The sequence below is a fragment of the Tympanuchus pallidicinctus genome, unplaced genomic scaffold (assembly GCF_026119805.1).
Source record: "Tympanuchus pallidicinctus isolate F22 unplaced genomic scaffold, pur_lepc_1.0 scaffold6, whole genome shotgun sequence".
NCBI lineage: Eukaryota > Metazoa > Chordata > Aves > Galliformes > Phasianidae > Tympanuchus > Tympanuchus pallidicinctus.
Window position 1 is genome coordinate 42,883,113 of NW_026294780.1, and position 144,179 is coordinate 43,027,291.

The window sequence follows — 144,179 nt, forward strand, 5'->3', positions numbered from 1 at the left end:
CATTCATGGCACGAGAGAACACTGAGGACATCATGGCTATCATCTCGCTGGGGACAGAGGGACACCAGCCCCAGCTGCCTGAGCCTGCGTTGTGAGAGCCCTTTCTGCAAGGGAGCCATCTGATGGGAATGGTTGGTCCTGTACACTGCTCAGATTGCAGATGCTGGAATGAAAGTGCTTTGGAGAGTCTTTAGGGGTGAAGAAACAAATGCCATCACTTCTGAAGCGAAAGTGGAGTCTAATCTTGTGATGCTCAGTACAATTGCAGTATTGTGAAATACCCCCTTGAATACTGCTTTCCTTACCTGTTAGCACAGCCAAAAGCAACAGGCTGTTTTTCCCTTCCAATTTTGTGGGAAATAGATTGCACCCTTTATTCCTTCCTCGAAGAAGAGACTGAATCGCTTTTTATGATCCTATGTTCCCTCTACAAAAGCAATTTGTGTTTTGGCATGATTATGTGCATACGAGTCACGGGACAAAATATTGTGGGTATGCTCCTTCATAGAGAAATTGATAGAACATATTGAAGCATAAGGATATGGTGGAAGTGGTGGAGTCACCGTCCCTGGAGGTGTTCAAGAACCGTGCAGATGTGGCACTGAGGGACGTGGTCAGTCGGCATGGTGGGGACGGCCTGATGGTTGGACTGGTTGATCTTAGTGTTCTTTTCCAACCCTAATGATTCTATGATCTTATACCACAAGGCTATCACTGATCAAGAAAAACCCTACAGCTTCGCTTTGTGAGCAGGAAAGACTAACCTTGTAGTTCTGTTTAACCTCAAGCCCTTGATTAATTTGTTGCCGGATTGGAGCACCATAACAGCAGAGGTAGCTTGTGCAACTGTCAGGGGGCAGGGGAGAAACTTAGTCCCATTATAGCACCAGTGCTTTCAAAGCATCAAAAAAAAATTCATAAATCAGGCCTGATGTGTCATTTAATATTAAAAAACAATTTGGGATTTTTTTTCTTTTTTTTCTTTTCAGGTTTCTGGCTCTGTACATTGCAGGTCATTTATATTTTCTACTCAGCAGCCAAAGGCTGAAAGCTGACTCACTGTTAATAGAAAGTATAAAAGCCTGCTAGGAGCAACATGTTTTAAGGAGCTCAGACTATCATGGGAACATCAAATGCACCTGGCATTGTGATAAGGCCATCAGAAATTAGCAACACCAAAGGCACACCCTGGGTGTCCTTCTAACACAGATCTGATAGCTGATATGTATCTGTCTGTACTGACATCACCTGGAGCTGCAGCAGCACATTTTGGAGGTAAGTATAGGTAAAAATTGCATTTGGTGAAAGTTTAGATCGAAAGCGAGGGTGTTTTTCTTCTCCTTCCTTTGAGAAAGAAAAGGGAAATTGATGTCTATGAGGTTCACATGCATCATCTCAAAAGGGTGGGCGTTTTTTTTGCTGGGCTTTTCTCTCAGCCCTGCCAGGATTACATTCTCATCAGAAAGAGGAAGTAAAACTTTAACCAGAAATGAAGGTGACCCGTTTAACAATATCTCATCTGCTATCTTGCCCACAAAAGCAGAGCAAATCAATGTCAATAAGGAGCGCCAATACCCAAAGTTCTCTCCTGTTCCAAAAGAGGAGCAGCCTGTACACCCTGTGGGGGCCGGAGAGACAGGCTGGGATAGGACAACAAGGCAAGCATGACACTGGCTATCATACAAGGAGGCCGGGGCTGCACTGTTTTGTCACAGAATACCCCAAAATACAAGGGTGGAAATGAGCTTTAATGCATGACTGGAAGATATGTCCAATGGCAATTATTTAACATCTTGGTGCAGTGTTCCACTTGGGGTAGTCCTTTAATTGCTGGCTGTTGGAAGGTGAGAAGATGCTCAGAATCAAGGACAGCTCTGCACCTTCATCCATAACCTGCTGCTGATCCTAATCAGTTGGAGGTGCTGAGATAGATGGGCTAAGTCAGCCCTCACCAATAACCCAGGTAAGGGTGCTGTGGATGAAAAGAGCAGAAAGCATTGCTTCAACTGTAGCAACATCAGTGATTGCGGACAGATTAATAGGAACAGCCACTACTGAAATACATTTTCATGACCAGAGCAAACAAAAATCACTATGGGCAGCACTGCCCTTGCCTTCTGCAGAGTGTTTTTTGTTTATTTTGGTTTGGGTGGAATGGTTTGGTGGGTTCCTGGTTTGGGGTGGCTTGTTGTTTTGTTTTGTTCTTTTTTGTTTGTTTGTTTGTTTGTTTGTTTGTATTTTGCATTCCTCCCAACTAATTCAAATGCCAACCTTAAGTTTATTTGGGGAAAAAGGATCCAGCTCTGCTGCAAACAACATCCTTTAGCAGCCTGCTAACTTCCACTTCCATCATGGAAGTGCCAGTGCTGTTGCTTCTGTCCCCAGTGCCAGGAACAGTGCTTCCGCAATAGGGTGGAAGACAGCAGCACCGACACCACTCAAAAATGCAGATGTCACTTTACCTAGGCTACTCAAATACTCTCTTATACTCCATGGGGCTTTCCAATAGGCAGGCTTGTTGTAGATACATAGACTACAGCTGCGAGCCAGGAAACGTGTCCCAGAAATATCCCCAGACCTCCAATGGCAGTCTTGTGAAACAAATAGAGGCCCATAGAAGACTTCCCTTCCCCACTGACATTCCTCTTCATTTATTAAAAGCCACAGACTCACAGCACAGCTGAAGCTGGCAGCGGCCCTCTGGATCTATGTGGTCCAACCTCTGCCCCAGCAAGGACACCCAGAGCAGAATGCCCACGGCCATGTCCAGGCAGTAAAAATGTAATAAGAATGTTAAGATCCCTTTATCCCACAGGGATTTGGGAGCCAATCCTGGAGTAGATGAGGCTGCATCCTCACTTGCCCCAGGCAATCTAAATACCAAGAGCTCAGAGCAGCTCCAGAAACCTGTTCATATTAAGCCAGGTGGCATTTCAGGACCCTGTCCCCCAACCGTGCCTCCCTGAGGAAGGGGACCATCAAATGCCAGTAGCAGTTCAGAGCTGCAATAAAGATTGTTAAGCTATGACTTTTCCAACACGGGTCACATACAATGGCTCTTATAGTCACCCTGTACCCTAAATCTGCCTTCACATCCCCAGCCATGTTTTACTCATGTTTATCATAGGCTGGAGCTGCTTCAGCTTTCCCTACATATTCTGGCATTCCTTGAAAAGCCTGAGTTTGTTCGCGGGCCTTAAGAAGTAAACAGGAATAATGGTCTTCTCAGAAAACAGGCTGTCCTGGCTCAGGACCTCCACACAAATCCATTAAACTGATAGCTGGCATTCATTAAGAGCATGACTGAACCTGACTCACCACCATTCCCAATCAGGTTTGAAGGTGAAGCCTATGGAGATAAGAAGAAGGACTGGGGCACATTTTCCTACTCTACCTATGAGTATCTACATTTCCATCCTCTCCTCATCTCATCCAGACTGTCCCAAAGCACTTTTTTTGTCCAAATTGGAGTGAATCCTTTATAAAGAGCAGATGGAGATTGGTAGCAGCCTTCTGACCAAGGCACTGCTGAGTATTTTCACTGCTGCACACTCCCCTTGTCCTCTTCTGAAGTTGGACCATGTGCTTTGTGGGAAGTCTTAAATGGAGCTATGTTTACTGCAGCCAAGAGAATTAATGTCACAATTCTATTTGAAGGAAATGACAAATGTGTCCTCAAATTCAAAGCAGACACATCCAATCTCCTGGCATGACCGTAGTGAGGGTACAGCAATCTCCGTTCTGTCCCCAGATCCAGGCAGCACAGCAACCCTGATCCATCAGCAGTGAGGTCAGCTCTGTTGGTCTGAGCCACATCTGCTTTTTCTCCCAAGGAAGCATTCCATCTGCCTCTCCATCAAGCAATAAACTGAGGGAGGCAAAGCCGGCAGCAAGCTGCAAACCACATCCACTCCCACTACTCACCTTCACATTTCTCTTCTCCTGGTCTGGGGTTTTTGGCTGTATCTTTTCTAAACAAAAACCCACACAAACTTCTCTTCTGAGCCCTTTCACTTGTGATTTTCCGAGCCTTTATAACCAGCTCTAAGAAACACTTTAAATGAGACCATTAAATCACTCAATAACCCTTCAGAGCGCTTTTACACAAGCCTGTGATATGTGCATGGGGACAGCCTGACACCATCGTGAGGACATCTTCATCTCTGGGTCAGCAGCTTACAGAGGAGGTCAAGGAAGTATTTCGGAAGAGTCATTCCTTACAGATGCTCAGCTTTTGAGTCTGGTGATCCTGTAGAAGATCAAGGCAGCCACCAACAGAGGATACGCTTTTACAGGCTGAAGTCCATGAGAAAAAAGGAGTGCTGGTATGGAGGAAGCACTCCTAAAAGTATCCTATGAGACACAGGTCCTTGTCTCAAGCCCCTGCATGCCACCACAGTTTCCGTGCAGGCCAGAGGCCCAGCAGGAAAATGAACCCATGGAGGAGGCAGAAAGGGCTGAGCATCAGAGCTGAGCCCCACAGGCTGCAGCTACAGCGAGCACAAGGTGGAAGGCATGGCGCTCCGGCAGCAGTTGGCTTCACAGAGACTGTGAGTGTACAGATCTAATTGAATTGCAGATGTCTCTCCTGATGGCTATCTGGGAACAAGGCTTTGATTAAAGCAGCAGCAACAGAGAGGCAGAACAGGCTTGCTCTGGGTAATAAAACTAATGGAGGGAAGAACGACCACTTACTGTGGCCTCCTCAGGGAGCATAAAGCAAGCAGATACTCTGAACAAGACTTTCTTCTCGAGATTCAAAAGCTTGGCACAAATACCCAGCTTCCAGCTCCTGAAGATCCCGAATATGTAGGGCTAGATAGCAGCTGACTTAAATGATTTAAATAATCCACAAACTCTTCTCCCCACCCCCTTCCCATACTCCTTGACCAACAACAGATCTGCTACCCTTCTGGAAGGTCAGATAGGTTTCTTCTTTGTTTTTAAAGGCTGACCATTTTTATTCTCTGTCCTTACAGACTCATAGAATGGTTTGGGCTGGAAGGGACCTTGAAGATCATCTACCTCCAGCCCACAGCCATAGGCAGGGACACCTCCCTCTAGACCAAGTTGCTCAAAGCCCCATCCAGCCTGGCCTTGAATGCCACCAGGGAGGAGGCATCCACAGCCTCACTGGGCAACCTGTTCCAGTGTCTCACCACACTCAGTAGGGAATTTCTTCCTAATAACTATTTTAAATCTACCCTCTTCCAGTTTGAAGCCATCGGTTATTCCCAAGATTCAGATGGATTTGTCCTGACCTTGTACGTGCTGGATCTCATGGAGCCCCTTCAGATTTCATGGTGCCTTCAGAGCTCCTAATGGGGAGGAGCTCTCAGCCCATCCAAACTGGAAGATTGAATCAGAGCTTGGTGACCTTTTGTTTTTTCCCCGTCCACCTCATGACAACTTGAACCACATCCAATATGTATTACTGCACACATCACTGAAAAAAACACCGCCACCCAAGGCAGCTGAAGAATCAAACTTCAGGATGACCTAAAAATCTGGCTCAGCCCAAGAATAAGGTTTCAGAGAACTGCTATCCCTATGCTCAGCTGGCTGCACCCAAGCAGCTTTTGGGGGCCCCTTGGCCAAGTCTCACTGCTTCTTGTTCTCACTCAGCTCTCCTGGGGTCATCTCAAGGAACAACAACCTGGGGCTGAGCTTCAAGGAAAGTCTTTGCAGATTTGCTCATTTTCCCTTTTGAACTGCAGCCCTTTTTTATGTATTTCCAATGTAAGGAAGCTAGTTTCTCCTCAGTTTGGCTTTTAACTTCATTGTTGAGCTTGGCTTTGCTCCTGTTGGAATACGGACCTCGATTCAGGAGGGCAGTTGCCAGTGTCTGCTGGAAACTCCTTGCCATGGGATTTTCAGCCATGCTGTTTATTGGCCTAGCTCGGTACAAAGTAAATGCAGTCGGAAGTCTCCTGCTTACTCATCACAGCAGAAGAGTTTGGCCAGTGGCAAGTGTTTTTCGGCCTCCTCAAACACGCACTTGCTGCTCCACAGCTTGTTCCAGGCCTCCCCAGAGCTCCCTCCTGCAGTCACTCTTGCTCAGCTCAGTTCCATACATCTGAAACCACGTTGACCGGCAGGCCTGGAGCTGGGCAGGCTTCCAGCCTCATGCCTCAGACTTGCAATTTGTTTCGGGTCCATTCCAGCAGAAAACTCTCCAGAATGTTAAAAAGCATCATCCAAGGGAGAAAAGCGAGAAGTATTTCAACACCTAAGACATGAACTGTTGCTGCTACTCAAGATGCTATGTCACGCTAAACAAGCTTGCTGGCTGCAGGCATGCTGAGTACTGCTATTCCACCCCACAAAGAATAAATAGTAATTAAACTTGTTTGTATTAATCTCAATACATTTGCTGGAGCTACAGAAACCAAGGGCGGTAATTCCCAAATAGCCTCATTGGGTTTTTTCCTCCAGCTGGAGGATAGGAAGCTGCCTTCCAGGCACTGATTTCTTCCAAAAGAATTAGGGAGAGGCATCTCTAAGGCATTGTGCTTGCTGCAGTATTGCAGGTTTGGTCTCCATGCTCTCGGGACAGCTTCAGACTTCCCTTTCTGAAGCATTTCCAAAGCCTTCAGAATGCAGGCAATCTGGACTTAAAATTACTTGCCAGATCTTGGCTATTGAGGCCACTTGATTTAAAGCGCTCTGAAAAATGACTTGTAGTAGAACAAAAGCAAAAATCAAAACAATTCATTCCAGCAGTATTACAACACAACAAGCTGAGAAGTCCACTCTTTGTTTTGGTCTCAAGTGAAATTTTGGTCAAACGGAGTTTGTTTCACTGAGAGGCTTCAGTTTTGACAGAGTGATTGCTAACATCATCTCGGCACAAAGTTCTGCTGCCTAACTTTAGCAACTTAATAACCAGCTCCAGAAGCTGGCTCCGTGGTTTTAAGGCAATTAAAACAATCCTGCAAAGAACAAATGCCCAGATTTGCCAACAGTGAAGCATAGCGTACTAAAATTATCTATGTGTTATCTAACATAAAGCCTTCAAGCTTTTGGACACTGTATTAAAGAACAGATGACAAAAAAAAAAAATCCTGAATATGCTCAGGCTGTTTTTTAAATGGAGAAATAAACCCAGAGCTCGATCTCATTTCTGAACATAAAACATTGTTGGCAAATTTTGGTGAGCGAGGGTGAAAAGGCCTATCTGCACATTAACATCAACTTCTTATGTACTCAACATAACTGCCTGGAAGTGCTTGAGACATTCAGAATATAAAGGCAACTGGAGACAATTAAACCACTTACAAAGCACCAGAATTAGCATTCCTTTTGTCGGATTCAGATAATTCAAGTGCTGTTCTGCCACAAAGGCTATCATCAATTTCTAATTTTAGCTTAATCCCTCAGAAAAAAAAAAAGCATCTAGCCTTTCCCTCTGTTGTTTGCTCATTAAGAATCCTTTTAAATTACATACTGAAACCTTGAGAATGCAAACTACGAATTAAAGCTCACATTCCCACAGGGACATGCTCATGCAGTTGCTTTGATATGCTGATCCCAGCGAGGGTAACACCACTGGTGCAGCAGCACAGCAGAACAGTGCATGACCTGAACCCAACACAAGAATTTAGCTTTAAGTCACAGAAAAAAAAAAGATGGTCTACCCTGACTTTGAACCCACTGCTTTCTCATTTCCTCTGCTACACCTACTTATTCTCAAAGATGGGAGAAATGCATCCCAAGAAATGCAAACCCAAGAAATGCATCTCTTCATAGTTCTATACTCTACCGTGTAGAAAACTCTCCAACAACTTTATAATTAACCTTTACATTTGAAGTCAAATTCCAGCACCATCCTACAAGTTGGATGCTTTCAAGTGCCTCCATCAAGGAGCGATCACTTTATATTTAATTTCATCAGCGATGAATACTGCAAGTACCTGGGATTCGTATCCTTAACACCACTGAATAGGACCCACTGTAAAAGTGCAAACCCCTCCACTACCCCAGCTGCAGGCTACTGCTATGCCATACCTACAGCCTTTCACTTGTAGGTTTAAATTTGGCCATGTTACAATCGTGACTACCAAAGAGGAAAGAAGTTTTGTTTTGTTTTCCAAAATGGAGGAAAACTCTTTTATCTTCGTGCAGAGCTGAAGTCCTCCTCCAAAACCCCAAAATGTAGATGTCGCACCATGCGTCAAGTTCACACAATTTCAGCTCACAAACAACAACAAAGAATCGAGGTAAAGAGTTGTGGGTGTGGAAATGAGGTATCCTTGGACGTCCACAAGCTTCAGCCCAGTCTCATGGTGCTGTAGATGTAATGCCCCCACACCAGCCACGCTGAGCTGCAGGATGGCTGCCAGCATGGGTGCTGCTTGCGCTCTTCTGCTCACAGCTTGGGGAAAGCACTCAAGGCTCCTGGCATTTCAGCATTGCTTCCTGGTCTGCTCATGCCAAGCCCAATTGCAACATGTTGAAATGACTGCAATTAACATTATTACAATATGCAAACAGTGATTTATCAACATTGTATGCTTTATTGAAAGTTGACAAGTGCAACAGTTAAATACATTGACGTGTTACAACTGTTTAGAGAACATGCACAAGAACATATGCATACTACTATACAGCTCATATGCAAAAATTCATACTGGGAAATCAATTTTTTTTTTTTTCTTTTTTTTTAATTCTTTGCTAGCGGGGCTTGGTAATTTTTGGAGTGGTTTTTCCTGTCTTGAACCAAACTACAATGAACAAAGATTTACTTCAAGATAATCAGCAATCAGGGAACTTCAGAAGTTACACAAACAGCATAAATCTGCCAAATTCTGAACAGTTGTGTAGGTGCATTCTTATTTATGTAGCATAAAAAAAAAAAAAAAAAAAACTTCCCAAACTTCTTCAGATCAGCCAATGAAACAACTAAACCTCAATCTGTACAACCTAAATAGTTACAGTTTGCTATTTTACAAAGTAATTACACTAAATACACAAATATACAGTAGGCAAATAACCTTCATTGTAATTCTCCTATGACCCAGCTGTACGTCACCTACCTGCCTTCTATATATAATACAGCTTTATGCACCTGTCCACTGCTTCAGAAAACGGTGCAAATATTTGCACTTAAGGTTTCAGGTGACAGTTAAGTGTTAAACACTGAGTTTACCTTTCTCCCTCTTCCTCTGAGGTCCTAATGCACCGGTCCTCACTCAGAACTCAGGTGCACTATGGGGGTTGAGCCATCACTTTTGGTTTTTCACTCCAGTCTATTTCTTCACGTTTCCAAGCTGGAAAAGCACTTGTATGGGTCGCGTCACTGGATGAGCAGATTTAAAAACAAACAAACAAAAAAAAAAATTCAGGCATGCAGCTTCGTTTTCGGCCACCTGCGGAAGCTGCTCGCGTCCCAGCGTCCTCGTGCTAATTGTCTGGAAGAAGTTTGTTTCACTCGATCAACCTAAGAACGGAGCCTCCTTCAAACCAGAGGGGAGGGAGGCAGGAGGGAGGCAGACGAGTGCGGGGAGCCCCTCGCTGCGATGCGGGGTGCGGAGTCCTGCAAGGTGCCGGGGATGGGCCGCACGCCACCAGCCCTTCTGCAGGCAGTCCAGAGGCCGGTGGGGTGGCGGTGCCACCCATGGCTACGCCGAGGGCCCCGAGCCCTGTGAGGCCGGCTGGGCGGGCTGCTGCGCCGTGCCCTGCGCCTGGCCGGAGGACGGCGGGGAACCAGTCTGCAGCTGCGCCTGGAACTGAGCGAGCTGCTCCGGGCTCGCGAGCGTTTTGAGCAGCGTGTTCTCTTGTTCCAGCTGCGAGTTCTTCTCTATCAGCTCCTTGATCTGCTCCTTCAGGACCTCCACCTCCTCCCTCACGGCGTACATCAGGTGGCTCTTCACCAGGTCCTGCGGGAACGGGCGGGCAGGGCGTCAGGGGGCGGCCCGGGGGCGCGGGTCCCGCCGCACACGTGCGCCTCGGGGGGACGCGCAGGCCCCGCCCCCACCGCCCGCAGCCCCGCCCCGAGCCCCGCCCCCCGCGCACCGGCTGCAGCCAGTTCTGGGCGCAGGTTGCCGCATTTCCCTCCCTCCCGCCGGCCGTGCGCGGCCGCGAGTGACGTCAGAGCGCGGGGCGACCAATGAGCGGCCGAGTTATTTATAGCCGGGAGTTAAAGGCTCGGAGTTTGCCTAGCAACAGTCGGCGGAGGCTCCCGTGAGAACGGCTCCGGGCTGCGCTCCGCCAACAAAGGGCGGCCGGGCCGGGGCGCTCCGCTCTGCTCCGCGTTAGGGCGGGGGGATGCGCGATGCTGCGGGCGAGTTCAAAAAATAACAGCCGTGAAAGCGTTAAAGGGCCGAGAAACGATCATAATAAAAAGAATGAAAATAAAGTAAAAATCAGGGGGAAAAAAAAAGAACCCACAGTAAGTGAAGGCACCGCTCCCCACAGCCCGCGACCCCCGGCGGTACGTACCATGGCCTGCTCGATCTTGTTGTCGATGGCTACCACGCTCGCACCGGAGGAGCTGCGGGAGACACAGAGAGAAGCGCACGGGGCGCGTTAGCGGCGGCGCGGGGACGCGGATCCGGGCGCGGGCTGCGGGATGCTGCGGCCCCGCGGACAAAGGCACCCGCCCGCCCGCGGCGCGTATTTACCTACTGTCGAGCCTCAGGGAGGAGCTGTCGGTACCCAGCAGGGACGAGAGGAAAGAAATGGAGAAATGCCTCAGTTGATAAACTCCTAGATCCATTGCCACCGGTCTACAACATTGGGCATTCATGCGACCGCGGCCGGGAGCGCTGCCCTGCTCCCCGGGCACACGCGCTGGGCGGGGCGGCGGCGGGGCTGCGCGGGGCGGCCGGCGGCGGGGCTGCGCTGGGCGAGCTCCGGGGTCAGCGCTCCGCCGCGCCGCACAAAACCTGGCCATCCCGGCCCCCCCTATAATTTATGCGGGACCGCCGCCGCCTATTGGCTGAGCCGCCGCGCGGGCCCGCCCCCCCGGGCATCTCATTAGCCTGTCGCACCGCCCACCGGCAGAATACCCCCCCCCCCCCCCCAGCCCCCCCTTCCGCCCCCCGCTTCGGCAGGCAGCGCCCCGCGGAGCCCACGAGGGACGACCCCGCACGCGTGGGGGGCGCGGAGATGCGGACGGGGGTAGCGGGGGCCGTGCCCACTCCGGGAGCAATCGGGAAGAGGAGCGCGGCTCCGTGCGAGAGGAGCCCTTAATCCCTTCCATTCTCCCACCCGCGAGAATGGAAGGAATTAAGAAAAACAACCGAAGTATTACTCGTAATCATTAGAGAAATACCAAATAATCAACAGTAAGGAGGCGCGGGGATGCCCGCCCGGCGGCCCGGCCCGTGCGGCGGTGGCCGGGCTCCTTCCCGCTCCGACAGCGCCACCTATCGGCCCGCGGCCGCACGGCCACTCCCCCGGGCACGCGTGCGGGGCTGCTGCATGCCCGCGTAGCGCCCGCGCTGCCCGCCATAGACACAAACACACGCACATCACATCACACCAAGCATCGATAACTCAGGAAAACTAAAGCCAAAGAAAAAAACCCACTTCGGGTGGTTAGAGGGCAAGACCTCCGGTCCCTTGCGTATCGCAGGTGCTGCTCTCAGTGGGAAGCTGAAGGCACCCAATAATCACCTTAAGGCCAAATATAGCACTTGCGTAGCTACATCATCCACCCCAGATTACTGCCCGCGCCTGCATCTGCAGCGACTGCTGCTCTGAGATTGGCACAAATGATAAGTGAATTATCACTGTCCTGCTGCAGGACATCAGCAGGCATTTGCATGCACCTTCATTGGCACATGTAAAAATAGAGCGGTGGCTGCATTCTAAGATGATTGCTGCTGCTGCCACAATGATTGATCGTTATGAAATAAGTGGAATGATGCCACTTAATAATGACAGCAAAATGACATCATCCTCGGGCTAAATTAACAACAAACAACACTGCCCCCTTCTAATCTATATTAAAAAATCCTCACGAACGAGAGAGATACGATTCTCTGTCCCATCCCCACTTAAAGGCATTAACCATATTCCATTAACTTCAGATAGCTTTCAGCAAATTCCTTCCTTTATTTTTAGCTGCCTACAAGCCTGAGCTGTGATTCAACAAAGCTGTCAGCTGCGCAAGCAGGACTGTGTACCCACATGCATGTTCTGCTTGTCCCACCCCACAGAAAAGGCAGCCTCAAGTGTCCCTTTATGGCTGGGAAAAGCAGCAAGCTCTCAAATCAGCCAGGCAACAGCAAACACGACACGTGCTGCCTCCATCCCAAACATCTGGTGGGGAGGAGGAGCAAGACAGCACTGAGAGAATCATAGAATATCCCAATTTGGGTTATTGGGACCCACAAGGACCAATAAAACCAACTCCTGGCTGCACATGGAATCACTCAAAACTGAAACCCTATGTCTCTTTGAACTCTGGCACTCGGGGCTGTGTCCACTGCCCTATGCAGCCTGTTCCATGTCCACTGCCCTCTGGGGCAGAACTTTTCCCTAACCCCTCCAAAGACTCCTCCAAACTCCCCTTCTCCTTACCTGTTCAGCGATTTGCCTCCTGTCCTGCCATCCCACCATGATATCAGCACACGCTGCACTATGAGGCTGCCGTTTGGACTCGCTCGCTATCCAACAGCATCAGAAGAGAGGCAGGGAGGTGACCGTGGTGTCACCCAAAGCCTTCTCACCATCTCCAATGCCTCACTCAGGGACATGAGGCAGCATTTTAGACACAGACTCCCACAGGCTGCCCCTGCTCTTTCAGCAGAGCTCCTGTCCCACGCACAGCCAGGCCACCCTGATGCACATCCCAGGGCACACACTGACAGACGTGTGCTCAACAGAGCACTCAGCAAGGAGCCCATAGGCACGCTTCAGAAAGAAACTAACTGCTCACATTGAAACATATGCCACAGCCAAAGATTTTCTTCTTTCTTAGCAAACTTCACCACTCGCAGTGTTTTAGCTCTGTTGCTCCCATTAAGTTACTTCCTCTTGTCTCAATTTAATCACGCTAAGCACTCCATGTGAAGTGCTTTTCATTGTAAGCAGATAATGAGGTGCAGCACAGAACTACTTTGTCTCTACACAGCTCTGCTTTGGCACAACCTGGGTGCTCATTACAAAGCGCTTTACCTTGCAAGTACCTTATCAATGGATGCTTCCTTCAAGTGCCACCTCTGAACATCCCATGCAAGCGCCTCCTGCACTCCAACTGCACCTCATCTTCAAATTATGCCACAGAAACCACACCAGGAATCACACAAGCAATACCATCACAACACACATTCATCTCACGCTACACAGACAGGCTGACATCCTGCAGACTGCAGTTTTCAACTAAAGCAACAGAAAAACTCATAAGGTTAAATTACTCAAGAGAAGACCACATTAATTAGATTCTGCAGGACAGTAAATGACAAAGCAGTATTCTGCTGTAATATTCAACGATTCAAAGCTTTGTGTTAGCAGCAACCCTTTCAGTATTAAACTTTCAGAAACTGCTCAAAGTAGCAACTTGGAGGACAGGCTGGCTGCAGTTAAAATCAAAGGTTATTTATCTCAATAGGCCATGACATTTTCCCCATTTCAGTGAGGATAAAAGAGTGAAGAAGCTGCACAGAAAGGTTTTCCCCTCAGTAAGTCAGATTTATTTTTTTTTTTGAACACTAAGGACCATGAAAAAAAAGCAAAAACATTCAGAGAGTCTAAATTAAGAACACAAAATCTCAGCCAGCTTCCTCTTCCAGCCTCCAACTTGCAGCTATGATTTTTCTTTAACGACATCAAGCCGAGGAGAACTTACTGCTCAGCCCCAATGGCCAACAGATACTTTATCTTCTGGTTTGACTTCTGCAGATTGCTATATTCATCTCTCTAAACAAAACAGCACCGAGTACTAAGCAGTTCTTTCCAACTGTTTTTTTCCAACTGTTTTTTTCTCCCACAAAGCGATAAAGATATTTGCATCTATTAGTTTCTGAGGAAGTTGGTTTTACACCTAAGGAAAAAAACACCAAAAGGGGGGAAAGCTACGCAGGATCTTCAGCTAGTAAAGTGATGTACTCCGTGTGTGCTTGCTTTGCTTGCACATCAGGCAACAACAAAACAAAGCTAAATAAATATTCAGAGGAAAGAATACATATGCCCCACTGGGATTCTGGAAATAACCCGGCAGCATCTCTGATTGCAGTACACACACAGAGGCATCCTGCTGCGCACACCGCATGGGAGGCAGCAGGGTGCATTCAGAAGCAAGGAGAAAGCCATAGAAGATCAAAAGATGAACAAGGAGTGGTGCTCACTTGGCTCCTCTGAGGATATCATCTTTCTTTTTGACAGGGAACTAATTGCAAAGTCAAACCCAGTTGTCTTAATGAGAGAAGTATAATGAATCTACTCATTTTAATGTTGGCAAAATAAAATATAAGGTTTGTATTATACTTGGATATAGACAGAGAATCCACTCCTACTGCTCTGAGAGCACTCTGCAAGAAAATATGATCCACCTTACAGCAACTCTGGTGCTGGGAGAGGGACTTGGGATACTTTATGAGCTCACCCACAGATAACTTACTAGCAGCACAGCTGGGATAAGGGCTCTGTCCCATATACATCCAGTGGGTTCTGTTTCATTGTCTCAGAATCAAGCAAGGTTTATCACAATCCAAATCATGAAACTGGAGTCAGTTGCTACTCACCACCTATCTTTCAGAAAGTACATGTCTGCAAGAACACACAGTCTGGGAATCACAGGCTTCACTAACTGTGTAATCCAAGCTTAAAATGACAAAGGGTAAAATATTTGCTTTAACTAGAAGCCCTCCTTAGTCCTGCTCTTGACCAGAGACTGCAGCAGAAATACACCTACCACTCCAGCACCTTACAAGTCTAAATATCTAGGAATTGTTTCTCCCACCACCAAAAAAGCTGCACACAACCTCACACCTCGCTGCTGCAATCCTTTCAACGGCAGAGAAGAAAAATATTTTGTGCTGTAAAGCAGCAAACACGGAAAAGTCAGAAAATGTCACAATTTTAGGTTTCACTACTACAGCAAGTGGTTTGGCAGTGACACAAGGAGTGCTTGGAAAGCCCAAGTTCTCCATGCTTAACAGCCAGTAAGGGCTGGCTGGGGAATGGCCAGGTCCCCAGGACAGTGTGACATCCCCTGACCCCAGCAGGCACAGCATGCTGCGACTTCATCACCACCTTCAAAACCATCCTATTTCACCTGGGACTGAGAAGTGACACTGTATTGTGTTTGTCTGTTTTTAAAGTCACCTGGTCACAGCCAAGTCACGCCTGCGGGAGCACTTGCTGGTGCTGAGCGGAGGGGGGGCACAGACTTATTCCTTCCACCTCCCTTGTCCCTAAGCCCTCTAAAGCCTGTGTCCCTTACACTTTTTTTTTTTTAATACCACTAATCCTTTCCTTCCTCTTTCTTCCACCTCCTGTCCTTTTTTTTTTTTTCTTTTTTTTTTTCCTAATTATGACCTCTGAAGCTATATTGGAAATCCTGAACAAGTTAATAATTCAGTCACGCTCATCAAGAAGTTATCTGGCCTAACAGCCAGCATATACTTCTCACAGAACACTGTTTTTCCTTTGATGGTGACACTTCAACTCAATACTTGAAACCAAGCCCATATTTCACACAGAGATATCTTATGATACCTTCTGGAGACCAAAGTTAGTTGTAGAGATGATTACAGTTCTTCCTGCAACTTGCACACTGACAGACTTGTATCTTCAGAAATCATGTGTGGAAGAAAAGGTGAATTCAATGCTGCTTTTCTTCCTCAGCAGATACACGGATAGGGCTTCTCTCCAGATGTCCAACACTCCCACAACTTCGGTCTCTGGTGTGCTCATACCCGAATGGAAACTTTCATTTACAGGAACCAAAAACCAAGTACCTCCACCCATTCAGGAAGCAGGAGGGAATTCCCACAAACATGCAAGAAATATCAGCTTTACTGTGCAGTGTAGTGCAGCCTGAAGTCTTGCTCTCCTCATCAATCACTGAGTCAGGCATCTGCTGAACGATGCCTTTTTCCTGCCCAGCCCATGCTTTTGTTTTCCCTTCCTGTGGGAATGAGGACAAGAAGAACTGAGTGCTGAGGATCAGGGTGCACAGCTACAGCCAGCGCAGGGAAAGTGCTCCGGGCACACCTTCAGGGGCTCAGAAGCACAAGTCCCACTGATTCACAACTGCAAGAAACCTCACCGTACTTCCATTTCAGTTTTCCGTGCTTAAGGAAGAAATTTTGAAGCAATATTGATTTAGAAGAATGCAAAATACCTGCAAGACTTGAACGAAGTGAAGACAGATAAATAAGTTTTTTGATCCAACCTGACTTTGCCTTGGGGCTGCTCACTCTATCGTAGCATTTCTTCCCTGCGGTTCTGTCCCATGTGTACCAAAAAGGAGCCAGAACACAGATGTGCAAGCTCAGCATATCTTGAATTTGCCTCTGTAGCCCCCTTCCAGACCAGAGAGTGCAAGAAGCTGGCACAGATCCACGTCACCTGCAGAACAAAGCCTGTAGAACACACAGACCTCACTTTCCTTCAGCTAGGGGCTCAGCATCCCCCAGTACCCTACAGCTACACCAGAGGAACAGAGGGATTTCCTACAAAGCTCTCAGTTTACAGACTGGAAGATGGAGACCTGTGGAAGCACCCTGAGCACTAACATTTAGCCACCCTTGAGCCAGACATTCTGCAGACAGCAGAAGATAATCTTTTAATACACAACTTGCGAAGGAAAGATTACAGCATATTATTTCATGCATATTCAACACCTGGGTAATCGTCTTTGGCTGAGTTTATGAATGGTGTCCTGCTTATGAAGCAGTCCACTCCATTCCCTCAACACTGCTGACGACACTTTTCTGGTATATACCTGCCTAAAGTATACTTTGTAAGCTATCTGAAGAGCCTTTTGCAAAAAGCAAGGTCTGATTCCTTCCTATATGGCACCAGGCATGAAGCAATTACATAATCCTCCAGAAACCAGTCACTGAGATGACACCTTGAATCTTTATGGCTGAAAAAACCTCCAAACAAAAACCCCACGAAAACAAAACCAACTCCAGCATCAGAAGGGTGAGATGAGCAACCCATGCAGTCATGCATGAGAGTCCAAAACAGCTCCCGGATCCAATTTCCTCAATCTCATGCACCACTCGTGCCCTGCAAGGTACAGAGCAGGGGAATTCCTCTGTCTCTTCCCTACTGCTGCCCAACGCTGGAGGCTCTGGGCGGGCAAAAGGATCCATCAATCAGTATGTTGAGTACAAGCAGGCACAACAAGTTACAAACAAAAATATTTGTAAGTGAATGTTTGAGTCACAGGGCAGCACTGGTGCAGCTGAGTAGGCTCCCGTCTTCAGTTCATTTGCCAAAACCTGTTTCTCAGCTCTGTTTCTGCAGAGCTCAGCATTCTGAAACATGCCACTGAAGAAGAATCACTGAAATGAATCAGAGATTGGAGTTGAGGGAACTGACTTACACATATGGACAGAAAGATGTCAGTGTGCCTGGAACAATCCTGGGAAGGACAGATCTGGTTCAGGTAGAGGGAACAATTTCCTTTAAATAGAGAAGTTTAAGGGGCTGTCAGATCTTTGGGTTTATGTTTATGTATTAGAGGGCATCCACTTCGTATCTGTCTCATGGTGAATTAAAGCCTCCCTTCTAAAACCAGTAGGAAGGACCAGCCCAGAAGCATGGTGGGATTTCTATCCAGTGTATGTGACAGGGCCTATCACCACAAAGCCTGAATGCCCTTCACTGAGGTACACTTCAAACAAACTGAAGATCCTCAAGTCCAGACAATAGCAATCGAAATATAACAGTACAAGACATACTGAAGCTTTTCATCCTGCCTTCAGGGCTTTTTTGTATGTATTGTAACCAAGCCAACACCTTAGCAAACCCAGTCATTGGCTCCTGCACTCAGCATTCCCTTCATCCAAAAACCACCGAGTGCTGCACCCTGAGAACTCAAAATAAGACCTGGGATTCACTGTTCTTTCTTAGCAAGATGTACACAACTTCAGCCTCCCAGAAGTTGCTGCGTGTAACTTGGAGAAGGCCAAATGCTTCCTTGGATTTGGCCTACACATTCAGTAGGGTCAGTCTAGGAAGGAAAATAACTGTACTTGGCAATATTAGCCAAGAACAACTGCAAAAGTGGTTAGGGAGTTTTTCCTTCATTTGCAACCAATGTTGACAGTCACAGTCTTAACTCAGAAAAACAATCAGAGTGCCTCTGCAAGAGAAATAAAGTCATCAACACCATGAGAAGCAAACAGGAAATGGCTTGCTGAAAAATAACAGAGCATCCAAACTCCCTGTATGAAGCTAGCATGCTTCAGAGGTGTCACAGCGTACTGCTATCTCTATCAGTGAGAATTAGGTAAAGCACTTCAACAACACAGCAAAGCTAAAACAAAACAAAACACCACACCCCTCTATTCCACCCTACAGAATCACACGATGGCCTGGGTTGAAAAGGACCACAGTTGACCACATAGTTTCAACCCCTCTGCCATGGGTAGGGCGGCCAACCGCTAGACCAGGCTGCCCAGAGCCACATCCAGCCTGGTCATCACGTTTTCACTACGCGCTGTGCGATACAATGACTTCTGGTAGGAAACCACCTTCTCAGTACTACATTTCTCATTCTGTAACACAGGGACAGTGTGTGACTGCACACACGCATTGCTCAAATATAAAAGACTCGTCATTATTTTCAATTGCTATTATAAAAGATTTCCATTACACTGGTTCCACAGGCATCCAGATGAATTAATGTAGCATAGCTGAACATTCATTTGAAAGCTCATGCGTATTTTCAGAAACTGTCAGCCACAGTACAGTATCAAAACTTAAAAAGAAGGCTTTCCAAGGTATGAATCTCTATCTTTTTTTTTTTAAGGCAGCACTCACAGGGGAAAACCATTCTCTGCAGGCACTCACACAAACAGCGTGACAAGGCGAAACGCATTAACTATCCCAAGGTGTGGCATAACAAGAGCACCAGTGCGGAGGTCTGAAGCTATGAGGAACACATTCTGTGCTTCCTCCCACCACAGGCTGTTTGCCTTTTGTGCACATAACTGTGCAATGTGCAAAGTGAGGTATTTCGTCCTGCAAAATGTATTTTAAATCAGCAGCGTAAAGCAGCCCTTCCCATTCACCGAGTTGCATGATATTTCTTTTAAATGTTAGAAAGGCATCAGATCAAAATAAAACATGCACTGCACATTTCATTACGTGCAAAAGAAGGTTAACGAATGTCAGCTGCAGAAGAGCAAGCTGCATTTCATCACCTTTCCAAGCATTTAGGAAGGCTGACAACTAAACTTAGAGTATGTGACAGTAAAGATATTTCAAGGCTGGTAAATAAGTAAGCCACTCTGTATGGCACAGTACTCTCAGCCATTAATGTAGTTGGAAATGGTTTTAACAAGTGCCAAACTTGTTAAAGTCTGAACTTAAAGTCTAAACTAAAGTTTAGAAGCATTTCTACGTACTTGCTCAAAGAAGATTGCTTAAGAAACCACTGAAACAATAAAAGAGACAAGTAAACCAAGCATCTAAAAACATCATAAATACCTCTTTAGGTGTTGCTGCAGTTCCAAGAATAACACCTTCATGGTTATTCTGCCACAGCCCCGTTTCTGGAGAAATGTCACTTTCATTGATGTATCTATTTAGTACCTGCTGATTAGCTTTCCCAGAGCCACAGCCTGAAGAAATACCTTTCAATCCTTGGCAGCCATGAGATTAGCATTAGCATTCCACTATTAACCGCCAGCGCTGAGCTCTGCAGCACTTTCAAGAATCACAAAGCCTTGCCCGTTAAAGATTATCCACCTGCTTCTATTCAAAGTTGGCACAGTTTAATAGCGCTTGGTCACGATCAACAAAAACAAGAAGGGCAAATGGTGACGACACCGCAGCTCTCAAGATCATGTGATTTTGTTACATAAAGCATCAAGAGCGATTAAAATCTTCTCGATTAGGTTTTCACATCTCAGAGCAACGCATCTGCTTGCAGCAGTGCCAATTTCTCTAACGCAGCCAGCTCCCACGTTCCGTAAAGCAGACTGTAATTGCTACAGGTTGCTAACACTGCTTAGAGAAAGAGCTGAGCTACACTATTTCTCAAAGATCCAGCACTTAATGACAACAGTAATTAGTCACGGAACTAACAGTACTGGGTCAGCCCCTCCAAAAAAATGTGTTACCCAGGCAAATCCCAGCCCTGCTGCTATCACCACAAGCACTATGGATGACAACTGCAGACACGATGCGACTGAGCCTTCTGCAGACCACATTAAGACGACTCGTCAGTTGGGCCAAGCTGTGTATCGCTTCAACACGCAACTGAATCACAGGTTTAAAGAACGGCCCAGGTTGGAAAGGACCTCAAAAATTCATGGATCTCCAATCCCGCTGCCACATGCAGGGCCACAAACTTCCACATTTAATACCAGACCAGGCTGCCCAGGGCCCCATCCAACCTGGCCTTGAACACCTCCAGGGACGGGGCATCCACAACCTCTCTGGGCAGCCTGTGCCAGCACCTCACCACTCTCATAGTAAAAACTTCCCCCTGACATCCAACCTAAATCTCCCCTCCCTCAACGTAAAACCACTTCCCCTTGTCCTGCTGTTATCAATTCTTTGAAAGAGTTGACTCCCCTCCTGTTTGTAAGTACCCTGTTCAATACCCTTTAGGTACTGAAAGGCTGCAATGAGGTCACCCCGCAGCCTTCTCCTTTCCAGGCTGAAGGAGCCCAGCTCCCTCAGCCTGTCTTTATAGGGGAGGTGCTCCATTCCCCTGATCATCTTTGTATCTCTCCTCTGAACCTTTTCCAACAGCTGTCTTGTACTGAGGGCTCCAGACTTGGACACAACTGAATACTGTATATTCCTCCTCACAGAACCTTATTCCGCCATAAGGAATGCCAGTGCCTTCTAGCACAAATGTAACACCAAGCTGACTACAAACTTACTTGCACACCTAGCACCATCTAACCCTGATTCACAGTCATAGAATCCTAAGAGCTGGAAGGGACCTCTGAAAGCCATCCAGTCCAACTCCCCTGCACTGAACAGGGACATTTAGCATTCTCCATCCTCTGTCACAGTGAGAGCTTGCGCTGCAAACAAGTTTACTGCCAGAAATTACCCTCCGCAAAGAGGTCACAGGCTTCTGAAGGCACGACAGCAAGAATCCCCATAGCACAGGACAGCGGGCATTGATTACACACCTCAATCAGATGGAAGTTACAAAAATGGAGGAAATCAAACCTGGGCCAGAAATCAAACCTAGCAAGCATTACTTGGGCTCACCTCTGATTGCTAAATCAATATCAGATGCGTTTCCAGTATGTTTGTCTCATAAGACTAAATTGCAAATAAACTAAAAAGAAAGGCCAAGCAAATCGGCTCAGGGCATGGCTATCTGTTACTTAGCTGCCTTTCTGCTCTGCCTTGTTGTGACACTGAAGAGATGACTGATGGCAACAGAGCCAGGTATTACATGATAAAAACAAAACCTTGCCCAGCTCAGGGCAACCCAACCTATCTGCACCAACAAAACCAGCCATCATGTAAAGGCAGTATTTTGGCTAGGAACCAGAAAGGAAGCAAATCAACAGAAATAACATCTTGGTCTGGCCAGAAGGGGGATTAGCTGCTTGTTCCCAAAGCCAAGAGGGAGCTCAGATAAGTTAAACTGGCATCAGAGCTGTCGTGTGAAACAGTGCAGAATATTTCTAATTGGCCTTCCCAGAACCTGATAAGCCTTGCTTGTAAGGACAGGGCATCATGTTTCTTTCAAAGCATGCCAAGCAAATTGAAACAGGCAAGTCACACTTCAAAATATTTGTTTTTCTCTCATTACACCAAGTCTGTCTCCCTCACCACAGCACTTAGATAGATGGGAACAGCCAAGGCAAACTTGAGCTTCCTCCCTGCATTCCCACCAAAACTCGATTTGGTAGGGTCAGTCAGATTGCATGGCATTGTACCTCGATCCCTAGAGAAGCAGCAATAAGGTATAAAGGCACTACCAAGATGCTCCTTGCTTTGAAAGCACAAATATACCTTCAAAAGCTTCAAATGAAAACATGCTACAAGTGCATAAAAAAAGAGATGGAATAATTTTTTAGAAGTAGCAAGACTTTCAGCAGTAAACTGGAAACAAAGGAGTCAACAATGATTGACATCAACAACTATGATGATGAGAAAGTCTGACTTAGGATTGTTGAATTACTTCAAAAATCAAGATGAAGTATTTCTTTCTTTAATGAGCTGAAACATCAAGCTGAATAGAACAGAATCATAGGATTGTTCAAGTTCAAAAGGATCCTTGAAGGTCCTCTAGTCCAATTCCCTGCAATAAACAGCTAGATCAGGTTGCTCAGAGCCCACTCCAGTCTGATGCTGAGTGCCTCCAGGGATAGTACTAAGAACCACAGTTTAGTGGGCAATGTTGGTGGTAGGTGCACGGTTGGACTAGATAATCTTAGGGGTCTTTTCCAGCTTTAATGACTCTGTGGAGCATTCATCACATCTCTGAGCAATTATCCTACAGCCTCCATTCCCAACTCCATGACCCACACAGCTTAGGGTAGGATTACCATCAGTGGCAGGCAGGCTTGGCTAAAGCCATGCCCCACAGAACTGCATCAAGACCCAAAGGCTTCAGATTTCAAGCTGCCCTTCTTACAAACTTCAACACTCTTCTTGCCAATGCTGCCTGCATTCCTCTCTCTAAAGTTGCACTGTTGATACCAGCAAGGAAGACAGCCCATCTCTATAAGCACTGTGGTCACAGATGTTCTTCAGAATGTCTGAACAAAGAAACACACATTACAAGTATGTTGGCATGGAAAAGAGATGAACGCAGTGTTCTTAGCCTGTTTCTTGAATGGTCTCTGCTTCTCCCTTTCCTATTCCAAGATGCTTTTTTTTGAACAGGAGCTCCATCATCCTAGGGCTACACCAAGACCACTACAAACCAGGTCCAGTAAGTTATGCACATCTCACCTAGACACTGCTTAGCTCCTCTGCAGCTCTGCCTCAAACCTGGGTTTCCTCAGTAGCCAGAAGGAACACGACATGTTACCTCTGAAAAATCCATTTTTCAGAGACCAACCTTTATGTGCTAAATATAATTCATGAAATACAAATAGCCATATGTACTATCAACTAATGCCCACACAAATAAAAGGATACTGTAAATGTTATCTTTTCATCCTCCTCCTCCTTGTGAGCTTACGTTAAAATTTGCTCTGATTGTTAAAAGTCACTGCAGAGTCAGTTTGAAAAAAGGTGAAAAATAGATGTTAGATACACATGTAAAGATACAGATTTTTGTATATAGATAATGTATCTTTATATAGATATAAGATATGCACACATATGATGCAGGACTACTGAATAAATTCAGCTGCTTTGTCCAGCAGAAAGGCAGCTGTGCTGCTGGGCTCACAAAGAGGAGTCACAGGCAGCTCCAGCACTGCTGCGTGCCTTCCCTCATGCTTCAGCCCTATTTGTGCTGACAACTTCACAGTACAGCAGCACTCACAAGCTCCATTTGACACTAATTCTCCAGTTCTTACAAACAAAATTGTTTCTTCGTTCCCGATCCAAAAGCACAAATTCATCATCCCAAGGCATCACCCTTTTTATTCGGGGCGCTTGTGACCCAAAGGAGTTTTATCGGTTCGATTCATCACCTCCACGAAAAACAGCAAAGGATTTGCTTTGTCAGTTACTGGACTGAGACCAAATTAAATTTTAAAACATAACTGCTTCAGAAGGAGGTGTTCCAATAACTGATTTCTCTTGCAATCGTTCCCATAAATTTCCCGATTCTGGTTACACAACTAATTAAAAATATTGCTCAGTTACGTGTAGGTCAACAACTTACAGGTAATAGAAACCACAAAAAAAATTGTAAGTCAACTGGATTAACTAAGTGACGGAACATTTTTACTGCTTTGAAAAATAGCCTCTAGCTGCAACTGAAAAAAAAGCCCAAAGTACAAGGATCTTCTTTCTTCTCCTGTCACATTCAAGAATTCAGCACCAAGCTATGCTTTCCTTCCTTTGTCCTGAACCATTCTGGCTGTTATATAAAGTGACAGATTGCGCACAGATGAATTATCACTGTGGGTACACCAGGATGTCAGATATGGATAAGTTTTAGCATTTAATGAAACAAAAAACAACAAGATTTCATGCGTGATCGCATCAGGGTACCTAGCCTCCCCCCAGTAGCTGCAATACCCAAAGGGGAGGAGGCAGAGCATTTCAAGGTATTTCGCTTGCAGTACTCAACAGTTTTGCTTTAAAAAAAAAGAAAGAAAAGAAAATACAGCAGCTTCAGTTTGGATTCAACCTAAGTGAATTAATCTGGCCTTCAGCCAGCAACATTTACCGTTTCTGTCAGTCTGAATGAAGTTCAGCACTCAGGCACCGATCCCTGCGCGTGTCACACATCAGTGAGTTAGCTGCCCCACGCCAGGGAGTAAACACTGCAGGTTTGGTTTATCTTCCATGTACCAGGGAGTGCTTTGAGAGCCCCGATGATCCAGACTTTACCAAAGGAAAATGCAAAACTAACTAACAGCCAGCTAATCTTTACACTGCAGCACTACAGTTAATATATATATATATATTAGTTTTGATATGAAACAGTAAAGTAAGGAGGAATTTCAAATTTTGATGTGAACACTGATGTTTGCTCAAGCAAAACGTACACCTAACAAAGCATTCCAGCTCTTCTCAAAGTTTTAGAATTACAAACCTACTATCTTTAATATTTGAGAGTGTTAATGATTATAAAAAGTGATGGAAGACTGATAGAAGCCAACTATTTAGGATCTCTGAAGTCTGTTGTGATTACAACAGTTTCCAGAGAACACTATTTTAGAAGCTAGACAAACACAACGCAATGAACTTGCAGTGCTTGCTGTTGTAAGAAGTGTTCTAGATACCATTTGCATCACAATTTATGCATTTTTTATGCTTGGTTCCCACTACACACCTCAATCAATTCTCATGGTGCACTTCGGCACGGTGCGTTCCGCAAGGCTGCTCAGCAGAGACAGCAGCACACAAACAAACCTGACTTCAGAAAACATTCATTAGTACCCAGCAGTGAAAAGATGCACGCAGAAATACCAAGGGAAATGAAGCTGATGAGAAGAACTGAAAAAGCACAAGAGGCTGTGCATTGGCACTGAAGTGAAAGACAAGCGTGTGGATGCCAAGTTTGGGCAGTGCCTGGTTTCAAATGCCAGCAGCAACATTCATGGCTGCACCTTTGCTACCCTTGTGTTTCGAGCTGATGTTATAAACTGCAGGTAGAGACTTATTTCAGTTCACAACTAAGCAGCCTTTCCCCCCCAAAGAACTGTGTCTTTGGCTACTAACATCCCAGTTGTGGATCTTAGCAATAGTCTTTTAACTCCTTGATAGCCACCAAGTGGCAAGGTAAGGCTTTGAGTTAAAGATGAGCATTACAATAGCACAGAATTTATCTGCTCTGCTAGGCATGCTTTATATTTTTTATCAAACCCCATCTACTCCAGGAGATCAGCTGTCCCTGGCACCGTGCAACTCAAGCCAGCAGCATCTCTGATTAACAAGGACCATGATTAACAGACTGACACAGCACTTTCTGCTGCAGGGGATAGTCAATTTATTTGGCATGTTACATCAGCTGAATACAAAACCAATAATGAAGGATTTATGGATACCGGCTAGGCTGGAGTAGGCAATCCCCTAACAAAATGTGCATGTTTGCTTTTTGATCTATGAGGAAGCAAAGGTTGGATCTCAGTACCCAAAACATTCACAGCCTCTAACCCAGGTGCATCACTAGATGTGAGCTAGTGGTAACCAATGACAAATATTCCTGGATGCCAGGAGGTTCGCGAAACTAAATTGGATCTGACATTACTTGAGCACTTGGTAGAACTCACAGCACCACTGCTTTCCCTTTCCTTCAGACCCTGCTCAGACAGCAGTTCAGGCCCAAACTGCTGAGGCTCTGGGATGTTGGCAACACATTTTCAAGAAGCCAACCTTACAAAGGCCAAGCAGTGCAGCATCACCTCCGAGCCACAACAACAGGCACAAGTTCCTGTAGCAGTAATCCCCCTCCAGTACGGCAAGCTGCAGAGTGACCTCTGATATTCCCAAGAAGTTGCTGATACCAGAGGGGGGGGGATCTCTGTCGTGCTACCTTCACAGGCTGGGAGCTGTTATAGTAGCCTCTCCTCACAGCTCTACCATCCTGATCCTTCCTCATTTAGGGCAGAGGCTCTGCAAGGTGCGACGCAGCTAAAATAAGCTCACAAAACAAGCTGCCTAAACCAGAGTTAAGTGCTGCCTTTCACCTCCAGGAACCCATGCAGCAGCAGTGCAGGTGCTGCAGTCAGGCTTTCCTACAGCACAACCAAAGCACCACACGAAGGAAGAAGGGTGTAACTCACTGCTGAAACAGAAACTCTGAAAATCTCTCTAAGCAGGTAAATAAGAGCTATGACTTTAGTGTGAACACAGGAGTTGGACTCGAAGATTCTCATAGGTCCCTTCCCATTTGGGGTAATCTGTGATTCTATGGAGGTCATTCTGGGGAGCTGAATGCATGAAGATTTGCAAGGGTATTACTGTATCTCACAGAGGATGAGAGATTATATGCACTATTATGAATGAGACTGCAAAATGAAAGGTCGTATTTATGAAGAAATTAAATATTAAGTAATAGTACAATAGAAAAACACAGATGAGAAAAACATGCCAATGAACTAAAGAAAGATGTAACAACGAGACAAGGAAATAGAAATAAAAAGGCAAATGGAAGCAGAGAAGGAATAGGGAGAAAATGTAGACAGAGAAAATAGCAAATAGAGCAAGGCATTAAAGACAGAAGGGTCAGGAACTGTATGTGGGAGTGAAGAGGATAAAGGAATTACGGGCTAAAAATACCCAAAAGAAAGGTAACGGGATGTTATTTTTTAGTACATTTAATACAACAGCAGGAAAAAAAATAGAACACTTCTGAAAACTCCAGTTTTTCTGGGAAAGGCAAAATATAGGAAAGGAAGGATTAAGAAACTAAATCTACGATAAGCGGTTGCCAAAGCCCTGCAATTTCCCTTGGCAGAGCAGGGCTTCAATTCATTACCCAGCACCATGACATCACTGTCTTACAGTGAGAGCTAAAAAGAAACACAAGTATGCTACTCTGTCGCCCTTCTCCAAGTGAGCAGGAACATGGAAGCCTGCTATGACTCCTCAGTTCATGCTCCAATCCTAAAAACTCACTTCAGCCATTATACTTCTGATACCTCAGGTTATGTCAGCCAGGATCGCTCTGCTTATCCCACCAGAAAGGGCTCATGCTTGCACAGCCCATCCCAAAATGCTTCACAGAGCTCTGCCCAAGCTGTCCAGCACTGCACAGCCACACACATAAACCCTTCCCACAGCCTATTTTGGCAGCCTGGAGGTGCAGGTCAGCCCCACACCAGCAGACCTGGCCTTAACACTCCTTCAGTGGAGGTGGCTTACAGAGGGCAGCAATTAGAAGTTAAAAGCCAGCCTACACTTGTCTTTTCACAATCACAACCCATTTAGGCACAGCAAGCAGGAGGATTTTCAAGAGAACAGCACTGTGTGAGCTCCACATAATACAGCATCATCTTAATTCCATGGGGTGGGAGGGAGAGAGCAGGCGTTTCCATGGGGAGGCAAGACAAAAAAAACACAAAGCTTACAAACACATCTGCATTCTGGTTTAAGTTAATGATGGCTATCACTTTATAACACTCAACAAAAGTAAAGCCTGACGTAAGGATTATATGTTCTAAACACATTCCAAAAGCCTCTGTGCTTCTGGCTTCTGAATATCAATTTATCAAGTTCTAAGGACTGAGAGTTCTTGTTTCCAAGTTTATTATTTTCTCCTTCGCTGAACTGCTCCATATCCCATTCAGCATCTGCAGTGATCCCTGTAGGTACACACATACAGACCCAAGGCCAAGGAAGCAATCTGCTCAGGCATTCATGTCAACAAGCTTCCCATTGACAGAAGCTGAACTCCATGTTTTAGTAAGAGACAAGAACACAGCTAACACGACAAGTTAAATAACATTCTTTTCCTCTCACTCTATCAATGTACTGCGCTATTGTATTTCTCAATGGGCTCGAATTTGTTGCATATGAAAGCTTCTCCTGCTGAGGTGTTCTTGCCTTCTCCTTTGTACTGGATCCAATGGCAAAACTAGCCTACCAAAAGTACTTTGTGCTACGTACCACGTGGATGGGACAGCAGCAAAGGCAGAAATGAGGCTGACAGAGGGAAAGAGCAAACACAAACATTATTCATTACAGGCACGTTTGGTTTCCTCTTCCTCACGCTTACACCATCGATACTGTCAGGGTAAAGTCTTCCAGAGCACATCAGATGTTTTTGAAAGGAGGGGGCGAGGGAAGGAAGTTAGAAAGAGGAAAAATAAAAGCAGATAAGGAAGGAAACATTCTGGGCATCTCCCTGACTAATCTTCTCTTCTAAGGATGCTCATCATGGCAGGGGGATTGCCCTTTCCCAGTCTGCAGCTAAATGCATGCAACATCTGATTAAAGATTCATTGCACACTGCCAAGCAGCAGGTATGCTCAGTAAATATTGGTATCAACAGACTAATATTTACGTATGCCAGAAGATTATCAGGACATTTAAGAGCCACATTCCAAAGAAGGCAAGTAGAAAAATAGGCAGAAGGAACAGCAGAAGAGAGCAAAAACAAGATTATAATCAAAGCTGTCATATTAACAGAAACAAAGCAGTAAGTATGAGTAAAATTAAGCCTGCTGACTATTTCAAGGTTATTTGACAAGTGACTGAATCATCTCTGCCTTCCCACACAAAGACATATTGACATTAATATTATCCAATTTTTTATTTTTTTTTTTTTACTAAAAATCCACACTTTATTTATTTATTTAACTGCTACTTGTCTGGTGCATCTAAAGGACCCCTTTAAGAACATAGTTTAGTGGGCATGGTGGTGATGGGCTGACAGACTGGATGATCTTAGAGGTCTTTTCCAACCCTAAGAGTTCTGTGATTTGTCAAGATCATAAAATCATGGAATGGCCTGGGTTGAAAAGGACCACAATGCTCATCCAGTTTCAACCCCCTGCTGTGTGCAGGGTCGCCAACCAGCAGACCAGGCTGCCCAGAGCCACATCCAGCCTGGCCTTGAATGTCTGCAGGGATGGGGCATCCACAGCCTCCTTGGGCAACCTGTTCCAGTGCGTCACCACCCTCTGAGTGAAAAACTTCCTCCTAATATCTAACCTAAACCTCTCCTGTCTCAGTTTAAAACCATTCCATCTTGTCCTATCAAGGACAAGACAATCCCATAGTTAAAAGAAAAAAGTCTGCTTTCGATATTACTGAGGTAAATTAATACACTGATAGCAGTGTTTCCCAAAGCTTACTTCAGCACAGGCAAGGTCAGATGTCCAGAGGGCTGAGCCCAGCCTGAGGCACTTGTCCCTGCTGTTCTCCTCACTAGACATGGAAGCAGCCCAATAAAAAGAAAAGCTCCCCTTGTATAAAGCAGCTCCCCCCCCATTGTCCAGTGTAATTCAAACTCTGAACGGGAAGCTCTTAAACTAACACCAAAAAAATAAAATCAATGGATAAAATGAAACCTCTAACAGGCAAAGCCATCAGGCACAGTATCTAACGGCACTCTGCAAGGTAACTAAGGATGATGCCCTTTTTGGGAAGGAGCTGAGTCACACCTTTGCTGTTCCTCTGCTTTGTTCTCCTGGCTGTCAGCCCATCCTCCTCTTCTCCACTCTCTTCTCTATGTCCTTTCCCCCCCATTTTGTGGTCTGGCACTTACTGAATTTCCCAGGTGTTCCCTCCCACCCCAGGAGACGTTCAGCAGTCACCTTGCTACCATGAAGGAAGCAAAAGGCAAAGAGAAGAGGGGAGGGCAATGGATACCAAGCATGCATAAATCACTTGAGTTGCTGATAAGTCCTGAGCACAGAGAAAAATTTTGTTGTGTGTGTTTTTGTTGTTGTTGTTTTTAAACACAACCACTGTGTGAAGGGCTGAGGCACAGAGCCTGCAAGAACAGATCCATTTCACTCTTAAAAAAGCCAAAGGTAACAAGAGAAGGAGAAAACAAAAATAATTCCTTGTTATCCTAAGTCCAAAGCCATTTCAGGCTCAGATTTTTTTTTTACACTCAACTCAACAGCAGTCTCAGATGCTCCAAAAAGTGCTCCAAAGAGTTGGATGCTGTTCTTTTAAAAACCCAGACATTTGCTAAATCAAGTAGCAAAAAGTATTTGAAGAAACTACCTTGTAGTCCTTGTTCTGTTTCATAATTAGTCTCAATTATTTCCTTGCCAAACCCAAATTAAGAGGAAATTAGATAGCCTTCAGTCAAAAACTGCTGCTGATGTGTTTAAAAGAAAGCTTCTTCTAGAACTAAATGCTATTCCATAAAACCCATTCTCACTGTTTTTGATGGCGAGTGGCTGCTGCTTTCTCCTTCGAGGCCCACGTTATGTAACAGCTTGGCTGCCTGCAGAACATCACACATCACCATCCAAAAAAAAGCAAAGAAAAAAATATCTATTTTTGCTGCAGATGAACAATCCACAAAATGTACAAAGCCAGCTTTTTTTTGGAGGGGAGGGGGAGCAGGGAAAAGGAGGATGTTATTCTTTACTTCTGCACCAGCTAGATTTTGTAGCACGATAAAATTGCCTCCAATCTCACTAAGCACATAAAATAACCACACGCCTTTTAAATACTAAAACAAGAGCCTGTCCCCTCTGACCACGTGCACAATGTTTGAGGAGAACCGAAGAGGTAAGGTGCATATGGTCATGCTCCCCATCCAGCACAAGGCACAAATACAGGAATCAGCAGTGCACAGAGCTTATGTAAGCAGCGAGCCCTTGGTCTCACTGCAGCACAGCTGAGCTCTGCCCGCACCGAGCCGCCCCCGAAGGCCTCCTGACATCCTGTAATTCACTTCTACAAGCACACTATGTCAGCAAAGCCTCCTTGCTTACAGCCAGGAACCTGAAACAAGAGAAATAAAGCCGTATCAGCACAAATAAGATCACTCACCTATTTTTCCCCCAAGCATCGTATCATTTGGGAGCGTTATTCAACTGCAGTAATAATTAAGACTGCTTCAACACTATCATACCTAAGAGAATTCTGTTCAAATACGCTGTGCTGCTGGTACTGCAACCTGAGCTATAAATAAGCCAGCCCTGCCTTGTCAGAGCAGTGCCTGCCCCCTCTCTGCTGCTTCTCTCCCTCCTGTTGGGGTCTGGGGGCTTGGGGAGGCACCGCTCTTCCTGAAGGTCTGACACTAAACAGTTTCAAAGGGAAAAGCCAGGCATAAATGAAATTTAAACAGAAAATCCTGAAGCAGGACTCTGGAGAATCAATCCCTAATAAGGTCAAACAATCACCATCATCGCACATAAGTGCAAAACGGACAGATTTGCTGCCCAAAACAACAGCACTAAAGCAGCCAGCACCTAGTTCTATAAACTAACAGCACAGAAGCACACGTATGCAGTCATCCAAAAGCTCAAATGCCCCTCAAGCAACGTTACACCACAGTGCCATACACAGCAGAGCCTGCATCACAGCATGTCTCGAGCTGGACAGACCCACAAAGTTCACTGAGCCCAAAAACTTGGCTGCTCACTGAGCCACCGAAAATCCAACCCTATGTACGAGCACTGTCCCAGTGCTTCCTGAACTCTGTCAGGCTGACATCCTATAGGATCACGAAGGAGCACGGCCATCCTTTCCCCATCCCACTCCTTGCTAAACTGGGCTTAGTAAAACATTAAAACCAAGAACCCAAGTCGTGCAAAATCACAGTATTTTCTGCGCACTTTGTGCTGTGATTTCTGAGCTCCACAGCCTACTTTTTCCCCCCAAGAAACCCATGGCTTCATCTTCTCTTGTACAGTGCCATTCCTCCGACAGTCCACTGGGCTGTAACTGCACTCTTAAGTTTACACCAGATAAAACCTCGAATTACGGAGTTTCTCACGATTCCTGAAGGCACCACTTCCACAGGAGCACCATTTCGGTTAAGCAGGCTTACCCTGCTCGCGCTCCCCGACAAAGCCGCAGCTCGGGGCCTCGATGCCCGAGGCAAAGGATCGCCGTGCTCCCGGCGCAGCTCCCCGCACGCAGCCGGGCCGCGGTCCCACCCCGCCACCTGGCGGCCAAAGCAGGAGAGAAGCCGCCGCCGATCCCCGCTGTCCGCCGCGCCGCCAGGGGGCGCTCCGGGACCGGCCGCGGCTTCCCTAGGCCTCCCCTAGGGCCGGGGACGGCACGGGGAAAAGAGATTCGTATGGAACCTACCTGATAGAAACACACGTGTCTGGGACACCAAAAAAGCCAGAAATTCACTTTCCCTAAAATCTAGGAGTGTTTGCTGACAATACTAGAATTGTTTCAAATCAGATTTCACATCGGCTTTTTCCTAAAAAGCTCCCCCTCCAACACACCATTTTCACCATGCTAGTGAGTTCTATTCTGCATTCCCTCTTCACGAACACCGAAACACTTGAGGTATTGAGTTTTGTTTTGGATTCCTCCCCCCTTGCTCTTTTAAAAACAAAAACAAACAATAAAAACCACCATCAGCCAACATGGCAAAGACTTGTTCTTCAATTGCCAAAAGCATCCCTAGTGCAGAAGTGATGTCAGCACTGTTTTGTTCGGGAGCTGGCCTTCCCTCGGAAGAGGCAGAACTTTGCCAGGTCAAGCGTTAATTAAACCATTGTTAGTTTACTCAGCCCAGCAGCGTGAAAGCTTGTAAAACAAGACAGCATCAGAAAAGGTCTGGGATCACCTAAAACTTCGTCACACCGGCTGATTTCCAAAGATCAGGAATCCAATTCACAAAACATTTATGAACCTTGAGGAGATAAACAGACAAAAGGGATGAAACCTTCACTTTCTGGGGCTCCTGGACACCCCCCCTTCTCCCCCTCCCCCCAGTTGATTTACCTATATGTGCAACGGAACATGGGGTCCTGCATAAAGTTTGGCCCTACAAGATTTTGAACTCAACAAAAAAGAGGGGTTTTATGAAATCTACACTCCAAATTTAGTAATGAATCAACTATCATAACAGGAGCTGACACAAGAGTTTGGATCTTTTGTTACTGTGCTAAGCCAGAGCTTTGTCTACTGTTGTTTCAATACTGCACAGACTCCATGAGTTTTCCCAGCAAGAACATTTATGATTTTAATTATCACAGCAGTATTTTACTCATCTAAAAGAATTGCCTTGGCTTTCTTAATTACTCAAGCAGTCAAGCTCTCTACTACTGTCCACTTCACGTGAAGTTACAAGAACACTCTGAAAATAGACTTTGACTGGAACACACAAGAACATATGGGCTGCAGTAGTATTCTTAACTGACCGAGTGCCTTTTGCTATAGGCTGGGACAACTGCAGTGTGCAACTTTAAGGTATGAGAGCCAGTAATGACACAGCAGGGCAAATTAAAGAAAAAAGCTACCAAGAAAATTAGCTAACACTGAAGCCTTAGAAACCACTTAGTGAAGTGCAACTCAATGCACAATCGTGTGCCGCTGCAAACCACAGAGTAAGAAAAACTCGGGTTGGAAAGTTTCTTTGGAGTTCATCTAGACCTATGCCTGCTCAGATGATGGCCAACTTCAAAATCATATTGGTCACTTATGGCCTTCTGAAGCAATTCAACAGACAACACAAAATCCACAAGTGCTAGTGCCCCAGCAGATCGCCATGGCTGGAAGGTGCCATCTAAAAGACACATCCTTGGGAATGCTCAAGTGCAGCAAAGAGAAAACTGGTCACAACTCCGTATGGACCTGTATGTAGTTTAGGTGAACAAAAGGCACTCACCAACTGAACAGAACAAGCAATTTTCTGAAGCCACTGAAAGAACATCAGACAGTTGCAATCAGTCCCCAAAATGTTACAGCTCCGAGACACGAGGACACAGGAGAAATCATATGGCTCATGAAAAGCAGTTCAGAGATACAGCAAGCAACTCCTCACAGCACTCCTTACATTGAAGTTATATTTTAAAAATTACTTCACCTATTTGATTTTTGCACTCCTGGGTGAAAGCCAAGCCACAAACTTAGCTCTTCAACTGCAGTAGCCTTCAGTCTGTGGCACTCACTTTCTTAAACCTGTTCAAGCTAAGAGATCGTAACAGTCTGAAAAAAGGGAGCACACACAGCTCTCTCCTGGCTGCTTCGCATTCCCTAGGTCCTCCACTGGTGAGCCAGCAGCTGAAGAGAAGATGCTCAGCTCATGCAAGCTTTTCAGAAAGACACAAGTGGGATTTGAGCTGCAGACAGAACTGAAGTGAAAGATGACAAGTACCAAACAGACCCATCAAACAGAACGTACGCTGGAGTACCGCCCCAGGTGATGCTCTGCTCATGTGCCTTGCAAATGGAAATCCAGCTCAATTCTAGCTCCAAGTAACCCTGAGACCTCAAAAACCCAACAACACAACTGCAGCATCGGATCATGCTAACAAGGTCCAATCACCTGTTTAAAAACAACAGGCACAGTTTCTGGAGCGCACACAGCATTAAAGGACTGTCCAAATCAGGAAGAGATATTAAAAAAAACGACCTGAAGAAACTGATCTAAAAGCCTAATGCTTTGAAGACTGCAGACCTAATACAACATACAAAAACCCACTGACTGATTAACAGGGAACTGTAGGTAATATTATCATCTTGTTTAGCAGGCAGAAATTAGATTTCTTTGGTCTTAACTTTCAAAATCTATACGAGATATATATAAATCTTACACACTTTGCAAAAGCAGTCATTTTGCCATTACAGAACTTTCACAAAGTTCAACAGCTGCACAATTTGGGACTACTTTGTTCATCATCTGTTAGAACCGCTGCTTCAGACCAAGTGTTTGGATTAAGGCTGCCGAAATTAAGCCACCGTTAACAGTTTGTTACAGTGCAAGATGGAGTTACCTTTTGTGCACCACACGCTCCTGCCTGCATGGACAGACAACAGTCACTTGCTTAACTGGATCTAGCTTCCTGCCACTTTTACGAGTTAGAGATTGAAGTTTCCACACTTTTGGTAATTCTATGGTCAGAAAAGTTACGACGGAGCTTCATTTAATGCCAGAAATCGTACCGTGGCCTGAACTCTTTACAGCAAGGTTAAAGCCGTGCTAGAAATGTTTGCAATACACGTTTGCAGAGGTTAAGAATAGCCCAAAGATAAGCACTTGCCTAAACTTGGCAGTAATGAACTGGTACTGTACACAGGCACAAAACATTCTTCTGATGCTCAGACTCATTTGTTCTCAAACACTGACTGTCCTGGCTCCAAAGCCATGCAAAAGTTTAATGAGGTGACAATCCTCTGTTGTCACAAAGTTCTGAGAGATTCAGGCCACAGAAGAAAAAAAAAAAAACATTATTTTACAAAACGGGAAGGGACTTAAATAACAGGTGGTGGGAGCTGGGATTTTTTATCCCCAATCAAGATAAAAAACTAATTTTATTTAAAATAACCATTAGAAGAGAAAGCTTGTACTTGGTGTCAGACAAGTTTTATAAATTTGATTCTTGAATCATTGGAAGGATTTAAAGAAAAGCTCAAGTTTGCCCACTCTTTTCAGGACAGTCATCCCTCACAATTTTTCTCCTGACGACTTGAAAAGCTAGAACTGTCACAAAGCAAGTCTTAACACTTACATGTAAGCCATAAACCATATTGCATGTGAAGGGGATAGGGTGGTAGGGAAAGGAGAGGCACAGCAATGCTTGTGAGATTGGCAACAGTGATTGTATTGGCCTGCCTTTCACCAATACGTCTGGCATACTGAACCTATCTCCATTACAACCACAGAATTTCCCACTGCATAATCACAGAATCACAAGGTTGGAAAGGACCTGCAAGATCATCTGATCCAACCATCCTCCCATCACCTCTGCTACCACAAGCACTAAACCAAATCTCACAGCTCCTCATCCAGACGCCTCTTGAACACTGCCAGGGACGGCAACTCCACCACCTCCCTGGGCAGCCATTGCAGTGCCTGACCATTCTGAGAGAAAAAGTTCTTCCTCATGTCTAATCTAAACCTCCTCTGGCACAACTCGTGGCCATTTCCCCGGGTCCTGTTTGTTGCCTGGGAGAAGAGGCCAAACCCCTCCTCACCACAACCTCCCTGCAGGCATTTGTAGAGTGCAATGAGGTCTCCCCTGAGCCTCCTCTTCTCCAGACTGAACAACCCCAGCTCCTTCACCCACTCCTCATCAGACCTGCGCTCCAGACCCCTCACCTTAGGTCTTGCCTGTACTTGTACAGACTGTCACACATTTCAGCTTAGAAACTCATCTACAAACATGCACAGACACCCTGAATACAGACACTAACAGTGATTTGAGTAAGAGTGACTGCACCTGCTCCACATTTTATTTACCACCAGGTTGCCTAATGCGGAAAAGTCCGTTCAGTTGAAATGTTACCGTATCAAAAAATACTTCAGTTCAGCTTCGTAATCAACTCAACTGGCCTTCTGCTAGAACTGATGGCCAGTTTCTGAAAGCACACAGTGCACAATTCATCGGACAGTCAGCACCAAGCCTAGCCAGATACATTAGAATTCTTACACTTGTTTTTGGTAGAATGTTATTAGGCAGCACCCAGGTTGCCATCGGCGATAAAAGCAAAAATCAGGAATGCTGACATTTTCTGAAAACAAAAATCATCCCAGACAACACAAGCCGTTCCTATTTTCAATAAAATAATGCAATTCCACACCAATATAGAAGTCTATTACATCATCATCACGTTGCACAACCATCAAGAAAATGGATCCTCCAGACAAACACCTGGAATATGCAGACCAAACACAGGATATATATGGTGGTACGCAAGAGATCAGCATTTCAGAGGCTTCACCTCAAAAACCATCTCACACTCTGCACCTAAAAGAAACTAAAGACTTCTCTAAAACAACTTCAGCTCTGACTTTATTTCACTGCAAAGTTAAGTTAGTAAGTGATGGATACCAGCACTACAGTTACTGAAAATGAGATGTTGAATTAATTGTTAAACTAGATGGAAAACTTGTTTTCTTCCTTATTAGCTACCCAATTACTTGATTCTCAGTACAATAACTATAATAAGTACTACGATCCTCACAGATTAGCTAATTATTTTTGTGATTTTGTTAGTGTTAAGAAAATAAAAGATAAAGTTGGAGAAACACAGCTGTAAAAGCATGCAGAATACACCAAAACGGAGAAAAGCACCTATCAACATAAAAATATTCAAAGTTGTGTTTATAGCATAAACAAAATCTCAAAAGACTTTTCTTCTTTTCTTATTCTAAAGAACTTACAAAAGAGAGAATCTCAACTGGATTCTCTCCTCCAGGTTTCATGGGATGCAAGTTTCATGCTTTTTTCTACATAACTACTTCAATTTTTGTGTGAATAACAGTGTCACCCATTTCCAACTGAAACTGATTCATTTATTAACACAAGAGGGAAGGATTTGGGCGTCAGGTCATTAAGTATTTCAGAAATATAGGTTAGCCTATCTATAATTAGCATTCCTGATGATTTAAACATGGTCTGATGATTACTAAATTCATCATCTTTAAATAAACACTTCTGACTCAGCATCAGTAGAATAGAGACATTTTCATCAGCTAATTTAGTTTAAGACTTTTTGGCAAGCAAGAATAGGAAAGAACCGATAGCTTTTATATAACATCAGTGAAGGCAGGAATAGACATGCAGGTATCTTAACAAGTAGAAGGGAAAATATTATCATGGAATGGAATCCAGAACCATTGCAGACAATCATTCCCATACTGCGATGTTTTGTACTTTAAAGTAATGAGTAAGCAGACACTACACTGACAAAAAGAAAAGGTCCTTATCTAAATATTCAGGTAAGGGATTTATTTTTTTTATTCAAGTGATGATTAAATGTTAAGATGCCTTAGAAGGCAAGTTGTATCTTGTAGAAGATAACAATATACAATGGAAAATATTTATTTCGGTACTTCGTGGTCAAAGAGGATGAAGCTAATGACTTCTGAATCAAAATTTAATCCTCTAATGTTCAATTTTAAGGACAAGCAGGATTCATCTCGGCAATTCATGTGCTAAGCAAGCCAGGAAACAACACCAAATCAACAAGTGCCATGCACCCATAGAGGAAAAATGTGCAGAAAGACCAAAGGGATGCACACCCCTAGGATTCTCAGCAAACCAACACAAGATTGGCTATCAGAATTATTTCAGTAGCTCACTACTATCTAGAATCAAGGCCTTCCCAAAGCACTCGAAGATCCTCTCCATATTTCAAAGACACAGAACTTCACCAGCCATCTGAACCACATCATCACCTTACTCACAATCCACTGTGTCACACAAGGTCAAACACCAGTCTTTCTAAGCATTCAAAATGATTTTTCCAAGATTCACATAATCCTTCACATTAACTTACTGACAATGCACATCTGCCCCAATAATAATACACTAGAAGACAAGCTATCTTGCGTATTCCAGCTCTAAAGTCTGTTTTGTCTACAGACTCCTTGGAAACTTGGTTTGTGTAACACATTCTTTTTAAAAGATTTGTCTGCTGAAATAAATATATGGGTTTTTCTTTTATTAAAGATAAGGCTGTTGGCTTTCAGTTTCCAAAATTCAATTTAATGTTTTCATCTTAAATTCAGAAGATGACCCTTCCATTTTTACACGGCACGCAAACATCCTTCCACCCCAAACATTTTGTCTGAAGCCAATTCTTCCCAGATTCAGGACTGCTCTCACCGTCTATATGCCCCATTGACTTATTTATTCCACACTGCACATTAAGCAGTCAGAGACCTTTTAACTCTTTTCTAGTGCTTCATCAGTGTGCAGTCACTGGGCTGCATACCATTCCCCAAATAGCACGAGTCATTCAGGGCTTTAGGGCTTTTTTCCCCCTCTCACATGAATCAAACAGTGCTCCCCATTTTTCCCCTACATTAGCAGCTCTGAAATAGTTGAGACTTTAAAACAATGTGTCAGCACCCACCTTTAGCTTCCCTAGAGAACTGACCATGTTTTAAAGATAAAAAACGTGCTTGTTGAAGGTGACAAGAGTAGGGTTAAATTCAATAGCAACCTATTTACACAGTACCTGCAACATCTGGAAACAGCCTTGCTGCAAAAGATCCAAGGCTCCATGCAGCACAACAGCATCATCTCTTCACATATTTACTGCATGTAGCCTCCCACTTTTTTCTTCAGTCCTCCAAGCCAAAGAGGTGGCTGAGAGAATGCACCAAGGTAAAATACATTTGAAATGCTGTTAACTTCCATAAAATTAAACAATATTACTTATAAATAGTTTAAGCATTTAGATTTTATGACTAATGGTTTGTTACAGGTCAAATATGATTTGCAATTTCCACTAAATCAGAGCAGAAGACTATGCCAGAAACTGATGACACTTAATTGCAGTGCTTCTCCCATCAGCATACCTGTATTTTTGTTTAGAACAAGAGTGCAGGGAGAAAGCCTCAGGTCAAATTTGGGACCTTGAGCTTCACCTAAGTAGTCTAAAAAAAAAAAAACAAAAACAAACAAACAAACAAACAAAAACCCTGAGTTTAATAATAACACACAAGTGACAATACCAAAAATATCTCCTGAGCAAGTTGAAAATCCACTTAGGAGAGGAGCAGCAGAGGAATGATGCTGTTGAACTCAGTACACCCATTTAGAGTGATATTTTAAATCAAGCTGTGAACACAGATTATTTGGAAGACAGTCAGTTGTAAACAGCATCACCTCATACTGCTGACTTCTCAAAAGCCACAGCAGCTGCATATCTTTACATTTAAGCCATTTTTCCATTGCTCTATTTGTGTCATATTTATAATACTATTACCAAGCTTCTTATCCTTCCCCTGCTTTTCATCAGCATAGCCTACTGGAAAGCCACAGTCAGAACCTTCTGAAGTAAATGGTCTCAAACATTACTTTGAGATGTAATAGGATAGACTTTTCAAGGAGCCTCAGCATCAGAGCCCTTTGCTAGGAGCTGCTGAACTTAGCAGCCTGACAGAGGCAAGGCAACCACAACTTCACATCCTATAGTCTCACCCAAAAATGAGGCTGAGGTGGCCCTGGAGATTCTTGTTCCCAGCATGCACAAATTTCACACTTCATTCCCCTGAAAGCCAGCTGTTCCTTATCCACAAAATCACCCAAGGGATCCTGCTCTTTCCCACCTCGCTTTGGTCCTTCCCCTAAGTAACCCATACTGACTTGACTGTAGTCCCAAACACTCTTCCTATCATCCCACAGCAAGTCCCGTGGGGTCTCATCTGCCCATCCCAGGCTGCAGGTTGGCCAGAAGAGCCTTGTGGACTCCTCAAATCAGGTGGCTGCTGCCCAGGTGCCTGGGATCTTAAGCTCCAGGGACAGCCCTGATGGGAACCAGGTCAGGGGGATCCTTCTTAAGTGAGGTTATGGGGGAGGTGGGATCATCCCTACCACCATCGTGCCTCTGGGTTTGTGTGTGTTTGCGCCCTGGGTTTGTGCATGCCTGGAGATGAGCCTATTCATCACATAGCCCACCACTCTTAGTGTTCCCAGCCTGAACATCCAAAGCTATTCCAAGAGCATTTATCAATGCCCTGAAAGTAACACTTCAAAGTTCAAAGCTAGTGTGTTTGGAAAATCACCATGCTCACCACTTGCCTTATGTTGGGGGCGGGAGGTGAAAAAGCCACAAGCACATCATCTATCGGATTTACTTACTCAAGTTGTTGCTCTTAAGTGTCAGGTGCTTGCTCATGCGTAATCCCAATAAACGTTTTCCAACAGTTATCAGGACACTTAAGCAATACAAAAGCACCACATACCTTGTTGAACATATCACATTATATTTGCTTTATAAACACTCATGACTGTTAACGTTATTGCTAAGCAACTGGACTACGTAACAAGCACTAATTGTGCAGTGCTGTATCAGCAAACAAATGGTTTTGAACTGTTCTAACTCACAATTCACAACAGAATTACGTGTAACTACCACTAGGCAGATGTTTGTTTGTTCTTGGACTTTGATAAGTTATCTAAATCATCTCACAAAAACGCATTCACTGCTAGCATTTAAAAGGTTGGGACTGTAAAGATTTTAAAGGATGGGAGGTTTGAGTTGCATGGGAGATGACAGCTGAAGTTTTAATTATACAGCAGCTCTGCAAGGTAGAAGAAACAAAATCAAAAGCAAAATTTTACACCTTGAAAGTGAGGGGCCTCTTGCTTGCCTTAGTAGCTGTTAAAGCAGCTACAAAGGTGCAAATCTGTTCACACGCAAAGGAAAGAAAAAAATTAATCAGAAAATGGAAAAGGAACACGCAAAGAGGAACAACGGCAGCACTTGTGTCACAAGTGAAAAACTGTTCCATTACCTCCCATATCTTACTTTCTCCAGAAACCCTAACACTGTCCTTTTCTAGTCATGCAAGGAGTGATGGTTCTTCCATATCCTCTCCATTTCCCTGTTTCTGTTCTGAAAAGTAGAGATTCATTCTCATTTTTATTTCTATTACAACTTCAATGTTGACTGACTTACAAACACTGGCAAGACAGCTACTGTTACGGAATTGTACTCCAACACTCCTTCCTTCACTTACATTCAAGAAATTATAGTAAAATTCACTGAAAGCAATGAACAAGCTCATTTCTCACAGGGCTTACACAGGGAGCAAAGAGTCAACATCCAAATTTTGGTGAGGGGCGCTGAGTATCCAACGTACCAGACAAGATATGTTTTTGTCACTGCAATGGTAAATTGCAACCCCATCAGTCACATCAAAGGAAAAGTCAAATATACACCAGGAGTCAACCCAGGATGTTAAATGCCCTGTATTTCTGTGCACAAGTACCATCACTGATGAATGGTGCAAGCAGCCATTCGCTGGCTGAACTGCAGCAGGAGGAGCTCACGTGTTTCTGTTACCATCAGGTCAAAACAGTGGGTAATTTTAGAACTACTCCATGAGAGAGGCATTTAAAATAGACAGATGAATGATACTGATCTGGAGCGGTGGGTGAGACTGCAAAAATTCTGATTACCAAGCGTCTGGAATTGAATGCTCTACTAGCTAGAGATTAACCCAAATATTAGTTAAGCAAGTTTTCTAAGCATGGAACTTCAGAAAGCCGACACCACCCACACAACCATATGCTTAGCTTACATCAGATATTTCCAATATAAAATGCCTTTCCTTTGGATTGATCCTTTTCTCATCGTTACTGATTTTTCACCTGTAACTAGGATTGGGGAAGCTGTGGCACCACACCACCATTAGCAGCCTACAGCTCAACATGGACAGCAGCAATGCTAAGAATCACACACACAGACCATGCAAGAGGATACACAACAGGCTTAAGCCACTTTTCTGCAAATGCTGACCTGTTAGAAGAATCACAGAAACAATGCTAAGAGAATGTGGTTTTCATACTTAACGTGAGAGAGGAAGTTCTAGTTCACCAGTAAAGTCAGCACTGCAACAGCAGAGCTAGAAGGAGGCAAATGGCAAAAAAATGTCATAGCCACCAAGTGGAAGTGGATAGGCAAACAGAAGAATATTCCAACACTTGTTAAAAGGGAAGAAAAAGGCTTTTCAAGTTTCAAAAGGTACAGGTAATGGCAAGAACTGGAACCAGACAAAGGCTTAGAAAAGACAAGCACCTACTATGCCACCCCTAGAACCTCTACTCAACATACAGTGTGTAAGTTAAAGAAGAACTGCCCAGTACAATGAATTGATCACTCACAGTTTCAACAGATGTACTAAATACACATACACAGTATATATTATAACAGCACCTGGAGTCACAGGGGAATTAAGCCTGTTAATAGTGCACACATCAATTCTGTATTTGCATGTGAAAATGTGAAGTATGAAGATATCTCTGAACTTTCTCAGGGATCACAAGGAATACAGAAGTGCTACAAGATCCTTTTCAATGCATATGTATGTTCACTTAGATCATAAGAGGCTTTGAAATCATCACAAACATTCTTTTTCAGTAAAACAGTAAGAAAGGAGGAAAACAAAGCTCCTGCTATCAGTGTCAGAGGAGAACAGCTCACATACTGACGGTTCAAGGGTGATTTTAATATTTGAAAGAGTGTGTTAGATTTGTACAGGTTTGATCCTATTGCAAACGACAAATTTTGGCAAGTACAGTTAGGATGGGACTTGGATATCCCAGAAAAATATGAAGGCATGAAAAGAAGCCTCTCAGGATGCTTCAAGATTTACAAAGCAGTTATATATGGCCTACCATTCTCAGAATGAAGCGTTGTAAAAGGAAGTAAGCAAATGTCACCGAAGTTAATGTTGTTCATCAGAGAAACATGAGCTTAAAAATCCCTAATCCAACTTCTCATTTCATCAGCCATCTTCAAAAGAAACAACTAATGCAACAAGAGCAAGTATCCCATATACTTGGGGCAACATCCTTTAATTGTTCTGCATGCAGCTTCTCCTTTCACATAAAATCATAGGTACAGTTCTTAGTCCAAATTATACATATATAAAATGCAACAGCAAAGTCTTTGTGGCCCAAAGATCATTTCCTGGTTTCACTTACACTTTCAGTTTTAATTTAAAAGACAATGAATGAGTCAACTTCAGTGAACTGTAGCTCATTTATCTTAGCAGCCACTGTAGTAAAAACTTTCATTTGGCTTACACAACATCAAAATAAGCTCTAGTCAAAGCTTTAGTAAAGAAACAAGAACTCCAACCTTAGACATGTGCTACAGCAATTAAGAAGTCACAATTAGGCAGAGTAAGATGTAAAAGCAGAAAGCGTGTACTTCTGCATGTTACCCACCACCTGCAAGCAATAAGCTTCCATATCTCCTTCAGGCCTCTTGGAACATGAATAATGGCCCTACATACACAGAACGCAAGCCAGGGAGGGGACAGTGAAGCTGGTGTACTTGTGTTTACAGTATCAAGCCCTGAATGATCTTTAAGATCTCTCACGGAAAGCCTCTCCTGGAAACTTGTGCCTTGCTTGTTCTTACACATGCTCTAACCACACCATCTCTACTCTGACACGTTGAAACAAAAACCTCAGTATGAAACAGAAGCCGAAACACACCGCAAGAAGAGAGAAGAGGCCTGGGATCTCCAGCTGAGCTGCCAGAACAGCCGTGGCAGGACTGCTCAGCAAAGCACCTGAGTAAAAGAGCTGAGCAAACTGTGTCAGATCAGCACATTTGGGGCCAACACGTACCTGAGAACCTGGGTGCAAAACACAACAGCCAGTCCAGGGAAGTGGTGGAGTCACTGCCCTTGGAGGTTTTCAAGCAAAGAGTGTATGAGGCACTGAGGGACACGGGTTAGTGGCATGGTGGGGACAGGTCAACAGTTGGACTTGTTAATGTTAGAGGCATTCTCCAACCTTAACAACTCTACGATTCTATGACTACCAAGCCACACCAACACACCTTTTGAGAGCACATCAGTTCATAAAGTAAGAACTGAAGCCCATCAGATCCCATGGGTTGGTTGCAGTGTTAGAGAGAATCTGCTAGTCCACAAAGACCAAAGGTGAGGGTGAGAAGGGAGCAGTCATCTCCCAGAGCCAGGCTATGCTGCAGGAATGGTCCTTGGCTGAGCCCTGCAGGGGGCAAGAGGTTTAGCTGCTCTTATGGCCCTGCCATGAATAGGAAATTAAAGTGGTATTAATGAATCCTCTTGAGATCTTAGAGGAAGGAAAGATCCTTTATGAAAATCTTTATATAGGTAGCTTCAGGATTCAAAAGCATCACCTCAAAACAGAAACCCTGAGCTGATACTCTTGTAAATATAATATACAAGTAGAAGAGCCACTTCAGCATTCAAACCCACTTCTAACGCAGAAGGCTTTCAATACTTTCATTCCCCCTTCCCCACCAGAGGGACCTTCAACCTTACAGACTGCTGTGGTTGTGACCATGAAATACCCACTCTGCTGCATCTGAATTTTATAAACTGCTAAAGAAACAAGCTCCAGGCCACACATAACTCATTTTGTTACCATTTCCAGCAGGCACCATCTTCCTCGAAGTCTGAACACACTCTATTTCAGTTTCCACTGAACTGGCTTAGGTATGAGGTACTCAGCCACAGGAGTGGCAAGGCCAACGCTTGATAATAAATACTGAGTTGCTTCATAACCTTATCATTTAGATAAAACCCCACAAATTTATGAATACTCACTACGAACCATGCTTGCACTTCTGCATATACATTAACAAGTGTTTTGTGTTTAAAATTAGTAGAATTTCTGCTTTTTCTTCATTGCAACAGTTACGATGAGCAAGCAGATTCAGCACAGAACTGCAAACTACCAACCATCACAAGCAGGTTAAAAAGCCATACTGCTTACATAAGCCATCTCTTTTCCTTAAAATGCAAATCAGAGACTACCAGAACTACGTTAATACTTTACTTAAAAATGAAAGAATTAAATGACTTAATGCCTGTTAATCAGTCTGTGCTCAGCATTTAAACCTTGACAGGGCAAGAGCATTCAGGTCAAGTCAAAAAAGCAGCACACACGAGTGACAGATGGCACAAAGAAGCTTCCTACAGCCCTATCTAATGACAAAGGAGTGCCACCACTGCAGCGACAGCACAGCTCCTTGCAGGGACGGAGCCATTAAACATTACTGCAGATTCATTAAGCAGAGAGATGTAGCACAGTATCAGTGCAGGAGGACTGAAATCAGTTACTTTAAAGGTTCTATTTAAAAATTCATCCTGGCTTTGATGGAATTTAAAAGTCAGAAAGAAGACCTACAAGTTGAATCTTCAGAGCTGCCCATAGAACAGTCTGCACCAGCACTACATATGCACACAAAATATACCTGACGCACCAATATGCTCCTGTAGGAGTTTGAAGTTGCTATCAATTCACGTTCTTCACTTTTGAGCAATCAGAAGTATACACAGAAAAAAGATTCTGAAGCTGCAGGAAGCAACCATCTCTCTCACAATGCCCTCACTTTAAAAACAGTCATCCACATCCTTAGCTTGCCTTACCTATAAGCTGAGGTGCAACATCAGCAGGAATCCTCACAGCAGAACATTGTCTCAGTCAGCTTTCTGCAACTACTCACATTAGTCGACTTAGCATGGGCTTTTGTTGCATTTAGCTTCTGTTTTAATGGTCATCACAAGCATCAGCATCTAGAACAATGCCACAGCAGCTTTTAGGACATCTTCCATGGATGACGTGTACCACTTCTGCCCTTCAGTGTAAGTCCTACACACTGTACTGCCTCATTGCCAGAACTCTGCAGGGTAACATCATATACTACAGTGTTACTCAACTGCAGATCCTTTCAGAACCTCATCGACACATACTTGTGCATGTGTGCCAGTATGCACAACCCAGCACAGTATTCATGGGCTACAAAGATACTGTCCTGCTCTGCAGACAAGAGTATAAAATGTCACGTAGAAAACTACAATAATATGCAGTGAGTTCTTTTACCCTCATGAATATTTGAAATTAGACAAAGCTGTCACAGGCAGCACAGCAGAGAAAAAAAAAAAAAAAAAAAATATAAAAATATATATATATATATATATATATATATATATATATATACCACAAACCTAGTCAAATAAGTAAGATCGGTGTGATGAACCAGACAAGATGAACAACAAGGGGAGGCAGCCTATTTTAAGCAGGTCTTCATTAGCAAAGCTTCACAACACTCACAAGTACTAATTATTCCTTTTTTAAAATCTCAGCTACTGGATATAATAGAAAATCCCCAATTTTCAAAGACTATTCTTAGTCATGTTAAAAAGAAAAAGAAATCTATCATATTTTATTCTATACTTTAGGTGCCTGCTGTCACCCTAGTATGATTTTTGTTCAAAAGAAGTGCCTGTACAACAGTCTGTTGTGCTGTCTGACCTAAACCAGAGCTTCAAGGGAACAATTTCCAACTTCAGGTATAAGGAAACATGAGTTTGTCCAGAAAGCAGATAAACTCTTGTCTTATAAACCAAGCTGTTCAAATTTGTATTGAAATACCACCCCTGGGCTCACTTAATAAGCAAAACCTCATTCTTTTTGGCATCATGCAATGAAGGGGTGGGGGGTGGAGAAATGACATGCCTTAGTCACTTTATAAAGACTAAATGTAACTGTAGATTTTTGGGGAGAGATGGAAACAGCACTCACAGTACATTATAGTCACTGTAATTCTAGAAGTTAAAATCTTGTACGATGAGGGGTTTTGTGTTGTTCTGAGCATCAGCATTACTGTATTTCATAAATATTGTCATTAAATAAAATTCCATACAATCAAAGACTTAATCAACCTGTTCAGACTCACAGAAGAGCAGGGAGAGTTTGCTAGGTAAATCATCTGTTCATTATGACAAAAACTGAAGAGCAAACAGAAGAAGGAAGATAGGCAAAAGAAATAAGAGGCTCAGGCAGTATTGCTGTAATTGTTTTTAGCTGAAGAAAGCAAAAAGCTTTGGGCAAGAAGGCACCTTGGCCTGCTGGAAGGCAGTCAGTCAGTATACCGACTACTCCAGAGTATCACATGCCCATCAAACTGGTGAGACTGATCACTGAGCACAGCCCTTACACATTCCTGGTTCTCAAGCATCCCCAACTTAAAACTACACTCTGTGCAAAGAGACAAATACAAACAGCTCAAGTCACAACATCTTGCATACATTTCAGTATTTCCATAAAGGCAGACAGGAAAAATTCTCTCTGAAGTACACCGAATCACAGAGTAAGCCTGACTTTGAAACAGCAGGAGTTCCAAGAGGGGGAGGAGGGGGGAAACAGATGGTAGTTCAGGGGAGCAAAGTGTGGCAACATAAAACCATTCATTTGCTTAAGTGTACAGGCAAGTGAAGATCCTGGATTTATCTCTGATCCATATATGGTGTACAAGACCTTAGAAAAATGTTTCATTTGCAGTAAAGTCAGAAGGAATAACAGGAGCACAGCCCTTTTTAGCACTGTCACATGGCCTCGAAGTTTAGAATTTTTTAAAAAGCTTCTTAAGGAGACAAAGTTGATGTGAAGCAGTCATGTGAGACCAACAACAAGCAGAATTGGGGTGCTAAGATTACCTGGGAAGGGAAGCAGAATGCCCTGCAGTCAAAGCACTCCACACTGGAAGCACTGGTTTGACTGCTAGCCACAGGGAAACACTCTGGTCTTCTAAGTTGGGTGTTCTCCAAAAATACAAAGGAAAGGGTATCAGGTAAAAGTTCCCTTGATTTTTCTTAAGCATTTATTCTCAGGAAAAATGTATTACTGTTCATCATTCCCATTCAAATTTAATAAGAACTGAAACAACCATTTTGAACTGGTTGGGGGAAGTACAAGACCTGACTAGCATCCTCTTATTAAAGGAGGACAGATGGGACAAGTCTGCAACCACAAGTATGGGGGAAAAAAAGATAATCACAGAATCATGGAATGGCCTGGGTTGAAAAGGACCACAATGATCATTTGTTTCAACCCCCTGCTATGTGCAGGTCACCAACCAGCAGACCAGGCTGCCCAGAGCCACATCCAGCCTGGCCTTGAATGCCTGCAGGCATGGGGCATCCACAGCCTCCTTGGGCAACCTGTTCCAGTGCATCACCACCCTCTGGGTGAAAAACTTCCTCCTAAAAATAATTGAAAGTAATTAGATAAAATTTAGCATTGATACAGGGGAACAGACACTTGGAAGATATTACCAATACCAGCATAAGATAAACAAATTTCAATACAGAAAACTCTTGCTGGAATGCTCCTCAGCATAATACAAGGAAGTGCTATTGCTCCCCAAAATACTCAAGGAAAACAGTGTCAGCATACTTTATTAGGCACCAAAGAACCTAACCATCTGGCCATCAGACTTATAGCAATACAGAATAGGAATCAAATGAGAAGGACAGAACTCTCCAGTTTAACAGTAATTTTTGTAAAATCTGATACTCAGTCTTTCCAATCTTTCTGCAGCCCCACCTAGAAGGGGGGAAACAAGTATAGTTCACTTTGTATTAAAAAAATCTTTCCAACAACAAAAACCAAAAGGTTTGCAAAATTCAACTACCTAGACAGTTAATTTTAATCAGAGTAACATCTCAAACATACGCAGAAGCTGCATTAAATTCCAACATATTTTTAACAGTACCACACCATCCATATGCCTCTGCAGTCACTGGAACAAACTCTTATAATGTTCCATTAGAAGAAACAAAATCATTTCTCCCCATAAAGGTGATACCCGTTTGTGTAAGACACATTTCTTCATTTACATTCTGTGACAGAAGCCCCGAACCCACATCTTTTCCTGGCATCCACTCAACACATAGAAAAAGCAGAAACATCCATTTCTGCTGGTGAGAAGAGGCAAACCAACCACTTGTGAGAGTAGGAATGAAATAACAGGACAGTCTGTCAGAACAGTAACGTCATGCTCTTCAAAAAAAGGTGTTGGGAGGGATCAAGGAAGTCTCACTGTCATTAGAAAAAGAAAAAACAAACTTATTAAGGTCTTCAAAGCCATCTTTCCAAGAGTTGGTTTGTAATTACTTGCATGCCATTTTGACAAGGCAATTTCTTAAGCAGCAAAGCACGACAGTTCCTGAACCAACCCATCAACTCACCTCACACTGTTGATATCAACCTGTATCATTTATGGGCCTTGGCCTAGGAGCTGTGCTGATTCCAGTTCTTCAGAAAGTCCATGTAACAAACAAACCTGGGACAGTTTCAGCTGTTAGCACTGTTGTTCAGATTACGCCTTTTTCAATTTTCAATGAAAAACACTTGTCTCAGCTAACCCTCAAACCATATTCATTCCTTCAGGGATCGCCAACAAGCAAATCAAGGTATCTGCTTTTCTCAACAGGCAAAAAAGAAGCTAGGGAAAAAAAAAACAAAAACCAACATTTTCATCATTTCTACTTGACCAAATCCCAATGCTCTGCAGACAGGGCTGGAGAGATGAGAGTGAGAATCGAATCCAGTTCACAGTATGCTACTACTGACAGAGTCGGTCTGCTGATGGTTTGTTATGCATCTCCCTCACTGCAAAGCAAGGAAAAACACCCCAGAATCCATGCTGTTTATTCTGATTTTGTTATATAGAAATAATGCTTTTGGTCCTTCCTTTGAAAAAGATACCCTGGATTGGCAGCTCATCACTCACACACACATACACACATAAAGAAACAGGTTCAGCTCTGGCAGAAGCAGCAGTATTAGTAAGTTTTTTCCTGGAATTTCTCAATCTTTACAGAAGGCTCCACTGCTTTCAAAGCATCCCATAGCAGAGTTGCAACACAGAGTCACAAAGAGTGGAGATGGAAGACGGGAAGAAGAAAGCAAATCTTTCATGTTAAACAAGATAGCTTTTCTGAGACAGAAAAAAAATGACATGTCAACAGCCAGGATTTTATTCACTGGATATAAAACAGTGAGGAGCTGGCATCTGGTAAAGAAGATGTAAAAGATTACACAAAATGAGTCAGGAAGCTCTAATGCACAAGGAATCTTAAAGGGAGCAGAAAGAGGAAAAACAGAAATATTGCAAGCCTATCTTCTGAAATTCCATTAGTAGCTGGGATTACAAAACCTCTAAAACCATACACTCTAAAACCACACCATGCTTTTCCATGTTTCCTGACATTCTGGGGCAGATCAGAAAAGCGTCACTCAATACTCATACAGTTATATTAGGTACAATATAAACAAGAAGAAAATGGTTTTAGACATCTTTATTATTTAATAAACACAAAGGCAGGAGTTATCACTCTAAGCAACTTATTAAGAATCCAAGATGCCAGCTGCAAAGCCCAGAGCACAACAGTGGTACGCTAACAGCGCTGATACACAAGTAGGATTAAAATGCTGACTTAATAAAAACAACAGATTTTGGAGAGTTTTCTCTGTGTGTGGTTTTTGGTTGATCTTTTGGTTGTTGTTGTCTGTTTTTTTTCTTTCTTGTTCTTTAATTGTTACTATGGAAGGGGGAGGAGGGGGGGGTGAGTGAAATCATTTTGTTTCCCTAGAGACAGGGACTGGGACAATAACATTAGTAAGCTCTCAGTACCTCTGTTATTTTACTAGAAGTATTCAGTTTTCACAAGTGTTTAATGGTCTTAAGTTTGTGTTACACTGCAGAACAAAACGACCAAGAACTGCGGCTGAGGAGATGCACCTTTTAAGGAAGGCACAAACCATATCAAACCTTCAGCACTAGAAGCCAGAAATGCACAGGTACTTTCAACTAAGAGAAGTGCTGGCACAGATCTCAAGCCACAGATGTTAGTATTTATTTCTAAGACTCACAGATCTTCAGCTTATAACCTCCAGATTGCTCCTGTTAAGCACGCAATTTATGCCCAAAGATCTGTACCTATGACAACTGCTCCATTTTGAAGTCACCATATGCATACACACACACTTCCACTTTTTTTTTTTTTAAGAAACATTTGTCACATGAAAACAGTTCCTTTAAACTTCAAAGTGCACAAGTGTTCCTGCAGTTGCATAGCTTAACACATGTATCAGACTGTTTCCTAATAACATCAGGTCATAAATTTAGCATTTCTCTTGATAACCACAGAAGAAGCAAGACAAAGTACTCTGATATTCATGGAAAAAGAAATAAAGATATTAAAGGCATCCAACTGACAGCCAAATTTCAGAAAGTCCAGTGAAAATGGCTCACTACATAAGAATGTACTTAAACAGCACCATCTGAACAATTATTTTTAGAATGTACTAAAGCTGCGATGCATTCCAGCATATTAAGAAGTCACAACTGCCATGAAGCAGTAGCCTCAGGGCTACGTTAAGACCACTCAACAATGTAAGCACGCTGGTGCATTTAATGAAAGACCCAGGCAGTAGTTAAAAACAGTGTTAGCACAGTAACCGATGTAAGAAATTAACTGGATTCAAGCACAAGTGTCTACTTTACTCCAACTGCCAGAAGCAGAAAACAGACAAATAGAAGAGCTCTTTACCTGCCAGCCCTTCTTCAACTCCAGAGTCAGAACAAAGCTTTCCTCTTTCCTAGTTAGAACGTTAAAATGTCCTATTGTTCAAAATTAATTTCCTACAGTGAAAAGAACAAGAGTAGACACACACGAATGTGTCGTACGCTACTGCCAAACATAAGGTTTTTATTTGAGATCTCGCAAGACATTCAAGTTTGACTACAGAATCCCTGAGGGAAAAAAATTAAAGCATTCTGCTTTCTAACAACTTTTCCATCTTGAAGAAAAATCTATGTTTTTCCACTTTCAGCACTTCCAATATACCTTTTTTCTACAGAAGTAACACAGAACCTCAAAAGACCCAATGCTTTTTATACAGCCGTGGACATTTGTCCTTTTTTTTTTTTTTTTTTTTTTAAATAAAATTGAAGAGGTAGAAGCCTAATTAAATACAATTTCCATAAGAATCCTCACCAATATGCTCTGCAATCATTTAAATAGACCACAGGTAGAAAAGGCTTTACAAACATATCAATCTGAACCACAGCAGAACCCAGTTTCACATGGCATCTCCTATACAGAAGTTAACAAGATCTCATCACGTTATGAGACTTGTAAACTCCTCAGGTTGGATTTACCCATTTGATCTTCATCAGATAGTAAGATGCCAGCTTTAGGTTTTTATAAAAACATCTTTATGATGTCGTATCAAAAGGACCATGGGAAGCCAAACGCACGCCCTACAGAATCACATATTAGAAGAAACATTCTGCCTACGCTTCCATTTCTAGGGTGGCTCTGTATGATGGAAAAAGGAGTCATTTCTTTCCCAATCCCATTTTTGTCAGGAGATCCTGCTTAAGGAAGGCCAAGATCCAAACCCAGTCATCTTCCAGCAACATAAATGGCTCTCATAATCTTCTGCCGAAGGCTTGTGAAGCAGTATAAAGGTTACAAGGTGTCCTGAAGCAAGTTGGAGGGAATGAAGAAGAAGAGAATAGTCATAAGATGCACCAAAGTAATAATGCACGTAACATAGTTCCAAATGACTTCATTCAGCATGAAAGAGGACCTGAAAAACTCCTTAAACTTCATTGCCAGTTTTCAGGTGACAACATTTGCTGAAAATCAGAAATTTAGAATAAACTTCCTTTGTCAGCAATGACATGGCTGGAGAAAGAAAAATCTGACTTTGGGCTACTGATGTTTGCAAGGAAGAGGCTGTTGCTCTGCACAGCATGAAGCAAGGAAGGCAGAGTTTTCCCAAAGCTGACTTTACTGATATCCCTTGTCTGGGCCTCAGGAATTGCCGATCGAGTCGGTTAGCAGCACATCCCCTTCCCTACTCAGAGCATCCCAGTCTGTTTCCTTCACAAAGAAACAGGACTTAGACCCAACAGCCAAAGACTCCTCTGAAGGCAGAGCATATTTACACATTCAAAAATGGGGAACACTGCCACCATTGGGAATCAAGCAGGATTTCAAATCCTCTTGGTGACCTCCACCTCACTGTGTATCCAAAGCTAATGCTGGTGTAAAGAGACAGGGAGGAGACGAAAGTTACGTGGCACGGGGTCATATACAATCACTGGCCTTATTTATGCCCTCGCCACCAATTTAGGTGACTTTGTCCCCTGCATAGAAAAGGGACAGAAGAAGATCATTATCAGAGCCTTAAAGAACTCCTGTGCAAATATGACCCCATGTACAGCAAAATTATTCAGAGGTGTAAAAACATTCTTTCCAAGCATCCAGGGAATTTTTTTTTTCTCCTCTCTCTCTCTCCCCCCCATTTTTTTCTTTAAACCCTCACTCTCTCTCCTCTCAGCAGCCTAGAGAAGTAGAAGACAACATCAACAAAGAAAGCATAAAGAAACAGTATAAAGTTCATCCTCCACACCTGAGTGGATGGCAGTTTAAAGGGGCCCTACCTACCTGCAACCCTGTTGTTTGCTTCAAGAACTCTGTTTGCCCAAGGAAAAAGAGACGAGCAAATCCTGGAAGCAGATCCTTCCCCAAAGGAAGTTTCTTTCTGAGTCTGCAACCTGGAGCTTTTGCTTGAAACTCAGTCCTCTGAGTGGTTTCTTTCTTCAAACTTTCACACTGGTTCTTTACTTTTGAGGGCAGCTGGAAAAAGAATGAAGCCGAAGGCTGAGGCAGGGACTCCATACTTCCAGGATAGGGAGGCAGAAAGACTGGAGGGGAAGGAAAAGGCTAGTTGGTAACTTCTTGAATAATGACCTGCATTCCCTCATTCTTGGCCACACAGAGACATACACAGCGTCACTGCAATAGGGAAGGATGACAAGAGATGAGGACTAGACATGCAGTTTTTTCATGCTCTGATGCAAAAAATAATTAAAAAAAAAACCCCACCCCAAAGCTGAATTGTTAACTTTCAAGACTGTTAAGACATCTACCAATAGATGAGAACAATAAGATTTTTTTGTCCAGAAAGTTCTCTCCTTTGTTACAAGAAGATGTAAGGTGGACAAAAAAAAAATTATGAGATTATTTCTGGGAAAAAATTTCCAAATTTCTCCTCTGTTCTCTCAAGAAAATGAGAAATGGCATCTACCGCAATGTGGAGAACACCTCCCCGTGATCGCAGACAGGAGGCTCTTTAAGAAGCAATCATACTTACCTGGATGTTTCCCTTATCAACCACTTCCTAACCCTACTCCATCTCCTCTGGAAAAGGCCTTATTCCAATCTCAACTTCTCTACTCAACATCGGTGCCTCACGATATTGCTGTAGAAGCTGAGAAACTACCCCAATTTCTCACTGAGTTTCTCAATTTGTAGGATATTCCCCTTTTCCTGAGGATCTAGTTGCCCTGGGAGTTAACTTTTATATACAAAATATTAATGAATAAAAGCAGAAATTTTCCTCTTCACAAATCCTGAAAACTGATAGACTCCAGTGAAATATTATCAGTAGCGTGGAGCCAATGAGCAATAGAATAGTAGAGAAGTGGAAGTGGCAGGACTTAAAACAACTGCATGTGCAGCTTTGTATTTGTTTACTGGTTATTACTCATTGCAATAAGCTTTCAAACAGCAGCAGTAGTGCCTGGTGTTTGTATACAGGGTAATTGTTGAGCTGCACATCTTCTGTTTTATCTGCAGTGCTTGCAGGACACCAGGTAAAATGTGATCCAATAGTTAAAGAAGGCAGTCTACTCATGCTTGCTGCAATTTCAATTATCATCTCAGGGAAGGTTTACTGTGCTTTTTTTTTTTCCTCCCTCCATTCTCTCTTTCAGACTATATATCTAACCAAAACATTCTGTATAGTTAGATACCCAAACTGCCCTCCCATCCTCAAAAAACAAGTCTTCATTCTGCTACAAATAATATAAAAAAGAAGTTGGAACAAAAGACAGGTTTTGTAATTCAAATAGCTTCAATAATATATTCTCAAAGGGGCATCTTTAAGCTTTTGCAGTTAGAGTAGTAAACAGGAATGCATCATGTGAGATGTTCTTAAAAACTAACAGAATCTGATATCCCACACTAATTACAACAACAACAACAACAAAAGAATCAGTAAATTAGTTCCAAATATACTACTTGGGTACACAGAAAGATATTCTGCCTCTTGATTCCTCCAAGGACAACAAACACGGTGATATTATTTGAATTTAAGGCTGAAGTTTTTGCTCTCAATAGACTATTTTATTAAAAAAAAAAAAGTAGGATTAATTATCTTTTAGTAGAACTCCATGACATCTGTTTAGCTATTTCCATTTTTAACATGAGACCATGTGTTCCTACATCTTTCAATTTGACAAGATTCTGACTTTTCTATTAAGATCAGCTTTCAAAAGGTTAGAGAGTTGGGTTCAGTCCTCTCATTCCACATGCATATTTCTGTGACAGTTTGTCTGCAAAGAAGAGGAACCGACCAAAACATAAATGTAATCGGCCATTAGATGTCCCTAGGATTATGTTTATGCTCTTCTTCCAGGAAGGCAGGTGGTACAAGATAAAAACAAGAGAGAAAAATATAATGCACAGGATGTGCTCAAAGAAAGAATTTCTATTGCTATCTACTCTCTGACTGAAAAAACAGCAGGACGATACAATTCTCCTCCCAGACGAAACAGTGAATAATAAGGTTCTTTCTTCTTAGGTTGCAAATACCTTGACTCAGTAACTTTTCAAGTTGCTGACCCTTACTTCTTACTTGCCAACACACTTTGTGCAAGCACAATGCCATATACAGCATTACAGGCTTAATCTCAGATGATAGGTGCCAAAGTTGGAAACGCTAGTAATACTCTTAAGATTCCTTTCCAGCTGAAAGCAACAGAAGATATCAGAGACAACTCAAATGAAGTGGCATGACCCAGCTTTGTGTAGGCTGCTTGAAACAGGAATCTGTCCATGTCCCAGTGTGATCAAAAGGCTGCCTTTCGAAGGATCCTCTATAATGAAAGATCTCATTCACTGGGAAAAGACAACTCCAGAAAACCTCTGGTATACGGGCTGCTATGAAATCATGTACTCAGGCTTCAGGGGTGCAGAAGATATTACTTCATGTAATTCAATTCATGCAGTAGTTCAGTAGAGGATACAAAAATCCAAGACAACACTTAAGGGAAAAAGGCACCCATGAGAACATCGTGCACTGCTGTTTTCCTCATGAAAACAGATAAGCAGCAGAACAGTTTCTGGGAGATCATCCTGAATTGAGCTACTTGGAATAACTTGTTTGTAAGCTCCTTCCTTGCATCAAGGTCACAGTATTTCTTTTTTCTACAAAGAGCCAAACCTTTATTTTTACTTTTTTTTATCTTTTTGCATATTTTTCTTTCCACACAGACTTGCACTGAACTCTAAAGATTGGTCATGTTTGTGTTGTAGCTTTGAAAAATACCAGCCTGATGTCTACACAAATACAAACTTCACACCGAAACCACTGCATCACTCTGCATTTTGAAGAGATAAATGCTAATAAATGCTCCTTTGTTCTTCTAAGATTAAGAAGAGCAGAACAAATCTTGAACAGATCATCCAAAAACACGTGAATCCCCCGTTACGGGAATTCTGGGAGAGGTTTTTTGCTGCCTCAGCAATCATAATTGATTCCTGCTACAGAAATGGGATGTTAGGCCAGCATAAGGAGCTGAACAGACATGGCTCTTCTCAGTCTGTTGTTTACTGGCCCACCTCAAGTGATGGGATCCTTCCTGTTGGAAAAGGCAAAATTCTGGCTGGGATGACACAGGAACAACTTATGCAGATAACCTCTGGAAGATGAAGTCGGGAAAGGCCTTTATGTCTTCACACGTGAGCATACAGAATGCAGTTACAATAAATGTTTCCATCTTCTCTGAGGGAAGAAAGGGATATTTGCAGGGTCTTTGCCTTTCCACAGTGACCTAATTGTTGATAGAGACCCCAAGATAACACTGGTTACCTATCAGGAAACACGGAATCCATGCATTTGTTAAGTGGCACAGAGCAGAAACAGCAACACATTTTTTGTTGTAACACTGCAGCTTCAACAACTCCAAGACTTAAGTGAAAGAGCATGGAATGAAAAAGCAAACTGCCTTATCGTACTCAAGATACTCGCATCTCAATCAACTACGTCTCAGTCTCAAAACAAGATGTATACAAGTTTTATATTTATTATCATGCAAATGTTTTAAATTTGAAGTGGTGCTGGTCACATGGAATACTTGCAACTGCAAAAACAGAGCCTTCTCGGTTGAAGTGTCATCATTGCTCTGTTGCTATTCATTGGCTTGGTCCTATCTCTAAAAACATGCAGGCTGCAAACCCGCAGCAGGATCTACACACCAACAACTGGTTGAACTGTTACACAAAATGAACATTACAACAACAAATTTTAGCAAAGTACCTTTCTCTGGCAAATAGCACCAGCATGACACAGATTCTGAAACAGCAGCTTTATATCACTGGTGTTATCTGTCTAAATTTCAAGCACAACGCTGAGGAAAACGAAAGACTGGTTTCCCAAAGCTTCCTGCTGAATTTCAGTTTGGGAGAACGGGAGGGGGAAACTGAGGGGACAGAAAGGAAGATGTCATTGAAGATTACAACTATTGCATCAGGAAACATTGCTATCAAGCCTCAGGAAAGAGAGAAGTGGGCAAACACAAATTACCAAAGCGTCGATTTAAAAACAAAATTATCATGCAACCCATCATTAAAAGCTAAACCTCCAGGCAACTGGAATTACCGGAATCGTGACTTGCAAAATTTCAGAGTTTCTTTTTATAGTATTTGGCTTTCTTCCAGAAATACTTTGGGTTTAACTTCTTTAACAGCATGCTACGCACCACTAAGGGCCACAGTTCTGCCTAGGTTATCACCAAAGGGGTTCCGACCTATTTGAGATGCACACAGGTGACATTCACTGACAGACCTTTCCTGCTTCCATTTTAAAGAGCAGTAAGAAGCTGTGGCTTCTCCAAATTCAGCAGGACAGAATTCCAAAATTGCATGCAGCTGTCAAAGCACCACACATTTGAGAAATGCTCTCTGCATTTCATCCAGCACATGTAAGAGCAGGAAAATCAAATGATTGGTTGATTTCAGAAAAACAACACTTGGTAAAAATCATTGCCTTTAACACATGCGTCAATTCTGCAAAATTAAAATGAGCCATTTGTTAAACAATGATTATAAATATTTCCATTTTTAAAAAAAATTCTTTACATTGCAAGAATAAGAAAGCTAACTATAGTGATACAGGTTACAGTAATCTAGGTGCTACATACCTCCAATTTATTTGGAGAAATGATACAAAGTATTTCTTAATATTATCTATCTTTGCCTTTTCCCTCTCAGCACTAAATACATGAGTTAGCTGATTTGTTTCAATTTAAATGCTACAAACTCATACAAGTACATTGCACAATTATTTTAGAGCATTCTTTTTCTTAGTTTTCTGTCCTCATATAACTCCTGGGCTGGTTGAAAGACAAGCATTCCTGTGAGACTTGGAAGCTGAAATATTACATGCTATCAATGTGGAGAGGAAAGATCCCAATACTGCTCAATAGCCACACCAGACTGAACGCTGGTGCTGGTTTTGGACTGATTATTTGCTGGGTTGGGTTTTTACTTTTCCCTAAACTGAATTTTCAGGTGAAAATGGCTCAAGGCTTTTTCTGCACTTTTTGGCCCTTGCTCTTCTTCACAATTCTCCCCTGATAGGGATGATCTCTGGAGAACTCCAATACAGCAAATATGAAATTCCTTTCACACAAGTATTTACTCAAACACATACAGAAATTTAATGGGTTAATGTTAGTAAATGGCAACATGCATGCACTAGGGAAAAAAAAATAAAAGCTGAATAAGTAATTTGCTTTTTTTTTTTTTTTAATATGAAGTCCTTTTAAGAAGTTCTACAATGAAAAGCATTCAAAGAACCTATTTCAGAACTGAATCCTTACTATGTTACTTTCCATATCAAATAATAATTGCTACATCTTTTTCTGTTAGATGCTCCTAACTCTTGATCTTACAAATGCAGCACAATCTGATCAGCAGGCCTGATCTTCTCTTTTTTAGCAGCTAAAAGAACTCCACAGCCAAAACTGGACTGCGTGTCCTACAAACACTCCTACTGCTAAGACACAACCTGATGCTAAATGTTATTGTAAGCTGTGTTTGCTCTCCAGTACTGAGAAGCAGTGTGATGTAACTAAGGCTTATTTTTTGTTTAACATGAGCTAGTGACAGTGGAGACAGACACCAATTTCGAGTCCTTACTTGCAAACAATGCGCAAGCATACCATAATACTTCCACAATGTGAAGTCTGGCCATTCAGGTCAAAATTCAACCAAAAATGTCCCATGGCAATTCTGACTTACATTACAACATTACTTTTTTTTTTTCCCCCTAGCAACTGCTAGCTGTACATGGAAAATGTGTTCTTGATTATCTTGTACTGCTACCACCACACAAAAACACACTCTCTAAAGGTTTGCTGACGGTTACTTTCCTTACTAGACCAGTGCCCAAAATTCACCCATATCTTAATATCAAGTTAAAACTGTCTCATTCTTTCTAATCATTACTTGAAGACCACCACATGCTTCATAATAAAACATTCATTGTACAGCTGAAATGAAGGACAACTGAAACATATTGTCTCTGCTTCAGTAGAGTTGTGTTTTCACTGATTTCCCCTGTCTCTTCTTCACACAAGCACCTTCACACCTACCTGCTTTCATCAGCCACAACTCCCAGCTTTTGCACTAGACACCATTAACTTTGCCAGTGCTTCTTCACAGGCATACCAGTGTGCAGTGCCTGACTGTCATTCTGTACCTGCTGAAATATTAGCACTTGTTTTAGGTTGCGTGAAAGAAAGAAAAACAGTGTCAAGTCATGTATAACGATAAAGCAGAGATGAACATAAAGATCTGTTCCCAGGCCAGGCTCACTGCTTGCACAGAATCATACAGAGCATGGAAAACAGACACCAAACGTCCATACCAAAACAGAAACTTACCCCACTGACTGACCTGGGCTGGAGATGTTTAACCACACCCCGAACCTCTCAGGATCCTCCTTTCTTCATTTAAGACTTCATTGACACACAAAAAAAAATACAATCCGGGACAGATAGAAAGAGCTTCCCACACACTCAGGCAAATACGTACAGACTATCAGCCATTTTGACAACAAATCATCATTTCAATCATTACCAAACACCTCTGTATAAGAGTAAGACGTACGACGTGCAAAGCTTATTTTGAAAGTAAGTTTGACGACCACATACAGCAGAAATTCTGGACAGGAGGTTCATTTTCAGCATAAAATTAGTTGTCTGATCACTTATTTCTTTGTGTACAAAGAGATATAAAAAAAAAAAAAAAAAAAAGAAAATCAGTGTTTCTCAAACTAGCTGTTAAGTTTAATAAAAGGAACTTAAAGACAGAAGCATAAGGTCAGTTCTCCTATAAAAGACCAGCAAGACTCTCTTCCTTCCATCACGTTTTCTTTTTAAGGCAAGATTCTAAAATTAGTCTGCATCAGGATGGAAAAAGGTCTGCATTGAAGATACTAGATTTTAGCTGTATGGTGTACATGAACAAAATAGTTTATTTTCAGCTGAAGGGCTTCCCAGCTAGCAAGTAAAAGCCAAAATCTCAAGTATTGCATGATGCAATTATTTCTACATACAAGAAAGTTTGTATCAGATCTAATCCTACAGACCCTTAAAGCGTTACTTAAATAGAACTCCATCTTCTAGTTTGCCAAAACTGCAAAAAGGAGAGCACAGTGCACGTGACAAAGCTCGACACAGCCAGCTTAAAGGCAACTGCACTCTGTCTCAGCTCTAGTCTTCCCCCACCCCCCAAAGTCATCAGGGAAGTGCCTTCTACCAGTCAAATTTTTGCACTCTATTTCCTAAAACACAGCACGCACACATATTCCAGCAGTCTGTAGGACAGAAGACTCACACAAAGCACCCAATAAAAAGCCTTTTAAATGGTACTTGCATAGGCAACTGTGTAATTTTGTTGAAGGGGAGCTGTAGGAAGTATTTGGGTGAGAACAAAGTGCCAAGTTACAATACAGGATTAAAACAGACTTTACATGAACTGAATGTAGCTTTCAGAAACACGGCATACTTGAGCAGAAGTCTGGTTTTCAGGCAATGTATCTTGATATTATGACTCAATATTTTGATTCAGTTTTTCCCCTCTTCTTGTACATTGAAAATATGTAGACTGAAAAGAAGGGTGTGTTAGCAAAAACAAAAGCACTAACAAAATATTGATAGTCTCTCACCACCACGAGCAAGTAAGAATTTGTTTTCATACTTTCTGCAGATTGTTACCAAAAAAAAAAACAAAAACCACCTCCTGTCCATGCAGTGAAGCATATTCTGAATTCAACAAAACAAGGAGGAGGATGGCTCCTATCTCTGAAATGGAAGAAAAGGATTGGGGAAGGAGGGAAGAGAAGGAAGGTGGAGGGAGCAGTACTCCACTACTGCAGAAGAAGCACTTCACCCCCCTCCAGCAGCAGGCATGCTAGCAGAGTGTTGCATTGTCAAAGAGCAAGCGGTTTAAACACGACAACCCTGCTCTCTATAGAAAGGGATCATTAAATGGGGTGCATAGATTTCCGAGCTCTACAAAGAGCTGCTTTAGCTTTCTTAATACCAATCAAAGCCAAAAAAATTACATCAACATATGACAAATCTAGCTGCAACTTCATGGGCAGCAAGAGGTAGTACTGATATATGAGCATTTTAAAAGCAAGGTCAAGAGGGAGGATCAATGTCTAAATTCCCACTACAGACAACTGTTCCATGTCTTCTTTCCTCACCCATTCCCCAGCATGCACTGATGCAATGCATATTCCTTCCCTCTTCTTTCTCACCTAAGATCTACCACAGCAAATGGCTATTTGAGCAATGTCCTACATTCTGATGTAAAACACAATTAAGCCTATTTAGCAGCCAACAATCAGAGATGCCAGTGAAATCTGACTCTCCTTCTTTCTATCTATTGTAAACTAAATTCAAACTATTATTAATTCAGAGCATAAGTGCGAAAAATCATAGAATGGCTTAGGTTGGAATGGACCCCAAGGATCATCAAGTTCCAAGCCCCATGCCACAGGCAGGGCTCAACAGTGTTAGGTAAGAGACATGACACCATGGACACAGATGTCAGCGAGAGTAAATCCATCCCCACACACACAGATGAGCCACAAAGCACACAGCTCAATGGGAAGAAGCTCAGTTACTGGGAGGAAAATGAATTCCAACAAGCCTGACAGCCCACTTCAGAACTGCAGCTAATTTTAAATATCACAGAATCATAGAATGGTTGGGTTGGAAGGGACCCTTAAGGCCATCTAGTTCCAATCCCCTGCTATAGGCAGGGACACCTCCCTCTAAATACATAAATAAACGATCTTAGGAAGAGTGGGCTCAAAGCTCTTGTAGCTATAAACCCTTCTACAGATTTTACTAGGATTGCTCATTTTATTTAGCCAGGGACTAAACATTACCAGGAGTTTAGTTCACACACACAGTTCAAAACTCAATGAACTTGCAAATTACCAGCTACTACACTTGCACGTATTGCACACAAGCAATAAACCATTCCAGACTCCACAAGATTATCACTGGTGTCACTCTACCATAGTCTCAACAGGGTCATAAAAGAACGAAACTATTTCTGCTGCGTCTTTGCCACAGAACAGCTACTTTTGAATCCAGGGTTCAATTTACATCCAGTTGGGTAGTCCCAAAGAAAAGGGGAGCCGCAGGAAGCATGACAGCAGAGCAGACAAGCAGGTCTCTGCTGCAGCAAGGAAGGGCAAGGAGCAGGGCAGCACTCCTCCTGCGTGACAGCACGCAGCAGCTGGGCAACGTGCCCTGAGCTGAGAGCAGCACAGCCTGCCTGCATTGGGCAGCTGCGAGCCAAGAGGCACACAGAGCCAGAGGGAAACAGCAGCGGGGAAGGAAGGGGAAAGGGATGCAAGGGAAACTATGGGGGGCAAAGGGAAGGGAAAAGCAGGCACACGGAAGTCGAATCCTTTCGTTTGGGTCCCTGCATCCTGTGCTCCCCCCTGAAGCACAGCCACCAACTGAAACTTACTGAGCTACAGCCACAAGAGCAACAGTGCAACAGTGTCCACCTCCATTTGTTAAGCCCCTTGGAGGATGCAGCCCGAGTTACAGGTATGGTACTCAGGCTTGAGCACGAACCTGAGCATTGCATCACCCTTACTATTTTTAAGCACAATTCAGCTTTTCTTTCAAGCCTACTTTTTTTTGGGGGGGGGGGAGGGGGAAAGGGAATGTTTTCTTTTTTTAAATAACACTGCTCAAGTGCAGTTTGTTCGACTCATTTGCCAAATGGTTTTGAGACAAATTTCATGTAGCAATGCCAACTGCTGGAATAATTCATTAAAAGCAGTGATTGTTACACTTGACAAGAGAGATACTAACATTAACTTTACATATTCCTTAACAGGACACATTTAAGAAAACTTTTTTTTGTTATTACTCCCATTTTACTTCTTCAGGCTGCATGAATAACAGTATGGAAAGTCATGCATCATGTTACAAAAAACATAAAAGGCATCATAGCAACCAAACCCTGATGCTTTCCAACATAGAATAACACACTCAAGAAATAAAAAGCATGGCTATTTACAACAGAAACAGTGAAAAAAGAAAATCATTAACAAGAATTAAAACATATCACATGCCAGAGAACTTCCATGCTACTTTAACAGCATGTGCTGGGGGAGAAGGCCACTAATATCTGAATTTAAGTGCCTAAATTTTCATGAATCCCCTCACCCTCAATCAACCAAAGCACAGACAAATATTTTGAAAGCATCCTCCAACTGCAAATGGTTTTGAGTGCCCAGTTTGAAGTATCCTTGGCTCAGTTTCAGAAGCATTCCTCCTTTGAGACCACCAATAGAAGTGCACTTTAGAAAAATATGAAGTGAGAACTGTTCTGCGCTAGAATTACTACTACTTAGAGGCAGCATGAAAAACAATCAGCTAAAAACAAAGAAGGTTTTATGAGAACATGAAGCTGTGATAAAATGGAATGCAACAAATGAGTCAAAAGTACAAATGAGAGCTACGCTGAAGAAAAGTTTCTTGGCAATCTTTCAGTCAAGGGGAACAAGTGCCCCTCACCTTATGTTTATGCACCTAACACAAATCAAAGCTCAAAATATTTCTACAGAAGCAAAATCCCATTTATACTAATATTTATGAAAGCTTTCCACAGCTTTCTAAGCAGGGTATCAAAAAGGGGCCCTCGCCCTCCTTTGGTTTTCAGACAGTTTGGTTTGTTGGTAATGCAACTGCTATAATCACTGCTTTGCTTTTCAAGCTGACTTTATCCTGAGACTCACTTTCACCTTGTTACATGCAAGATGACATTTAGGTATAAGAAATTTCTCAGTCATAACATCAATGTATCTTAAAAAAAAGTATCATGGGAGAAAACCAGATTTATCACTTATGAAACTCCTGCTGTCATGGTGATATTACAAGATACAAAATACAGGACCTGGCAAGAGTTGCAGATATCTGCTCTCCCTCATTTATTTTAATATTCAGCATTCTAGCATTTCCAAAAAGCTTCACAGAAGTTCATGAAAAGGTAATCATCAGGCTCTATGCAGAATGTATGAAGGGGGCAAGCAGTTACCAACCCTCCCACCTTTGTTGTGCCTTGAGTTATCTGCCAAAGTCATTTAGTTATTTCATAAGCAGGCAATAAAATAGTTTGAATAAATCCAAACAAGGATTCAATAGTATATCTCATTTTCTTGGCTCCAATACATCCAGCTCTGGTCTGCTCACTGGCCAAAGTCAAACCACAAAAAAAATCCTCACCAATTCTGAATTACTACTATAACTGAAGTCTGAACATGTCATTTTCACCCTAGCACCCAGTGCAATACATGCTCTACAAATTCAGAAGGTGCAAACTGAGAACAGGAAAGTGGAAAATAGGTGCATTCCAAAGCTAAAATATCTCAAGCTTGAAACAGGTGTTAGATGAAGTTACTGGTCATCCTAGGACTTCACCTAGATGCATATGGCAAGTCCAACAAATACATCTCACTGTTCCTGTAACTCATGTACATACACCCAGCTGCAGCTTCCTCTGCAAGGAATTTTGTAGTTGCATAGGTTGAAAGCTGCCTAGAAACTTGCACAGAAACTTGCAGGCTGCAGCCTGAACCAACAGGATAACAGCATGCCACGCAATAAAAAAAGTTGGCATGCAGACAAAGCCAGGACAACTGGTTCTCTTTTGATAATTCTGTCAAATTTTACTTCAGGCTTCCGCCCTCTGTAAGCACCAGTGAAAGAGAGTTTAGAATGCAAGAAAGTAAAGCCAAGGCTGTCCGTCCCAAAAGATGCCTCCCAAAAAGTCAGCGTAAAAACATTAAAGCCCCTCCATCCCAAGGAGCTGAGCTGAAGGCAGCTTTGTTGATTGCACTGCAGATTCCAAGACTGAAGGAGCCAGGAAGGGGAACACGATATGGCTCTAAGGACGCAAAGGCTCCAACAAGAAAGAGAGAATTATGGACAGCAGACAAAATGGTTGGGTTTCTTACGGCCCTTTAGGAAAGTTTTGTTTACCGAACACTAGATACTCTCCCTTGCTCAAACTAAGCAGTAAACCAAATTCATTCCAAACTGCCATTTGCACACCAAGTTAAGTTATTTAACACTTCCAGTTTCAACCTGATGGAGAAAGAATGGCATCTCTGTTTCACAGAATCATTTAGGTTCAGTAAGACCACTAGGATCACCTAGTCCAGCAGTTACCCCATCCCCACCGTGCCCACCAACCACATCCCTCAGTGCCACAGCTACACCTCCAGGGATGGTGATTCTACCACCTCCCCGGGCAGCCTGGGCCAAAGCTTCATCCCTTTCTGAGAAGAAATTTCTCCAAATATCCAACCTGAAGATACCCCACCATACTGATCCTAAGACTGAGAAACAAGTATGGCGAGGAGCTAACTTAGCCCCTACCTTCCTCTCCTCCTTCCTATCAAAACAACAGTAATTCATTAACAAAAGCAAAAATTGCAGGTAGGAGATGTGCATCTCCATCTTTGGAAAAGGAGGCTTTTCCTTTACAGGGATGAGCACGCATTCAGTGAAGTACAGTGTGTCACAAGGTCAACTATATAAGTAACTATATTTAACATCTCTTTCTGACACCTGATTATCAAATCAGCAAACTTTCTTGTTTATACAAGTGTCACAATTTGGTATTTCCCAATTTATGTGAAGCCTCTTTCTATTTGCTGAGAACCTCTTCCAGGCAACATGTCAGACCTTAACTGATGGGAAAAGCTATTATTGATTCGTACCTCACAAATCTATACCCAGCAAGTCCAAGGCCTTACACAAAAAGCTGCATCTTAAAGCTTTTATTCTAGTGAAGACTATAAATCCTCCTCCAGTAACTTTTTTTTAATTGCTAACTACCTGTTTTGAAGTGGCAATTATAGAAAATGTTTGAATCTTTTACCCATCTGTATGGCTTAACTCAGGAAGCATCAAAATACATGACAAAAGGGAACAGAAAAAGAAGCTTTCAAGAGCCAGTTCCAGAAAGAGCAAAAGATAGCAAGTAATATTCAGAGACTTTGGTTGATTTTCAGCAGGATGGCTCCGGGCCTCACTGTTTTTAGAAAAAAAACGTGCCAAGAACACTAAATAAACTGAAAGAGAAAAGAAAGCAAATAACATAATCCCTGTTGAAGTATGAATATTAACAGTATCTCATACTGAAGTGTTGTGTTTTTAATTATTGTTAATTAAAGTCCATCAGCAGAATTAAAAGGATTATCAAAAACAGATGACTACATTGCTCATCCCTGCTTCTTAAGTAAATGCTCACCGGTTCTTGGAACCCTTTGAAGAGGCTGAAATTAACACACACATTTCATATTCCATTTTTGTACTGCTATAAAATAACGCTTTAAACATCAAAGATCTGGAGACAATACCATGAAGTCTGTTTTAGCTTTTATAAAGCTCATGGTGTTACTAATGATAGAGAAAACAAATACTGCAAACGTGGAAGAGATGTAACACAACCAACAAATCACTCCACTGACTTCATCAGAAACTCAATGGGTACAATTGTTACTTAAGCAAAAGTCATGTCATTAAAAAAAACTTTAGGATACACAATTTGTTTTAAAAATGAAATGTTAGCTAAGTAGAGCAAACAGCAATGAGAAACAACTCAAAATAATGGTGAAAATTGTGAAAAATGAGAAGCCTCTAAAGAAAGGCATTCATTCTTGTTCCTAGAGTTGATTGGTACAAAAGTTAAACACATAAGGTTCAAAGAACAAATATAATCAGCTCAGTGTCAAACTATGGCAATTCACATTTTTCTCAACCTTTCTGCTAACACTCCCCTAGATAAAAGCAGAAATAGGCAGTTGCGGTACAAAAGCTTTATGACTTTTCAGACAGCTATGAACAAATTCCAGTTGAAAATTCTTCCCTGGCTACGTCACTCTTCCTTATCCTCCAGAGAAAAATGGGTCCAATATATCTAGAAACAATAAGCATGTGCCAGGGCCTTCGAAATTAACCCTGCATCAGCACAGCACAGAAATAACCATCGCATCACATCCGAAATATGTTAGCAACCCTTTTCCTGCACAGATGCAGGATGGCAAGAATGACAGAGTATCGATTAAAAAGTTAAGCAACAGGTTTGTTTGTTGATCTCTTTCCAAAGCAAACTTCCAAAACCTCAGTTGCTAGGATTTTAATTTTTTTTTTTTTCTTTTTTACATAGTTAATTATTTGAACTGATTGTATTAACCTTAAAAGGACACAAACTATTAATACTAAGAATTTAACAACTCTCTTGATGTTGGAACATGATGTAAGGCTCTTTTGTGCAGCAACTGAAAAGCTCACATAATATGGGAGATCAGATGATCCAAACACAAATGGAAAATGTAGCACACAACAACCTGATTCAGGTTCAACAGTCCTTAGAACAGTTCACATTTCCCATACAAGTTTCAAACAACGCAAAAAATATTTGCATTTCAGTCTCATTTCAACAAATATAGAATTACAGAATCATTAAGATTGGAGAAGACCACTAAAATCATCAAGTCAAGCCACTGACCCATCGCACCATGCCCACTAAACCACATCCCTCAGTGTCACATCTACATGGCAAAGTAGATGTCAGCTACCTCCAGGGATGGTGACAGCAGCATGTTCCAAAGCATTACCGCTCCTTCTGAGATGAAATTCTTCCTAATACCCAACCTGAACCTCCCCTGGCTCCACCTACAACCATTATGTCCATTCCACACAGATAGTTTCTAGAAGTGTCTAAGCCATACCAACTAACCAAACCAAAATGTTTAAAGACTCAGTGATTCTATTGCTTTCTTCTCTTAGGCTCAAGCTCGTGACTACAAGATTAGGATTGTTTCCCAAATGCAAACAGCTGTGACAATTCTTTTTCAATGGCAAAACAGAGTCATCACATTGTTATTTTTCTTCTTAACTACTTAAACTAAGTGTGTCAGGAGCACCTTGCCTCATGCAGCAGGAATAACATTCCGTTCATCTCCACAACCATCCTGCATCCTTCAAGCAATCACATCTGATGAAATTGTAACTGATTGGGTAATAGGAGTTTCTGCAAAAGCCACCTATTAACATTATTGGCACTGCATTAATTAGGCTAATTAGACATATAAACTTATCCAGCCCAGCAGACAACGACCTACAGAATTACTTGGCTACAGGAAGAAGGAGCTCATTCTGTGCTGTGAAACACACATCAGAGCAGTTCAGCCCATTTTTACTTTGGAACTGTTCACTTAACACAGGAATATCCTGTTGTACACAAGAAGCAGTCCATGTACGTACAATCCTTACATGTATATCTTAAAAATGTTTCCAATCATAAATATTAGAGACTGAAGCTTGTAACATCAGGAAAAAAGACTGCAGTCAATGCTGCAATGGAAAATGCTTCTTGAAAAGGAGCTTGTCAATCTAATTTGATGGATCGAAGCTTGTGAGATCGAAACACACTGCATAGGTATCATAGCTTAAAGGGTTAAAAACAAAGCTTACTCCTACAAAGTAATATTTGGACAAAGATGATATATTCACAGCCAATGGACATGCTCAATCTTCCAACCCACGCCTCCTTACCTTGCCAGAAAATTTATTTTCTAAGAACATACCAGATCATCAACACCCCTTCCTCATCTTTATTTTGTCTATTTAATCATCCTCAGGAAGATACAGCTTTCCCCTTTGGTCAAATGATTTTACTTCTGATCTTCAAAGGCCCTGTCTTGCACTGCTCAGCAACATTAAATAAAATCGCTGCCTTTTCTATGGCACAGATCAGGTCATCAAAACACTGATTAATGAAGTCACCAACATCTTCAGACTGCTTCTGCCAGGATGTTTTACAGAGATAAGTAAAGTTGTATCAGACAAAGAGGGTCAGGTATAGTTCCTTGAGAGCAAGCCACACAAAAGTTCATGCAGTTGGTCACATCCCTCTCCCAATCCTTTGGGTATATTTTGTCTTGCACAATGCATTACGTTCACATCTGTTCCTCTTCCTGTAGTTGCTAAGAAGACATTGTATGTGGAAAGCACTGACATAAGAATTATGATTAGATCAACAGGCTTCCAAAATTTCAGACGTTACCACTCATTTTACTGTTAACTTGCAAAGTAATTGCATTATTTTTGCATATCCAACAGCACACAGAAGTGAAATCAAGTACCTTTTTCAAACACCAAACACAGTCGCTGGGGTAAGTTAGCAAAACTCTCCTGCTTCTAAAGTAGGAGTCCTCTGCTAGTGGGACAGGTGGTGTAATCAAATACCACACAGAAAAGCAGCTGGTAGCCATGTGAAGATACAAAGAAGGACTGGGATGGTAGCTGAGGTCTGCCTTCACCCAGGCTTTGACTCAAGTCCTCCCCACAGTGGTACTCCTTTACGGAGCGTACCCAGGTCTCACCTAAACAAGTTTATTAAGCAGAACATTAACTTGCACAGAATGAGTGGACAAGACACATAAATCTACTTTGTGTAAACATTCTGCTGTTGAATGGAGCAAATGCAACAAAGTTATTGTCAATATATCAGAAATGTAGGTGCTCTAAATAAAATCATAAAAAGCTTAAGTCGATTACTTGTCTCCTCTAGGATTTAGCAATCTCTGACATTGCACTGAGCCGCACAGCACCTGACACACCAGCTATCCTGGAAATCTAGAAGTCCTGAAAAAGTCCTGTTTGAGAAGTTACTAGTAAAGGTACTTGCACGTCCTTATTATGCCTTATTCTAGCATGTCTTTCTTTCTGAAGCAGTAATAAATGCATCTAAAAAAGAAACACTGTGATGAGGAAACATTTTGAATAAATTCTGCCAGGCCACGGCATCCTTGTAGTGCTCTCAAAGTAACTATTAGCACCCCATTTCCCACAGCAAGCAGTCATGAACCAACAGAAGACAGCCTGTTCTCTTACTCACTCTGCAGACACAGTCCACAGCAGCTTTAGTAACAGCACTTACCTGGCAGAATCAGGAAGGAAAGCAGGGGAAGCATTTGATCTTCTATTTAAAGTCCTCCATGTGCAGCAGTAGAATTGAGAAACAGGCAATTTTACATGCTCGCTAGCAGCCTATTTATGCATTAGCAACAGCTACCAGAGTTATTTGCAGAAGTTTGAAAAAGGGCTATCAACCAACAGAAGGCATCTTTCCCTCCCCTCGTGGGACAGGAGAAAGGAAGGATGTGGAAGGACTTCCCTTCTCCTGATACACAGAAGGACAAACAGCACACTTCAATTCCGTAATATAACCACTAAATATACTTCCAAGATGACGAATTTGCCTAGAAATACCTATAGCATATCCTGATAAGACAACCAAGTGTTTGGAATATATGCAAAGAGGGAAAACAAAGAAACATAACAGCTGAACTTTACTTCTTTTGACCTTCCTTACGGGTGCAGGTATCACTTCACTCTGAACAACTCCAGTATTCCTTTGCAGTTAGCTCCCTACCTACTCTACCTATCTATGGTCAAGCTATTTCCATTTTGCCAATAAGAATGGTTTCTGTAAAGTGGTTGTTCATATGATTTTAAAATCAGCAGTATTTTTGTTAAGTGTGCACATAATTTCATTGTTTTTGAGAAATTACACATCACAAATTGCCTTCTGAGACCTAAAACATTTCTCCTCTTTTACAGGCCTCTTGGATGCTTGCCAATGGGGCTCTAAGGCCAGTGCTGTATCACACCAAGTGCTATTTTAAGTCATTGCTGTGCTGACCATTACATTTTTCAAGCACGAGAACAGCTTCCTGAAAAATAACGATTGTGAATGAGTGCTTTTGTTGTTAATGAAACCGTAAATATCCTACTTCATGCTTACATGACATCTCAATTTCTGAGCTATGCTTTGAAATGGCATGGCAGTTGTTACACCTTTCCCTGCTTCAAAGGTACCACAACCTCACAGTTTTCTCTACTCCATGAAGTCATCAACACATCCTTGCATCCCAGCTACCTCTTAGAAGCCACAGCAATCGTGATCATTCACTTTTCTGTAAGCAGCCACAGGTACGGCCTTCTGCACCTCTTTTTCCATTTGACTCTATCAGTTTCCTCTTCTGCTCTCCTCATGCTTCAAACTATCCTCAATACGAAGCTTCCATTAAAAAGCAAAACATATGAAGGCATGAAGAAGTATCCTGTCTTCAGCAACTGACAGCACCAGATGCTTCTGACGCTGCTGCAGAAGGCAGCCATGGCTAACCTGCCTCAGATAAATACATTTCCTTTCCCCGAATGAGCTACAAGTAGTCACAGGAGCATAAGCCCCAAGTCACACACCTTCCCATATGCTATTCACAGTTTTGCATACCTCCCTCTGCAACCATACCTACATACACACATATTCTCTAGCACTACTAGTTGCTGGGCCTGCACAGCATCTTGTGGCAATGAGTTCCACAGGCAAAAAAAAAAAACGTATGGCCCTTTACTTCAGACTTGGAATTAGCCAAGGTAATTTCACCTACATCCTCTCATTCCTTAAACATATGATCCAGATCTTGTTCCAAACTAGTTTATTCATAATTTCAAGTATAAAAGAAGTATGTTATGACAGCTTGAGGTTCCTTCGGAGTTACCACCTCAACCAGAAGTCTGACACAAGTTTACTATTCAGCTTTAAAGATTTACATTTCTTGTTTTAGGTTTTATTTTATGTTATTTTGAATTCTTTCTAATCCCAGAAGATCACACTCAGTCATTAAAACAAACTACAACACTAAGTGAATTCTGCAGTGTTCTAGTAAACTACAGCAACTCTCCAGCTTTCTGCTCTTGAACCAGGAGCAAGCAAGCCTACCCCATAAGGACAAGACAAAGGGTTTCTGATTAAGTAAAAGTGACTCTATGAAAACAAAGAAGGGAAAACAATACAAAAGGAAGCCTTCCCACTGTCTGAAAAGACAAGCTAACTGACACAAACATATCATTCGGTTAATCACAAACATTATCCTTTCTTCTAACTCTTTTCATTGCTTCTGCTGTAAAAGACCAGAGAGCCTAGTTTTCCTGAACCAAAGTATTCATTATTCTACTTTGAGAGTTCCCTAGCAAAGAACAAGAGATGCTGAATGAAATCCCAAAAGAAAAAGCACACAGTGCTGATGTACTGCAAGACACTATTCCAGGCTTAAGAATAGCATGGTGAGGACTTGATTTTTCGTAATGAGTTCCCACAAGCAGCATAATCCAGCTCTACAAGTGTTACGTTTTGTCAGTGATACAAGGGAAGGGACAAAACGCTGCATGCCAGCATTCAGTATGTATTCCAAGCAATACATTGGAGCTACCACAGATTATATATGAAGAAACACAAACTAGGAAGTCCAGAGGAGGGCTACTAAAATAATCAGAGAGCTGGAGCACCTCTCCTATGAAAAAAGGTTGAGGAAACTGGGCTTGTTTAGTTTGGAAAAGAGAAGACTCCAAGGAGACCTCATCGTGGCCTTCCAGTACTTGATGGGAGCATGTAAACAGGAGGGGGAACAGCTGTTTACAAGGGTGGATAGAGATAGGAGAAGGGGAAATGGTTTTAAAATAACACAGGGAAGGTTTAGGTCAGATACTAGAAGGAAGTTTTTCCACACAGAGGGTGGTGATGCACTGGAACAGGTTGCCCAAGCAGGTTGTGAATGCCCCATCCCTGGAGGCATCCAAGGCCAGGTTGGATGGGGCCCTGGGCAGCCTGGTCTAGTCAGTATTAAATGTGGAGGTTGGTGGCCATGCATGTGACAGAGGAGTTGGAGATTCATGATCCTTCCAACCCTGGCCATTCTGTGATTCTGTGAACAATACTGAAAGAAAGAAAAAAAAAGCACATACATCTCTCAATGCCTTTCTCATAGAAGGCAACAGGCTCAGAAATTCCCACTGCACAAACTCCTCCAGAACATGGGTCTGAACAGAGGGCTGGCAACCTCACCACCTCATAGGCCTAAGTGCCACTTTTGGAAGTCTGTTCTATTAATGTTGTCAAATCCAACTTATTAACACAAGTTTAACTTCAAGACAAAGCTGCCACATTAACAGCAGCCATCCTGACATTATAGGTGTCCATTGCCTTAGTTACAAACATTTTTGTATTTTATTTTAGCTTTCAGAAGAGCCAGGATGCCAGAGATGGTCTTAATTTCCATCCAAGATTAATAACAACCTTTGTTAACTACCTAATGACAGCCCCACAGAAACTGGTCACATTCACAAACACTATAATTACATAGTATTTAGATAAGGCTGGCTTTTCTTTCATTAAGAAAAAAACCACTTATTCTTACCAGCAATTACGTTTAGTACATTTCTTTTGTGGTCACTTCAGGTAGATTAGATTGCTTGTGATAGTTACTACTTCTTAGTTCTTTCCTTATTACAGTCATCTTTTAAGGATGTACAAGAAAGTGAATCTTTAGTAGAAGTAGCGTGGTTTAAGAAGTTCTAGCGTAACTTACAAGAGCTCTACGCAGACACACTACAGAAAACTAAAACATGCATTTGACCATTTCTGAACATTGATCTCACACTGCCAACCTATCCATGCCAAACTGTGCAAAGCTTCAAGGCAATATTAATAGGCGAACGCAGTCTGTGTTACTGTTCTTGCAACCAGAGCAACAAAACTATGGAAGCAACTTTGAGAAAGCAGCATTAAAGGGCACTTACGTCATGGAGTTATAGGATTGTTAAAAGCTAAAGTGCAGTAAGAAAGAAAATGTTTCAGAGCTTGAATAACTGCATGTGTTTTACCTAGATTTAAGCTGATCTTCTATCTGTAGTCAAATATAATATGCATAGTGCAATTAAAGAGCTACCCCAATGCTCAATTTATAAAATGTACAGCAACAATTATCTAAAATATTTTATTCACTTTTATGTTTTACGTTCATGAAACATGAAGGATGGTTTAAGACTGTCTTGTTTGTAGGCTGGAGTAACTTCCTAAAAGTTACAAAAGCTTCCTTCTACAGCTATTCAATTAAAGGGTATTAAGAGAGAAGGTTGCATGGCTTTCTTAAACACTGTTTTGTTCGTAAACCTTGCCACAGTATTTGGAAGCAGACTGAAATTGCACTGGAAATGCTCATAAGTCCCTCAAAGAATTCTTCGGAGGACATCTTTGGGCAAAACATTTCCATCCAATAGTGCACACTATTAGAAATGCATGTTCTAAGTCGCTCACGTATTTTGACAGTAAATTACACGTACACTGAAAACTGTCAGCAAGCAGATTATCAGTCAAAGGAATGCAAAAGAGAGAACTACTGCTAGCCACAACTGTCTGCTACAACTTGTTAATATTTATTTTTCCTCATCCGCAGATCACAGTTCTCTTCAGAAGCTGAAAATATCTTCACGCAAGTCATCATCATCCACTTACATGTTAATTTCCAACGAAATAAGAAGACTGCTCAATCACACTGCTGTGCCTCAGCACAAAGAGCACACATCCCAAGAGCCGAGGCAGTACAACCTTACAGAAGAGGCTAACCCATGCTTTCAGGACATAATGACAACTGAAATAATCCAGTTCTGGTGCAGCAGTATTACAGTGTGTCCTTCACTGCTGGCAGGATACACCTCGACAGGAATAGACAGATCACGATCCTGCATTGCTGCTGTTTCTTCACAAACCACAGCAAACTCTTTTCCCAGCTTTAAAGCATCGCTATCTTAAAATCATTTCAAAGTGAACACAGACATCAGACAGCAAGTCTTTTATGATCCTTTTCCTCACTCTTGCTTATAAAGCAGCCAGCAGTGTGGAATCCCAAATGACAGGGCCTTTCAGCTCCTATCCCACCAGAAGCCGTGTTGCCAACAACTGCGTGCACTTGGCTCAAACACATAAAGGCTGACACAGTTTCACAAGATTGAAATCTCCTTCCCCACTAAGAAAAGAAGAAAACCAAAACCATCATAAACATTTCACACCTTCTTTCCTCCCTCCTCTCTCTCCAATCAAATCCATGCTCGGGAACTCCTCTTTTACAAGCAATTACGGAATTGGAAAAAACCCTAGAAACTTGGAATGAAAGAAAAGAACATGGAGGCACACACACATCCTGCCCCATTCCCTGAGCATTTATGAGTAACTTGCCATTTCACCTAATTTAGGATATTAGGCCTACTAAAGGAACACTTGGCAGCGCAATAGACCAATCCATTCTTAACATAATAACCTCATTCAATAGATTAAAGAGGTACACTTATGCCTTGAATTCAAGCAGTACAGTAAATTATTTAAGAAGAACTTAAAATACGCAGTCATTAACTCACGGTTGCTTTTATTTTCATTTGGTCTTATTTTGTACGAATGCAAGAAACGAAACTGTAAGAGCAGCAATCTCTCCATTTCTCTCCAGCTGGTACTGCTGTTGTGTGGTTTTATTTAGTTTTGGTTTTACTTATTACTACTACCAAATCCTTCCTTGCCAGATACCAGAGATGCTCAGAGTTCACAAGAATCTGGAACTGCAAGTGACACTGGGGGACAATGTCAGTTATTCCCTTGCCACATTCCCATACACACACGTACAATAATTAAGGACCCTGAGCTGCTCTGCTTTCCATGGGGCAGGCATGATGAAGCCTCACAAGAACTGAGACCAGACCCAACTCCTCTACTTCTACCTTAAGACAGTGCCCAGAGCTTGCCACCTGACTTCCTCGGAGAAAGAAGGCACAGTACCGTGTTATGAGACTGCTCCACATTCATGTATTCTATAAAATTACCAAGTGGGAAATAATCTTTCAGGAAACCTATGGACATTCATTTTTTCACTTGGTTTATCCTCATTTGGCTGCAATACACGCCAAACAAGTCATGCCCAATTTTGACTCTGCCTGAAAAGTCTTCATTTGATCTTGAGAGAGAAAAAAAAAGAAAAAAAGATTTCAAAACCGCAGTCACAAGGGAAGTCAGAGCAATCACACAAGTGATTGGGTTTTATCACAAAACTCTCCTACTAACAGGACTCAGTGTTTAGAAGCACGTGTTTAAGTTCCTAACACGGATTTCTTCTGTTTCTTACACATCAGTTATGGCTGCCAGTCATCATCCCTCTTCTATCTATACACAACCGTGACAGAGCCGGGTGAAGAGAAGGTCAGAGGAAGCTTAAAAGGCTTTTAAGTTTTCTCTCATCTTGACAGGGATTTCAGCCCTCTGCAGTGCACGGGGAGTTCACAGTTGCTGGATGAACATTAACAGGTTTTTCTATGCCATACATTTGTTTACAGCAACGTAAAGGAAAATACCTTTCATAAACCGAGCACAAAACTCACCAATGGGGCTAAGAACTTCACATTTCATGGAATTAAAAAGGGCTGCTGAGCTAACACAAGCACTGAAATAACTTTACCCTCCTAACTCATCTTTAAGAGCTGTGCTACAGTATAGCAATAAAAAACAACAAAAAGTGATTATTAAGGGCTCGAAAACAGGGCACTGCTGAATGCGTATCCACATTTTCAGTTGCTTTAAGTGCTGTCCTTATTATTTAGCACTGTTGCTTAAGCAACTGATAGAGAAGTTCAAATCTCCATTGCACACGAAGAAACCTGAAAAGTTCTGAAAGGTTCCTGCTGGATATCCATGCTAATTAAAGCTACAACAATAGGCCTACAAACAGGAGGTTGGACAAGTCACACAAAAGCTTGAGCAGCTTGCTTGGCCAAACGAGTTAGTGCACGAAACAGCACATGAGAAAATACTCTACAAACAACCTCCAGCCAGTATTGAATCTGTACCTTACCAGAAACGGCATCCACATCCATCTTCTTGCTTCTATCAACCCTCCTCAACACCGTGCATCTCACGATAACAGTATAATAAACACTCCCAAACATTTTAAGACCACACACCAGGCTAAAGGAACCGCTGAGCAATCATGGGAAATTACCAGCAGCATTCAAACAACTCAGAGTAAAAACCACCAAGACTGGAGTAAGAAGAGATCAGGAGTTCCTTCTGAAATACAAGAAATGCAAAGAACAAAGAAGTTGTTTGCCCAAAGAAAAATGGTAAATAAGTTTACTGTGATTCTTCAGATTCTTCAACACTAACCAAGTGATTCTTCAACACTAACCAAGTGTTTTGCCATTTGCTTTGCAGGTACATTTTCATGAAATTGAACAATATTAGCACACGTGCTGCATTTGAGCTGTGACGAGTCATTCTTAATGTCTGTACAGTACCAAAGTGGGAAATCCTCATTCAGTAGGTGCTAACAAATCATTCCATCCAGAAGGTATCCAGAAGGTATCCAGTAACGATAGAATATCCAAAATATCACAGCATTTGCATGGAAAGGATTGTTACAATCCCTGCCAGTCCAACAGCAGTAACTACTCAATCTCTCCCTTAGCAAAGCCAGGCTTCAAAGGAAGATTGAGACTTTTGCATACAACTGCAACCACAAACCAAATCCTGCTTCTAATGCTGGTAATTCAGGGCAGGTGTTAAAAAGCTTGCACAAAACGAGCTGATAAAGGCTCCTACACCGCAAAAGACAATAGCATGACTTCTATTTTTGTTAGTTAATTTCCTGATACAGGCCAAGAGTTAAATTTTGGTAAGACATCAAGACCAGAAGGAAGAGGAAGCCAGCATGACACCGTATTTTATTCTGCACTTCCATCATTCCAATCATAAAGTCTACGAATGTTTTAGAATAGACTGAAATAAGCAGAGATATCTCCAGTCACTCAGGAGCTCTTTCCATCTGACTTTTAGGCTACAGTTTCTTACACGAGCACACTGAGAAGAAAATAGTTCCTTATTTACAGTGATCACTGCCATGAAATAATTTACTGACTGACTGTACCCACAGCCTATGCTCAGTAAGCTGCCATTGCTTAACAGCACCCCCTTGGGTGGCCCACGTGCACTAAGCAAAAGAAGGCCCATTTTTTAAGAAGTTTCCAGTATTTGTTAAAGTTTAATGCTGACTTATTACACACACAGCACATTTTCTTCTCATATATTAATCAACAGAAGAGAAATAGCTCATAAAAATCAATAAGAACAAAAACACACTGTTCAATTCCTGCTTATGTAAACGGAGCTGCATACACTGATCTCACCAAGAATACACTTATTATTATACTGACATTTCCTTTCTTCTACAACACTACACTTGCAGCACTACTACTTACAGCTGATCTATTTCCTACACCTCTCAGAGCTGTCTAATAGCTCATATTCTTTATTACTCTTTGTAAACTGAACAGCATTGTTACAGCTGTCATCTTAGCACAGGTGTGCTATCCATACATCTTCTTGCATTAAAGCAAGGTGTATTTTCATGGTCACCCCCTTGTCTTCAAAACTTTGCTAGCTTACCAAGAAGAAGACAGAATAGCATTATCCAGACCACAGTAACTTGTCAAGGTTGAAACTACCAAGAGAGACTGACGGATCTAATTTCTAGTTCAGCCTGTAGCTTAAGGAATGCATCTGAAAGCAAGAATTGCTTTTCATTATTGAATTAAGAACCTTTTCTTTGTTTCCACATCCATAGCTATTTAGCCTGCATGTACACCAACAATTTCCAGAGAGCAGACAAAACTACAGAGATAACAAACATCTTCTGGAAATCACAGCACCTCAGCATTCCATTACTGCTTTTACAACCCCCTTTAACCTATCGGTCCTTCCTGTCTTTAAATACAACATAACACCAAGCATGCAGAAAATGCACCTATAGAGAGGCACCTGAAAGAGGTCCATCCAAAGAAAGGTCACTACTTTCCTGCCTGCACTGAGTTCAGCTTTCCAACCACACAAAGGCAAAGCATTTGCTGTCATTACACACACAGAACAGTGCTAACTATCCCAAGCTGTGGTTTGGGATAACCATAGCCCAAGTGTCACCAAACTCAGCTGATGGGTCGCAGGCAGCAGGGAGAGCAGCACTCTTCTGCTTGCAGCTGGCCAGCAGACACCTCCTGCAGACTTTACATCCCTCACTCTTCTTACCTTCCAGCAGAGAACTATCAAACTCAATACTGCCAACAGAGGCTGTTTTATTTCCTCAGCTGAAATGAGAAGCTGAACTTGTCGGCACCACGTGGCAGCAACCACATTTGCTTTGCCAAATCACTCTTTTCACTCATGTGATTTGCCATTTACTGAGGGTAACTATTTTTTCAAGCTCCAAAAATAGCCAAGTTGAAGATATGAAGAGACTTTTTAAGGAGTTGGTATTCTGGAAATCAAGTTATGCCATTTTCAAATGGGTGGTAAGACTTTAAAGCAAGCTTTAACATCTGAGAAATGGAAGACAGTGATTAGGACGCACCCAGGAAACTCTCCACACATCCATCCAAATCATTAGCTGGAAAGTATCTTCTGAAAGTATCTTCCTCTCTTTTCCTTAAATACACAGAAGCAAAATTAACAGCCAATAACGAATTCCACATAAGCACCAAAACAGCTTACAAAATAAAAAGGCACGCAAATTAATTACTGCATCAAAAATGACACTTAATTGCAGCTCCCAGCTTTACTGCAGCACGTTCACTTTGCTGCTAACATCTTCAACGAGTATTAAATTACATCTGTAAAAATCCAACCAACCCTCCTACTGTACACTCGTGTGCATGAAACTCCATCCCATCTCCTGTGAACTTGCTTTACAAGCTGCTGCTCCTAGTTACTGCTCCCAGAGTCTCACAATACTGTTCACAAGCCTTTCAGTTCTTGCTTTCAGCTACAAGCTCCCAGCCATTGCTCCACTGTCAGAACACAAACTACACAGAAAAACATCCTCCAAAAATTTGTTTTGCTGCCTGTCCAGTGATAAAGAGATCTTCTGCTTAAAATTTCCCTTTAGAAAGGGAATTGTAGGAGAGGCTGTCAGATAATAAAAGATACTTCAAGTCTCTGTACCACTTTGACGTGTTTATCATCTTTTTCTCCTTCCTCTTTTGCTTTACTCTGCGATGAAATGCATAAACAGGTGAAAACAACTTACATCAGATGAAAGACTGAAAGCAATTCTACAGAAAGCATCAAGGACAGGGAGACAGCTCTCTCATCTTTCATTCATAAAATCTGCTTTTGAGTAAAGGTACTCAGATGAAGTCATTTTAAACCTCATTTACAGCAGCCCATATAAGTGCTGTAAATATGCTTTTAAAAAGAAGTTTTCCCTTTCCAGTTAAAGAATTGTGCAAATCCATGCAAACCCTCATTGCAAGTACATACAGCATCACTGAGAATTCTCTACAAAGATGCAAAATTAATCAGTTTTGCAATACAGAATAAATACACAAAAGAATCTGCTGCAATACGAATACATATGTTTCCATACTTCAAAAGATTTCAAAAGCACTGAAATTTGAACTAGATTTCTCTGGTTTTAAGATGAAATACTGATCTCAAATTACCACATCTAAAACTGAGAAGAGATAATAACTGAATAAATTCAGGTAACTGCAGTAAATTTAAGGGAGGAACCAGATGAGAATCATGCATTAAAAGGAGCTCATACCAGGATTCAAGCTAAAAAGCAAAAAAAGACATTTAATACCAAAAAAAAGGGCTGGTATTTTTATAGACTGAAATAATAGAAGAGCAACACCAATATATGACCATGATGGCACACCTGACAGGCTGAGGAAACACAGGGCCGAATTCATTTTTTAAATACAGACACCAACTCTTATTTGTATCCTCTTTCATAAATGAAGTTGGCAAATTAATTTTCCATGGCACGCTCTGCCAAGTAGTTCATTTTTAATATCTTTTCAAGTCACAGCGGTGAGGAGGAAAAAAAAACCCTGATCCGTACAGGGGAAATAAAGGTTAGTGTTTTTCAAAGCAGACAGGCTCCACAGTGCCTATAATTAAAAGGACACATCCTGATAACAGGCACAGAAAGAGCTGCAAACGGTATTCTAAAATCAAACGGGGCTAAAGACTTAGATACTGGTCTTTAAATGCAATTACACACAGGTTTAAGGAAAGCTGGGAGTTAATCTAAACAAGGTATTACATGGGTCAGATGTTTCTTCAAAGGCACACTACATGGAATTTTACAGCTTCTTCACTGGCCCAATTATGTCATCACTTGCTTTTTTCTCCCAGATCTTCCCTTGCGAGGCTCAGAATCACTTGGGATGTATTGATAAGATCTTAAATGATATAAATATGTGCACGCATGTGTGTGCAAGAGAGACATTTTATATGCACACACTTGCATATATATTTACAGTACATTTCCTTAAATGCTTACGTACTTCCAACAATTTTACATAATTGTGTACAATTTTACAACACACTACCCCTTCATTTCCTGTAAAAGAGAGGGAATAGTGTAACTAATCAGCACAAAATTCCCAAGAGAGCTCTAGTTAGAGACGTTCACTGGCCAGAGATAAAAGTGGGGAGCAAGGGAGCAGCAGCAGCAAACCCTGCACTGCCTTCAGGGAGGGATGAGCTCTGAGCTCCACAGCTAAAGAAATGCCACGGTCGAGACAACACGATCCCCTGTCCAGAGACACTTTGGCAGTAGAAACAGAGGCAAATCTCACAATGTTTTTAATTTTACAGGCAGATATACAGGGAGAAACACCACTGCCTGTTATCCAAGCCAACCGACCGCTGCTGCCACGCAGAATAATTATTTTTGGTCTCCATTTGATAGCCATATCCTGCTCCATGTAAAGCATCTAAATGATTTTCCAACTGCAGCTAAACAAAAGTACAGTCTACCTGGAGATGACAGATAGAAACAAAGACACAACGTGCATGGGAGAAGAAAGGATATGATCTTTAGCTGGCCAAATAACAGAGGAAGGAGGTATTTCTGGCTATTGTTACCCAGAGGGATTTAAACAGGCTGGGAAAAACTGCCCATCCTGACGAACAGCCAACATATGCTCTTAAAATCAGGGTACAGTCACGTGGTAGATGTGATTTTCCAAAACACTGAGTATCAATGAGCTTAAAATTCTTATTTAGCTGGGATCCCCTGAAAGCTTAGGGTTTGGGTTTTGTTTTGTTTTTTCATTGGTTGGTATTAATTAAAAAAAAGAAAAACAAAAAAAAAAAAACAGGACCAGCAAAGAGAAGGATCAGTGTCCGAGTTTAGAAAGGTCAGAGGAAAGAAAAGCAAATAAAAAGTTCCTGAGAAAATTGACTGCTAACAGCACAATGGTGACACTGTGAGCTGCAATACCTCCATCTGTCTTCTACCACCTTCACGTATATATTGACTAAAAAATATAATCAAAATGAAGCAGTGTTGGAACTTGTCTTCCAGCACTCCTCAAAGACAAGCTGCTACTCATTAGAACTCTCTGGCATCTCAGAAAGACGTGATGAAAGCCACTAAGACAGTCAACACCTCATGATCAACATAATCAGAGACTGCTGATAGAGTTAGTATTTTCAATATTAAGAACCCAGCCTCTCCCAGAAACCTGTTTATTAATACTTTTAAAAATAGAGTTTGGCCACTGCTATTTCTTCTGATTTAAGCTACAGCACCAAGAAAATATTTAAACATTACCTCGCCTCCCATCACCATAGCAGTTCTTTCTCACCTCGTATGCATTGGGTTCTTTGTTTTGTCTCCTTCCTCAAGTCTCAGCTTTTTTTTTTTTTTTTTCTCCTTCCTTTCAGTGCTCCTTTTTGTCCTCTCCCCCATCTTCAAGGCAGGCTATTTATTTTAAACTTATCTCCTTCTCCCATTAGCACAGTTTCTTCTTAAACAAGGTTTTTGGAAAACCACCACAGCCTTCCTGTCCACTTGTAAGCACTATCACAAGAGGCCCCCGAGAGAGTTAGGAATTTCCAGACATAATTAATATTAAACAATCACACTGCAGATCTGCTGCTAAGATCACTTGATCCTGCAGACTCGAAGGCCTTTCACCACTGACACAGCTCCTTTGCACACACTGTCAAAGAAATGAGAATATTCACAAGCACGTACCAGTAGGACCAACCAGCCCTCATTTATCAGAGAAGTGGAGGTGGGGGAAGGCGCACAGTTTGTCACTGACTTTGCAGGCTCACCGCCCCTCACAGGCCTGAGCTGCTCCCACAATGCATGAATGCTTCGAAGCAAAACCACTGAGACCAAAATTGCCCCAAGTTCAACTGGAAGAGCCACAACAGCATTGCTGACCTTCCTTCTCCCACCATACTCACTCTTGGATGCCAAAGCACCTCTTGGATGCCAAAGGGAAGGCACACCACAGCTTCATAACAAGTTCAACCTGAGTGAAGGCAATACTTGAAAAGAGAAGCTGGGGCAGAATGAAGTCCAGGTTTGGGGGAGGAGAAAAAAAAAAAAAAAAAAAAAGGAAGTCTACCTGAGAATAAATATTAATTATGTCATTATGATAAATAATCTGAACTACAATCACCACCAGCATACCCACGTTCCACAGTGTTCTTTTGTCTTCCTCTGTACAATGGGAATATACACACTGTCACAGATTGTTAAACACAATTTACCCACGCAGTAGTTTCAGAACATAATCAATACAACCCACCCCCTCATGAGAAATACAAGCATTTTCATAGGGTACCTGCATGCGCAGGGACCTGACAAACACCATTTCTAGTCAGACAAAACCACTGCACCGCTCCACCTCACAGAATAGCTGTAACGAGAGCTGCAAGTTAGCGCACATCAAACTGTTCATCACTGAAATAAAGTTACAGGTGGCCTTACCTCTCGTCTTCCCCATCTACGAGGGGCGTCGCCAAGGGCAGCACCTTCAGTGGGAAGAGGGAGGCCGAGGCTGGCACGTTACTGCTACTGCCATCAGCGATGGCCGACGCTCCAACGCCGCTCTCCCCGCTGGCAGCTTGAGGTAAACCAACGAGGGAAGGTTCTGTAGGGCGCCTGCCATCTTCCATTTGGCTTACAACTGGCTGGGCTAGTGATTGTGCTGGGAACTGGGTAGAGCTCAGCGGTATCTGCTGCGGCACGCTGGGTGCCACCGGCATACCTATACTTGTTGATACCAAAGGAGGCTGACTAACGTTCTGAGCCAGATTCCCATTCTGCACAGCTGAAGCCTGGGCTATGCTCTGTGGCTGTCCCAAACCTATAGAAGCAGAAGGTATGCCAGGGGGCACAGCCGAACCAGCTTGACTCGGTGCAGCAACAGTACTAGCAGAAGGTATGGGGCTAACTGCAGGCAGCTGCTGGCCAGTCATTCCTTGCACCACTGATTCCACCGCTTGTGCCTGCGGCTGTACAGGTAACAAAGTGTTTTGCTGAGCAATAACCATTTGCTGAGGAAGGCCTGAAGCGCTAGCCTGTAATCCCTGCTGCATTATTCCTGTCTGCACAGGCTGCACCACTTGCGAAGATGGAGGAGCAGCGGTTGATGGCATAACTGGAGGTGGAATTTGGTTTGCAGCAGGTGGTGGTTGCACCACAGTGGCCACATTTGCTTGCTGCCCAACGCTCAACATCTGCCCACTGGTACCCACACCTGGTATCGCTGCCGGGGCGTGCGCAGCAGGCTGAGCCGGGGCAGCGGCTGGGTGCGCCGGGACCGCAGGCTGCATGCTCGGGACCTGGGCAACAGGAACCGGCGGCCCTGCCCCTACTCCTGCAGGACTGGGCTGCATAGCAGGTGCCGGGGGCTGAAGGATCTGCTGATGCTGAATATACTCTGGCACAGCCCCCGTGACAGCGTTTTGGTTCACCGACTTAACGTGACCTGTGGCCATCTGCGTAGGAACCGCTTGCTGCTGCTGCTGCTGCTGTCCGTACTGCAACTGCTGCTGTTGTACAACTGGCAGAGTCTGCACAGGCTGCGCCGGCTGAGAATAAGGTAACTGCTGTTGAGCCATACTTTGAATGGCAGGCTGCTGGTGGCCCAGAGCTGGGGATACACCTAGTAGATTAACCGGGGCTGGCTGAACCCCAGTAACAGTGGTTAGACTGGCCTGTGCAGGAGGTTGGACCCCTGGCTTCTGCTGCGGATAGTTTATCTCTTGAGAATGCAGCTGGACTTGTGCAAGCTGTGATTGGGAAACACTCTGTGGTATACTAGATGCTGGAATTGCTGGAGGAGCAGCGCTGCTAAAATCCATCTGCTGAGGACCCACACCTTGAAAGGCTTGCTGCTGTACCACAGTAGGTGCTCCCATTTCTCCACTTCCCACACTTTCTGTATAGTGACTCAGTGTGCTTACATTGCTGCTAACAGAACTCCCACTGGTGCTCTCCCTTTCAGAAGTCGCTTCAAGCGGGTTTTGTTTTATCGTCTCTACTGCTTTGTTTACTGCTACTCCTTCTGAAGCTGCAACAGTGTTTTCTTTATCATAGAACTCAGTGCATGTCCATCTACCTTTTTTGAAAGGTTCAGAACTAGAATCTAATTTTACAACCCTAAACCTTGAGGTGCCAGATGCGGGCTGCTGTTGGCTGGATCCCGCGGCCACTCCTGCACTCGGATTAGTAACATTGTTAACGACACTAGAGGAAGCACTCGTACCATTGCCAACACCACTCAAGATATTCACATTAACATTGCCACTAGTTCCAGACAAAGCATTTACATTACCAGTACTTGTGATGTTGCTTAAATTCATAGTACCAAGCACACTGCTTGCCACACTAGAACTACCTCCACCCATACTATTCAAGGTACTAGTTCCAGTAGCAGAACTTACACCTAGACTGCCAGGTGTACTCGTAGTGCGGATATTAGACACGGCAGATGCAGGGGGACCGGTGGATGATGCAGCAGAACCTGGCGCAGCTGATATAACATTGTCAGAGCTTCCAGTTGTCGATAGCTTTCTAAACGATGGGCTGGGTGGTGGTCCTCCAGAAACTGGGGCGCTGCCCACCCCAGGATGTGATGGGTGATGGTGTCCATGATGGTGGTGGTGAAGATGATGGTGGTGATGGACGTGATGGGGGTGAACGCTTCCGTTGATCACAACGCTCTGCTGCGGATGATGAGGCAGAGAAGGGTGCTGCTGAGGAAGATGAGGCTGGTTTGGAGAAACGGCCCCGGGAGTCTCTGCCTCTTGGAAGTTATTTAAAGTCTCTTCAGAAGAGCTCCTCTCAGGTTCACCCAAGTCAGTGGCCCTGGATAAAGAAACATCCAAGATTTCTGAAGAAGACAGGTCTTCCGTGTGAGACTCATCCAGGTCATCGTAGCTTTCCGTATCTTCAGCTATGCTGTTATTAGAGCTCATACTGGCAGATATTTGAGCAGGGGTCACGCTGGTAATCTGGAAGCCACTTTTCTTTTTCATCTGTGCTCCGGTCTGCGCGAGAGGCTGCGGCTGGAGCTGAGACTGCGAGAGGAGGTTCAGGCTTTGTGGAGGAGGGGGTGTCGGCTGCAGGCCCGCCGATGAGGATGCTGCAGGAGATGGAGGCGGCGGCTGGACCAGCAGGGGCGGCTGGTAATCCTCGGCGGAGAGGGCAGCGCTCCCAACGCCGGTACCTGGTGCAGTGGGAGCAGTAACGCAGCTGCTGCCGCTGCTACTGCTGCTGCCCCTTCTAGGAAACATTGCCGGGTGCGCCATCTTCCTAGCACTAATGTCTGCGGCTGAGTCAGGCTGGTGCATTGTATCAGGCGTATTTTAAGAGCGATCCCCCGGCATGGAGAGAGACAGACACGCACACAGTTAGCGGGGCGCGGAGCCACGCAGCACCCCGGCACCGCCGCCACCCCCCTCCTCCGAGACAGGGAGGGGGCGAGGAGCTTTCCTCCGCCGCCTCTGAATGTCACACTTCCAATCCTCCGCCATTCACTTTCTTTCTCCCTCTCCAACCCCACTCCCCCCCCCCCCCCCCCCCCCCCGCCATCCCCCACCCCCTTTTCGCTCCCCCCTCCTCACCTCCCCACCCCCCGCCGGCGCCTCTCCGCGGGGTGGGCTGAGGCCGGAGGAAATGCCCGCGTTAGCCCGGGGCCGAGCCTCTGCCCTCCCCGAGCCGGCAACCGGCAGAACCGCCCTCCCCGCGCCGGGCCGCCGCCTCAGCGGAGCGAGAGCAGCCGGCGGGCCTCGGGGCAGCGCGGCCGGAGCGCGGCGGAGATACGTACGGGACTGGCGCACAGCGGGGCGGCAGCGGCGGGCTGAGCCGGGCAGGGACATCCCCGTCAGTGGCAGCCATGGAGCTGAATCATTTTGGGTAGGAGAGAGACGGAGCGAGGAGGGAAGAAAAGCGACGGCAGCCCGACGAGAGAGTCCATGAAAAGGAGGAGGGAGGGGGAGCCGGGCGGGCAGCCGCTCTCCTCCCTGTGTCTGGCTGTCTCTGGAGGCGGCTCCGCTCCGCACGCTCTTCCTTCCCCCTCCGCCTCCTCCCCTTTATAACAGGCGGTACCGCTCTTCCTCCGCAACGCCCGGCCTGCCCTTGCCTTCCTTTCTTCTTTCCCTCGGGCTCTCGCGGCTCCCCGGCCGCCGCGGGTCTCTCCCCGCCCGGCCCCGTCTCCTCGCGGAGCGCTGAGGAGGAGCAGGGCGCTGCGCGGGGCTGCAGGGGGGAGGGGAAAGCTCGCCAAAGGGGAGGGCAGGCGAGAGACAACGTAAGATGGCGGCGGCCGCGCATGCGCGCCCCGCTGGCAGACATAAAGCCCGTCTGGCCCGGGCTGACGGAAATAGGCTCGGCTCGCGTGGCGGAAATTGCCGAGCGGCGCCGAGCCCCGTGCGGGAGGAGGAGGAAGGGCGGGGGTGTCCCCGCGTGGCGGCGCTCCTGAGTGGGGAGGGGGCGTGAGGTGGACGGGGGGGCGCGCGCTGTGGAAATGGCGGGCGGGCGCCTGGCGCCCCAGGTGCTTCTCTCCTCCGTCCCGCAGCATGACTCTGCCTCACATGACGCGCCCGCCCCCCCCTCCGCCGCAGATTTATTCAAGTTATTCATCACCTTCGTCTTCCTCCCCTCCCTCGGTCCAGAATATTCCTCCATCCTCCTCCCTCCCGTGCACGGGGAAGCTGGAGCCGCCTCGCTCGGGGCCGCGCTCCCTTTGTGCCGCCGCGCATCCCCCTGGCGGAGCGTCCCCCGCCCCCCGAAATGGCTGCCGTGGGGACGGAGTCTCGGTGCCCCCGGGGCTGATGGGGTGAGCCTGGTGCCGGGTAGCTGGAGGCTGGTATTCTGGGTGAAATTGCGCCTGTGGCTTTGTAGAATCGATCATAGAATTATTAAGGTTGGAAAAGACTGCTAAGATCATCCGGTCCATCAGCCCATCCCCACCATGCCCGCTGGCCATGACCATCGGTGCCGCATCCACACGGTTCTCAAGCACAGCTGCAGGGACAGTGACTCCACCACCTCCCTGGGCAGCCTGTTCCAATGCCTCACCACTCTGAGAAAAAGAAAATCCTGAATTCCTAATCTTCCTAAATTTTTTAAGCAGCGTGTATACAGGAGCTTCTGAAAAGAGCACGAGAGGGAATGTTTCAAAATAAAATGACACCTCCTTAGGATATTTTTAAATTGCTCAATAAAATTGAGGTGACATCCAACTGATACGCGGTCTCTGTTTCAGTGATGGTGTCTCAGCGGGGAAGAAAGAGCTCCTATTCCACCCTGGAGTCAGGTGATGAAGCTTGACATGGGCCTGAGCTACCTGCATCTTGTCACGTTGGTGCTGCTTTAGTCCTCCCCTGTCCAAAACTCAACCTGACATGGCTGCCATCAGATCTCTGAAGACACTGAGTACTTGTGTATTGGCCTTCAGGTTTCCTTTAGCATCAACATGGCTGCTAGTGTGCTCTAGTGAGTGCCCAGCAGGTAGGTAGGTACCTTGTTGCACACAAGCACAATGAATTCACACCCCAGTCACTGCTCCACCTCTCTTCAGCAGGACTATCTCCAGGAGCACTTTCAGAGCTTCATAGATTGGGTGTTCTGCTTTCCTACAGAGGGAGAAAGGTCTGCACCTTGGCTGCAGGTGGGAGTTGAAGATAGATATCCTTTAAAAGCATGCAGGTTTAGGCTTACCCCATCTGAGTCTGTGCTACTGGGGACCACTTAGGAGTGGAAGGGCTTGGCAGATTATTTTTGTCAAAGTTGGACTCAATTATTCTTTTGGTTCACTTCCAACTCAGGATATTCTATGATCTAAGATTCTCTTGTTCTCGAGGTGGATGGAGTGCATATCTGTGCCAGGAGAGGTGCTCATGTTTCCCACCTTCTGGCAGCACATCCTCATTTCCAATTGTAGATTTTCATGAGCTGGTATTGTCTCAGTCACGGCTTTGAAATTGTTTAGCTTTCATGAAGGGCAGAGCTTGATTGACTTGGGCTAATTCTATAACCTGACAGTCAACAGGACAATTGGAAAAAGGCAAGAATTCAGTGTTTACTGCAAGTGAATATGTAAATACATTGTGAGGAGTAGAAGGGCTTTAACGGGAGAAGTTGGGAGAGTCCAAACTATGATATCACATAGCTGAGTCAGTAGAGTTCTTGTGGGAGATGTAAATGTGCATTCCTTCAGGCAGAGAGGAGATTTGAGTCTCCCATGTTCACTGTGTGGTGCTTAATCACCAAGATACTAAAAAAGCTGTTTTTCTAGCTCTATTTCATGAAAAGGGTGAGGATTCAAGGTCACACACAGTGGGAGCTTTTTGCTGTCCCTTCCTGAATTTCAGCCTTCCGTTTTGGCTATCTCTGTCAAGTAGATTATTCAGTTCTCAGTCAGAGTGGAAGACATGTAGTTCTGAGAATATCCCACCTTTTGCAGCACAATTGCTTTTATATCTGTGCAGATGTTCAGCTCATGTCTCTAGTGCCTAAAAGGTAGACCTGTAGCCCTTGCTCTCTCCATGCCTCTAGCATGCTGCCTATTTACAGACAGTAGTGCACTCTTTGAAGCACTTGGCATGTAATTAGATAAGATTCTTCCTTTTCTGAGAACAAGGCAATATTATTTTTTAAAGATGATAATCAGAACAGATTGAACTACCTGAACATGTTGTGAGTTGCATACAGGAAGGCATTTTCATGTAACCCTCACAGATTTCAGGAAAAGTCACAAAGGTGCCCACAGTCTATCTACATGGAAATTGATGCAACACTGAGGACTTACAAGTTTTTGAGATGCTAAGTGTGTGTAAACATTTTTGGGATGAGAGCCTGAGGTTGCAAGCCAACTACCAGTATAAATTCCTGTTCTGTCTGCTTACAACTTTCCCAGAACAATTTCCTTGAGGGATTAAGCCTTCTATGATTAGTCTCAGCTCAAAGATGATATTTTTGAATGTTTGAACAAAGGCCAACTAAAAGCACGTGGTTTATGAAGATGGATAAATCTCTTTTTAACCTTCAAAATCTGTGCAGAAGTTACTCAGATTGAGGTATGGAGTTTGTATGCGCCTCGTAGACATCAATAGGCTTGCAAAAACTTATTCAAGTAAGTTACCTGTCATTGTTTTGGGTTACATGCTTCTTAGTACAGCATGTGAAACATCTTTAGATTAGCTCTACATAGTTATTTTATTCCACAAGAGGAACTGAAGAAACAGAAAATGATATTTAGACAAGTGTTAAGTAACTTGCATTATATGATCAATGGTCAGTTAACAATCCAAATATCAGTTTAGACTAGACAAAGTACATCTGAAGTAGCCTGATGGAAATATTTTATGAATGTTATTCATAAAAATTAATGTCACGTAAGACATTTTTTTTCCTTGCTTATCATTTTTCATCTGGGTACATGCTTACAAGTATACTATTTTTGTGCAAACCTGTTTAAAAATCAGTTCAAAAGATTTATTTTCACATTCATTAGGAATTGTGAAATTGAAAATAAACTGTTGAAATTCATAATTTGTTTGCTATAAATTTTGTTCAGTTGTTGTTCGAAGTGGGAAAAGAAGTTTCTAACTTAAAAGACCAGATAGTTCAAAATCAGGCAACAACAAAATTAACCACCTTCAATCAGAGGGTGTTGGGCTGTTAGTGAAATTACTCTGCAGTTATTCCAAAGAAGTCCACCTGCTGTTTTTTAATAGGCTGTATCGGTCTAATTTTGGAAGCAGAGGTGCTCCATCGCTTGGTGGATCCAGCACCTTGTCCACCATGGTCAGTGCTGGTGACTACAGGGCAGTCCTGCATTGCCTTCATTAACTCATCTGGAGACTGAAGACTGCTGGAGGGTTGCAAGTATAGAGGAATCCCCTCGGATTGCATCTCTTGAGTATGCAGTTGCAAATGAGCAAGCGCGGGTGGGACTGATGGAGTCCTTGCTGCCAGACTGGGAGAGTGAGTGTCTGGAAGAACTCTGTTTCAATGTCACAGTCTTGTAATTGAGGTTAGTTCAAGAAAGCAAGATCTTTGCAGTGTAGATATTTACAACTCAGCGTTCCAAATATGCAATATTTCTTTAGGCAGGAAACAACAAGCCTTGTTGCCACCACAGATTCTTCAAGGATACCAGAAGAAGCAGTGTTTTAATATTTCCTTTCTTTGGCTCCTTTACTATGTGACACAGTTGTGTGTTCTTCCAGCTGTGTGCAGTATTTTATATTTTTGTATGTAGTTACAAAACCAGCAAACAGGAATAATACTGTGGTTTTTTAACTCCAGATAAAATCAGAATCACAGCAAATCAATCTGACAAGCATTTAAAATCAAGTGTAGCCGCTCATAAGTATTTTTTTAAACTTTAATGTAAAGAAATTTTTATTATATGAATCTACTGTTATTTTAAAGAGAAAGCTTTTCTGTGTTCATTAATATTGCTGACTATAGTCTCCTAAGTTGATTGATTTGCAGAGCTGTGTGCAACTATTTTCTTCCTTCTTAGAGTAGTATTCATAAGAAGACTCACCTTTCTGTTGAAAAAGATGTAGTTCTGTTTTCTGTTTTCTTGGAAAGTTCAGGTCAAATCGTAATCTTCCTTTCTTGTTTTGTTTTCAGCTGGCTGATTAGAATCATAGAATCATAGAATCATAGAATCATAGAATCACCAAGGTTGGAAAAGACCTAAAAGATCATCCAGTCCAACCGTTCACCTATTCCCAATAGCTCCCACTAAACCATGTCCCTCAACACAACATCCAGTCTTTCCTTGAACACCCCCAGGGTCGGTGACTCCACCACCTCCCTGGGCAGTCCATTCCAGTGCCTGACCACCCTTTCTGAAAAGTAATACTTCCTCATGTCCAGCCTGAATCTCCCCTGCCGTAGCTTGAAGCCATTCCCCCTGGTCCTATCACTAATGACACGAGAGCAGAGGCCGACCCCCAGCTCACTACAACCTCCCTTCAGGAAGTTATAGAGAGCAATGAGGTCTCCCCTGAGCCTCCTCTTCTCCAGGCTGAACATTCCCAGCTCCTTCAGCCTCTCCTCATATGGCCTGTGTTCCAGACCCCTCACCAGCTTTGTTGCCCTCCTTTGAACACGATTAGTTGGTTGATTGGGTTTATTGACTGGTTCCAAAACACCTACTGAGATGTTTTTCAGTCTTTATTTTAATTCTTATGAAATAATGTCAAACCTTTTGGAACGAAAAGCTTTCTCACAAGTTTCTATTAAATGATCACAGAAATTGACAATTTTAGCACTTTTATTTTTTTTTAATTGATTGATTTCCCTTATGTTGTTCCGTTCTAATGCCAGTATCCTCAAAATCGTGTCTTTGTAGATCACCTGGAGAAGTCATTTAAAAACAGTCATTATACCTGCCCTTGGGGAATGAAGCCAAGTCAGTAGTCCCTTTCTATTTTAATTAAGGATTGCATTCAAATTCAGCTTTTATTGAAGACTTATAGAAGCTTTTATCATCACTTGAAACAGACCACATGCATAGCAACACAGTACAGAAACAATGGATAAAAGTAAATGCTCTGCCATTCCGTGTCTGATGCATTACCAACCAAACCAACGCCGTGGTTTCATCACTGTTACTGTCTTTCTTTCCTTCTCCATCTCCATCTGTATTTGTAGTCAGCTGAGCCAAGTTCTGGGAAGTCTCTCTCAGGTACTTCAACCTGTAACTGTAATAGTGCAGTTCTATGGTAGTCTGAGGTCATTTAATTAGATTTTTGTAAAATGTAGTTTGTAGATTGTTAACTGTTTGATATTTGATTAGTCAGCCAAGTGCTACATGTAATTAAACTGAAGATCAAATAGAACACTGACCAAATAATTGTCCTGTTGCTAAATAGGCCCTCCCCTTTTTTACCTCTGCAAAATCTGTGTGCAAAGTGGAAAGTTCAACAGGTTTGGTTTGTTGGGTTTTTAGTTTTTTGGTATGTTTTTTTTGTTGTTGTTGTTGTTGTTATTGTTAGTTTTAGTTTTCATGAGTTAATCAGAAAGATTTTTTTTTCACAAGATTGTTTAATAGTATTGGAAAGTGGAGCCCTTTTAGGTCTCTGAGACAAAGACTGTGCACAGTTGTTCTTCTTGCAGGTCCTAACTGATAGAGGAAAGCATTTTAGAAAAAATGATTAATTTAAGAACGTGCTCATTTCCACTGATTACACTAGAAATTCTGTGATGTGCAAAAGTTCTGCAGTTTCTGGTAAGGTAATAAGGTAATAAGGGTAGACAATAGCAGGACAAGGGGAAATGGTTTTAAGTTGAAGGAGGGAAGATTTAGGTTGGATGTCAGGGGGAAGTTCTTTACAGAGAGAGTGGTGAGGTGCTGGAACAGGCTGCCCAGAGAGGCTGTGGATGCCCCATCTAGGAGGTGCTCAAGGCCAGGTTGGATGGGGCCCTGGGCAGCCTGGTGGAGTGTTAAATGTTTGAGGTTGGTGGCCCTGCCTGCAGCAGGGGGTTGGAGCTTGGTGATCCTTGAGGTCCTTCCCAAACCAAGCCATTCTATGATTTATGATTCTGTGTGATCTTCTTGATGAATGATCAGAGGTGAGTGTATCCATTTCAATGAGGCAGAAATCTTAGGATTAGGAGTAAATAAGTAGATTTTTGAATTATTATTTTTTCCCTCAAACACCAGGCTTGTTCAATACAGAATTCTTTACAAAAGCAGAATGTGATGCCAGTTGGTATTTAGCACAGTCACATAATTTTTGCTGTTATAATATAGTAACTGGAGGCAAATAATAATTCCTAGTTGTAAAGGGTACAGAACAGTTCTTCTTGAACTCATTTAATTGAGACCTGTGTATCTTCATCTCCCTTTCTACTGGGCCAGCACTACATCTTCCCACCTAAAATATATTCTGTGGAAGCAAATATTTGTTTGTGCAAATCTAAAATTTTCAATTAGAATGAGAATTAGAATTTATTTTGTATAAGCATTAGTCGTAGCAGAACTGGACAGCTTACTGAAAGCAAGCACAGGCTGGTCATGAGCACAGAAGAAATAAATATTTTTGTGGGCATAAAGTAATAAAAATCATCTATTTCTGAACTGTTATTTCACTACTGAAGGACAAACAACCTTGTTCACAGTAATATTAAAAGCAGACTATTGGATTCCTCTGCTTATCTGAGGTCTTTGATTTTCTTCCCTATTTTATAATTGTTTAGGCATTTTCTCTTGGGTTATTCCCTCATTTTAAATTGCTGTGACATTTTTGCCTCTGCACATATTCACTGACATGCACTGAAAAGCTGAATAAAATGCTCTTGTAATAAAATTTAGTGAGGAGTAGGTTTGGGATTCCCAATTCAAGCACCAAAAAAACTTGACTCTACCTCCAGTAGGGAAAAAAAAATAATCCAGATGATTCAAACATTGTAGTCAAAGGCTTAACTTCAGTCAGGTGAAGTCTCTGACTATTAATTTTTAGTCACCAAACCCCTAAAAGCTTAACATAAAATATGTAAATATTTGCAGACTCAGGAGACAAAAAGATGAAGTATTTGCCTAGGTGCGGCCTTTTGTAGCCTTAGGATTATGCTGATCTTCGGCTGGTAACAGCACTGAGTCCTTCTTTAAGTTGCTTGAGGTACTGCTTAGCTCAGGGATTCTCCACTGTTTTTGAAAGATGTTAGCTCTTTGTTTTATATAAGCTTTGTGTATTAGCTTAACAACCAGCCCTGAATATTTCACTGCTTTAGCATCAAGTCACATTACCTCATTGCCAGTTTTACCAATCACTAAGGTGTTCTAACTGCTTGAAAATTAACTTTTTTAAATGGAGTATCACACTAAGAAGTGTGTTCCTGTTGATTAGAGAACGCTCTATTTCTACTTGTATGTAATTTGTATGCAACTTGTATGTAATACCTCCTCTAGTTCAGTGTAGAAGCACTGATGAGAGTTTGAAACCCATCAGCCTTACTTGTCACATCTTTCTGCAAGGTGAATTCTTAGATAATAAATGAGAAAAGCAAGAAATGATGTCAAAAGGGGCTTCAAACTGTGCTGATCAAGGAACCTATCCTACTTTTATGCTACTGCACCTACCCTGTGGGACAAAATACTGCACTGCCCTAACTGAGGGCATTGTTTCTGCAGCTATCATTCCCTGCCTGGTGTCTCCCAATGACTCAGTTGTCTCATTCAAACCTTCTGTAAGAAATGAGACAAACATGGACAATTTGCACGGTAAATCTCATTCAGAAACACCCAGAGTGCTTCCCTTTGAATTGGTAGGTGTCTTTTCAGCAGCTACTGAAGATCATCAAAGGGGAATCCTTGGTGAGATGGGTTTTAGCAGCTCTCCATCAGGTTGGTTGCAGTACTTTTTTACTTTGTGAATAGAAAGAGTTAATAGGATATAAATGATATTCTCAGACATGAAGCTGAGGCAGTTTGGAAACCAGACTGGTGCAGGATAAAACATGGGCACTTAATATTTCCAGGAAAATATTCCAATTGCTTAGTTCACACATTTAGTAAACATGAGATTAGATATGATTTTATATTAAAGAATAATGTTTGATGACATCTGCAAAGATGCTGTTGCTAGTATACCTATAAATTGTAATAATTTAAGGACATAGTGGTACTAGGTGTCCAGAGAAATGCAGCAAAAGCAATGTTGGAGAATGCTGGAGTTTTCTGGGGATAATCTGTGTTTGTGTTGCATGTGGCTGCAGGTCGAAGCATTCAACCACATGATAATAATCTCTGGCTGTTGAAAGAGGAGGGGAGATCTGTCGAAGCAGGAAAATATTTCAGACACAGATTCAGCACATCCCCAGTAAAGTAATTGAGCAGTGTTGCTGTAAAATTTGTGGTAAGGGACAGAAACCTTCACCTGCAACCTCCAATCTTCTGAAGCTGCTCATTTCTCTCCATCAGCTGCTAGGAGATCCCAGGCTAATTAGGTGCTTACTGTGCATCTAAGCAGGGACCTAGATAAGGTGGGAGGCATTTAAACTGGACATCAGAACAAAGAGTTTTGAAAATACATTAGAGATGCTCACAGTGAAACACAGCCTGTATGAAAGTGATAGAAAATCAACTATGGAGGCACCCAAAATCAGCCAGAATATACCTGGCTGTAGAGAATAATCCTGTTTCTGTAGAGAACAATCCTGTGCTGAGAGATCTTGCATAACCTGTAAAATTATTTATATTATTAATAAATACAATAATCTTATTTGGGAAAGAACAATAATCTGTAATTAAAGGTGCTTGCCTGATACCAGGATTACAGGTGATTAGCTAGTGCAGGAAATACTGTGGTTTTATTCCCCCAGCATAGTGCTGAGAAATGAAATCACATTCTTTATGTGCAGTAACATATATATGTATAAACATACGCATTTTATATACATAAAAAGGTGTTTTTAATGTTGCATAAATAATAAAGATACCTACTTTTTATTTCCTAACTACAATTTGGTGGTGCTTTGAGCACCAGCTCACTGACACTTCTGAATCCATGTGCTGTCAGATGTCATAAACATCTTCTCTGAGTCAGGATCAGACTCTCCTGGACACCTGAGAGCTCCTTCCTCTGTTTTTTGTCCTCATTCACGCTAAACTCACTATCATCTGCATAAAGACGACCTCCCAAAGCAAACACTGGCAGGTAGATGAACACAGACTTGTGGGCTGGGCTCTGGCTTCAGTGGCATTGCCTGTTCTTTGCTATTCATCCGCTGTGTTTGAATAAGGTGCTGCTTCGTGTTGATTTAAAGACTGTACAAGACCAAATCTGAATTCTGCAAACTTGTTCATTGCTCAGTGTGTATCTACTATCCTAACATACATTTTACCTGTCATTTACATTATTTGCTGTGTTCCCAAGCACGCTGAAATGCGTTCATTGCTGTGCTGTTAGTTTCTTCTTTTTCTCATTTGTCTTCTATCCTGCTTTTTCTCTTTTTTGATGCTTGGGTTATTTTCTTTCTTTGTAAGACTTCACCCCAGTTTAGATCAGCTGTAGCTCATGTACCCGTAGCTGCCACCACTTTCAGAGTGCTGCTTTCAGACTTCCAGTCAGACCAGCTTCTTCTCAGAGAGGGTCACAGAGAGGTTATGCTGCCTCTCTGCTTCTCAGCTAATCCTCTGAGGCCTAGAAACAGGTTTTTCGAGCAGAATAAATAACTCTGCTGAGCCATTACACTCATTACAAAGTGTTAAATAGCTGATTTCAGTGTTTTTGTAGACAATGATGAGTGAATACTGCATTTTGTTTCTTTTTTTAGCCTGCTTTCCTAAGAAAACAAAGCTTACACAACTGTTCTGCCTGGCTGTCCATCTGCTTGTCTGTCAGCTTCTCTTTAATAACTTTGAACCTGTTGGCTGATTTCAGCCTGGGATAGAGAGAGATCATAAAGGTATGCTCACCCTAAAGTTCATGCACTTTTACAGTTTGGCAGTGGACAAAGTCCTAACACCCTGCTGTTGTGGCATCCCTGCAGCCATTCTGGGCAGCAGCAACCATGGTCTCACAGTCGGTGCTGTTTGCTCTGGTCAGCCACCACACATCCCTTCCCTAGGAACAAGGAGCTTCAAGAGGGGAATTCTGCTGCAGAATGGAAAAACACCAACAAACTGGGAAGGAAGGAGACCTACTCAGTATGGGGTACAAAGTTGTGTAGGCAGTTGAGCTTCATTATTGCTACTGTTTGTGAAATGTATGTATTTATGACAAAGAAAAAAAGCTTGCTAAAAGGGTTTTTTTTAAATAGGAGTCTTTCTTTTCTTGGAAAGAGTGTGTGCGTGTAATAGACTCACAGTGTGTGTATGTATTCATTTTTCAGCTGAATGGCTCAGTCTGGGATCTGGGTCACTAGGTGCCTCTGAAATACAAACATGAGATGTTAATAATATTGCAGGAGGAGTGTTAGACTCTGTCCTTTGGTATCCAAGAGAAGTTGCCTACTGCTTGCAATTTTCAGAGTCCTCCTGGGCATTCAAGTTTCCATCTCCTCTAACTCTTAATCTTCTGCTCAGCACTGAAACAATTTTCAGCTGTTTATTCTTGCAACAGGCTAGTATCCAGATATCCAGTGTCCAGATACTCAATATTTGTCCTCTGTCTTCCTTTGTGCTGTGGAAGATGAGACTTTGCAGCTGCTGGTTAACAGATTTCATAGTCTAAGATTTTAACATCTTTGTGCTTTAGCTTTGGAGGTCACGGTCTGAATTCTCAGTCATGGCCACAAATAGCAAATACGATAAATCATCTGATTCACATGTTAAGCAATAAAGGTTCACATAATTGCAGTGTCTGAAACACCAGTCGTGGTAGCAACTAATACAAATGAAACCGGGGAACAAAATATGAACAGCTAAATGTGGCTCATGCATCTGGCATCCAGGGCTGAGAGTTGCTATATTATATCCAAAGTGGGTTGCTAGTGGGAGTGAATTCTAAATAAGGTGCCATCAGCCAAACAAGTCATTCTGTCAGCTACAGCTTTAATGAGGCCTATTTCCTGGGGATTTGCACTTCATACTTGGGTTCTCCATTGTCTAATATGGAACCAACCTTGAGCCAAGCTTTTCTTGTGGATGGGGCCCACCTTACTTCTTTCCTGGAGAGTTTCTCTGCCAGTGTACTAAGTTGAATAGTCCCAGAGAACCTTGCTGGCCACTGAAGTTCAGTCATCTGTGCTATTAAGATGTCCAAGTGATTCTTGGCACTGTTCTGGCCTCTGTTCGTCAGCAATCTCCCAAATGATTCCTGAACACAGCTTAGGAAGAAGCTTAGGTCAAAGCCACTTCCAACAGGCAGCCCGTATTTGGGGACTTGTCTGGAGAACAAGAGCTTTTATAAGTATGTGGCATGGGCTGTTCATTGCCAGCTGACTTTAGTGCCAAGTCTTGGGCAAGTTTGAAGTAGGAATGTTAAGGTCAGGCTTAAGGTGTGCTGCCATTTCTCATGGCACCTAGCCCCTTGAATGATATCAATTGAACTGAATCTTAAGCAGAAAGAAGGTCACTAAGAACTAACACAGGCTTTTGAACATGTGCGCTGTTTATGTTATGTAGCAAACAATCCCTACGGCTGTGGGTATGTGCATGTGTGCGAGCTGCTACTACCAAATCAGCTTGGGGGCCCTTAGAAGTGTAGAAATCTGAAGCCGAGCACTAGGAGTAGAAGACACTTGAATGTTGGGATAATTTCTTGTCTGGTACGCCTGTCCCAGGCTCAAGTGAATGCATACGCTAGCATATGCAGAATGGCAAACACAGAGTTAGGGCAGAACTGTTGCAGCGTCTGAAAGAGCTGCACCAGGACAGTAGCAGCCCTCTGCACAGTCCAGAGCTTGCGCTGTTGCTGCTGTCCATTTCCAGCCTGAAGTACCCTCCTGCTTTTTGAAAAGAAAACCTTGCAAAGAAAAACCTTGTCCTGCTGCAACCTTGTGCAGCAAATCTTCCCAAGTCTGCAGGCAGCTGAAGCAAAGGTTTCAAGCATCAGGAGAATAGTTTGTACTTTCTGTAGCATGAGAACATGAATCCTCAAAAGGAGGATTTAAAAGGTCAGCCATGTTAGGTGGTTCATATCTGGGCTCTTCAGCAGATACAGCTTCTGCTCATGGTCTGAACCCGATTCTCACGCTTCCCTTGATACACTCTCCCTCCTTTCATCTGCTTCCCCTGATGCCTGCTGGGTCTGGTTTCTTTATCATGCCCAAAGAGAAAGAAAGAACACATCAACATTGTGATTTTTCAGCTGCATTCCGAGTAATTTCCAAACAATCTGCTCTTGAAAAAGGAAAGATTCCTCATTAATTTCCATGACCAGTCATGAAAATCCAGATTCCTTATGACTGCAATGGTGATTCTGTTTATTTGTTGGGGTTTTTTTTAAGAAACCTCTGTCAGGAAACAACATCAGATCAAAGTGACAGCATTAAAAGGATGGTGCAGCCAGCAAGGATACAAGACATTATAGACTGCTAAGATTAAAGACAAATTTTCCATTGCAAGGACAGGGTAAAATCAAGGCCTTGAAACTACAGAAAAACCTAAACATCATAGTAGTCCAACTGCTAGAAATATCTCATTGACTGAATGTTAATGCGTCTGTGGGATTTTCAGGAGTGATCTTTGAGGGCAGCAGAAAATGGAATGGAGTTTAATCTGGAAGGATGCAAGAAAATTAAATCTTTCTCTGTTAGAATCAAAGCCAAGGAGAATTTGGACACATTCCATTACTTAGGACTGACTCAGCCTCTTTTTTGAATTTAGTGTAGTGTCAATTGCAGAGATGCCAACAATGCTAACCATCAGAATGCTAGAAGGAAAAAGCACAGGTGCTCTCCTGCACCAGCTATTTATAGGGAAGGCTTGCAATCATGTGTGATACAAATGCCCTGGTTGAGTTTTCACATTCCAGAGCCCCAAACCCATCTCTTCAGCTAAAAAACACAGCTTAACAATTATAACAATCTATGAGTTGCAGCTGTTTAACAGAGTTGGAAAAAAAAAATAGGTAAGGTATTAAATTTAGCTGCAGGAGAATGGGAAAGCAGAAGTAAATTTAGGAGTCTATGTAGAAAGTATACAAGTTTGTGAGAAAAATATGAAGGCACTGGAGAATTTGCACAGTATGCTGGAGTATAACAGTATTTTATCAGAAGCTTTACATCCAGTCTTTAGTGTATTTAGGATGCAGAAAATGCTCCTAGATTCAGACTGGAATTTGGATCAGCGCATCTTTCACTAAACGTCTTAGAAGTTTTCTGGTTTCTTCTTGTTGTTTGAGGACATTTCAGGTAAACCAAATATTTTTTTCTAGAGCAGTTGGTGTTACTGTTGGCTTTTGAAATTTCTCATAATTTGTTGGATCTTCAGGCAAAAGTTTGTAATGAATGCAAGAAACATCTGGGACTAAATCAGAAGCATTTGCAATCTACTGGAAAAATAATTTAGACCTTTGCATAATTATATGAACGTGTTGCTTCTCTCTTCAACACAACTGCTATTGCCTTAGTTGCCATAATTGTTATTACAGTGTATTTTTAACTGCTTCTTTAAGTAAGGCAAAGCAGATTGCAAAGTCAGCAAGAAATGAAATGTTTTCAGTTTCTTACCTCTTTCAGGACTCTTCCAGGAGTTTTGCTGAAGTTGACGTGCAACACTTTGACCTACTTTGGCAAAGATCATAGAGTCTTAGAGGACTTAAAGTCTGTTCTGTTGATACTTCTTTGGATATTTTTTGAGCCAGTAACTTCTTAGAAAGCCTCATAATCAGTTGTTGAATTCCTGATGGACAAAAAAAGTGTGTATTTAGAAAACAAACAAACAAACAAAACCCTCAGGCTCCATTCTTGCTGTGTGAGGGCTTTTGTTTGCTCAGATGCACCAGACTCTGTACAGACTACCTGCTCACCTGGGTAGTTAGTAGAAAAGACAGCAAAACCAAAAAGTGTAGGCAGCAACTCCCGGGATATCCACAGTTCTTTGAGAACACTTGGCAACTTAGAGCCTCTGCCTCCACTTGTCTGAACAAGTCACATCTGAACAAGTACAATGTCCTGCCTTGTGCAAAAGCCCATCATTCAGACAGACACTTGAATAGCTTCATAGAGCTATTTAGGTGGGCTATGGCAATATTCAAGTTTTGGTGGTAACATACTACAGTCCTGTGCCTCCTGCTTCTGGTGTGCCCAATAAATAGGATTGTTGGGAAATGATGAAGATTAGCTTCCTACTGATGTTTTTCTGTAGAGCACAAGTGTCCCTTGTGCTCTACAGAACACCACTGCTCCAGCACTGGCTATAAAGAAAGTGCTGTTACCATTTTACTCCCTTTGTTCAGCAATATGGTAGAAAGTGAAAGCCTCGCATCTAGAATATTACTTTTTTTAACCTACTTTCCATATGTCTTTCAATTTGGATAGTTGTCTTCTATAAATGCATATTTTTTTCCATTTTTTCCTCCCATTTCTGAGCTATATGGAATTTCTACAATTTTTGTCAAAAACATAGAGATCCCAATCATATTTGGTTTGTACAAGCTTAGTGCAAAGGAAAAGGGTTACAGTGCAACATTTTGTTCCGATACGGCGTGAGGATGGAGACGAGTCGAAGACAGGGAGAAAAGGCAAGGATATTGCATGAAAACCCTATAATTAAAGCTCTCTGGAGTTTTGCAGCTGGAAGACACACAATTGCAGGGGACCAGGCTTTCCTAGCCTGCTGCAGACTGACTGCAGCCCTGCACAGCACCAGCTGCAGAAGGTGACTGTACAGCCATTGCTGGTACAATAGCACATGTTACGATGGCTCTGTAATACTGACGTAAGGTGGGTGGGGAGGTGACAAGCCAAGCTCCACACCTACCATAACATCATACAGTGTCCATGGAAAGCCAGCACTAGTCTCCTACAAATCCAAGAGGCTTTCAAAACACGGTGTGTAATTCTTTCTATGATAAGCAGAGTGTACATTGCTGTGACGCTATCAGAAATTCTCTGGGCAAGTCATGTCATCAGTGAAGGGCAATCTAGTGTGAGTTTAACTTCTGGATCAGGAACATTAGCCTGGCACTAACATCCTCCATCCAGAACACTACTAAAGCATGCTTTATTCTCACAGAAACAACATAGGTTTCCTTCAGTTGCTCAGTAGAAGAAAGGAACCTGTGAGCTCTGAGATTGTGAAACAGTTGGGTTCAATGGCAATCTTGGAATATTGAAGTGCCAAAAAAAAAGCACCTCCAAAACTGACTTCTCACTGCTTTGGGCTTATTCTCCAGTGCTCAGTGATGCTTCGGAGGAGGTTTAAGTGATGGCATGGGCAGAGGTGGCTATCAAACATCCTTTAACTTTCAATTTGCTTTTTTGTTTGTTTGCTTGCTTGTTTTGGTTTTGTGCATTGCTTCCACTGCAGTGTTTTCAATCCACAAGTTCAAACCTCTGCTTTGCTATAGTGAAACTAGCTGCTTTCATTTGGCAAATGTCCAGAGTGTCCAGAATGGATTCAAGTGATTCTGACCGGGTGTGACACATGTTGTTTTCTCTGGTGGAACCAAGCCAAACAAAGAGGCATTTGCAGACCAATAGTGTGGGTACCTTCAGCCATCGAGGAGTTTGGCAATCCCAAGAGCCTGAGCACATCTCTTCTTGGAAAGGTCAGTTTAAGTGCCAGAGTCTTTTGCCTGGCTGATGTAGTGTGTTTCAAATGAGGGCCAAGCAGTAAAACGGCATCCTGCAGCTCTGAGAAATAAATATTGTCACACTGTATGTGCAGCGTGATCATGATGAGTTGCTTGAAATATACGGACCAAGAAATACATGATTCTGAAAAAAAATACTAATACTGGTTTCTTGGAAGTGCTGAAACAGCACAAGATAAACTTCTCAAATGAAAGCCTAGCTGCACTGAAATCAGCAGGAGTTTTGTTTGTGACTGCAAATAAAATGATGATTCCACCATAAACTGGGTTATAGCTTTCACTAGGTAGGGACTACAGAATGAAGCCACTTCCCTGTGCACTAGATAGATATTTGCCAACTGCATTTGGGTTGGGGTTAGAAAAGAATAAAATTTGCTCTGTTCTTTCCTTTCAGTCTTTTAATTAATTTCTGCTTAGCTACCCTGCCTTCTTTTGCTGCAAAGAGCAGACATTAAATCGGGATTGTATGTGTTGACAGTCCCAGCCTGAGCCTTCTTGCGGGTTGGCTGAGATTTAACAATACATTTCTTCCCATGGTATTTTCTGTCACATATTTTTTAAACAAGTGCTATTCTGTCAGCTCTAGAGGGCATGAAGAAAAGATGCACTATAAAGCAGCCAACAAAAGGCAATTTCAGGTTTAGCATTTGCAAATTGCATTGGCAACTTTCCTTCTCTATAATCTCTTCCTGAAATGTATGGTTTGTTTACTGTGCTATTCAGTGAAATAAAGGAAATTAAGGAATACTTCATCAAGAATGACTCAATTTACCTTTGACCACAGCAGAGCAAGCTCTACTGACATTTTATGGAGTCACTGCCAACAGAGTTGGACTTTGGCTATGACCTAGAGGAAATGGGCACCTGAAAACGAGCCCAATTGGGCACCTACTCTGCACCACGCTAGCTGGGAAGCCTCTAGCACCAGCTGGAAGTGCGTTGAGCTGCATGGTGTGTCACAGGGCAAATATTTGAATGGTACCATCACCGTGGTGCTTCACAGTTAGAAGTAATCTGATATAGTAGCCTATTTTTCCACGAGGAGAATAGCCTTGTAGTGCAGTTGCTATTGGCTCCATTGCTCTGAGCTTGTTCCCTTTGAAATCAAAGATGAAATTTGTACTGTCTTGAACAGGAACAGCATGGAGCCAGGCTAAAGCACCACACATTGCTTTGAAAGTTAAGGAAGCATTAAGGACAGAATAGTAACTTTCATTAAGTATGACAAAAATCAGTGCAATTTGCACTATCCAGCTATTCAGCTCATTGTACATACAGATTATCAGAATCTGGTTATCACATTTAGTAATCCCAGCCTGGCACCGACTGAAAAAGTGCTTTACAAAACATACACCCCAGGGCAGGAGACTCCATAAAGTCGATGTTTTTATTGCTTTCCTTATTGATATAACAACCCTCTTGTCATGTAGCTTTTCTCTTCTTTTTCTTTTTTTTTTTTTTTTTTTAAGAGGGTGGAAACCAGAGATGATACAGGATGATAACTTAATGCAGTGATTGCTGGTTGTCCATGGAGAAGCATAAACTTGAGCCAGGATTTGGAATAAAGCCAAGACAACTGCTGAGAAGACAGATCCTTGGTGTCACGTGCTGCAGGTCGTCATGGGACCCATCGCAAAGCCCAGCTGTGCAATGAGCTCTGTCTCTGCAGGCACCAGTGTGTCCCCATGTAGGCAACATGGTATTAGGCACCAGGAATCATACCCACGGGTCTTCATGTGGAGAAAGGTTCTTACAATTAAAAACTGTAGATGTAATGGTGGCTTAAGAAAAAATTTTTTTAAAGATGGGGAAGAGGAGGAAGGAAATGTCCTAAGCGAAGAATCTGGATTCCTGCTATCACAAAGACTTAACAGAAGCAAAACAAAACCAATAAGAGATAATGAGGGTTGAATAAGGTCATATTCTAAAAGGATTTTCTGTTGGAGTGGTGAGGCTGCAGCCCTTGACGCTGCTCTGATTGCTGCTGGCATCAGTATGTGGGATGGTGGGCATGCAGGAGGAAAGAACAGGGTGGGAAGATTTGCCTTACTGTAGCTTGCAGGAGTGCCCCAAGCCCACACATTCCTGCACTGGAGTCCCAATAAAGACCATTGCTTCCTGAAGAAATTTCAGAAGACATGTTTCCAGAAGAAAAGGGATAACAGGGAGAAGGGCATGCAGCTCTCAGTGCAGACTGGGGAGCAAGGAGTGCATTGCGGAGTGTGGATGAACAATCCCAAGTGTGTTGACTTCCAAGGTTGGACTGCTCCCTGGACAGAAAGGTCAGCATTTGCAAGTCTTGCAAGTATTGCAAGCTGTGGTAGCAGAAGACCTGGTTAAATGATGAGAAAAGCTTGGTGGGACTGATCAGAGAAAGGAACGTGTTTCTAAAACACTTCGGACAAAGCCTGACTGGCAAATTCCCTGCTTGGCTGACTGCAAGGGAGGATGTGCAACGCCTGCACCTGGACTCTCCTTTCAGAGGTCACATGCTGAAACAGTGTTTTGAGAGGATTTCCACAATCTGAAGAGGCCATACTTTATTTCTCTGATGGTATTAGTATTTGTACCCAACTGCCATAAACTGTGTAGTATGCACTTTATCCAGAGTTCATCGTAGCAGTAGAGTCCATGCAAGTCAATTATGTTTTTGTGTGCTGGGAGCCTGCTTAGTGCAAGATGTATTAACTTACAATTAATGTAATGAAATGTTGTAACATGTGAGCCAGGACTGAGAAGGCACTTGGAGGGAGGCAGCCCATCAGCAGGAAGATTCAGGCTGCCAGCAGGCATGGTGGCACTGGATCTTGATGCTCACCTAAACTCACTGATAAATTAGCTTGTTATTGCCTCTTCCCCAGACACAGCAGACAGTTCTTATTGGGTATGTCTCTTAGCTGAATTAGGTTGGTACGTTGCCAGCCCTGGTCACAGAACTTTATCTAAGACATCTCGTGCTGTTGGCTGCAAGGAAAAATGCTTTGTAAGTGGGTGATCTTTATTATCCAATGTATTTCAGTAGAGGAGTTATCATTGAAACACTGCACTCCATAAAGATAACTGAACAAGGAAGACTATAACATTGGTGTAAATATAAAAACATGTATTTTCTTGCCTAATATTATAAAATATGAGAATGGGTGTAATCAGGATTTATTTTCTATACCAGAACAAAAAGTAGCTTGAATAGTACTACTCAAATTTTTTCGTGCTTTATTAAAAAAAAAAGAAAAAAAGGAAAGAAGAATCCATCACCAACTATCTGTTATTTATGGTCTTTCCAGCATTGTGTATTAAATCTTTTTGCACCTCAATCTAGAGAAGTTCACAGCCATTGTGTCCATGTCCAAAGAGACTGCAGAATTCTGGCTGAGTATGAATCACTCCGCCATAGAGATTCATGGAGCCAAAATGATAGTGAGTGCTGAAGGGTGGCTCTGAAGACTTGGGGTTTAGGAGAAGAGGTGTTAGCTGTTCTGCTTTACCCAGCATTAAATGCGGATGCTGCTCTGGCATCAAGGACTCAAACCTCAGGCTCTCCTTTCCTATGCTTTCCTTCTTCACTGTGTTATTCAGATTGTAGCTCTGTGAGATACACCATTTCACATACTGTCAGAAACAGAAAAACTTTCTTCTCAAGGCCATTAATTATAGCAGAACCAGAACATTCATGACTGTGCTGGGCATCTTCCTCTAAGCTCAAAGGATTTACTTGAATTATATCTCTCCTAATTTCAGTTTCTAGGAAGTGAACATTCAGTTCTCAATTTGAGGAAATAGCTTTGTTGTATCCTAACTACAGGCTGGTTAATTCATGATGTCTATCAGAGTATTCTCCATTTGTATTAGTATAAACCCAGAATTACTCAGACGATGGAGCAAATCACAGTAGATTCAGTGTACATTTTAACCAGTTCCTGCCTCCATCCCAGTGTTTTGGCCTTCCAAGCACCACTCTGCAGGAGGCTGGCATCTCCCTTTCCAGCTGGGGTCCAGCCTGCTGCTCATTGCAGTTGCTGGGAAGTTTTTCATGGCTTTAGGATGCTCTGGAGTGGCTCGCTGTCTGTTCTTTCAAAGCTGCAAACTGGTTTAGCTAGCACAACCAGCACTTTGCAGACAACTCAGCAATTACGGGATCATATAACTACAGTAAGAGGCTGAGCTGCAAATTACTGTAATTATGAATATTTCTGTTGCAAGGCAAATTTACAGCCAGATATGTCATGTCAAAATTATTTCATTTTGTGGGTAATTCTAATTTTGCAATACATTTCTAGAACTTCATTTTCCTGTTAAACAGCATTTTAATTTGAAGAGTCTATTACAGCGGTTATAGTGGATTATTGGAAGAATTTAGAAGCAGATTGTGAAATGCAAACATTCTCCATCACAGACTAAATCCATCCCAGACAGCCCAGCCCAGGTCGGAATAGCAATTAATGTCACTATGAGGGTGCTGGACAGTGTTTCAGGAGAGGCACAGTTTCCTGATGTGGTACAGCTTTTTACACACATCTTCCTGAATCCAAAATCTCAGAACGAGAGGTAACAGCCTGAAGTTGAACCAGAAAAGTTTCAGGTTGGATATTAGGAAAAATTTCTTCTCAGAAAGACTGGTAATGAATTGGAACAGACTGCCCAGGGAGGTGCTGGGGTCACCATCCCTGGAGGTGTTCAAGAAACAAGGAGATGTGGCACTGAGGGATGTGGTTAACAGGCACGCTGGTGATGGGTTGATGGTTGGACTAGGTGATCTTAGTGATCTTTTCCATCCTTAACGATTCTATGATTCTCAGATTCCAGCTCTCTTTGGAGCTCACCTAAGGATTGCTGTCAATGATGAGCAGCACCACAGGGGACACAGCACCCATGGCCCAGAGGACTGCATGGCCTTTCTCTGCCCCTCCTGTGATTGACATGAGGCAAATGCAGGGATTTAACCAGGCTCTCCCTCCTGCACCGGCTGCCAATGGAAAGAGTTGTGACTCGAGGCTGACCGGGTCTCCACTAAAAGAAGGAGTGACCTTGTCACCTTTATCCTCATATCTAGTTACACGACACGGGAGGAAGCCAAAAAACGCCCCTCTCTTTGCCTGTTTGCTCATTAGCAGTTCATGGGACGGGCTTGACCCTTGGTTCCCCTGCAGCCGCCCCTGCTGGGATCGAAGGCACGCATGGCATGCAGGGCCAAGCCCTGGGGCACACTCCAGGTGCGGCGGATGACTGGGGTGCTTTTCACAGCAAAGAGCTGCAGCGGTGGTTCATGAGATGTGAATGAGAGGTGCTTGGACTGCTCGGCCCTCAAGATGGTGGTTCAGGACATTCTGCCCCTCATCGCCGAGCTTTGGCCCCAGTGGATCACAGCTGTTCCCTGCAGTTTGTGTGGTGTTCACAGATTATTTTCACATACCTCACAGGGGTCAGCGCCTCCCCAGACTAACTGAGATGAAGAAGCCTCTGTGATACAGGCTTTCATCTGCAACTGCTAGGCAACAAGTCTTTGCATTCCCAAACACTGTGAAGTCTGAGTAGCTTCACAGCAGAGCTGGAGGTGGCCTTTGCTGGATCCCTCTTGCCTGCACAGACACTGCTTTGTTCCAGCAGTAAAATCTGGAGAGCCTCTCCAAGAATGAGCCCTGAATGGAAAGCTCTACCAAGTTCCATAGTGACTGGGGAGAAATGATTTTTCAGATGCTAAAAGGGTTTAATGAAGAGGAGACAGTAAAATGGTATATGAAAATATTGACGCATCATTAACTCCTGCATTACGTCACAGTCAGACACAGAGCAGCAGAATTGCATACAGCCTGGCCTTGGCCTGCAAAGAGGATAATTCCTACCTTGATGCTGAGACCTTATAGTCCCCTTCATGAGGTATCAATTATTTATTCCATGTGCTCCAAAAATCAGCAAATCCTTTTGGTGCACAGGAAGACTGCTAAACAAGCTGCTGAAGGACTAGTGGTGCCTTTCCAGCTCCAGCCTCAGCAAAGGATGTTTCTCACCTCATCACTGCTTCGCTTCCCCAGGTCCTGGTGCAGCGAGGCTGCTTTCGGTGACACCTAACCCAGGCCACCACTCACTGTCCCCTATTTGCACCAGTGTGATCATTCATGGGATCAAGCAGTAAATCGTGGAATCCTGAAACAATAGACTGTTGTGAGCTGGAAGGATCCTGGCTGCAGGATGCTGTCAGTGTTTTCAACCAGGAGCTGGGCTAGGAGGAAATGTGCTGGTTGTCCCAGCATTTCCTCCTGATGCCCACCTGTGCAGCAGCTTCTCAAAGAAGCCTTTCCAGCTGCCAAGCAGATCCACCCAAACCAACTAACAGGGCACAGCACCTGCACAACTGCTGTGCTTCTTCCTTATATGTGACAAGCTAGATTAAACTCCTCGTTTAATTAGCTGGTGATCTTTCGCAATTAAACTCATAATTAATGTAAATAGCCAATTTAATATACCCAAGAGGAGATGTATTTAAATGCACACTTTCTGGTCATTTATACTGTATTGCATTACATTAGTCTGGGAGATCCATCTGTTGTTAAGCTTGCCCAAGACTTCTCATTAAATAAAATGGTGACAGTGGTTACAATGCAGATTTTTTTCATGTTGATTATCTGCCTCAAGCAAAATAGCCAGCTATTTTAATTACCTGCAAGTGTAAAAATAGAAAAAAGAATTACAGATGATCTCTTGTGAAATAAATGTTCTCTGTATTCCTTTGAAAATATGACGGGGAAAACCTACATATTTTTCAGATTTCCAATGTGGCATTGATCTCCTTGCTTTTGTCTCAGATCTCACAGTTCTGCTGAACTACTCAGACTGGGTGATAGGTATAATGGTAGCTATTTTAGTTGTACAAAAATTACTCATCTCAGGATATGTCTGTGGCGTATTTTTTGTTTGGAGTGATGGAGTACTCCTGGAATACATCTCCCTGTCACCCCTGTTGACTATGCTATGGTTCACACCATGGAGTGGCCTCAGAGCCACCAGCTGAATACTTTGCTGATGAAGCTAAACCAAAAGATGTTCCCTGGAGACATATCTGATGTGACAATGGGATGAGACTGGAATGAGACCAAAGCAACCCACACCAGTAAACATCAAACTTTCAGCACAGTTCCTCCCTTTTGCAGCACTGCTCTCACACAGTGCTGTGAGATTTCTGTGGCTTAAGTCAGTGCTAATTATCATGAAATCATAGAATGGTTTGGGTTGGGAGGGACCTTTAAGATCATGTAGTTCCAACCCCCTGCTATAGGCAGGGACACCTCGCTCTAGACCAGGTTTCTCAAAGCCCCATCCAGCCTGGCCTTGAATGCTTCCAGGGAAGGCGCATCCACAGCCTCTCTGGGCAACCTGTTCCAGTGTCTCACCACCCTCACAATAAAGAATTTCTTCCTAATATCCAATCTAAATCTACCCTCTTCCAGTTTAAAACCACTTCCCCTCATCCTGTCGCTACATGTTCTTATAAAAAGCTCCTCCTCAGCTTTCCTCTAAGCACCCTTCAGTACTGGAAGGCTGGATCTCCTCAGAGCCATCTCTTCGCCAGTCTGACAAGCCACAGCTCTCTCAGCCTGTCCTCATAGTGGAGGTGCTCCAGCCCTCTGATCATCTTCATGGCCCTCCTCTGGACCTGCTTCAACATCTCCATGTCCTTCTTGTGTTGAAGGCTCCAGAACTGGACGCAGGTGGTGTCTCACAGGAGCCAAGTAGAGGAGCAGTTCACATGCAAAGTTCACATGTCTGAAAATACCCTGGCTAGGTAACTTAGAACACTCAATTCTTGGCTGTTTAGGTTAGAGAAAATGACTTCACCCGTGGGCATGCATCTATCTATCTATCTATCTATCTATCTATCTATCTGTCTGTCTGTCAGTCTATCTATCTATCTATCTATCTATTATCTATCTATGTATCTTTCTCTCTATTACCTATTACCTACCTACTTAACATCTACCATCTGGGAGCATGTCCATGGACACAGCTTAACAGAAGGTGCTTTTGTACAACATGCATGGATAAATAATAATCTCCTCTGTTCTGTGAAGTGGAGTCGCAGCTCCTGAGTCCTGCTTCCTGGCATGGCACGGCACATTGTGTAGGCATAAAAAAGTAGCCAGGACTCAGGACATGAGCAAAAACACTTCCTAATGATGCTGTATGTACTAGAAAGTAATTTCTGGAACCCAAACTATGTAAATAAAATCTTCTACTGACCTCTTTCTCCCCTCTCAGTTCCCAACCTTATAAATAACTCTTACTTCCACCTTCAGATTTTTTCCAGAGCTCTGCTGAGGCTTTTGGTCTGCCTATTTTTAGCTTTGCATTTATTGACAGTGGTTTCCTCCTTGTCTGCTTATTCAGGCAGCAGTCTAGAGAATGCAAAGGTTATTCAATTTCCCCAAATTGGCTTTCCATGGGTAGATCTATAAAGTTTCCGAAGACAAAAAGAGAGCTCATCTCTTCTTTCCATCACACTTGCCTTATACATCCTGTGAGAGTCACCTGGAGATGCTCACACTGCTTGCCTTCAAAGCTGCCTGACGTGAGAATATTCTCTCTGTTACCCAGCTACAATTGGTTATCTCTAGGGAAGCCAGCAAGGAAGACATGGGTACATAATAAGGAGTACATAACGTGGGCACATGATAAGGATAGGGCAACAGGATGCATTTTAGATAACTGAAAAAATATCATCATTATTGGCTGAAAATCTGTAGGAAAAATACTAGAACAATAACATGCTAGCCTGCATGCTTGAAAAGTGGAAGCTTGTGTGATACATCCATAAACCTTGAGAGAAGACACAGAAATAGACAGCTCTCATAAAACGTGGCTTTTGCAGGTGTTTGATTCAAGCGTTAACATCCAGTAGGTTAGAAACAGCAAGTAGTCTTAGCAGCAGTTTGTTGTATTTTACAGCAGTAGGTAGTCCCTTCTTGAAGGATAATAATGCAGAAAAAAAATGGAAAGTGATTTTAGTGTTAATTTAAGCCATCAGAAAGATAATTGTTTGACAAGCATTAACTTATGTGACCGTTTACATTTGCTTAATGCTTTGCTCCAGGCACAAAATTTTAGAGAAATCCAACACGAGGGCTACAATGACAGAAAAACTTGCAACTTGTTCTAAAAATTGATTTTACCAAGGTACGTGCCTGATTTTCAGAGACATGCCAAAAGTAGGACACATGATTAAAGAACTTGCTGAATCAGAGATTTTGTGTACAAAAGACCAGTTATGCAGCTAAGTGGCTGTGCAAATACACTGTGTGATTTCCTTATGCAGTTGTAACTGCATACAGGAAAGCTTTGTGTTCATTGCTGCTACAACTTACAGGAACATTAATTGGGAAAATGCATTTAGTATGATATAGAGCTAAGGATTTTCCACTGTGGATTGAATTTTAGCTTCCACTTTGTGTGTACTGGGAAGATCTGCCTTGAAAAGCTAGATTAGATGTGGCCTGTGGTAGATTGATTCTCCGAGACTTGAAGTAGCTCAGACATTTGATCTGAGGGAGAAACTGATAGCAGCAGAAGGTTGCCATCCAATCCTTGGACCAGTGAGAAGATGAAGGTGACAGCACAGCCAATGGGTGAGTTTCATGGCTGTTTCTTACTTATGGAGGAGTGCCAGGATGGGCTTTGTCTTTCCCAGAGGCTGGTGGAGAACATGCTCCAGATTCTTCTGGTCCCTGTTCTGTTTCTTTTCTCATTCCCGATTTCCTTTCCCAGCCTCTCAACCTTTCCAGCCTTTCCTGTTTTCCAGTCTGTGAGCTCTTTACCTTTGGCCTGTCCTCTCCTCCCAGCTCTTGGTGTGGTTTCTGCACAACCCTGGCCTGCAAAACTTTGCCCCAGTCACAACCTCTGTTCCTCTGAAATGTCTCTCTCTTCCTCTCCCTGAGAAGCTTCTGATCCTCAGAGACTTCTTCTGTTAAGGTCGCTGGGGCATCAGGCTATGCATTCAGCATGGTGAAAAGCAACACACTGAGCTGTCCTCAATTAGTGGGCACCATCCCTTCTGTGCAAGCAAAGAGGGAAGGGCTTGGTGGTGAGTATTGACAGTGGCTGGAGATGTCACAGCAAGCTGACTCAGGGTCAGTTTAGAGGTCAGGTCAGTAGCGAGAGGCTGTGCCCATGTACCTCAACAGGAGGTGTGAATACTCCTTTGTAAATGGTCACACGATTAATGGAAAGATTTCACAGCCAGCTTTCACACTGACATTTCCTAGATGTACCCCACTTTGCAACTCAGGGCTCTTTCAACAGCTTTCAATGTGTATGCACAGCATTGTATAGATTCCTCCAGCAATAGCTTGGACAGTCGATAAGGCAGATGTGTAAGATATTTGCAGTATGAAATGCTACTGAATAAGCAAGCAGCTGCATACTGTATATCTGGCTTCATTTTCCAGATGGCCACAGCAAGCAGCATCCTGCAGAGAGCATTATAATGGTCAAGTCCTGAGCTGACAAAGGCTGAGTAAGTGTAATAATATCTGCAACTTGAAAGAAAGGATTGTACAATTGCTGCCAAGAACAGATGGCAAGATAGTGTTGTTAGCCACAAGTGATACTGACCTACTAGCAGGAGCCACAGATTTTGTTGCAAATTTATCTTATGGCAATTGATGCAATCCCTTAATCAAAGAACCTTGACTGTTCCTCTAGTTAATTCCCCCATCCAGTCGGCATTACCAAGCAGTGTCTGGTATAAGGCTTAGCCACATAAGCAGCTCCTAGATTCCTATCTCGTGAAGATGCTGGCTCATATCGTGCATTACATCAGTCCAGTCAGATTAGATAGAGAAAGGGGCTTTATTCAGACTGCTATCAGGAGAGCCTCACACAGGAGCTGTGATTCTTAAAGGATCAAAGCACTGATGAGTGATCCAGATCCCAGACCTTACGGCATCAGGAGACGTAACCCTGGCACAAAATTAGGTAGATCCTCTGCTGAAAGTGCCTAACAGGATCACAGTGACTGCCTGTCCCACTCATCTCGACAGAATCTGTGGCTAAGGCTTTCCATCAGGGTCCCCTTGGAAAAAATCAGGTGAGTTCAATGTCAGGATGAGCTCAGAGCAGGCACTCAACCAGTGCTACAGGTCAGCTGAGGAAGGGCAGCTCCTCCAGCTGCTCACAGCCACAGACCTACACCCTTCATCCAGGCAAGGGAACTATTCCAGCACAGACCAGCCAGCTGGAGAAAAGGTGCCTCCTCATTAGCCTTCGCTTCAGTCTGAGCTGTACTCTTAAATATATGATAATATGTTACAGTTGAAAATGTTCTTTAATATGAATGTTAAAAGGTACCGGTTAGAACACGCTAGCTAATATATTTTAGAAAAATACCTTTTGTCTAAAACTAAACAAGCACTCACCAGCAGTAAGGAAATCACCCCCAGTATTTCATTTTTCATTCATCCCAGCCTTCCTTTTTTCTATATGTGTGCTCTGCGTTCTTTTCCCACGAGATCTTCCATATTTATACTTGCTTTAGAAAGCTGTTGCTCTCCAGCCTACCATACATAATACCCAGCCTGTGAAATTGAGTTTGCCCTTGACCGTTCACCCTGAAGCCAGCAAAGAAAGATGTGAAAGGTGAGAAGAAAAGGGAAGAAGAAATGTCTTTTAAAGAGATACGCCCATGGTGTTTTAAAAAACTGTCTACTGTATCTCATGGCTAAGGGATAGACATGACATGCAGATGCACATCAAAATGGGGATGAGGAAAACAGTCCTCTCCAAAGGAAAAGAGAGGATCCCCATGCAGAGGGAATGCCAGGCTGTCCCAGTCTAAAGCTGCCCTTAGCAATCAACTCCAGCCAGGCTCTGAGTGTCCTCCCAGAGCCCAGCACATGTTGGAGAGATCCCACTGGTTCCAGGGAGAGCCCCGGGCTGCTGGCTGTCCCGGAGGTCACCTCTCTATGCCACAGCAATGCCAGGCTGAGTCTGTAACTCCTTTGGGCAGTGCCTGCCTCCCACCTGCCCATCTACGCAGCACCAAACCAACCTGCTCCACAAAAATAATCTTTTATAGCACTGAGTAGCATGTCGCTTCCAAAACCCATACATTTAAAAGCAAAAGCAGCATCTGAAATGCCAGTCGTGCTTTGACGAGGGGTGGCTGCTCCTCTTCCATCTGCAGCACTTTTTGTCTTTACCCCTATGCATTTATACAAACAGTTGGAGACAGGGGTCATCGCTGCTGTTGTTTTCTTTTCAGATTAAAACCTTATCCTCACAAATCAGGCACAACCTCAGCTCAGACACCCTTCGTGCCATCAGAGTCCGAGCCCTACACAGAGGTCATGGGCAGGTCTTCCCATTTCCACAGCTCAATGGAAGCTTGTGTTCCCCAAGTCCCACACGCTTGCCTTTGGTAGCCCTGCTCTGCTTTATTGAGATGCACAGACAATGCTGCTGCAAACACCAGTGGGATGGAAAGAGTCTGCACATACCGGCTGAAAAATAACAAGTGACATTCACTCAGAAAAGGAAACATGATACATCTGGGGAAAAAGCAGCTGAAACACAGATGTTCCAGGGGATGAGAACCCTAGAAAGTTGGAGCTCAGGAGGAGAGCTGGGAGTGATGGGAAGCAAAGGATGCAGCTGAAGAAAACACACCAGGTGATTCTGACTTGTGGTTATGTGACGCCTGAGGTGATGGGGTCTGATGGTGGCACAGGCTGGTGCCCTCAGCTCTCAAAGTTTCTCCCTTGAGCATGGTGCTAGGGCCATGGAGCTGGGTGAAGCTCCTCCTTTCTGGAGCCAGGCTGTAGCCAGCTTGCCCTGGACCTTCTCTATGTTACACGCCTTCACTCATACAACCCAAGCACATCATTTTCATCATTGCAAATGGTGCAAAGAGAACTCAACTGGTCAAAAAAGATCAGTTAGGAATTGCCTCCATGTTAAGCCTTTTCCAAGCAGGTGTCTTCCCCCATTACCTGCTTCTCCCTCCTACCCTTGAAACCCAGACAGTGTGTGTAAAGTCTACAGAGGAGCTTTTATACAATCCCTGGGGATGATCTAGCATACTCAGATCTTTTGGTGAAATAAGGCCACTGATGAACCTTTATGACAATTGTAGAAGTTAGAAAACGTCCATGAATCCCAGCCAAAAGGAACAGCTTTGCATCCGTCCGTGTGGCTGAGCTGCATGCAGAGGGTAAGGCACTTCATTTCCCAGCCCTACCTCAGCTTATTGTGCTTGAGTATCTTTGGGACATGGTGAGAAAAAAAGGGGAAGCCATACTAAAAGGCAACTCAAATGCTCTCTCTGTCTCTCACGTGCATTTATTATATTATATTTAATATATTTAATGTAATATAAAAGGAAAAAGAGATTTTACATTGAGATTCTTTTCATTTCTCTCTGCTAGAACCTCAGCCTTCTCTTCTTTGGGCTATCCTTTGGGCTCCCTCTGCTTACGGTTGTACTTCTCACAACACAAAGCCCTCCCTGTGTCCACATGTCTGGATGTCTGAATGCCTTCTCTAGCATCTTTAGCTTGCAAGGGCTTTGCAACAACACCCTCCATCTACAATCGAACTTCATGGGAAGAATTCCCTCATCCTGATGCAGGTGTTCCCAAAGCTGTGTTCCTATTCAGAGCTCTTTCACTCATTTCAAATCATTTTTTTTTTCAGTCACTTCCCATCATCCTAATCTACTTTTAAAAGCAGAACTGAGAATGCTATATATAATAAGTGTGGTTTAAGGAAGTTGGTGTAGCTACCTTTTATTTCCTTTTTTAAAGAGGAGCTTGGATTGCGTCGTCAGATGAATGCTCACTGCTTTTTATGAACTCCTTCCAAGCCTTTCCCTGGTATCCAGTAAAGCAGTGCGCTTCACTTTGCTTTGGGGAAAAAGAAAAAAATCTGAAGACAGCTCAGTGTTAATAAACGCTCGGGCCCAAGACGTTTGAGGAAACAATGTCTTCTTTCAGATTCCCACCATGGTGAGCGTACGTCCGGCTGCGCGGCCGTGCGGGGGTCTGAGCATCGCATGGCCCAGATTCCTTTCCTGACTTGCAATTGTTCTGCTCCATGACCTATCTCCGTCATCGCTCCCCATAGCCCTGATTGCCGTTGCCCTCAAGTCCTGGGAAAGGCACTTAACCTCCCTGCGATTCAGTTGTGACCTCTGTGAAAGAAGCTGTTCCACAGCCTCACGCAAGAAGTGCTCTGGAAGCTGGGAATGAGCTGCTTTTGCTCGTTAACGAGAGCTCAGCGGAGTTAAAAGTGGAGAAAGAAATAGCATATGACCCCGATAATCCCTTCTGATGCCTGCGCTGTGCCCCGCTACCTGACCTGCATGTTCTGGGCCTTCGCGAGGAGCCGTGGGAGCCGCGCATCTCCTGCCATGGGGCTGGCAGGGCCCCCGTGCTCACGTGGCATTTCGGTGCTGTGCTCTCTCTCACCCAGACGTTTGCAAGGAATGTACCAAACATTTCCATATCTTTTTGCCTTCATCCCGAGGCTTTGCTGAGCAGCTGAGTTCTCCCCTGCCCTACTGCTGTGTATCTCGCCTCCTGATGCACTCCTCATCCTCTCTGTGTGAATTCAGCCCTAGTTGCCCGCTCTGAAAATTTCAGAATTCCTGAATGAATTTCTTCCCCTGCTGCAGAGGAAGTTGCCTCTTTTGTTTGAGAACTGTGGCACACTGCAGCAGGCTTCCTGTTACAATGCCTTTCTCGTCCCAGTAACCCTTTGTGTCATCCAAAGCTCATCTCACGAGCTGTGTGAGGAATGCAGTCCTACACATAACCTTGTCGAACGTTTGGTTAGCAACAACTCATTCATCTCCATGGAGCGGGATAAATGCAAACAGTAATTACCCCAAAATCATCTTCTACCAGTAGTCTCAATTTCTGCATTTTATTGTGTCACGTACAGATGTGCTCCTGCTTCGTTCTTGAAGACTGAGATGAATCAGCTGATGAAGGAGGGGAAGCATGGGTGCAATTTTAGCTCTTTGGTACATTGTGAAATGAAATGTTTTTAACGGGATTCCTCAAGTTCAGACTAATATTCACTGTGTAGGAAGTCTTCCGTAATGTGAATATATGTTCCTGACATAGAATATTTCTTGAGAATCAATCAATCTGTTAACACAATCACACTCGTTTGATGTCTTCATTTTTAAGAATTCATCAATTATCTGATCAAGAAACTCACTTCACAGCTACCATTTACGGTAACAAAATGCTTATTTATATATTTCTAGATTATAAAATGCATAGAGAAAATATGAGCTTGACTCACGTCCCTTCTATGTGCGCTATTTGGATCACTGCACACTGTCCTACAATATATTCTCTGACAATTCAACTTCTGGAACTATAAATGTATGAGACCACTGCATTTCTGAGAAGGTCAGCATTATTTTTGCTATTTGATAAAAAAAACTATTATTATTATTATTATTATTATTATTAGTGTCCACTGAGCCACAAAATCATCAAAACAAGGGTGAAATCTCAGAGACACTTTTCTTAGGATGTAATGATGCTGCTGAAAGACAAGTAGCCATCACCTATATGTAAGGCTTTACTGTTTCTATTGTCTTCTCTTACTCTTTCCCAGTTTACTTTCCAAGTTCAGTGAATATCAGCAAAGCAGCCAGCCCCAGTGTAAATGATAATATCATATCAGACAAAAGGCACGTGCAAAGCAACATTGATAGAAAAATCCCTATGAAAAATAAAATCCTATAACAAATAGATTTGCTTCCCACTTGAAATACAATGAAAATGTTGCATTAGCAAGTAATCTAGGGGCTCATAAATATATGCTTCTTAGCATTAAGAGGTAGAAGAAAAATGCAGTATGAAACAACTCGAGGTCAATAAAGTATGGCACTGCAGCTTATGGATGAAATTTAAAATCAGGCTCACAATATTTAAATAGAGGTGCTTTTAATAAAAGTTGCTGGGTTTGTTGTTTTTTTTTTTTTTTTAATCTTGTATTGCCTATTATGTTTCAAAGGCAGAAAGACTCACATTTTAGAGCTTCTCATTTCAGCTTGCAATCGGCGTATTCTGTGCTTTTCCACTTTCATCCTGATTTTCAGTAGTGCTTTTTGAAAGATAATTAAAAGATCTGATTTAGCTGAGGGTGAGCATTATGGCCAGTGAGCTTGCTGGAAGAAGATCTGTAAAACCACAAGATAGATGAGAAGTGGTACGGATGCATGCTAGCATTATTATTCTTTCCATTAGGCCATTTACTGTTCTTGAGCTGTGACAGAACTCCCACTGATGTCAAATGAAGTTGTACGCATTGATCCAGAGGGAAGAAAAGGCTCTTGCAGGAGGAATACAATTTTTTTTTCTCCCTTCTCCCTCTGTGACAGAGAATTGATCAAAGTGCAAATGTTTGGGCTGGGAAGTTCATCATGGCAAACTTGAGGTCAGAGCCAAAGAGACTTGGGCATTGTGGGGAGATGTGCTGCAATGCTTAGAGCGTGGGTGGCCACCAACCAGCTCTCTCTGATGACCCAAGGTAGGAACTACATTGCCTGCACAGCATGTTTAGGGATGAGTTTGGTGTCTTACAGCTAGGCCAGCAAATGGATGGAGCCCATGGATTCAGGCCTACACCTGAAGGGCTCTCTGAAAAAGCTCCGGCCCTTTCAGTGGCAGGACACCACCAGGTGACACCATCAGTGTGTCATCAAAAGGTCTGGCTCCCTCCTCAAGCTGAGGATGCTGAAGTCACAACTCCACAGGGAAGAGCATAGCCACAGTCTTCCTTTGCAAACAAGGTCACTAATGAAAGGAGAAATGCAAGACCTGGATGGCCGGAAAGGGAGAAAGCCACAACATCTATAGGCACTCAGGCACCAGCCTTCACTCCTTTCAACAAGAAATATGGAAACCATGGCAGTGGATGGATGAAGGTGGGTATGAGAGTACCCAGAGCCTGGCTGTGGCTCTCAAGAGGCTTTGGTGCTGAGAGCTGCAGTGTGTGGTGAAGAGAAGGCCAGCAGGAATGGAGGGCTCCTCATGCAGTGCTTTGGGATGAAGCAGATGGAGCATCACTGCCTGCTGCATGGACCACACGACCGAAACCATGTCATATATCTCAAGCTCTGTAACCACCAGCACAGAAAGCTTGCACGGACTGGAAACCTGGCAACATGTAGAGCCAGACATGGCTGAAAGAGTGAGGTGGGGGCATCATCATAGCCACCCCCACCCCACACAACCCACATTCTCCAGAGATTTCCTGGCCCAGAGAACTCCGTTTGGCCATTTTGCCTTTCAAGTAATGTCTGATTTATACTCATCCCCCACATGTATATAATTTGTTTATTTCTGTAATATATTAAAATACAGCAACATTCCATACTTGGGGGGGAGCTTAGAGGGAGAGTAATGACTTACACATGTTCTGTGCTACATTGGATGCGTTCCAGTATCATAAATAAGAGGGAAAGCGAGATTTTACAGCTCAACCATTAATGAGAACAGTCCACTATCACATATGGAAAAATACTTTAGTCAGTAAAAGCTGACACAACGCTGATGGCATTTAGCTGTCCAATATGAATCATCTTCATAGAATAAATTCCAAGAGAAAATATTATATCATTAGTTGATTTGTAACCTCATTGCAGGCACTGCAAATAAATGTTGGCATCGGTATGCACTAAAAGTGGCTAGCACAGATCTATACATAAGTTAATTAAACTGCAAGTGCTGTATTGAGGGTTAAACCTCCTAGGTATTATTCTGTGCTACCTGCAGGTGCATTTTGCCTCCTCTCCATGCTAGGTGGTTTTCAGAATGAAAGACTGAATGAATATTGCAGATGAGGCAGTGCTCTTTTGAGAATCATAGAGTAGAAAAGAGCTCTAGGATCATCTAATTCAACCATCTGCCCATCCCCACCATGCCCACTAACTATGTCCCTCAGTGCTACATCGACATGGTTCTTAAATACCTCCAGGGTGACTCCATCACCTCCCTGGGCAGCCTGTTCCAAGAAATGGGCTACAAACAAACAAAAATAAACAAAAAGTGAGGCTTTTAAAGACTGAAATGAAAATAGTACGTATGGTAGAAGTGGAGATTCAAGAGACATTCATCTCCCAGATTTGGGTTACACTGATGCCTGCTGCCACCCCCAGGGAGTCAAGCACCACACTTTTTCACAGTTTCTCTGTGAACAGAAGTGCTCTCCAGTCTCTCCCATGAAATTCCTCTCCAGGTTTGTTTATGGACTCCCCAGGACATGGCTATCTTCCCCTGCCATCTCACAAAGCACCCAACCTGCTCTGAAAGCCTCCAGGTACCCAGCCCAGCAGCTTTTTTGAAGTAGCTCCTCCTTGGAGATGTGTGCCTCTGAGGGCTGTTTGATCCTGAATCATGCCCAAAGTGCCTACTTTTCCCACTGTCTCAAGTGATTAAGCTCCAAGCACAGACACCTCCATGATGTGGAGGTGGGCAGAATCTGGCCACCAGCGCCCATGTGGGCCCTGAGTGCCTGAGCACCTGCGCAGATCTGAGCCCTTTGGCCATCCCTAACGAAGCCGTTCAGCTTCAGGCCTGCCTACACACGCAACACTGTTGGTAAAACAAGAGTGTTCAGTCATTGACACTTTCTGCAGCTGATCATTAGTGTTGCTTGCACGCATTTGCCCATGCCTCAGGAGAATCAAAGGACACGTTTTGCATAAACATATTAGCACAGCCTCCATCAGTAAATTGCCATCTTTTCTTAGCATGCAGTACACGCCTTTAAACACCCTCCAAGCTGTGCCACGTAGAGCAAGGGAGAGCACACTCCTTTGGCTGCAGTAACTTGCACCACAGTAACTGTAAGCAAAGCTTGAGTCCACTGTCAGATTACATTTGGGGCTCAGTCTTTTCTCACTAGTTTAATTTTACAAGGATATTTTCTTCCTTCAAACTATATGGGAAGGCAAGAGGAAAAATATATTTTTTGAAAGTGTTACATCATGAAAGGCTTGTACTGGTAAATAGCACATAGCTTTTAAAATCTGAGACACTCTGAATTGTTTCCTGGGCTTCCATGGGGAACTGGTCTTACTGCACAAGCACTGATCTTCAGCAAAGAGCAGAGCAGACTTCCTGTTATTATATGGCGGTACCCCAGGGATCTGGGGCAAATTGAGCTAATGGACTGGATGGCCTTTAAAGCACTGTCCAAACCCAAACCATTCTATGATTCTATGTCTCCATGCCTGGGCCCTTTGTTCTGTTGATCCTCAAGAACGAGTGAGGTCAACTGTCCATTTGCAGGCATACGGAGGGACTTGGGATCCACAAGTGGTGGAAAAATCCAGAGAACATGGGTAGAGTGGGAGAGTCTGCTTGGAGGTTTGAGCTTTATGTTGCACAGAAGCAGCTCTCATATATGAGCTGGCCTTGATAGCCATTTTCATTCTATTTTTTTTTTCTTTTTTTTGCATGAGATAATCAGCCCAGTTGAGCTGTAGAATCATAGAATCATAGAATGGCTTGGGAAAGGACCTCAAAGATCATCTAGATCCAAATTCCTGCCATGCGCAAGGTTGCCAACCAGTAGATCAAACTGCCAGGAACCCATCAAGCCTGGCCTTGAATGTCTCCATGGTCCTGCACGTAGGAAGAAGTTTGTGACTTCATGTTTCTGACCTGCAACTTGGATAAAGTACTTGAAATAGTGGGGTGGTTCTTGTAACAAGACATACTCTGTGCCAAAGACCTAGGTATGTGGCAAGTGATAGCAGACGGTGGAAGCAGAGAAAGGGGAGGGACATAGCAATGAAAGCACAGATACTTATGCACAGCGAGCATCCACATCATCTTTTGTGCTAGCTCCATCAAATCAGTATGAGGGCTGTTCTGCCAAGGACAGAAAGCCATGGGCTCTCAAGAGAGCTCTTGCAAACAGTCACTATAGCAGAAGCTCTGAGCAAAGCCAAGCTGAGCATCACTAAGTAGGTACACTAAACATGGGAGAAGCACTGACTCCAGAGAGCCATATGGGTGACAAAAAACAGGAACAGGAACAGAAAGGTTAAACATATAAACAAAAACAAATGGGTCAGTGCTTCAGGCCAAGCCATCTAATTCATTACAAACTTGTTTGAATCCAAGCCAGGAGACTGCAGCCCATTGAATCTGATCTATCAGTGAGGACAGGCCTACCCTCAGCCACAAACCAAGGAGAATGTTCTTTTTCTCAAGTATCTGCTTATGTTATTCTGGAGAGTTACAATGACTTTCTAGCTCTGCCGTGCTAACACAGGGCATTTCATCTGCACAGGGTCTGTAACATAGTTTGGGTATCTGAAGCCCCTCAAGACCTTTTCAGTTTGCAGCAATAGTTTTATCAAGAAGCATGCAGTAGTACATTTGCTGGGACACATAATTACATTCTGACAAGATTTCCCTATAAAGGCATATTATTGATTAAATTAAAGATATTTTTCTATAGAGTCATGTCTATATGTTATGCCAGACCTCAGATTTATTTTGGGTACTGCTAGCAGGAACTTTCATTAATGAAACAGAAAAGGGAATTGTATAAATTATTACTTCACACTATTGAAAAAGATTTGCATCCAAATCATGTTACGTTTCAGAGAGATTTGATTACTTCACCTCTTTTTCTTCCTTATCAAAAAGTACGAGGAAGGAGCAAATTAACTTCTTGCCAGGTCAGAAATTACCAGGTCACCCTCACACCATTGATACCATGAGGAAATGTCAAGTAAATTGGTCAACATACTCCAAAAGAATCTCTGCCTGTGAAGCAGGTAACCAGACACTCAGCCTTCCCGTGCGTTGCTTTGTGACACTGTAGGAGCTTGGGATTGACAGCAGTGCACGTTTTTCATCCAGCCATTTTTCTTACGAGTGTTGCTTGGCTAATTCACCAGGTAATTTCTACCCCTCTCCAGCTTCTGCAATTTGTTAGGTGCCTGAGTGCTCTGCTTCTTTGATTCAGAGTGCAAACTTTGGGAGACACACAATATTCCCTTTGTTTTTGTGCAGCACAACGTGCAAGAATAGGACCCGATAAGTAATTAGAATAATGATGGTAATGGCTTAGCAAACAGAATGAGCTCTCGACTGCCATCGTGAAGTATCACTCACATTAACTATTAAGGGGGTGCTATGGAGCAGAGGTCTCTGCAGGTGATGAGCAGTTGAACAATAGTGCATTACACACGCCTTCCATCTCCACCATAGCTAAGCATGCAGCATATGTTTGATGAATCTCCTTGGAGAGAGTACAAATCTCTCTTTCACGTCATTTAGATAGACAGAGATGTCTTGGTGTACCAGAGATTTTTTTTTTCTTCAGCCAAGTAACAGGTGAGGTGATACCAAGGATTGTTATAGGGCCTTTGATCTGTAATCCACTAGCAATAATTTATACCTCCTCACTAGCAAGAATTATGGCTACGGAGCCAAAAGGGATGGTTTCTGTGACATGTCTGATAGCAATTGCTGCTTCTCATGGCATTGGCAGTGCAGTCAGCCCTCTTCCATCCCTGTGCTGACTTATCCAGGAGTGAAGTTGATGTAATCAAGCACGTTGTGTATTTACACCATCCACTGTGCGTTGCTCTGTGTGTAGCAATTCATAGAATCAAGGACTCCTTAAGGTTGGAAAAGATCATTAAGATCATCTAGTCCCAACCCACCACCACCATGCCCACTAATCCATTTGCCTTCTACTTGGTCAGGTGGCCTGCACACAGGCTGGAATACTCAGCTCTTCCTGGGACATGAGGAGGAGAAAGAGCTGCAGCAAAATGCGCTCGCTCAGCCCACAGATTCCTTCTGCACGAGCTAAGTTTGGGCACGGAGCTCTTAAATAAGCTCCTGAACTTTCCATTCCCTTTTTGGGCTAGATTATCCGAGAGGCTGCGGCACATAGCTACCTGCCTGCTCTCATCAGCAGGGGACGTTCAGCATCCTGCAGGCTCAGCTGCTCACATATACATCTCCCATGCGTGGAGGGCAGGTCAGTTTTCAGCAGACGTGGGAATTTGTGCCTATTGCTCATGTGTGAAACAGAAAGGAAAAAAAAAACTTCTATTCATATCTACCACCAATGGGATGTCACAAAAAACATCGGACTAATGAGGCACTTTATAACAAAATACAGCCAAGACTTTTGTTGTAGCCAAATCAGTCTCCATTTTAACAATTCCCTGTGGCTTCTACACACTCATGATTATGTGGGTATGAGTGCGGTCACTGAGTCCAAACACTGCTGTCCGACTGAATACCCCAACTTGGAAGCATTCAGACACAAACCCTGGATCTGCTGAGAACCTGCAATGTGAGTTTAGTAACTTCTCACATGCAAATGCGGGGAAGTGGAAAGCATTCAAACCCACTTGGGTATGCTTGCATAAACCTTTTATGGCACACGCTGAAAGTCTGCAATTAAGTACGTGGAGGAAAAATAGACTGGCCCTTTGATACAACGGCGATGTTGTTTTATAGAGGAGGCTTCAAAACTGACCTCAGGATGTGGGTAAAGAAGTCATTCACTTTTATATGTATACTGAAGCAGAGGTAAGACCCTAGGTGTATGGGTCTATCTGACTGAATGGGCACAGTGGATACCAACATCTGGTTGTCTGGATTCACAGAGGAGAGAAATGGACTTGTTCTAAGGTGCAGTTGCCTTTTTATGAAGTGAGATGTGTGACACATCTGAGGTGAATGGCTTCCAGAATGGGCCCAGTCTCACCCATTGACTATGGCATGTGACCGAATCAGGTACAGGTCAGCTAAGTAATAGATTTTATTACAACACAGTTAAGAAAGGTGAATCATGCCCAATTCCTACAGTGTCAACCCCGGAAGGATTTCAACACAGTGGTCTACACTTAGTTGAGATATTCATCTTGCTCTCAATGGGAGGCTTCAAGGCAAATTCCTCTCTGTTGACTTTGGAGGACAGCTCCAATGGGTGACTGCAATGTCAGCGCAAGCTAAAGGCCTAAAGGAAGCAGCCTTCTTCCCAGGCACTGCCAACCTAAAATGAAGCAGATAGGAGATCTTCTTCATCCCTTTTCTTATACAAGGAATTTAACTGATCAAGGGAAGTTGAGAACCAGAAAAGGTCAGAATTATAACAGGAGCTATTTGGAAAAGCACTGTCAGCTGAGGACTCCATCCTCTAAAACAGCTGCCACACATGTAGCTTTTATTCAATGGAGTTAAGCAGTTCTTTGACTGTGTGTAAAGAACAGCGTTTGCTGGATTGGATCCCTTTTCATGTGAAGAGTTACTATACATAGCAGTTTGCCAGGGCACCCTCTTGAGTGCAATCGGAGAGTAAAAGTTGCAAAAGTAGTTTCTACTCTATAGCCTTGTTTCACAGTATGCAAAAAAATGTTGTCTTTTCAGATGGGACACTTCATGGTTGACTGTAATCCATAGGTTACTCTAAAGTCAAATCAAAATGTTTCAGCTGCTGATGAAAACTGTGATTGTCTCTCAGTGTGCAAGGAATTCACTCACAGTTTCCTCCACTGTCCTTCCTCCCAGGTAGGTGCCACAGGCCAGTGCTGTAAAGCCATGGACCACCAGGTTGAGTTGGTAGATTAAGGGTGTTGTTAAAACCCTGTCACATTTATAAGTATTGCTGTGAACCTAGGAACAAATCTTAAAATGACAATAACAGTTCTAGACATTGTTCAAGCTTTTTTTCCTAATAAGGCTGAGTGCAAAACATTGGCTTTTCTGACAGCATGAACTTTCAAGGAACATTCCATACAAAGTGTCTATCAATTCTGCATCTTTCCCATGAAACCAGAAGTCACTCTAAAAAGACTTAAAAATGGCTTAAATGTTTTAGGAACATAGAAGACTTAATAGGGATTTGAATTGGCTTTAATGCTTACATTGTGCTACCTTAAAGATTTAAGGGGGCTTAAATGCTTATGTGCCTTAAGAAGTTAGGGTAACAATCACTGCTTCTGCACAAAGCCCAGATACTCAGGATTTATTTGGTGAAACACTTCAGGATGGTCTTTAAATCACCTCTTTTGTACTAAAATTACAGGGAAAACATTGCAACAAAGCTGAGGCTGTCAGGGACCTGCCTCATCCCTGAGAGCATTCAAGGCCAGGCTGCATGGGGCCCTGAGCTACCTGTTCTGGTGCCCGATTTAGTGGTTGGCAATTCTGCCCATGGCAGAGAGGCTGGAACTGGATGACCTCTGAGGTTCCTTCCAACCCATGCCATTCTGTGGTTCTTTGAGTCTATGACCTCTGGGTCTCTCTGCTTCAATCGTTGGTCCAGCAGAGACCCAGAGCAGGGTGCATGGGCTGTCTCCACATGGCTTTGGAAGATCCCCAAGGTCGGAGAGTCTATGACATCTCTGGATAATGCATTTCCACTTCAGCTTCCATCTTCTCTCCCCTTTCTACTTCACTATTCAAAAGTCACAGAGACAACTTTTGCCACCTGGCTAGAATAACCTCCAGCATCTTCTGAGAAGTCTCCTCCCTTCCCTCCAAACGTGAGCCCTCCTCAGAACCCATTCCTGCCCAGGTTTGGGGCTGAGGTCTGGGTACATCCCACATGTCTTCAGACTGAGGAGTTTGCAGCAAATACAAAGGAAGCTTATTTCTAGAGTATGGTTTTGGCGGTGAAATTCCTCAATATCTGCTGGGTAATGATTGCAGTCAGCCCAGAGAGAGGAACAAAGAGCACAAGATGGAAATGTGGTGGGGTCCAGGAGGCACTGCTGGGAGCAATCGCTAGCAATCATCCCCATTTGCATTCACTTATCTAGTATTCTGAAGTCATTTCCTTAACACATTCTCTCACCCTTCCTGGAAGCGTCTGTTATATACAACCATAAGCCTGGCCCCAAGGAGTGGGACAAGCTCTGGGCACGGGCGAAGCATCCAGGAGCTGCTGTTGCTTCCATCAGATGTTCCCAAGGTAAGACAGTCGCTTTGTTATGCAGATGTGGTATTTACAAACTTGCCATATTTTATGTTACAGTTAATATTTAATGATAGTCATTAGCTGTAATGAATGTTATGGAGATGTCTTCGTCTATTATTAGGGTTATTCGTTACTCTATTAGGGCCTCACTTTAAAGTTGTCTGCCACTCCAATATGACTAATCTTCCATCTATTTTTTCCTCTAATGAGCAGCTTTGGAGAAGCAGCAAAGCAGTGAGCATCACTGTTTGTAGTAGTGGCCTTATTTTAGTGTCTCAACATGCAAGAGAGACATCCACCGTGTGGGCTTGGTAGCAGGTGATACATGCTCCAGTAAATATATACACACTGGAGAGGAATGTGGAAACTCTTCTAGGGTTTATTTAATGCAGTACAAAGATACAAGGTTGTTACTCTTCCAGAAAAACTAGAGAAACTAGCTCTGATCCTTTAGAGAAGAAAAAGGGTCTTTGAGTGGTTTAGAAAATAAAGGTAAGAAGGGAGGGCTCGAAATAGCTTTTATTGCCCTCAAATGCCGCATCTCAACTGCACAAGTTGGGGTCCAGTTTCACCTGAACATTGCTTTTCATGCAAATCCTGTCTCTGTGTGCTTCAGGGCTCTAATTAGGGTGTTAGGACCTAGAGAAAAAAGGAAAATCTGAGATAAGAGCAACCCCGGTTTCAGATAAGCTTTGAGTAAGGAGGGAGTGGCAGTGAAGCGGAGAGCTAATGTCATCTCCCAGTTGGGGTCAAGAATGCAAGCCCAGCGCATGCAGGATGGGTGGGCCCAGAAGGAATGCCAGATTTTAAATAGCAGAAGAAGCTAATGTACAGGATGAGCCACCATGGGGGAGAACACAAGAAGGTCACAAAGCTTTTAGGATTTTAGGTGGGATTTTTGTTTGGTTGATTGTTTTTTTTTTAAAACAAGTTACAGAAGGTGGGGAAAAGCTCTCTGTGTAAAATGCAGAGGGAACAGATTCATGCAGATTTCTTACCTCTCTCCCTAGAGCATGCTGCTGTGCAATTAGTTCTTGAATTAATTAGAAAAATAACAGCGGCCCAGTCTCCCTGTGGTCAATGCTCTGAAGCTCATTAACACCAGCACACATCCCATTAGCAGAGGGCTTCACCATCCAGCCCTCGGAAGGCTTGCTGGGGAGCTGGATGGGATGTGGCAGCTTCCAACGAGCACAGAAACTGCAGGCAGCCCAGCTGACAGCGTGCCATGCAGGAGGGACCTGGGACACCATCGAGGCCCATGGAGAATACCAACCATTTCCTCACTCTTTTTCTTTCAACCACACTGGAGAGTGCTGGCACTGCTTTGAACTGCATATAGTCTTGGTGCTCATAGTCTTGGATGCGCTGTTTCCCAGGGGCCAACGAGAGAGAACTTGCAAATTGTTGATAGCCAGGCAAAAAGAAAAAACAACCGTGCAGTATTTGGCTTCACAGCTTATTTTCTTAGGAAGGTGGTTTGGGGTTGTATTTTCCCCCAGAATTTTCACACGTAACTGCATTAGTATAATCTGAGTCATGTCTGTGTGTTTACAAAAAAACAGATCCCCAAGGAGTTTATGGATATGTCATCCCAGTGCTGAATCTCAGAGAATGATCCTTCCAGACCATAATGAGATATTGTGTCTGCTCCTGGAGACAAAGCCTGTCTTTGGACGTCTGTCCAACATTTCCAGAGACATGAATAAGAGTCATGTGTACATAACCCTTCTGCCAGGGCTGCATAGGCCGCAGTGATGGCTGGGTCCAAGCACGAGGGCACTGTGAGCTCACACCTGGGAAATAGGCTCAGCTGCCTGATATTCGGTCATTCCTGCACTGTCTCCAACAGGAATCAGATGGGGAACACAAAATATGCTTACTAAAGAAAGAAAAGTGGAACAAGGAAGGTAAATGCTGTCACAGAAATGAATTCCTTGCCTGTACCAGTTTCAATTTCTCTTCCTTTGGGATAAAACTGTTTGGCAACTTTCCTGCTGCTGTGTAACCAAGTTCCTTTAGTAGGAGAGCAAGGTTGCTCTGCAAACGTGTCTCCTGCTGCTCTGTAGGGACTTCCTGCCACTGCAGCTCTTGGGAAGCATCACGGAGTGCTGGGACCTGATTACAGAAGCTCTGAAGCAGCTTCTGCCAGCCCTACACCCCTGCTAAGAAATGGTGACCCATGATCTCCTGCAATTGCTCTCTCCAAGAGCCCAGTCTTCCCTTTGCAGCTCAGATGCTGAAAGCTGAGGGTTTAAGTTGGGGGAGTCACTCGCCCCAGGCTCTTTGTGCAAGATTTCGTTGGCCCGTGCTTGTGCACAGTAGTGCAATCATCAGCTTCCCTGCATGTCCTGCTGTTTAATAGGTGTGCATCTCTAATGGAGTAATGCATTGCTTGCAAAAACCAGTCCTGGACGCTGGGTCTTTCTTTCATTTTACCAGCAGCAGCCCCTGGATTTGGGCACTTTTGCCTGAAGGGCAAGGAGAAGCTTTCAAAACGTCTTTGGTTTCCCATAGTATGTGCAGTATGTGTGCTGCATCTCCACCTGCCTGCAGACACTGGCTAAGGATGCAGGAGCCAAGCCAAGTGGATGCAGTAGTTAGGTCAGTTAGTTGTGTCCAAAAATGTCTAACTCCAGAAGTGCAAGGATCAAGTAGACCTGGAATACAGTACTTATGAGAGTTTTTTTTCCTAATCTTTGGCAGTTAGCGATTGGATCACACCTCAAACTGAGATGGCTCATAGACCATTTCTTTCTCTTGATGTTCCTGCTGGGCCTGTTAGTCATACAAACACCTGCTGGTTGTGGGACCGGGCTGAACTGTCAGTTCCAACACCATCTCATGGAAAGCTTTCCCACGAACAGAGCATTTGCTGTGAGTGTCATGGGAAACGCGTCCCACATCCATGCACTGGACCTGAACGCAGGAGGAATGAAAAAACATCTGCTCACTCATGGCAATCAAAGTATGCGTTGTTCTCCAGAAGGAGCATTTCACTTCTGAATGTTGATACCTGCTGTCTTTCATTTTCATCTGATGTCACTTTGCTCTGGTGTTAAACAAAAGCAAACAACGTGTTCAGCTGAAATTCTCTGTATTACTCTAGCTGACATGTTTTGTACTATCTCGAGTCATTCTGCCAGGTTCGTTCATATCCACCGTCACTCCCACATGAGTCTTTTCTCCTACCAGACTGTCTGTGCCTCTGACTTTTTTATTGCTCTTTCTGTAACCCTTCGGACCTTTTTGGCCTCATCTCCGAGGTATCTCACAGGTTTTTCAAGTGTCAATTAACATGGGCAAATCACCTGGTTTGTCCTCTTCTTTACTGCACCAGATAGCATTTCCTAAGCCTTCCTTCATTTGTGGAAATAGCCAAAGGGCCATCCGTTGCTTCAAATTGTCCTTTAAAAGTCTTCTACAGTGCAATGGCTAGGAAAATTACAATGGAGCAGCTCTGCTTTGTGCTGCCTGCTGGGCTGACCAGAATCTTCCTCCACTCTGTCCACCGGTACATCTGCAGCCATTCTCTCTTTGCCTTGTTCAAAGTGCACGCTTGAGTTTCACATTCATATGTAATTTTTATCCAGGATAGAATTTTACTCACATGCCTATTCAATTTTCTGAGGGACACTTTTTAAATGCTGCTGAAAATGTAGATACATTTTTAATTGCTTCTGCTGCTTACTCTGGGTGGTGTACAAGGTGGAAGAGGCTGCATCTGTCCTTGCAGAGGCTATGCTGCTGTCCTGCTGTATTCACCGAGTTGCACTAAAGCAGCATTTTGGTTATCAGTTCATCCAGAGCTTCCTGTTCCTAATTCAAGACTTCCCGGCCCTCAGCTTTTATTTTAAAGATTGCTACAATCACTGTGCTTTGGAGGGTCTTAGCAGTTCAGAGAAAAAAAATATCCCAAATTCCTTTAGGACTTGAGAGGGATGTTTTTGCTGGCAACTCAGTCTCACGTTGACTCCAGCAATTGCTTGTTTGATACACAGTGCAGGAAGAAGGAAAGAAAAGGGAGTTGTGGGTAACAAGTCTCCAAAGCATTCAGGTTTTCAGGCTGGAAAACAATATCTTAAGTGCAGCCTCCAAGGCCATTCCCAGGGAGCATGGAATTGTGATGGAAGCACTCCTGGTGGCAGAGGCAGCTGCTCAGAAGGCTTCTGAAGAAGCAGCACTTTCTGGTGATCAGAGCACCTGGCTCCACCTGGGCCCTGCAAGGACCTCAGCCAATAGAGATGACAAAGTGACCACAAAGTGCCACCAGGCTTTGCAAGAATCCTCTGCCATGGTTAGTGACAAACCCTTACCAATTCACAGACTCATAGAATCATAAAGGTTGGAAAAGACCACTAAGATCATCTAGCCCAACCATCAGCCCATCCCCACCATGCCCACTAACCATGTCCCTCAGTGCCTCTCCCACACAGCTCTCAAATACCTCCCTAGGCACCCTGTACCAGTGCAGCACCACTCTTCCTAAGAATAAATTTTTACTAATATCCAATCTGAGATTCCTCTTGTGTTGTTTACTTCTGCCAGCCGTATCAGTTTCTCTTGAAAAAACATGCATCATGACTTCTCAATGGATGCACACAAAGAATGCAGTTTCAGTGAGAGGGAGAGCTACTCAGTGGTTGATGGTTGTGCACATAGGGACTATGTTTGTACATAGTCACAAAGCAACACAAGTGACAGCTGGGACTGCCCAGCAGGAGACTCTCCTGCAGGATGGTTAGTCCTCTAGAAACGCTCTAGGGTAGGGAACATTTTGTCAAGAACACAGCAGAAGGCATCTGAAGATGTTTCTGCTTAAATATTATGATTTATTTTAACAGAAGAACAGAGTGAAGGCCACAGAGCACTGAACAAATTGAACAACAAACACACAATTGCCCGTGGATTTGTGCAGCTGATGTGATTGCCTTGCTCTGGGATAGTGACAGCATGTAGCCTTTTCTGAAAGCTCTTAGAACCATACGATCATAGAATCATTAAATCAGAGGTTGGAAAAGACCTCTGAGATAATCTTGTCCAACAATCAGCCTGTCACCACCATACCCACTAACCACATCCCTGAGTGCAAACCTCACCCCCTGAGCACCTCCTGGTTATAGATACAGTATTTACTGTATTCTTTTCATCCTGAAAGAAATTGTTTCTTTTCTGTCTTGTACACAGTCTCTTTCTTTTTTATGAGAGAGACAGTGGAATAGTACAATGCCTACAAACTTATTGTTGTTGTAGTATTCAAAGAGTTTGGCTTTCCTGTATTTCAATAAATAACTAAAATATTCCATCGGCCCAGTAGCATGGGGACTGAGAACAATGTATGATCTGATAATTAAATGTCTTGCCTTTAAACTAGAAACAAAACCATTTTCAATAGAGGCTGCTAGACCAAGTGCCCTTGCTCATCTGACATGCTTTCTGGACTACGTTTGGTATTATGTGGCATGTGATTGTGTTAGGATTTTGCTGGATGGGGGAAAAAAAAAAAAACACAACAAAACACGTTTATTCTCCTATTCTGGGTTATTCATCCCAGATAGGACCTTTCCAGTCTTGCTGGAAAGACCATGGGTGACACTGTTGGAGATTACAGCCAGAGATCATCGACAACTCCATTCAGCTCTGCCTTGAGCCCATGCAAAGAAGAAACAGCATACTAATGGCCCCATACTAATGGTAGAGGCATGCCCTCATCCCATGTCTCACAGGAGAAGGCAACGAGCTGTTCTGCAGCTCCTCTGGTAGAATGTTCTACAGGGCACATGGAAGCATCCCCTGGCCGCTGGGCAGCGCTGGTCTGAATGGTAACAGCCTCCTGGTTTAAGCAGGAAGACAAGTGAGTTGCTGGAATTTGAGAATTGACCACTCATAAAGTCTCTTTTTCAGTAGGCCATCTATGTGATGATCTACACGGTATCAAGCATCTTTTAGACTTTATTTAATAAGTGTGCAACAGAATTTGGTTACACCAGTGGCTAAAATAATTAACCTCAAGAAAGAAAACCATATACAGAAGGAAGAAGAGCCAATTTCAGTGTGGAAAGGACAACCTCAGTGATTCTGTAATTCTGTGATTCTGCGATAATGTAAATTCAAGAAGCCATCTTGGATCACCATGCCATAAAAAATTGTTAGGATAGATACTCCTCAAGAAGGATAAAATGTTTAGAAACAAGAATTTGATATCACTTGTTTTGAATCTCATCATCACTTGTTTGATGAATCTCATCTTTCTGACATCAGAAGAAGTTGTTACGAGAAGGAAACTTCATCTGAGATATTAATCTCTAATTGTTCTTTTAAATGTTTCTTGCAGTTGCCCTCCAAACGTTTGCCCCTGATTACTCTTCAGTATCAGCCCTAGAGTCAATAGGTCCTGGCTCTGCACAATATGATGATGGCTTTTACTCGTGCCAAAACCTGTCTGCCCACATTCACCAGCTATACCAAGTAATTTACCACCCCTTTAAATTCTGAATTATGGAGCTATTTTCCAGCTAGTTGGATCTGAGTTGCATCTGGAGCAGTCAGGAGTCCAGCCACCACATTTCCTCCCAAGCTCCCCTATCCTCCACAACCCTTCTGCAAAGTTAGGAGAGTGGGGAGAACCCAAAACCTCTCCCTGGGATGCCAGCTTTGCCAACCAGCTGATGGAGCAGTGCAACAGCAGAGCCCGAATGGAGGTGATGCTGTGGCCCCACGCAGCTCAGCAATCCGCGCCAGCTGCCTTGATGGGCAGAAGTGAGGCTGTCAATAAACACCCAAGTGAAAGGAAGTTGTTGGGCTGTAATTAACATATGCCATTAGTATCTGTCGCTCTGGCCAGACGCAGCAGACTGGCTGAACCCATACATACAAATGAATGTCTGCCCGAGCTGTGTGGAGGAGAGGGAGAGATGATTTCATTGTGAGAGTCTGGTGCTGTCAGCAGCTTTAAATCACGCTGGCACTTACCAGCGAAAACAGTAACGACCATTGTGTCCTGCAACAATAATACAGAGTTGAAACTCTGCTTTATTTAATAAACATTTCTAAACCCTTCTTTGCTCCCTTCCTTTTGCCAGTGATGCTGAATTTAAAAGATATTTCAAGGGAGAAAGCTCCCCCAAAGATAATGTTCAGTGCAATTCATTTCTGAGGTACCGCACCTGCAGCTCTTTTTGGCTCTTGCAGTGCTGCTGCAAAAGTGGAAAGGTGATGGTGTTGGTTCCATGGGAACCATTATCAGCTCCTTCCTAAGAATCACAGAATCATTTGAGACGGAAGGAACCTTTTAAAGCCATCTGGTCCAACTCCCCTGCAATAAAGAGGGACACCTACAGCTCCGTCAGGTACTCAGAGCCCATCTAGCCTGAGCTTGGGTGTCTCAATGTACAGGGCATTGATCACATCTCTGGGCAACCTGGGAACACGAGCAACAGTTTCTTGAAGATCTGAAATGAGTTCACATGACTGTGACCATATTCTGCTTAATTTGGGGCCAGAACCAGGCTGCTGTGGGCTCATGGCACTGTGGATGCGTTCATCCTCATCTTCCTTGGGTGAGATGCGGGCAAGCATGTGAAGAACTCCCCTCCCAGACCTGGGATGCTTATGCACACCCACACCATCAACATCTCCTCACTCTGCAGGGTGCGCAGGATGCCTTGGGTGAACATGTCACCAATAGGCGGTGTTCGCTTCTGGCACAGTGTGCACAGCCACTTCCTAAAACAACATGCAGTAAATCTACTAAGGTATCATGTGGCCAGGGGTTAGTTTCTCAAAGTGGTCACAGAGCTCAGATTTGGGCTTATTTATTTTTCTGAAACCATAACGATGCTGTTCTCTTTTCGTTACCAATAATTATCGTTGCATAGCATTGCACAAATTCCTCTTTCTCTGAGGGGTTGAGATCTGAAAATGCCCAGACAAGCCTCAGCCCATTGGCAGTGCCTGAGACCTTCCCATTAATTGCTATCACTCTGTTCTCACTCCAAAGAGAAATGTCAGGAACTGAAAGCTTAGCAGTTTTTTATCCCCTCTAAAAATAAAGCCTTGGCAAACTGGAAAAATAATGGTAATTTGCAACCCCCTAATATACTACTGGAAGTTAATTGCGATTATTTTTCACAGTTGCCTTAGCCTTCCTGTAGGTTTAAATGTTTATTTACATAAACGATTAGTTCAAGTAACATCCCTACCAAAACCAGTAGATCCAGGGCTGCAAACATGATTCTGCTGAATTGCTAAACTGCAGCGAAAAACAACAAAGTCAGAAACGTCTGGGCTGTGCTCCAAGACACTGGATTTATGTGATCACATTCTGCATCTTGGTTCAGTTTGACAGAGTATTTTCCTACTTTCTGCATTAAAATAGCTTCAAAGGTCTCTGCAGGAGTTTCTCGTTGGAGGCATTTGAGATGGCAGATGATAATTAGACATTTCTATAGTGCAGAAATTATTTTCTTTGCATTTCCCAGTTTGCAGGCAAAGCTGCGGTCAGCAACACTGTCTGACTCATCCTCTCATCTTCCTACTTTTAAAACCCCCAAATTCTCTTATTTATTGGCAATAACATTTAAAAAAAAAAAAAAAAAAAAGGAAAAAAATAGCCTGACTATCTCAAAAAAAAAAAAATCCTGTTTCATTGTCCTGGCTTTCTGCAGTAAAGCTGTTGCCGTAGTCATTGGCATAAGAGACTAAGGAAGCACAGAAAAACCCATGGGGTTCATCCCCTTGATGCACTCTTTTTAAGGACAGAGGCACCCACATACATCAGCTCTCATCCATCAGCAAACCCAGCTGTGTGTTGCCAGTGGTCCCCAAAACACCTTGAGTGAAGCAGTGGGACTGGCCGCCCAGCTGGCCCTGCTCTGGTAGAAAGACCAAGGGCCAGGTGGGTCAGGGAGCTGCCAAAGGAGTTGTTCCATTTGATGATTTCCTCGTATTTCATATTAAAATCCCAAGAGGTGGATGTGGCAACACATCCTCCTGAGCATGCAGAGAAGGACCAGCTGAATTGGGTGTGCCCAGCTTGGATGTTCCCAGTGCCACCACATGCTCAGTAAGGCTGTCCTCAATTACAGCTGCCCTGCTGTAATTTTGCCCCTTTTCCTCCTGCTTGACACTGTGTTGTGGGCAGAGGCCCTTCACAGACTCATCATCAGGACCACTCTGTGGTTGTCCTCACCATCCTTCATCTTCATCAGTCAGTGCCCTCTACTGGAAAGAAGCCCCAGGCTGCTATCGTAGCCACCACCAGCTTCTGGTCCTATCTGAAGCTAGAGATAACCACTGTGAAGAACGTCTTCTCATGGAGGCCTCAACCTACTGTCAGATCTTTGAATGGAGAAATATCCCTGTAACACCACATCATGAAGCTATGCTTCTTTTCAAAAGACTGCAACAGCATTTAATTCACCATATCCCTGGGGTGGGCTGCACCTGCTGCTGGAACCCAACTCTATGAGGGATGTGGTATTGAGCACAGTGGTGACAGGTTGATGGTTGGATTAAATGATCTTAGAAGGCTATTCCAACCTTAATGATTGTATGATTTTATGATTCTGTTCTGAAGCCTTCAGAAAGCCAGGGAATAGATGTCAAAAGACTTTTGTAGCATTAAGAAAAAGGGTTAATCTTGTACTGTGGGTATCCCCAACTGCCTGTTATAATGTTCCCAGGGAAAAAGATCATTTGCTTTAAAACAGATTCCTGGATCAAGACCTAAATGCGAGGGAGCTTTGTGGAAGCTGGTTTCACTGGTTTTATTCACCCAATGTTTTCTGGATGCTGGGAATTTTCTCCAACATTTTGATTATGAAAATACCCTATGTATTTTGGCTTAGGAGGCTGTTCCACCCAAAAGCAGTAGTTCAGCTGCAGAGTTCAAAGGCACAAGAGGAAAATGTTGCCAGTGAGAAGTTCCATTAGGAAGTATATTTACTTCCTAATGTAATGAGGGCAACTCATTACATTAGGTGGGGATACAGCTCCAGCTTTGTGTTTTTGCTCGCTATGGGTAAAACATCCATCAGTATTAGATGGAGATGCTGCTGTTCCACCACCCCCTTGACCCCCATGCTCCCATGTCCATGCTCCCAGCCCTTGTACAGGCAAGTGCTGATGCATGCCTGGCCCCATAGTGTGCACCTTCAAGGAAATCCACCTGCAAGAAACATCTCTGCAAGGAATGGGGACTAGTTTTCAGCCTGTCTGCCTTGGTGGCTCATCCCACCAGAGGGTGATGGGACAGAGGCGTGGAAATGCATAAGGGTCCCTGAGCTGCTGACAGCAGGAATCAAGATGCAGTGGAGTTGTGCTCTGAGCTGCCCTCAGGGCTCCTGAAGGCTTTTCTCATGCTCCACGTTAAGCAGCCTCATTCCTTATGCTTCCATTCCATGGTCTCTAAATATTCTGATTTGCTTGGGTGGCAGTTTCACCATGGTTTCACCAGATATTAAGCAGCACTGTTAGCTTCCAAAAGGTTTGATGCTTAGTTTTCCTTTCAGTATTTCTCTATCTGAATATTTGCCGTAGCTGAGAATACACATTTGTCATTCCAAAGGTAATGAGAGATAAGTCCTAACACTGTAAACTGCTGCGCTTTTCCTTAATATCAACCATCTGCTGGAAACGGATGATGAGAAGGAATGCAACAGTTTTCCTGTAACATGGTACAGGTCTCTAACCTCCCAGCATTTCAACTGCTGGTCCATAAAACAACATTTTCCAGCAACTTCAGGAGGATAAGAAAAATGAATTGCCCATCACTGACCCCTGGGGCTAACGTGTGGCATGAGGGGTGGCTCATAGGAGTGCTAGGGCCTTCTTGAGCAATGGCACAAGCTGCCTTTGGCTTTGAGACATCCCCTGGTCCCAGAGAGCACTCCCTCTCCCCCTTTCTTTTCTGAACTTTTTTCACATAGAAAAAGGAAAAAGACACTGAACTTAAGGAAGAAGTTTAAAAGAAATGCCCTCTGTGCTTTTTTGTTTCAATAGAGGAAACTAGAAACTTATGGAGGCTGGTATAAGAAACAGCGAGGCAGAAACACAGAAGTTTTGGTATTAACATCTTTTCTTTATTAAGCTCTTTGTTACTGTGAAGTAAAACTGAAGACCTTTTTGATTTGTTTGCATTTTTATAAGACAATTGTGTATCCAGTTTCCAGGCTCTAAGCCTCATGAATTAAGTGCAAGTATCACAGCATGACAGATATCATAAGACATCATCTAGAACACATAAAAATCTTACATTTGATTTTTCCTAAAAATTTAACATTTTCTTCCAAAGCTGTAATTCCAATAGTTATAGAGAGAAAAATAAGAATGTCAGCACTTTCTTTTTTTCAGAAAAAGGGTACTTTTCCAAGCTCAGTTCCTAGTTTCAAAGGGACACGACTCACATTTTCTCGCATGCCTGGACACGACAGTACGGTTTGGTAGGACACAGACATGAGTGTGACAGCTTGAAATCCCCAGTCCAGGAAAGAAGCAATCAATCTTCATCTTCCTCATTGATGTGCTCCTCTGCAGTATGAGGTATCCGGACATGCGAGTGAGTGTATGTTTAAAAATGGCACAAAATTATTCTCCCAGTCTGCTGTTCATACTCTTCTTCTAACCACAGCTTTCATATAAATCATCCTACAGTTATATAGGCTGTTATATAGCCTTCATTTCTGCCATTTCAAAGAATCTTGGGAAGACTTGACTTCTTTCACGGTGTGCCCACTCATCAGCTCCAAAAGCCTGACCTCCTTTGAGGATGTCATGGGATGAGTGACAAAAGCAGCTCATTGCCACTGAAATGGCTGCTCTGGGTAGTGCTGGGAGGAAGGCAGAATGCTGGGTGCCATCGCCATTGGCAGCCCAGAGAAAGAGGCTGCTGGTGGTTGCAAGTCTCCTGTGCTGCTGGAAGTTGTTCACACTTGAGCCTTCCTGGGAAAGCAAGAGCAATCTAAATTTCTAATGCAGCAAAACAAGCAGGAAAAAGAGAAATCAAAGCCTACCTTCAAAGGCCCCTTTTATGCCTCATTAAAAAACTGAGAAAGACCCAAGTGGGGTCTAACCACTCAGTCCTTTTAATCTCCTTAAGTCTGCTGTGGGCTTGCTTGGTTGTTTTTCTTTCCTCTGGTTTGTCACAAACCTGTCACAGCAATAAGTGCTGACAGCCATGCAACAACATTGCTGAGTCCCCAATTCTACACCAGGCAGCATGGCCTAATGCTGCCTGCTGCCTAGAAGCAGCAAACTCCTCTTCCCACCCACTGCCTCCTAGCTCAGGCAGGATGCAGATCCACTTTCTGCCCTGGGCATTGATGCAGGTACTTAGCAGAGTTTGATATTTTTGCAAGCTTTGACAATCTCTAGCAAACTCAGAAGCGTCTGTGACTCTGTATCTGAAAAAGAAATGGAGAAGTCTCCAGTGAGCAGTCATGGTTTGGCTACTATAATATTGGAGAGCCACACACTCTCCCACAGCCTTTAGAAGTATGTATCATTTAGAATTTATTTGACTTTTTCCAGCTAATTTTTTGTACTTATATAGATCTGGTTTGATAATTGTTTTCTTCCTTGGAATACTTTGCCTTCACAAAAGTTCATTTCTATTCAGAGACCAGATGCATCCTCTAATAACAATTACGTAGCACAGAGCAATAAACCTATTGTTTAGCCCAGTAAATCAGGCTGTATAATCAGAGAAGGCAGATTGTTATTTCTTCACTGTACATTTGTAATGCTTTGTTTGACTTCTTATAGGCTCAGGCGTATGTATGTACATACACAAATATGTATGTTTCTATGCTTCGGGCATGGCAATCTGCAGAACAAAAAGAGCAGAGCCCCATGTTAGTGAAGGGCTGCTGATCCAGCATGACAGTGCCCATCCCTGTACGTCCTGGCAATGGGACTTCTGAGTCCCCATCCTGCAGTCCCAACGTTGAGCAATGGGAGGTTCACCGGTGCTGTGAAATTGAACACCTTAACAAAAATGCTCCCCAAGATACAAGAAAATGTGTCAGAGAATAATAGAATAATAGAACAATAGAACTCTTTGTTGGAAGGGACCCATAGAGTTCATCTCGTTGAGCTCCTTTGCAGTGAACAGGGAAACCAACAGCTAGATCAGGTGCTCAGAACCCCGTCCAGCCCGGCCTTGAATGTTTCCTAGAACAAGGCATTCACCACTCTCTGGGCAACCTGTTCCAGTGCTTTACCACTCTTACTGTAACAAACTACTTCGTTATACCCAGTCTAAGTCTCTCGTCATTTAGTTTGAAGCAATTTCCCCAGCAAGTAAAGAGTGTGTCATCCCCATTAAATGCATTTCTCAGGTTCACATCTCTTTGGGGCACTCCTAGATGGGTGCCTCTTCATCTTGTAGGCTGCCAGCACTAGAATTAGTTCAACTAAGTCTTTTCTCATATGAGTAGCCTACTGGCACATAAACCATGCTCAGGGGCTGCATTCTACCAATAAATTCTGCTCTGAACATCCACCTATCCCTTCAGCAACAAGTCTTCCAACCGTGCTTTTTCACAATAGCCTTCACTCTTGCCTTGCAGCTGTCTGTTGCAATGTTATACTGTGGGAATGGGATGTATATAATTTTATATTTGGCAGCTGGCACTGCAGAAGGTCCCTGCCCTCCATATTCTGATTCCTGCAATGCTACCTGTAGCAGGCTACCACCACTTGTTGTTCTGCCCCTTTGAACATGCCCAGCTATTTAAATTCTTCCTGTGCAATCTCCATTTCCCTCCTGTATAGCTTATAACTGCATGGGCAGCTATTAATAGCACATTGCTCCCAGAAGACCTGCACTGGGAATGCAGAGCCTGGGGTACAAAGAACAAAGAACAATTTACCAAAAGCCAGTCCAGGCTTACCAGCCAGTCCTCTTAGCAAAAATGCCATCCCACCGCAGTTTAAACGGTGTGCCCAGCTGCACGTGCAAATCATACCAGCACAAGTCCCGTGGGCTCTGCCAAGGAGCTGGGCAGCAAAGCCTCACTCTGTGTAAGTCTGGCTGCCCTCTGCACTGCAGATAGGAAGCCTCAGCTCCCAGAAAACTGTGTCAGGCTACGGACAAAGAGGAAAAGACACTGGGAGTCAAGAGCTTCATGCTTGTTTCCCAGATCTGAAAAAGTTGTTCTTCATGGCCTTGTGCAAAATGCTTTTTCTCTACTCCCCCTGGATCGTTATCAGGAAAACTGGAACATCAGCTTCTCCCTTCTGTTCTGCCTGTCTCAGTGCTAATGGGAAGAGTTCTGATGAACATGGTAGAGCACAATTCCGCACAAGGAGGTCTCACAGGGGCAGTGAGGTGACGGGTCCACGTCCTAAACCCCACCATAAGCTCTCACGTTAGAAGCAGCCTGCTTTATATCATACTCTGCCCTGTGTACTTGTAATTAACTTTCTGCTTTATCTGATCACGTGATATATGCAG

General features: G+C 43.2%; 1 protein-coding gene across 4 annotated transcripts; it reads right to left on the bottom strand.

Moving 5' to 3' along the window:
- Positions 1 to 8,496: 8,496 nt before the first annotated feature.
- TSC22D1 (TSC22 domain family member 1) lies at positions 8,497 to 88,744 on the bottom strand. 4 transcript variants are annotated; one of them, XM_052664532.1, is made up of 4 exons: positions 88,357 to 88,744; positions 85,011 to 87,871; positions 10,441 to 10,492; positions 8,497 to 9,878 (listed from the first exon to the last, which is right to left on the bottom strand). In XM_052664532.1, the coding sequence occupies exons 2-4, from the start codon at positions 87,836 to 87,838 to the stop codon at positions 9,621 to 9,623; spliced, it is 3,138 nt and encodes a 1,045-aa protein (XP_052520492.1). In that variant the 5' UTR covers positions 87,839 to 87,871; positions 88,357 to 88,744; the 3' UTR covers positions 8,497 to 9,620. The 4 variants fall into 4 exon arrangements, with proteins under 4 accessions (XP_052520492.1, XP_052520491.1, XP_052520494.1 ...); XM_052664531.1 differs by lacking the exon at positions 88,357 to 88,744 and having other exon boundaries at positions 85,011 to 87,880; XM_052664534.1 differs by lacking the exons at positions 85,011 to 87,871; positions 88,357 to 88,744 and adding an exon at positions 10,627 to 10,846.
- Positions 88,745 to 144,179: the final 55,435 nt, after the last annotated feature.

What these genes read in the sequence shown, in the direction of transcription:
- TSC22D1 (XM_052664531.1), bottom strand. Translation starts at nt 87,880, where the DNA reads ATGCACCAGCCTGACTCAGCCGCAGACATTAGTGCTAGGAAGATGGCG. An exon ending in GTAGATGGGGAAGACGAGAG is followed by an intron (nt 10,493 to 85,010) that starts GTAAGGCCACCT and finishes TGTCTCCCGCAG; the next exon opens with CTCCTCCGGTGCGAGCGTGG. An exon ending in ACAAGATCGAGCAGGCCATG is followed by an intron (nt 9,879 to 10,440) that starts GTACGTACCGCC and finishes CCGTTCCCGCAG; the next exon opens with GACCTGGTGAAGAGCCACCT.